Source organism: Doryrhamphus excisus, chromosome 5 (genome assembly GCF_030265055.1).
Source record: "Doryrhamphus excisus isolate RoL2022-K1 chromosome 5, RoL_Dexc_1.0, whole genome shotgun sequence".
NCBI lineage: Eukaryota > Metazoa > Chordata > Actinopteri > Syngnathiformes > Syngnathidae > Doryrhamphus > Doryrhamphus excisus.
The window spans coordinates 22,836,557-22,978,511 of record NC_080470.1 but is presented as its reverse complement, the minus strand read 5'-3'; the positions used below and the strand labels follow the sequence as shown (position 1 = coordinate 22,978,511).

General features: G+C 42.5%; 7 protein-coding genes, 2 non-coding genes and 1 pseudogene across 22 annotated transcripts in view; 7 read left to right on the top strand and 3 right to left on the bottom strand.

The window, feature by feature from the left end:
• sned1 (sushi, nidogen and EGF-like domains 1) overlaps window positions 1–35,520 on the top strand; it is a 36,790-nt gene extending 1,270 nt beyond the window's left edge. The window contains exons 2-32 of one of the 4 annotated variants that reach the window (XM_058072928.1): window positions 10,478–10,765; window positions 11,923–12,063; window positions 12,154–12,316; window positions 12,389–12,514; window positions 13,595–13,708; window positions 13,896–14,009; window positions 14,088–14,201; window positions 15,357–15,398; window positions 15,469–15,576; window positions 17,655–17,747; window positions 18,576–18,710; window positions 19,011–19,125; window positions 21,374–21,486; window positions 21,574–21,711; window positions 23,682–23,855; window positions 23,933–24,046; window positions 25,336–25,449; window positions 25,684–25,797; window positions 25,926–26,042; window positions 26,813–27,100; window positions 27,252–27,435; window positions 28,309–28,415; window positions 28,558–28,836; window positions 29,327–29,423; window positions 29,491–29,573; window positions 29,886–29,984; window positions 31,757–31,864; window positions 33,944–34,031; window positions 34,099–34,178; window positions 34,247–34,274; window positions 35,169–35,520. In XM_058072928.1, the coding sequence (XP_057928911.1) occupies window positions 10,478–10,765; window positions 11,923–12,063; window positions 12,154–12,316; window positions 12,389–12,514; window positions 13,595–13,708; window positions 13,896–14,009; window positions 14,088–14,201; window positions 15,357–15,398; window positions 15,469–15,576; window positions 17,655–17,747; window positions 18,576–18,710; window positions 19,011–19,125; window positions 21,374–21,486; window positions 21,574–21,711; window positions 23,682–23,855; window positions 23,933–24,046; window positions 25,336–25,449; window positions 25,684–25,797; window positions 25,926–26,042; window positions 26,813–27,100; window positions 27,252–27,435; window positions 28,309–28,415; window positions 28,558–28,836; window positions 29,327–29,423; window positions 29,491–29,573; window positions 29,886–29,984; window positions 31,757–31,864; window positions 33,944–34,031; window positions 34,099–34,178; window positions 34,247–34,272 (3,876 nt within the window). In that variant the 3' untranslated portion in view covers window positions 34,273–34,274; window positions 35,169–35,520. Of the gene's footprint in view, window positions 1–10,477; window positions 10,766–11,922; window positions 12,064–12,153; window positions 12,317–12,388; window positions 12,515–13,594; window positions 13,709–13,895; window positions 14,010–14,087; window positions 14,202–15,356; window positions 15,399–15,468; window positions 15,577–17,654; window positions 17,748–18,575; window positions 18,711–19,005; window positions 19,126–21,373; window positions 21,491–21,573; window positions 21,712–23,681; window positions 23,856–23,932; window positions 24,047–25,335; window positions 25,450–25,683; window positions 25,798–25,925; window positions 26,043–26,812; window positions 27,101–27,251; window positions 27,436–28,308; window positions 28,416–28,557; window positions 28,837–29,326; window positions 29,424–29,490; window positions 29,574–29,885; window positions 29,985–31,756; window positions 31,865–33,943; window positions 34,032–34,098; window positions 34,179–34,246; window positions 34,275–35,168 lie in introns of all 4 variants that reach the window. The other 3 variants (XM_058072929.1, XM_058072927.1, XM_058072930.1) reach the window with 3 other exon arrangements.
• Window positions 35,521–36,309: 789 nt separating this feature from the next.
• Window positions 36,310–36,881, top strand: LOC131129462 (major histocompatibility complex class I-related gene protein-like; annotated as a pseudogene).
• Window positions 36,882–37,527: 646 nt separating this feature from the next.
• On the top strand, window positions 37,528–73,978 carry ryk (receptor like tyrosine kinase). 8 transcript variants are annotated; one of them, XM_058072392.1, is made up of 16 exons: window positions 37,528–38,179; window positions 49,985–50,106; window positions 50,184–50,283; window positions 51,628–51,759; window positions 51,842–51,919; window positions 52,190–52,328; window positions 53,843–53,943; window positions 56,043–56,126; window positions 56,781–56,906; window positions 59,965–60,051; window positions 61,267–61,336; window positions 63,425–63,557; window positions 66,650–66,759; window positions 66,857–67,016; window positions 70,187–70,323; window positions 72,479–73,978. In XM_058072392.1, the coding sequence occupies exons 1-16, from the start codon at window positions 37,981–37,983 to the stop codon at window positions 72,588–72,590; spliced, it is 1,890 nt and encodes a 629-aa protein (XP_057928375.1). In that variant the 5' UTR covers window positions 37,528–37,980; the 3' UTR covers window positions 72,591–73,978. The 8 variants fall into 8 exon arrangements, with proteins under 8 accessions (XP_057928375.1, XP_057928370.1, XP_057928368.1 ...); XM_058072387.1 differs by having other exon boundaries at window positions 49,982–50,106; XM_058072385.1 differs by having other exon boundaries at window positions 37,529–38,179; window positions 49,982–50,106; window positions 52,187–52,328.
• Window positions 73,979–75,517: 1,539 nt separating this feature from the next.
• On the top strand, window positions 75,518–89,087 carry slco2a1 (solute carrier organic anion transporter family, member 2A1). The gene is made up of 14 exons (XM_058072394.1): window positions 75,518–75,672; window positions 79,168–79,305; window positions 79,550–79,712; window positions 81,479–81,691; window positions 81,844–81,942; window positions 82,756–82,895; window positions 84,328–84,400; window positions 84,477–84,641; window positions 85,397–85,601; window positions 85,766–85,913; window positions 87,606–87,769; window positions 88,029–88,093; window positions 88,175–88,295; window positions 88,382–89,087. The coding sequence occupies exons 1-14, from the start codon at window positions 75,655–75,657 to the stop codon at window positions 88,500–88,502; spliced, it is 1,833 nt and encodes a 610-aa protein (XP_057928377.1). The 5' UTR covers window positions 75,518–75,654; the 3' UTR covers window positions 88,503–89,087.
• A 136-nt stretch (window positions 89,088–89,223) lies between these two features.
• rab6ba (RAB6B, member RAS oncogene family a) lies at window positions 89,224–111,333 on the top strand. Of its 3 annotated transcripts, none has more exons than XM_058072400.1 (8): window positions 89,224–89,507; window positions 99,170–99,228; window positions 105,233–105,286; window positions 105,395–105,500; window positions 105,853–105,964; window positions 107,646–107,739; window positions 108,636–108,702; window positions 109,190–111,333. In XM_058072400.1, exons 1-8 carry the CDS (start codon window positions 89,438–89,440, stop codon window positions 109,252–109,254), a joined length of 627 nt encoding a protein of 208 aa, XP_057928383.1. In that variant the 5' UTR covers window positions 89,224–89,437; the 3' UTR covers window positions 109,255–111,333. The 3 variants fall into 3 exon arrangements, with proteins under 3 accessions (XP_057928383.1, XP_057928381.1, XP_057928382.1); XM_058072398.1 differs by lacking the exon at window positions 89,224–89,507 and adding an exon at window positions 89,597–89,620; XM_058072399.1 differs by lacking the exon at window positions 89,224–89,507 and adding an exon at window positions 89,684–90,066.
• A 776-nt stretch (window positions 111,334–112,109) lies between these two features.
• im:7152348 (uncharacterized protein LOC559250 homolog) lies at window positions 112,110–116,587 on the bottom strand. Its single transcript, XM_058072397.1, has 5 exons — window positions 116,383–116,587; window positions 114,990–115,129; window positions 114,184–114,543; window positions 113,127–113,249; window positions 112,110–113,060 (listed from the first exon to the last, which is right to left on the bottom strand). The coding sequence occupies exons 3-5, from the start codon at window positions 114,513–114,515 to the stop codon at window positions 112,985–112,987; spliced, it is 531 nt and encodes a 176-aa protein (XP_057928380.1). The 5' UTR covers window positions 114,516–114,543; window positions 114,990–115,129; window positions 116,383–116,587; the 3' UTR covers window positions 112,110–112,984.
• On the bottom strand, window positions 115,360–115,431 carry trnap-ugg (transfer RNA proline (anticodon UGG)). The gene has a single exon. It is a non-coding gene; the product is annotated as a tRNA-Pro (tRNA).
• Window positions 115,709–115,780, bottom strand: trnap-cgg (transfer RNA proline (anticodon CGG)). The gene has a single exon. It is a non-coding gene; the product is annotated as a tRNA-Pro (tRNA).
• Window positions 116,009–125,018, top strand: cep63 (centrosomal protein 63). 2 transcript variants are annotated; one of them, XM_058072395.1, is made up of 9 exons: window positions 116,009–116,304; window positions 116,405–116,582; window positions 116,866–116,961; window positions 118,259–118,378; window positions 118,448–118,561; window positions 119,409–119,587; window positions 119,650–119,911; window positions 120,388–120,563; window positions 122,807–123,414. In XM_058072395.1, exons 1-9 carry the CDS (start codon window positions 116,279–116,281, stop codon window positions 122,883–122,885), a joined length of 1,230 nt encoding a protein of 409 aa, XP_057928378.1. In that variant the 5' UTR covers window positions 116,009–116,278; the 3' UTR covers window positions 122,886–123,414. The 2 variants fall into 2 exon arrangements, with proteins under 2 accessions (XP_057928378.1, XP_057928379.1); XM_058072396.1 differs by lacking the exon at window positions 122,807–123,414 and adding an exon at window positions 124,764–125,018 and having other exon boundaries at window positions 116,010–116,304.
• Window positions 125,019–128,577: 3,559 nt separating this feature from the next.
• On the top strand, window positions 128,578–139,913 carry amotl2a (angiomotin like 2a). The gene is made up of 11 exons (XM_058073917.1): window positions 128,578–131,267; window positions 132,533–133,215; window positions 133,301–133,412; window positions 133,813–133,957; window positions 134,031–134,123; window positions 134,802–135,097; window positions 135,184–135,368; window positions 136,635–136,736; window positions 137,018–137,178; window positions 137,453–137,551; window positions 137,708–139,913. Exons 2-11 carry the CDS (start codon window positions 132,575–132,577, stop codon window positions 137,785–137,787), a joined length of 1,914 nt encoding a protein of 637 aa, XP_057929900.1. The 5' UTR covers window positions 128,578–131,267; window positions 132,533–132,574; the 3' UTR covers window positions 137,788–139,913.
• The last annotated feature ends 2,042 nt before the right edge of the window (window positions 139,914–141,955 follow it).

Genomic DNA, 141,955 nt, shown 5'->3' with positions numbered 1-141,955 from the left:
CCCTCCCCTCCTCACGCTCTACAAATCCCAAGCAGAAGGAGGCTGGGGCACCATGGCAACACTGGGCAAGGTCAAAGGCTGTCTGGTTGATCTATCATGTCGACTCCACAAACAGTGTGGACCTTCTTCTTGCACACGTCAGACAAGACGAGACACGCTAAGAAATTGCTGAGCTTCTCATCAAACTGCCGTCAGACGTCACACGACGCCCGCAGCTCCTTCTCGTCTCAGGCGCCTCACTCCGATCGATTAAACATCCGCAGCGGCGCAAACGGGCCACACGGGGTGCTAGATCTCCAACGGTGCTTCCTGGGAGAGTGCTGCCCATCACAAAGTCAACCAGAACAGCACGGTTCACGATTACAAGTCTTAGAGTGGTGGAAAGGCCAAAGTTGGAAATTTCCAAATGCAAATGTTGACAGGCCAAGCCACATAATGATGTATAATGCTATATATAATGCTATAAGCATATACAGTAATCCCTCACTACTTTGCACCTCAAATTAATGCGGCTTGCATCTTATTATCAGTCAAAAATATGCACATCGAAGCCAATTTTACAGATTTTCTTTGCCTAAATTGAGCGTTTTCAGGCGAAATGTAAATGGCGACTTCAAATTGTCCATAGGTATGAATGAGTGTGAATGTGTGAGTGTGAATAGTTGTTTGTCTATATGTGCTGGATTGTGCTATGCTGTGATTGGCTGGCGACCAGTCCAGGGTGTACCCCGCCTCTCGCCCGAAGACAGCTGGGATAGGCTCCAGCACCCCCACGACCCTCCTGAGGATAAGTGGTAGAAAATGAATGAATGAATGAATGAATGAATGAATGAAAAATGGCTAAATGAAGTAAAATCCAAATATAAGGCATTCAGAAGATGCATTCACAGACATTGTGATGATACATAGTATTCTACACTGGTCACTAGTAGTTTTTCTAGTGTCTGAGCATCAATCTCTGTGAGCACCATCATACGTGCACAAAACCTGGCCAAGTTTTATTCTGTGGTATTTTGTAAATGTGTGTGTTCAAAAGCTCAGAAAAAAATCACTCTCGCTTGGTGAGTGGATGTGGCACTGCCCGTTAATTTCGCCATAATACAAGTTTAGCAAGCAGCATTTAACTCCCTTAACTACCCTGACCCAGTAGCTAGACACTAACATGCAAAACATTGTAACACTGTAATGTTCGGTGAGACACACAAGCACCAGACTTGGTCGCCAGAACAACAGGCTTTTATCGTAGGTTTCAGTGATCTCACAACAGGCTCAATAATCCCTAAAAAAAAAAAAAAAAACAGGCTTCGCTACACACCTTAGAATGGCAAATAGTTGTCATTCATCTTCACGCGTGGGAGCTGTAAGTTTGATCATGTCGTTTACCTTCAGCGAATAGACTAACCTAGCATGATGGCAAAATATGCATGTAATGTTAGCACTTTAGGAGACAGAGCTGTGTTAGCCTTGTAAGGCTAACATACTTCCCATACACTATTATGGCACCTCTGACACTTCTTTCAAATGGTTAAAAATACTACAACGCGGGCCCTTTAAATCCCTTTCTGGCTGGTTGTATTTTGGGCGCCTGTGATTGACAAACAGCGGTCATGTGACCCCACACAAACCCTCCTCGTAACCAGGCTGTCCCAATGTGTTATGGTTTGTGTCTGGGAGTTTTCACTTGTTGCTGGGATCCCTCCTCCTCGCCCGCCCCCCCACCCCCCAGCTCCCAGCCTCCTCCCACGCCTCAGATAACATGGCAGGGGTCTTCCCCCTGGAACTGTCCAGCTGCTTTATCTTAGAAATGACCAATCACGCTAACAGAACACAGATGTGTCCGCGGCAGCTCCCAAACGATGCACTTACTACTCCTCACTTACAGTGGGCCGCTGGGTCGGGAGTGCGAAGGTCAGCGAGGACGGCGCACATGTTTGGAAGCAGATGTGAGGGGAGATACTGTACTTACGATGGATGGCTTTTATTGTAGAGAAAAGTGGAAAGATGAAGGCGCACGTTTATACTGCAAGGTGGAAAGGCGGTGCGGCGTTTGATCGAAGCGGGTCATACGTTTCAAAAGCAGCACGCCAAAGACTCTTTACACCAGGGGTGCTCACACTTTTTCAGCATGCGAGCTACTTTTAAAATGACCGAGTCAAAATGATCTACCCACTACAAAAATGCAAAACATCTATTTATTTTCAAATGTATTGAGGATTATTTGTACGTACAATGTATGTTGATGTACCTTACATAACCAAATGAGCCAATATTGCAAAACACACATAATTAACTATTAACATTTTTTGTAATTACCTGAGTTTACTTTGATGACTTGCACTGAATTGAACCAGCCAGGGATGCATAGTCCGGACAGTAGCTGCTGATAGCCAGCCTCAAGCACACTTCCAAATGTTCATGTACATTGTGAAAAAAAAGTCCACCTCCCATTCCGTATGGAAGTGATATGTTTTTGCCTTTTTACTTGGTCCAGTTTTTGCCTTTTTACTTGGTCCAGTTTTTGCCTTTTTACTTGGTCCAGCTCCTTCACTCATTTTAGTGACCATAAACTTTAGCGAGGGCTTAAAATCTCGCAATTCGCCGACTAGCTTAGCACTTTGCATCGTTGTTTACGCATGAGCGGTGACCTAAAGGTCAAAATTCAGTTGTCATCTGATTGGTTGTCCTGTATGTCAATCAAGTAACGGGGATGGATGATAGGCTGACATCGTAAGTTCTGCTGCACTTAGAGACGTTGTTTGATTTGATTGGTCGCCCGAAGGGCAACATTCAGTTGTCATCTGAATGGCTGCCCTGTATATCAATCAAGTGACGGCATTGATGCTGGGATGATATTTTTTTCATGTCACGCCGCGATCGACCAGCGATCAACCAGCGATCGACCAGTACCACCTCCGCGATCGACCGGTAGCTCGCGATCGACTTAATGAGCACCCCTGCTTTACACCCATCACATCTGCAAGCGCTAATCTGCCCTCCTTGAGAACTCTTTCGTTCACTCGCCGTTGTCACTGGCCATGTCGCCCCATGCTAACATGACATCTGCACACGCTTCATGTGGGACTCAGTGAGCTTGGCAAGCTTATCGCTAACTTGCTTGTTTTACTTGCTGGCTTATCTTAATTTATGGTATGTTCTTTAAGCTATTGTGTAGCTACCTACACCTATTCAACCTGTTGTTCTATTAATAACTTGCCTTTCCAGATGAAATGTCTAGTCTTTGTCTTGGACTTCCAGACACCCAAAAATATCGGTGGTCTAGGGGTTAGCGCGCAGACCTCACAGCTAGGAGACCAGGGTTCAATTCCACCCTCGGGCGTCTCTGTGTGGAGTTTGCATGTTCTCCCCGTGCATGCGTGGGTTTTCTCCGGGTACTCCGGTTTCCTCCCACATTCCAAAAACATGCTAGGCTAATTGGCGATTCCAAATTGTCCATAGATATGAATGTGAGTGTGAATGGTTGTTTGTCTGTATGTGCCCTGTGATTGGCTGGCGACCAGTCTAGGGTGTACCCCGCCTTACGCCCGAAGACAGCTGGGATAGGCTCCAGCACCCCCCGCGACCCTCGTGAGGAAAAAGCGGTAGAAAATGAATGAATGAATGAATTATTACTGTACTGAAAGTAAAAATGTGAAATAATTGTAAATGACAAATACATGGAAATTATTGGTGATGCGGGCTTTCTGTACGTTCTGGTGAGATTGAATTCAATGGTGGTTCTGACATTGATGAAATTGCTTTCTTACCATCTTTGGCCCCATGGCGGGTTATTTAGCGCAACAAAAAATGCAGTTAGTGAGTCAGCAAAACGTAGGGTGCTTTGTATGGGCAGTCGGTTTCACAGAGCAATACAGACTAAACATAGGCACAATTTCACTGATGTAAGAATACATTATTTTTTTATTTAAAAAAAACTCACACGTCAGCCCCCACTGAAACGCTATAAACAAATCAAGATGGAGTCGGACTTTCAGGAATCCATGTATGACAACTTGTACCCTCGTTTTTTTATTGAAAACGGCAGCCAGAGAGTGTTTTTTCGGGTGTAAGAATTGTGTAAATTTGGAAGATTTTTTTTTTGTTCTAAGGAGAAAGAGACCCACCTCCTTCACTCACAGCTGTTTTGTGAACAAAGTACAGTTAACCGCAAATATCCACCAATATTCATCCAATATTTATCCAATATCCAACTCTACTATTTTCTGATAATCATTAGCACATTTATGCAGCTGTGAGTGAGTGGGTATGGTCAGGAGAAGAATGCAGATTTGCTTTAGTATTTTGGGATCCAATATCTGCTTAACCTTCTGAAACAAGTTGGGGTCGGAACTTGGGCGAAGCGTGCTCCCAACTCTAAAGTTCCTCTACTTGCTATTGATGTTTTTTTGATGAGTGAAGCCAATAATTATGGCACTATGTGTAGTACCTGTTCAGTCAAGGTCCCTCCTTGGTCGGATACACAGTGAGAAATGTCAACAACACATGCTAGCACGTGCTAACATTAGCTTGTTGCTGTGGATTAGTGTGCTGCAATTTGACATACTCCACAGTCTCCACTTTGCTGTAGTTGTTCCTGACCCAGGAAGAGTGAATACTGGAGACCCTTGTTTGCGTTCGTTGATGTTTCCACTCATACAGCCCCGATTCAAGTGGACTGGTAAAGCTAATAATTGCATCGTATATTTGTAGAGAGTCATGCTTTGCAAATGTGAGGTATTGTACTTGTTTTTCACCACTAGAAGGTGTGCAGTAATTCCTCATTTATTGTGGTTCGTTAGTTCCAGCAAATTTACATAAAGTAGAATTACTTATTTATAAACTGAATATAGTTAGAGCCCTGTGATTGGCTGGTTTACACCGCCTCTTGCCTAAAGACAGCTGGGATAGGCTCCAGCATACTCGCCACCCTAGTGAGGATAAGCGGCATAGAAAAAGAATGGTTGGAAAGCCTGTTTACAACCTTCTAAATATGTTTTTTAACATAATTAGAACCCTCTAATCACCACCTTTACACTCATATCACCCTATATAGTCGACCTAATGACGGTAAATAAGCCATTTAAGGCATAAATAAGACGTGTGCTTGTATGTGTTGCTGTAAATGAGTGGGGGCTGGACAGGAAGTGACCTCAGTCGTTTAGTTTTTGTTTGTCTTGGGTTCCAGCTTGTGCCTGTTGTGAAGTCATTCAAAACCGCCTGTTGTTCTGGTGTTTGTGTGTCTCACCCAACATTACAGTAATATTTCTGACATCTGGTGACCAGTGTAGAATACTAAATATGATCTTTGAATGTATCATCTATATTCCTTTCAACATCATCTCTGTCATGCTATATGTGCTACAGTGTGGCTTTCTACTGTGCTCTGACGTATTTATTGTTATTTCTGGATAGATTTGTCCAGAAATATACAAGCCTGGATGCAGTCCTCCAACACCCAGGCTGATTAAACAAGGTAGCCTGTAATTACTTGCATTCAAGTCGTTCCAAACAGGCTTTTTTTTGCCAAGTTAAAAAGTTATGCAGGAGTAGAGTAATCAAAACATCCTCTTTTGACAAGAAAAAAAAAACAAATGTTTCTCTTTGTCGATGCCTGGGCACCTTCTTCATTTGGGGGTTTGCTTTGGCGTGACTCAAACTACATCAAAGTTTGTTGTACTCCATAAATCGGCTGTGCCTGCAGAAACCCGCCCAAACTAAATCCTGGACATGTCCGGCGCAGAATTCCCCCCCACACCTAAAAATGTTACAGATGGAAGTGACACCGCTGAGAGCGAGAGGAAGAAATATGGACACAGAGATGTTTCTTACTGAGCGTGCACACACACACACACACACCCCCACCCCCCCTCTGCTGTGAACCTGACCTTGGCGGTGTTACAACATAACGGCGGGCACCGCGTGAACTCTTTCGCTCTCTCACATAAGTGCAAGGCGTAGACGCCGCTCACTGCTTGCTCAGCCTGCTTTAGCGACACGGAGCAAACAATAGGCCTTCAGTTCAGGTTAAATATGCGTGAATTCACATCTTTATCAACATACACTAAGTCACTTTTTACCATTTGGTTTACTTCAGATCGCTGCGGTTTGGACGGGTAAAAATCCTCAGACAGCAGACTTGATACTGCACCCTCCCAAAAATAAGACAGTTTTTTTCCCACTGAAAAACATCTTATTTCGGGGGGGGGGGCTATGGATTAATAAATGCCCACATGCTCATTTATTTACCTGTATTCACTTTTAAACACATTATAACAGGACTGTCTGCGAATGTCGTTCCAACTCCGTACATTCATTCATTCATTCATTTTCTACCGCTTTTCCTCACGAGGGTCGCGGGTCGCGGGGGGTGCTGGAGCCTATCCCAGCTGTCTTCGGGCGTAAGGCGGGGTACACCCTGGACTGGTCGCCAGCCAATCACAGGGCACATATAGACAAACAACCATTCACACTCACATTCATACCTATGGACAATTTGGAGTCGCCAATTAACCTAGCATGTTTTTGGAATGTGGGAGGAAACCGGAGTACCCGGAGAAAACCCACGCATGCAAACTCCACACAGAGATGGCCGAGGGTGGGATTGAACCCTGGTCTCCTAGCTGTGAGGTCTGCGCGCTAACCCCTAGACCACCGTGCCGCCCCAACTCCGTACAATAGGTAACAATAGATCTGATTGTTAGCACACCTCATACACACCTGGTTTGCCAGAGAAAAAGAAGATGTAGCAAGAGGGAGACATGTTGCCAAGTTAGCCCTCAAACGTTTGGTTTCAAAAAAAGCGACGCACAAAAAATCTACCCACTTTTTCCGGACACCAACATGAAAGAAAGTGCCCCCCCACAAAAAAAAAAGACATGTGTCATGCTAACATTGCGGTCCTGTGGAAAAACACTGACTGCAAACCAACCAAATGGCGTCTCCCTGAGCTTTTCTTCCTGTCGTTCAAACACATGCTAGTGTCTTGTAGAGATGCAGCCACTGGAAGAAGACCAGAAGAAGAGTTCTGATGCAAATTTTAAGACGATGCTGATCAACGATGTTAAAAACAGTTAAAAAGTGGGATTCGTAAAGGAAATATGAAATCTTGAAAACGAGTCGTCTTACTCGTTAAGAACGACTCGTTTTCAAGATTTCATATCGATCAGCATCGTCTTAAAATTAGCATCACAACTCTTCTTCTGGTCTTCAATACAGTATTAAGGCAAGACAAGTTTATTTACTGTATAGAGCACCATTCGTACCCAAAGTAATTCACAGTAATTCACATTTGACAATGAAAAATGCATAACAATAACAAGGGCTGTATGTCTTGTTCCTGACTGTTCCTATTTCCCATCCTCGCTTTCTGGAATGCAGCAATAACATCTTAAAAGATGACAGACACGTCTTTAAACCCTTCCAGAGTCCTTTTGGGGCTGAGATAAACCCATGTCACATATTTTAGAAGCTAGTCCACTCCCTCCACACATTTTGGATGGTGGACTTCCAGGCCTCAGCTCTCATTAGCGGCTCCGAGGCTGTGAGAGCTTCACAACTCCCGAGCATCCGTTCTTTCATCCAGCCTTTGGGCGCCCTCCTCCCGCCCCTGCTATCAGATAGTGCTCGGGATGACCTCGGCGCCCTGCCCCTGCTGCCGTTCCCCTTCCGCCAATCCCCCTCTTCCACACCCCCTTCACATACTGTCCACACACATGGATCCACATTCTCAGCACATCATGCTGATGCAGAGGGGAAGGCTGCGGTCGGGTAATTAACTCAGCTCCCGTCCGCTGCCAAACAAAACTTCCTCCGCTGTTTTTACAGCAAAGTGATGTTTTTTCAAAGAAGCCGAGCCCCCCCCCCCCCCCCCCCCCCCCCCCCAGTTGTTGTTTTGTCACATGCTGCTCGGCCTGCTGCAGGCACAGAGGCAAAGTTCACTCTCGGCCGTAAAAGGAAAAACAGGATAGGTGCCACGGTGAGCAGGAGATGCAGAAAGCGTGAATGAAAGAAGCTCTTTCATGGCCATCCAACGCTTTGCTCTACGAGCCCAATTTCACACTCAGCAACTCTTTTCATCCATGCACCATGAAGGTCACTCGTGCAGCTTCCCAATCTAGAACATCACCATTCACGTAAGCCCACAACCACTTTTGTAGTTAATCTTACAGTATGGTATAGTCCCTTTTACGTATTGTGTATTATAGCAATTTTTGGTTCACTGGGTACTAGAGAATAGAACCAATGTTGTAATAGCGGTAAGGAGCAAATTGGTCTGATGAGTAATACCTCTTACAAATCTGCTGAGTAGCAACACTTGAAAGTGCATGCAGAGCTAGATAGCGCTGCTGTTGTAGTAGCGGTAAGGCGCAAACTCCGCAGCCAGCATTAATACCCCCGATGAGTTCCACACCAACAGCGGCACTAGCAACATTTGAAAGCGCATGTAGAGGTTGATAAAGCTTGTTGTAACAGTAAGGAGCAAATGACCAAGCCAGCTTTATTGTGGAATTATGGGATAATAACTATAAAAGCAATCTTCACTCGCTAAATGTGCTGCAAAAAAAGTCAGTAAGGATAATCCATAATGTGCCTATAGAGAACATACTAACTCCTTATTTCTTATATCACAAATACTTAAACTTGCTGATATAGTTAATCTTCAAACAGCTAAAATAATGCATACGGCTAAAAATAACCAATTACCTAAAAATGTCATCCAATACTTCTCTACAAGAGAGGAGAAATATGATCTCAGGGAAGATCTCAGTTTGTGGAATCAAACTATGGAATGGATTGAGTAAGGACCTCAAACAATGCACAACGATGAGTAAATTCAAGAAACAATACAAGCAGTTGATGTTTGCTAAATACAAGGATGAAGAGTCTTGAACCAGTCATGATGTGCTATATATATATCACTATATTGACACTTACTATGGTACCCATTGTGTCATTGTATGGTCATATCACCTCCTACTTCGGTACGTAACAAAATAAAAATAAAAATAAAAATAAAAATAAAAATAAAAATAAAAATAAAAATAAAAATAAAAATAAAAATAAAAATAAATAAAATAAATGTATTAGGAAAGCAGGAAGTGAACAAATGTAACAGTTACTGATTGTAAAAGTACCAGATGGAGGGGTAGTATTTAATAAGCTTTGCTTCTTCCTACTCCTTTTGGACATGTGGAACTGTGAATTGATTATGTGATGCTCTCAATTGTAATCTGATGCATGTTCAAATGAAATTAAACCATTACCATTATTACCTCTCATTAGTTCATTGTGAGCAACACGTAACACACATGAGTTCTACAGCAGGTGCTGAGTAGCAAGATTTTAAAGCGCATGCAGAGCTAGATAAAGCTGCTGATACTTCAAATGCAGCTACAGCCATCCTACATCAGGAGGTTGCCTACAGCCACAGCTGTCACTAAATAGAGACTTGTTATGTACTTGTAGACCTTGCACCCAGTGACTATGTACAGCAGAGGTAGGGAACCTATGGCTCGGGAGCCAGGTAGGGCCCTTTTGATGACTGTATCTGGCTCTCGAGCATTTCTTACCACAATAAAAATGTATTTTTGCTAACATTTTAAAGTAAACCATCACAGAAATCACTGTTAAAAATATTAAAAATCACCAACTTTCTTATGCATTTTAATCCGTCCATCTATTTTCTACTGCAATATGGCCGACCATATCCATCTTTCCTGATGATATTTTCCAGGTCAAACACCAAAAATCGATTATTACTGGATAATGCGGTAGTCTACCTCGGTCATTGAGATGTCAACATGTAAATATAAACTTTCCTCCTTTAGTCAAATAGTCACCTAGCTAAAGCTGCAGAACTAAGCCTTCTGACGAAGATGGCCAAAAGAATGAAATACATGTACGGAGTATGGTGCAAAACCATGCAGCAGCAGAAGTTGTATTAATGGCAACAAGTATTTGATTTATTATTAGACACTGCGCTGCTCACGAAAGTGTGCTGGCCACACCCCATTGGCGTGGGGTAGTGTGCCTGGTCTACGTAATTAGAGCCCATTATATCTAAAACTGTTGGTCTTACATAAAAATGCACACATTTTATTGCATTCAAAATGTATATGGCTCTCACAGATACACATTTTAAAATATCTGGCCTTCATGGCTCTCTTAGCCAAAAAGGTTCCTGACCCCTGATGTACAGTGTTACATACAATATGTATTGTAATAATGATATTTTGCTTCAGCGCTAATAGAGAACTAGCACTCTGCCCGTATAAAAAGGTGTCAGATTGCCTACTTTACAGCTGTGGAAGGTGTGAACTGTCTTTCCAACTTCATCAGTTTTCTCAGCTGCTGTCATTTCGAATAAAGGTAGCGTGTGTCTGCGACATGAAGTGCAAACATCCTCCAAGCACTGGCCAGTCTGAGTCACGCTGACTTGAAGAGAAAAAAAACCCATCTGACTCATGTCGTTCCTCCTCAGGTGAACAACAACGGCTTGGTCTCATTCCTGAGGGAGGTGTCTCAATTCACACCTGTGGCTTTCCCCATCGCCGGAGACAGGAGGGCGGTGGCGCCATTCTGGGCCGATGTGGACAACCGACGGGCGGGTCGGGTCTTCTACAGGGAGAGCCGGGAGCCGTCCATCCTGAGCAGAGCCGCCGGCGATGTCAAGATGTACTTTTCAGACTTCCCCGACTTCAACGCAACCTGGGTCCTCATCTCCACCTGGCACCAAGTCACCTTCTTTGGCGGCAGCCCTGTCACACCGGTATGAACTCAGCTCATATACTGTCCCAAAAGTGACTACTGCCCTCATCTAGTCAATGCTGATGTCAGCACTCGTGCACATCATGCTTCACTGTCACCAAGGCACAATTGCCTTACAATTGGTATAATGTGCCACTACAGAATGTCACAGTACATGTTTGAATAAATTTTTCGCTCAATTAACTGCTGTTCCCGAGTACCAGCAGCACTCGTGCACACAAGCACCGCCATGGCGGGATCATGCTGTGCTCTGCTTCAGAATGTCATTGTACATTTTGGAAATAATCTTTCCTGCAATGAACCGTAGCTTCCGAGTGCTGGCAGCACTCATGCAACGCCGTGCTTGACTGTAGACAAGACTCAATTATGTTGCTACTCACCAGTTTTCAATGGATAGTCAAATCTATACTGCTATACAAGATGTATTCTGGGGCTGCACGGCGACCGAGTGGTTAGCACGCAGACCTCACAGCTAGGAGACCCTGGTTCAATTCCACCCCTGGCCATCTCTGTGTGGAGTTTGCATGTTCTCCCCGTGCATGTGTGGGTGTTCTCCAGGGACTCCGGTTTCCTCCCACATTCCAAAAACATGCTAGGTTAATTAGCGACTCCAAATTGTCCATAGGTATGAATGTGAGTGTGAATGGTTGTTTGTCTATATGTGCCCTGTGATTGGCTGGCCACCAGTCCAGGGTGTACCCCGCCTCTCGCCCCAAGACAGCTGGGATACGCTCCAGCACCCCCGTGAGGATAAGCCGTAGAAAATGAATGAATGAAGCTGTACTCTGATTACTCAGAGTACATGTACATATTACAGAGTACATATTACTCAAGTATATGCAACATAGATATAAGAAGTGCTATGCTGCCCATGTCACAGTAGATTGTGGAATTCAACTTTACCTTGATAAACCGCAGCTGCCTGGTGCCGCATTCTACCACCACCATGTTTGACTAGAATTTTTAGCCATTGACCAGATTTTTAGCCATTTTTAATAATGGCTGTGGATAGTAAGTATCCTGTGTATTGCCACAGAAACTGCACACTGACTACTCTAAAGTAAGTTTACGTTATACTGTATACTGTATATACTATAATAAAAGTTCCTGCTGAAATGTGACTGCACTTTAACAGAGCTTGCCTGTCTTTCTGCACAGGTAAACACTTTCCAAGTGGTTCTCATCACAGATGGAGAGCGTTCCTTTACCATATTCCAGTACAACAACATCACCTGGACCACCGGAATGCACGCTAGCAGTGGCGGAAACCCAGCAGGCCTGGGAGGTATCGCAGCACAGGTAGGATCACATGGAGCATACTTGGTACGGTTGGATCAAGACGGGAGCTCATCTTCTGAGACGTGTGCCTCCTTCTTCCTCTCCTCCCAGGCAGGCTTCAACGCCGGTGACGGCAAGCGCTACTTCAACATCCCCGGCTCCCGCACGGCCGATGTGGTGAACGTGGAGGGAACCACCAACGTGGGATACCCGGGCCGATGGGTGTTTCGCATTGATGACGCCAACGTGGAGGTGGGCGGTTGCAACAACTCAGGTGAGCGTGAGAAAGAAGCTGTTGTCGACTTCCTGGAGCAACTTTCACACTTTCATCTCCATCGCCCTCCAGCGTCGGTGTGCCCGCACCTGCGACCGTGTCTGAATGGTGGGCAGTGCATCGATGACTGTATCACGGGGAACCCCTCCTTCACCTGCTCCTGCTTGTCAGGGTTCACTGGCAGACGTTGTCACATCAGTGAGTCATGTAGCGCTTCATTTGACTCCGTCATTTGCATAATTGGCCTTGACGTAAAACTCAGTGTTGTGTGTGGATGGGTAATATGGCGCTTTTTTGGTTTGTATCATAAGAAACATGCAACATTACTGGTGTACCCAGCATACCTTGCAGGCACTTTGTAATCAGACTTACAAAGAACACCATTTTATTGTGTCTTAACTTCCCTGTTACATGGTGTGCTGTTTATTTTTTGGTTAGCACTGTGAGATGTTGTCATTCTGTTGCACCGATGATTATGTTGAGTTATGATGCCAATTTATCGCGGTTATTTGCTTCCAGACCTTATCAATAAATGCATTTTTTTTGTTAAAGCAGGGGTGGGCAAACTACGGCCCGGGGGCCACATCCGGCCCGCCAAGTGTTTGAATACGGCCCGCCCAATCTTTCAAAAGTATTTAATTTAAACTCAACATACAACCTGGCATCATGGCCTGAGCCAACCTTTTGATGGTTGTATCAATTTCGTTTGACATGGTCTGTTGTTTACAAAGTGCTCCTGAAAAAAGAGACACAAGCACATAATAATAATAAAAATAATAATTATTATTATATTATTATTATAACTATTATGATTATTATATTTATTATATTAATGCTAATTATTATGTTAATTATATATAATAATATTGTTATATTTGCATATTTTACATAATAATAATATAATAATTATTTTAATTTTATTTTAATTTTATTATAATTATTTTAAATATTATTATTATTAATATTATTATAATATTTTATTATTTTAAAAATATTTAAATATAGTAAATATAAAATAATAAATAATAATAGCAGATTGCATGACAATTTTACAGATACAATAATACCAGGTGGACTGTTACGTGTAAAATATATAGTCTGCCCCCCCCCCCAGAAATTTTGTTATGTCAATGCGGCCCGCGAGTCAAAAAGTTTGCCCACCCCTGGCTTAGACGGTATCAAATCTCCTGTTTGGATGTGTTGATTATAATGCAAAAAGGTCAGAGGAGTGAACTCTGTGGGACTCCATAGCTTTCATGTGTAACTTCATTTTTGCAGATGTCAACGAGTGTGCCTCATTTCCGTGCAAGAATGGAGGAACCTGTGAAGACCAGATTAATAGTTTCACCTGTCGCTGTCCACCTGGATACACTGGGACTGTGTGTGAAACAGGTACAGTTAGTGCATGTATTGGATGTTTTTCAGCCAATCAGCGGGCAGGGTTAGTGCCTTTTCCCACAACTAGACATGCTGAGATGTATCAGACTTTGTTGATACCTTTGGACGGCCAGCAGCACATACTTGTGGCGGGAGAGGATATATATCAATCAGCTGAGTAAATATTCCATGTGCCTTGCAGACGTTGACGAGTGCAGAGACGGGCCCTGTCTCAACGACGGGCTGTGTGTGCAAGGCAGCGGCAATTTCACCTGCGTCTGCAAGCCCGGTTACACCGGCGTCCTGTGTGAGACAGGTGGGCGGGTTTTTGTCAGGTTTTATTCTTACTCGTCGCGTTCATGGTCAGATATAATTGATTGTGTTTGTGTCCCAGCTGTCAACAAGTGTGAGTCGCAGCCCTGCTTGAACGGCGGGGAGTGCGTCAATCACGCCATGAACTTCACCTGCCTTTGTCCCGCCCCTTTCACTGGCGTCGTCTGCGAGTCAGGTGACCTCATCAGATCGGCCTGTATCAGGATAGCAAATGTCGACTTGAACATTGTATCTTTATGAATATATATCGAAAGATGTATACAGTTGAGTTAATCAAGAATCTTGTTGTCAATCGATGCGTTGTCTACAATAGTGAATGACAGCTGTGGTGTCTAATTAGTGATGAGCCAAACAACATTAATTGTGGTTGTAACCTCTGTCTGTTTTTTTTTATTAACTCCACAAAATGGCAGCATGTGTAGTTGCATGAGTGGTCAACATCAAGCATTATTTAGCTCTGCATGTGCTTTAAAATGTTGCAACCCAGCTGCTGGTGTAAAAGCCATGGTTCTACACACTTGTTTACAATGAACTCATCAGTGATATTAACGCTATCGAGGAAATCTGCTTCTTACCGCTATACCAGCAGAAGCTTTATATAGCTCTGCATGCGCTTTATAATGTTGCTACTTAGCTGTTATGCTTGCTATTTACAATGAAGTTATCAGTGCTATTAAAGCTAACAAAGCAGGTTGCCCCTTACAGCTGTTCTAACAAATGCTTTATCTAGCTCGGCATGCGCTTTAAAATATTGCGATTAAGCTGCTTGTGTGAAAGTCATGCATCTTACACTACACTGTTAACAATGAACTCTTCAACGTTATTCATGCTAGCTTATTTGTTCCTTACCGCTATTTCAACAGAAGATGTATGCAGCTCTGCCTGCGCCTTAAAATGTTGCTAATAAGCTGCTGGTGTGAAAGTCATGTGTCTCACCCTACACTACTCTTTACAATGAACTCATCAGTGCTGCTAATGCTAGCAAAGATGTTTGCTCCTTACCACTATTCCAACAGAAGCTTTGGCTAGCTCTGCATGCACTTTAAAATGTTGCAACTCAGCTGCTGGTGCCAAAAGCTTACACTACTGTGAAGGTCTTACGCTACACTATTATTTATATTGAATTCATCAGCGCTGGCAGAGCAGTTTGCGCCTTACCGCTATTGCAACATTGGTTGTGTTGCTGCTGTGTCATGCAATACACGTATTTATTCATTTCCATGTGGTCAAAGAGAGCTTTTTCTTTCCACTTTTGCATGCACAGGTGTACCTAATGAAATGCCTGTTGCGTGTATAACAAATGATCAATTTTGATGTTTTTTTCCCACAGAGCTGATGGAGCTTCAGGTCAACTCGACCAAAAACCAAACAGGTGAGAACAATGATGTGTTTTACAGAGATGTCCAACATTGGTTCTGACAGTTTTCGCTACTTTCCTGCAGCGCCGTGCGACGGCGAGGACTGCAAGAACCACCAGATGTGCGAGTACACCAGCTCGGGAGCGTACCAGTGTACATGCGCGCCAGGATACTTTGGCGACACGTGCGAAGGTAACGTCTGAGAGCGCCTGCAGCCGGGCAGGTAGCGGGCGGGGCAGACTTGCGGAGGGGATGTGCTCTCCCGCAGGAATTTGGACCCCTGCCCTGCAAGAGGCTGCCTCCTCTGATGGATTATTGTAATTATCAAAGCGTACAAGGCCTCGCCCGGTTTACTACGGGAACCAGGATAAACACGAGTCGCTTGATGTTGCTGTAAATAATTGTTTTATGGAGCGGTTTTATGAGTTTACCAACAAGAGGAAGTGCTTTGTCTAGACTCCAAAATGCCTCTTTATGAGTGGATGCCGCTCTGTGGTATTTCTTCCGACTGCTGAAATATGCAGGCTTCCTCGCAGCTACTTGCTTCTCTGGAATACTGCCAGGACGCTGAACAATGAGCACAGCTGCTGCTTTTTTAATGATTTTATGCACTAAATATTATCATTGCGATAGAATTTAACCTGGACAAAAGTATTGAGATGTGCCTCGTAACTTACAAGGGACGGCAAATTCTGTAGAACCACAGCTGAACCGTTCCATTGTAGTTTTATGTTATGCCATTTATGTTTACAGTATAACATTTCAATGGACACAAATGACTAAAATGCTAACATTTAGCATTCTGCCCCCTAGCAAGATAGCGCTAACTACCAAATGTGCTATGGCAGTTCCACTGTGCTTTTATATCATGTCATGTAGGTTGACAGTATAACATTTCATTGAATGAAAATGGCTAAAATGCTAAGAGCTTTTAGCATGCTAAGATAGTGCTGAGTATCAAAAGTGCTACGGCAGTTCCATAGCGATTTTCTATTATGCCACGTCGGCTTACAGTATAACATTTCAACTGACAAAAATGGCTTACATGCTGACAGTTAGCATGCTACCCCCCAGCAAGATAGCACTAAGTACCAAAATTGCTACAGCAGTTCCATAGTGATTTTATATCTGTGATGTACACTTATAACATTTCAGTTCACAAAAATGTCTGAAAGGCTAACAGGAAGTTAGCTACTCCATTACAAGATAGTGCTTAGTACAGAGGGGACTATGGTAGCTGACACAGGTACCAATAGTTATCACCTACTACATGCAGTGTAAACGTTTAAATGTACTACTAGCTATATTAGGGGCTGTCTCTGCTGGGTCCCTCCAGCCGCATCCGCTGCCTTCTGAACTACACATGCAGCCGATTCCCTCTTCTGTGACAAAATGTCGGCACTCGTACGTCAGCTTGGCAAATCAGTGTACACAACACATATCTGAGACAGATCCGATACCGATCGGTGGCCGATTGATCTGCGCACCCCTAGTTTTAATGCATGCTATATAGGTTTATACCGAGGAACATTGCTAAACAATTTACACTTATGTAACCCATCAGGTGAATTATTGGACTCTTGGACTGGAGGTCTTACAAGTGAGGCCAAAAACTTGCAAGTATGTTCCTAAGCTGTAAATGGGCCCGAGTCCTCACACTCCCACGTATTCCCAGTGGAGCTGCAAAACCTCCATTTTTGCTTTATGTAGTGCAATGGCCAGGTGTCCCAATACTTTGGTCCACATCGCTTAACTTCCTGAATGGATTGAAGTGGTTATAAGTTTATTGCGATATCACTTTAAAGCCCCGGCAGCACCCCGGGAGAGGTTCAGTGCCACCATCCAAATTGCAAATACACAGGACTTTTGCCGCTGAGCTGAAATAATCATCAGTGCTTCTATAGGTTCTCTTAAATCCACCACATACTTTCCAAAGGGAAGGCCCGAGTGGAAACAGGTGCCCGCTCCTCTAAGCGAGTGGGACACGGGTCTGGTGCGAATGAACAATGCATTCATTGCCCCCGGGGGTCTCACATCATGCTCAGTAGTGGGACTTGAAAGCGTGATGGGGCTGCTTCCTCTGTGCTTCAATTGGGAGGCAAAGGAAGAAAAAAAACTTCCTAAATGTTCCTCAGTGCTCATTTAGACAAGCCAGTCATTACTTTTTTTTCTGTTTACATCAGCACTAAGTCAACGTGGAACATCGTTGGGCACAAGAACATCGCTTTGTGGTGACTAAGATCTGAATTTGGGTTTGTGTTTGTTTGCAGAGGAGTGTCTGTGCCAGAATGGCGGCGTCTGCGTGGACAGCAACGGGACGTGTGAATGCCCCGTATCCTACACGGGCCTCTACTGTCAGTTTGGTAGGTGGGACAAAACGCAGTAGAGTAGAAACTCCTAAGGTAAAGGCTACACCCAGAGATCCGTTTCTGTCTTAGTGCTTAGATGTCAGCGTTTCAATTCCTTGCAGTTTTTTTACCATTTGCTGGTGGTCCGGCGAAGTAAAACCCACCACAAGCAGGGATCTACCGTATTACAGTAATCCCAGTTTATCATGGTTAACTGATTCCATAGCCGACTGGGTTCACTCAATTTCCGCAAGGTAGGAGTACTTATTTATGAATTGGATATTTTTGTAATTATAGCACCTCATTATGACCTTAAAAATATGTTTTTAGTATTATTAGAGCCCTGAAATAATATAGTATAACATTATACAATAGTGCTGCAATAGAGAGTGGTTAGCGCGCAGGCCTCACATATAGGAGATCAAAGTTCAATTCCACCCTCGGCCTCGGCTCGGTTTTGTCCGGGTACTCCGGTTTCCTCCCACATTCCAAAAACATGCTAGGTTAATTGGCGACTCCAAATTGTCCATAGGTATGAATGTGAGTGTGAATGGTTGTTTGTCTTTATGTGCCCTGTGATTGGATGGCCACCAGTCCACCCCGCCTCTTGCCCGAAGGCAGCTGGGCTAGGCTCCAGCACCCCCATGACCCTTGTGAGCATGAGCGGTAAAAAATGAATGAATGAATATAGTCCCCTTACACTCATCTATTACCCAATATAGTAAACAATAAACGATACGATACATACATCGTTTTTTCAAAATTATCACAGCTTTTTTCTCATTTATGGTCCATCTTATGGTCCCCTAAGTAATCTGACATCCCCATTTTGTTTCTACTCAGAGGTGACCCAGTTGCCGTGCGGTGGCAACAGGCTGTGTCCTGACGGAGGTCCATGTTTAGAGTATGGAGGAGCGTACCTGTGCACTTGTCAGACCAGCGCATCAGAACTGGACCCCCGGGACTTTTATCCTTATGGTAAGAGCCTGGTGCACCAACAACAGGACACTCTTGAGTATTACCTGCCTGTCCCTAGTGGTTACCGTAGCAACAAACACATTTATAAACACACTATTCTTGAGGTGTGAGTATTTATTTAAAGAGGGTCGCCGTCATGTGCGGCCATAATTCAGAGCATAGACGGAAAGGTCATAATGAGCGTGTTGCTGAACGCTCGCGGGTAAGTTTGGAGTCTGAGCCAATCACGTTTGACCACGCCCACATCATGCCCTCACAGATGGAACACAGTCAAGTGTCGTTTTGTGTTTTTCAGTACAGCCCCGATCGGTCTGCGACTCGGCTCCGTGTCTCAACGGCGGCTACTGCTACGAGCGGGACGGCGGCTACACATGCGAGTGCACGCACGGCCACTGGGGGAAGCACTGCGAGAAAGGTAGCGTGACCAACATTCCTCAAAACACACAACACCTGAACTCACATTGTCAAAACATCATCTGTCACTACACTGAAAGGTTAACAGCTGTAATACATTAGGCTACCGCAAGAGGGAGCCGGTTGACCTTCTGACCTACTGGTACTAACCCCATCAAGCTACATTCTAAAGCTATTTTGTCAAACTCTTTATAGTCACGCATGATTTATAGTCATGTACATTTGACCTGAAGCCAAGTAGCCCATACAATAAAATACAACTCTGTATAAGCGCTGACAAGTAGATAAGTAATAATCCTACATATCTTTTATTCCACTCTGATGTCTGCATTTTTCCATTTGAATGGACTGAATTTTGTTATCCGCTCAGGATGGCTGTGATTTATGTCTGTATATTTATTTCATACCAAATTGAAAGGAAAGGTTTGATTCTACAAGATTCTATATATTCCAAAGCGATGTTCAAAACACTCTGAAGATGGATTTGACACATTATAAAGCTAGATTACACAACATTGTACACACTAAAGCAGGGCTACCAGGTAGCGGCCCATGACCGCATGAGGCACCCATAAGCCTGCTTCTTATTCAGGTTGTCAGTTAATAATGCCACAATATTAAAAAAAAATGCACTGTAAAATACAAAATGTGAGTTGTGGATACCAGCATTTTGTTAATGTTCTGGTAAAAACAAGAACATTTGGTGTGTTTGGGTTTAGATCAGCTATGAAAATAAATGTTTTCATTTTGTACGAGTAGATCTCACAATAAAAAATAACTTTAGTGACCCTCGATCTAAAGCAAAAGCTAGATTCCATTACAACTGCCATAGGGGGTACATGAATAAAAAAAAAAAAAAAAAAAAAAAAAAAAAAAACAATTAGCGCATAACACTCAAAATTACAAGTGCGCCTGAACGCCTCAAAGTGCGACGAAACCGCAGCAGGAAGGGGACAGCGTGGCAAGGTGTTCCTTGCTCCGTGTGCATCTTATCAACAAATAAGTAAGTCGGAATGATGAATTTGTGCATTAAGTCTTTCATCTTGAATATTTCATTTTTATTGGGGTTCTAATTAATCCCCACACGCCCCAGCGGGAAAACTTGTCACTGTGAGTGGAGATTCATGCAGAAATTAGGCTTTATTGTTGGTTGTGCGTATTTTTGTATTTCAGATACTATTAAGAAGGGAGTAGTGGTTCTTTTAGAGTTGATTCTAGTCAGATAGCTTTATAGTTCTTCCAAAATCTGCAGCTATTCTAACTGTATTTACTTTGTGCTTCCCAAAACGGTCTCTTTTAATTTATTTCTCCCACGGCAGCCTCCGGGCACGCGCACTCCGCTGTGATTGGTCACACGCCCAAAGTGTTTCCTCACTACGAACGAACCCCACATTCTAATATGGTGGGAATGGCAGTTGATAATAAATGAATAAAGTCTTTGAGGAGCTAATTGAAAAGTGTTTAGGAGCTACTGGCAGCTTATGATCTACTGGCTGGAGACCCCTGGCTTACCGTATGAACTCAGAATGTAAACATAGCACCGTTGGTTCGATGGAGCTCTAAAGAACCCCGCCTCAAGGCAACCTCGCCTGCCCCACGAAGAGCGCTCATTTTGGGACAAACTCTGTCAGAGGTCCCGTTGGGGTGGTGGAGCTCAGGACGTATGGCAACTTCGCCTTCCCGACGAAGAGCCCTCATTGTGGGCGCCATTTTGTTTTTGTCAGACACACATTCAGAGCCATCTACTTTAGCTTTAAAGAAATGACACTGTTTTTGTACCACACATTGTTGTCATTATTATTATGAGACTTGTCATTGTTTTGTTCTGCTGTAATTTTTTTTTTTTTTTGTCTTTCGAGTGGTTAGCATGATGGCCACAGAGTCAAGAGATCAGGGAGACGTAGGTTTGATTCTCTGCTTGGGCATCTCTGTGTAGAGTTTGCATGTTCTCCGCGTGCGTGTGTGGGTTTTCTCCGGGTACTCCGATTTGCTCCCACATTCAAAATACATGCATGTCTGGTTAATTGGTTGTTTGTGTATATGTGCCCTGTGATTGGCTGGCGACCAGTCCAGGGTGTACCCGGCCTCTTGCCCGAAGACAGCTGGGATAGGCTCCAGCACCTCTCGCGACCCTCGTGAGGAAAAAGCGGTAGAAAATGAATGAATGAATGAATGATTTATATGTCTTTATGTCCATTTCATGTCAATGCTCATCTAAAAATGTCAACTCTCTGCTTGTCTCCTTCCAGTCCGACTCAACACGTGTGCCTCGGGCCCGTGCCGCAACGGCGGCTCGTGCAAAGAGGAGTCAGGCAACTACAGATGCGTGTGTCCTTACCGATTCACCGGCAAGCACTGCGAAGTGGGTGAGTGACGCCGTCACCCGTCCCTCGCCCAGCAACCAGCTTTGCATGGCACACGAGCACATACGAGTGTCGCTGTCTTCCAGGCAAGCCCGACCCGTGTTCCTCCAGCCCGTGCGTGAACGGCGGAACCTGCTTTCACTACATCGGAAAGTACAAATGCGAATGCACAGATGTCTTCACTGGCAGGCACTGTGAGATCAGCAAGAGCTCAGCACACGAAGGTGAGCGCTGCCATGATGTCATGGTTCTCATGGTTGTCATGGTTCTGGTTCAGAGTGTCGATCCATGTGAAGATAATCTTAGCTGTGTTGCTGACCTAAAAGCAGCGTGCACTGATATAGAAGAGAATACTCTATTTCAAGTAGAACACGATGAGACCTGGAGAGCTGGATCTGTGCCGGTAATTTTAGCCTCAATGTTTCCCCTGTTGCTAGTAAGACTTTCCTAGGGGGGGGCCTAGGAGCTTTCAGACCCTTCAACTTGACAAAACAGCAGCTTTTGGACTGGGTGCTGATGCTGCATCACGGCCGGTGGCTGTTCTTTTATATTATATTTAATACAGAGCAGAGGTGCAGATGTTTTCAATCACACAGCTCAGCCATTTTTTTCATTGGGCCTCTGAAAGTCCTGTGAATTCTGCCTAGCAACAAATGATATATTTGATCCCCAAAATATAGGAATAAAATGATAATAACAAGAAAATTTACAAGAAAGTTGAAATAGTTGGAATTTAATATGCAGAAATTGGAAAAACTGCTGTAATCTTATGAGAATAAAGTCAAAATATTGACAGAAAAAGTATTCTATTGTAAAAACAGCTGCAATTTTACAAAAATAAAGGCATGATAAGATGAGGGAAAATGACATCATTTTAGCATTGAAATATTAAATAAAGAATGTTTTTCTAAGCCGTAATATGTATTATTTGGGGAAATTTGTTTGGGGAAAAATATGCAATATTACAAGAAAATGTGAAAATATTACGGCAATAAAATCATATTTACAAGAAGACCGTTGACATTGTGGTAACATAAAAAACACACAGAAATGGAAAAAACAACTGTAATTGTATGAGGATAAAGTCTAAATATTGACTGAGAAAGTTGCGTTCTAAGTCGGGATCTGGGATGATTATCGGTATAAAAATGCGATAGTGGTTGACATCGGTATCAGATTTTTATTCCCCCACCATGAAAACCAATTTTAAAAATGCTTTATACAAAACATGTGTGTTCATTCCACCACAGGACATAGGTCATTTTACACATATCGGTATCTGTATCAGCTGATATTGGTATCGGAAATTGAGACATTGAGAAGCTGCAATTTTATGAAACTAAACCCATAATTCATTCATTCATTTTCTACCGCTTTTTCCTCACGAGGGTCACGGGGTGCTGGAGCCTATCCCAGCTGTCTTCGGGCGAGAGGCGGGGTACACCCTGGACTGGTGGCCAGCCAATCACATATAGACAAACAACCATTCACACTCACATTCATACCTATGGACAATTTGGAGTCGCCAATTAACCTAGCATGTTTTTGGAATGTGGGAGGAAACCGGAGTACCCAGAGAAAACCCACGCATGCACAGGGAGAACATGCAAACTCCACACAGAGATGGCCGAGGGTGGAATTGAACCATGGTCTCCTAGCTGTGAGGTCTGCGCGCTAACCCCTAGACCACCGTGCCGCCCCAACTCCGTACAATAGGTAACAATAGATCTGATTGTTAGCACACCTCATACACACCTGGTTTGCCAGAGAAAAAGAAGATGTAGCAAGAGGGAGACATGTTGCCAAGTTAGCCCTCAAACGTAGCTGTGAGGTCTGCGTGCTAACCACTCGACCGCCATGCCGCCCTAAACCCATAATATTATGTGTCAAAATAATGTCATTTTACAATACAATCAAACTTTATTGTCACTGTCACAGTGTACAATGAAAGTCTGGCACTCTCTCCATTGCAACATACATGACTATACATAAATGTAACTATAAGGTGCAGGCTAAAATATAAAATACCCATCAAAATTATGTAAAAAACTTCCTAGCATATGTGTTGCTTTCCCTTCCTACTCCAGGCACCAAAATGGTGCAGTCTCATGGTCTTACAGGAAGTGTCTTGCTAACATGCAAATGGAGAAATGTGTTGTAAAATATCCCATATTTCACATATACCATATTTCAGAGTCCGGCTGTGGGACACCCCCGCAGGTGAAGCATGCCGAGGTCCAGTTCTCCTCCACGACCTCAGGCTCGGTCGCCATTTACGTGTGCCAGGCGGGCTACGTGGCGGTGCCCAGAGCCACTCAGAGCATCTGTGGCATCCAGGGAGACTGGAGTCAGCCGCCCATCTGTGAGGGTGGGTGACAGCCACACAAAAACGTAATAACACACAATACATTTTTTTTTACTGTAAAGCCTCCTCCGTCGTCGTAGAGCTGAATGAGTGCTTGTCACAGCCGTGCCTTAACGGCGGGACGTGCCACGACCTGGAGGCTTCTTACCTCTGTGAGTGTGAGGACGGCTTCAGAGGGAAACAGTGTCATATCGGTGAGCTTCTTCAGCACTTTACATACTTTTATGCTTTCTTTTATAGCTCACCTTAAAACTACTTATCTTGTCTCGATTAGGTTCCTTTTTTTCAGTACATGTGTGACTGTAGTGTATGGACACATTGGGCCTAAAATCAAGCAAAAAGCAGGAAATATATACTGAAACCTTAGGGTGCAAACATAAACTGTACAAATCATAGAACCTTCCAAATATGTACGACCTTCTAAATAAGTTTACAACATTATTAGAACCCTTCAGACATGAAATAACATGCCTATAACCTTTACACTACTATTACTAAATACAGTAGACATAATAAGAAAAAATAAGCTATTTAAGACATAAATAAGACTGTAAATGTGTTCCGGTGTTGAACAGGGAGTGATGTCGGAAGTTTAGATTTGAATTCCGGCAGTCACTTTTGTTATGGATTATTTGCCTGTTCTGTGCTCAATCAAACCTGTATTAAAAGTCTGGTGCTTGTGTGTCTCACCCAACATTACAGTAAGATTATTGACACCTAGTGACCGGTCTAAACTACGACATAACATCACAACGCCTTTTTGAAAAAGAGGTGGTGACGCAACTGCACACTAATGGATCTCTTTGAGAACCGTTATAAGCCACAAACACGTCCATGTGAATTTGAATGGAAAAGGAGTGGAGGAGTGTAGCGTCGAGAAGGTTACGCATTGTAGGGAAATTTGAAGGCATGCACATGCACACTTCAGTTCCAACTTTGAAAACTATAAATAGCTTGTGTTTTATTTGTAAATAGATTGTTATTTAGATGTAAATGTTGTTTATGTTGAGGTATAGTTGTTTAGATGTCTGTCACAAAAGCAAAAAATAATGCTTGTTTGTATGTTTTCTTCATTTTTTTGTCAGGAACTGATATTTTCCTGAAACTTACGCATGTTCTACTGCCAATTACTAAAGAACAGGACAAGGCGGAAACATTTTTTCTAATGAAAGACTGGAGTCTAATGTTTCTTTTTGTATGTTTTTGTGCGCCTTGAAAGAGCAGTCATAATGACAAATAACGTAACGACACAACGAGAGGTTCATGATTGATCGTAAACCGTGTTTTACGTGACGATTTTCACCATTTAAAGCCATGTCGGCCGATTGAAGTCTGCACGTTTGACGTGAGTTGAAAGGGATCGTTTGAGTGGCTACCTAAGCTAACATGCTGCAAAGCCAGGTCAAACCCTCAAAGAGTTATTAGGAAGAAGATACAAAGTGCACATTGGTGAGCCTGGTCGTGTTTCTCCTCCCTCATCAAGATATCAACGAATGCCTGTCGGACCCCTGCAAGAACGGTGGAACGTGCGAGGACCAACCGGGCTTCTACTTGTGTCATTGTCCACCAGGCGTCAAAGGACGTAACTGCCAAAAAGGTGCAGTCATTTATAACATGTATATAAAGTCATGGACAAAATTACTAGACCTTGTTTCTTCAGTTTCAAGTCATATTTTAACATTATTTCTTGTTGCACAAGTGTAAAAAGAAGCTATTCGCTGAAGAATATTCAAACTATTTCCACCAGCTTTTGTTGGACTTTGGAGGTTGCACACTGCATGATCAAAGTGTGCATTGTGTGTGTTAGTAATGGGTGTGTGTTTGTGTGCAGAGCAGGACAGCTGCGAGTCCAACCCCTGCCTTAATGGAGGTGTGTGTCGGGACTACAGGAGGACTTATGTATGCTCGTGCAAAGACGGCTTCTTCGGGGACCAGTGCCAGATGTGTAAGTGGCTTCACGCACCCACCCCGCCCCCCACAATCTTCCAAGTTCAGCGGGTTCACGCATCCTTTTCCGAGGCACTTGCATGAACCGTTTTGTAGTAGCAAGTCTTTGCCTCTGTCGCCCTCTAGTGGAGGATCCCTGTGTTCTGCATCCTTGTGGGAACCGAGGAGACTGCAGGAGCGACAGGAGAGGCAACTACAATTGTGTTTGCAGAGCAGGGCACACTGGAAAAGACTGTGAGAAAGGTCAGTCGCCTTGTCTTCATCTCCACCAAAGCTTTCTCCGCCAACAGAAAAATGGAAGGACTTAGATATTTTCTACATTTTGTGTTCATAAAACATGCTAAGCAGTCAAGATACATGCTAAGCATTGACTGTTTGCAAAATTTGATGTTTTTTTAACCGAGTTTCCAAATACTATACACAGTAATCTCATTTATTGTGCTTAATTGGTTCCACACCCGACCCTGATGAGTGAATTTCCACGAAGTAGGATTCCTCATTTATAAATGGAACATTTATTTATAAAAACACATTTACGACCTTCTAAATGCAACTTTGTTTACATTATTAGAGCCCTCTAGACAACAAATAACACCCCTACAGTCACAGTTACACTCATATAACCCATTATAGTAACCATAATGAGAGAAAATATGCAAGTTTTGTATCTCACACAACGTTGCAGTAACATTACTGACACCTAGCGACCAGTGTAGAGCACTACACATTGTAACATCTCAATGCCTTACAGTACAGTATACTTCCTTTAGACATTTGCTTAAATATGCACATTTTTGTCTAAAAATAGGCAGTATTCAACCACCTAATTGAATACACATGATTTAATATTTTTGACATGCAAACTATATGTAACTGTATCCCTTAATTGTAACACAGGTTAATTAACCTTGAATGTCTCACGTCAATTTACAAAAATCCATTGAATTAATAAGCAACTGAATAGAGTGAATACAGTGCAGTGTCCCTTAAAACCAGACCACAATTCTTCCCAGATCTGCTGCCCCCTTCTGGTCTCCATGTGCTGCGCGTGGAGGAAAACGAGGTGGAGCTACACTGGGACAGGACGGAGGCTGCGCCGAGCCCGGTCAGCGGCTTCGTGGTCACGTACGCTCCGCAGGGTCGCAGCAATCGCAAAGTGGACTTCCTGGACAGACACCAGTCGTCCCACGTCCTGCGAGGCCTTGTGCCGGGCCTGCTGTACAACATCTCCACCTACTCCATCAAACGCAACACCAACACCGATGACGTCAGCCAGCCCGCCACGGCGCTCATACGCACCAGTGAGTATGTGTGTGTTAGTTGGCAGAGTTCAATTTTAAGATGTGTAGCGAAGCCTGCTTTTTGGTGATCGAGCGCATTAGGAAGGAGGAGAGTGTTCAATTTGGCACTGCCCAGTTTGAATACATGTTTGTGTGTTACAACAACAAAAAGGGCCTCGGCGGGCAGAGCAGCTGCAGGTGGTGAACGTGTCGTCCTCTCAGGTGTGGCTGCGGTGGCTTCTCAAGGCGGCTCGTCACACACCCCTCAGCAGGGTTCGCCTCACTCTGTCACACTCAAATGGTAGTGAGGCTCACTCGGCCGTGCTCAACGCCACCACCAGCGAGTATGCCTTCAGGTCAGCCTCTGCACAAATTCTATCGCTTCATTCAAATTCTCCACGTAGGATGCAAGGGCCACTTTGACCATTTGTAAACCAACATGTACATATGCTGAGAAGTTATACTATATATAAAAAATTTGTGGAGTTTGCATGTTCTCCCCGTGCATGCGTGGGTTTTCTCCGGGTACTCCGGTTTCCTCCCACATTCCAAAAACATGCTAGGTTAATTGTCAACTCCAAATTGTCCATAGGTATGAATGTGAGTGTGAATGGTTGTTTGTCTATATGTGCCCTGTGATTGGCTGGCCACCAGTCCAGGGTGTAGCCCGCCTCTCATCCAAAGTCAGCTGGGATAGGCTCCAGCATACCCGCCACCCTCATGAGGATAAGCGGCATAGAAACTGGATGGATGGATGGATGGATCTTAGTGTTATACAGCAGATGAAAAATCATATTATTACTTTGGCCTTGGTGTTTTTTCCGAACATATTTTACATTTACATTTTCTTTGTAAATAATCTTCAAACATTTTTTTCCGGGAATATTTTGACTGTATTCCGATAATATTATAACTTTTTCCCCACCTAATTTTCTCAAAATTACAGCTGTATTATGATAAAATAAAAAAATCATTTATGATTGTAAAAAAAAATATTGAAGATTTCAATTTGATGCCACTAAAATTATGTTTGTTATGCTTAGAAAATTACAACTTATTGATTGCAACTTGATTGCAAAACTGTACCCATGATTTTTCTCATTTATGCTGTTTATTTATTGATTTATTTTTCTTGTTAAATTCCTTTTTTAGAACGTGTGTCTGTGTGGATGTTGTTTTATCCACTAGAGGGTGGTGTTGAGGTGTTTAAGTGCGTATTTTCTCTGCAGTTCTTTGCTTCCTGCTCACATGTACAAGGTGGATGTGTTGACTCAAAGTGGACTTGATGACTTTCCCTCCACGAGCCACTCAGCCGGGCCTCTCCAGTTCTGGACAAGTAGGTTCCCTTTGGACATCTGTTTCCATCTAAACATGACTGTTGGTTAAGTCGTTAATCATATGTTCAAGTGTGCTTCCCTGCCTTATCGAGAGGTGTCCTACGTTTACCGTTTATTAGCATGTGGTCGTGTTGCCTTCAGGGCCTCTCCCCCCACAGAACCTCTCCTTGTCCCACGTGACCACCAACTCGGCTCAGATCACCTGGAGCCGCCACCCGAGGCACGTCCCAGACGGCTTTGTGGTCAACGTGACCCGGGGACTGACCACCAGGAGCCGCTTCCTGCCCAGCGGCCTGCTGGAGTCCTACACCCTCCGTGAGCTGACCCCGGGCCAGCACTACCGCGTAGCCCTCACGTCTGTTAAGAAGGCAGGGCAGGATCAGGTCCACAGCAAGCCCCAGCACCTGGACTTTACCACCTGTGAGTGTCCACTGACAACACACTTTTGAACCTTTTATGTTCCCATAGCATGCATGGCCCATGTAGGCATGCTTGGAGGAGTTCTTTGAGGAGATCTTTGATTTGGGTCTTCACGGTAGTTTAATAAATAGCACAATGCTCTTGTCATATGGAGGATCTTTGACCCTGCTCCTGTCGCATAGACCATCTTTAATTGGCATTTTTACAGTAAATCCTTAACCAGCAGAGCCCTCCTGTCACATACTAGAAGATCTTTGAAATAAATATCAAATAAATACCAAAGTATCTTAATTATCAAAGTACGCCTACTACATAGAGGATCTTTGACTGCAGTTTTTGCAGTAGATCCTTAAACAGCAGTGCCTCCCTGCCACCTGGAGGATCTTTGATCTTTGACACACCCCCGGTAGACTGTGTACGATGTGTTGCCCTCACTGTAGAATCATGTATTGCCAAAAAATAAAAACCGTGTCGTGCTTCTTCGGCCCAGTGCCCATGGAGGCCCGGTCTGGAAGAAGAGAGCGACCCAGCGGGACGGCACGAAAGCCGCCTGAGACCCAGGAGACGGGCGGCGTATCGGCACCAAGGTACGTTAGTCCCAATGCATTAACGAAGAGAAAGCAAACATTTTGAAGTGTTTTTCTGGCGTTGCAGGTACACAGAGCTGATCGACAGGAGGGGGAAGATCACCGCCAAGTTCTCACACTTGCCAAGAAAAGTCCTTCGCCATCGAAAGAGTTAAGCAACCTCGCCGTAGAACAGTTGATGTTTAATACACCGATAACCACATGTAAGCTGCTAAATAACAACAGGCCTTACTATGCTATGTATGTCACTAAACAACATGTGGAACCATTTAAGTCTTCTAGGCCAGGCTTTCTCCTCAGATGTCAAACACACATGAGCTGTGTAGAAACCATATCCATGTTCCATGACTGTGTATCAGCGTAGCATGATAGATAAGCATCGCCTCCATTGCTAATCAGTCAGGCTAAGTGGTTTTTTTTTCCCAGGCGGAATCATGACAGGAAATGTTTTTTGCCTCCCAGAACCTGAGCCGCTTGTTCGATTGGAGAAGATGGAGGAGACGACAAACAAAATCAGCCTGGCATTGGAGATCCAAGAGGAGGCTTCCCAGACCCGGCCTGGTGGGTTCTGGTGGTCCTCCGTGGATCTCATTAACAGAGTCCACTCTTTATAGTTGTCTGGTGACCAAATACAGTGGATTTCGTATGGAAACCCGGTACAAGGGAAGTTTTGGAACCTGAAAACACAAAGAAGTGTACGTTTAAGAAAATGCAGTAAACGCTGAAGACGCTGTTGAGCTTGACTGCCACTGCCGGACCAAAGGGCTGTTTTTTCATAATAATTTACTCCTTAAAGGGGACCTAGTATGCTTTTTCCACTTTTCTGACCTGTAAATGGAGGTAGAATGTTGTATTCTTGTGTTGAACGATGCCAAAGTTTCCGATAGTGAGGTTTGGAATAACCCAAGTTCAATCCCGCCCTCGACCATCTCTGTGTGGAGTTTGCATGTTCTTCCCATGCATGCGTGGGTTTTCACCGGGTACTCTGGTTTCCTCCCACATTCCAAAAACATGCTAGGTTAATTGGCGACTCCAAATTGTCCATAGGTATGAATGTGAGTGTGAATGGTTGTTTGTCTATATGTGCCCTGTGATTGGCTGGCCACCAGTCCAGGGTGTACCCCGCCTCTTGCCCGAAGACAGCTGGGATAGGCTCCAGCACCCCAGCGACCCTCATGAGGATAAGCGGTAGAAAATGAATGAAGGAATGAAAGGTTTGGAATAATGACGGTGAGATAATGAAGGTGGAATATCTGGGACGCTGGGAAACATATTTCCCTGTAGGAACTCAATTGGTTCTGGGGTCAAACTGTGGTCATCCAAAAAGCTTTATTAACATTCTTAACCGTCATACAAGCGTAATAATAAGTTAACAGTGCATGACAAAAGGGGGTCAAAATTCTCAACTTTAAAATTATAACGAGAAACGGGACCTCTTTTTGAGAACCTACTGCAAAAACACTTTGCAAAGATCCTCTATTCCTGTTTTTATGGACCTACTGCAAATGCTAGTCAAAGATCCTCTCTCCGACAGGAGTGCTGTGTGGTTTTAAAGGATCCAGTGGAAGAAGACTAGTCAAAGATCTTCTATATGCCATGTGTGCTGCTGTAAGAAATATTTTATTTGATAAACAGTCGGGCTGCACTTTAGCGCGCAGACCTCATAGCTAGGAGATCAGGGTTCAATGCCACCCTCGGCCATCTCTGTGCATGCGTGGGTTTTCTCCGGGTACTCCGGTTTCCTCCCACATTCCAAAAACATGCTAGGTTAATTGGCGACTCCAAATTGTCCATAGGTATGAATGTGAGTGTGAATGGTTGTTTGTCTATATGTGCCCTGTGATTGGCTGGCCACCAGTCCAGGGTGTACCCCGCCTCTTGCCCGAAGACAGCTGGGATAGGCTCCAGCACCCCAGCGACCCTCATGAGGATAAGCGGTAGAAAATGAATGAAGGAATGAAAGGTTTGGAATAATGACGGTGAGATAATGAAGGTGGAATACATTAAAACAGACCGTTTTCGGGGGAACCACGAAACCCAAAGAAATACAACTGAATAGGTGCAGATTCTGGAAGTACTAGAGCGCTTTCCATGGTGGTTATTGTGTGTAGCTGCTCGATAGGAGCAATACAAAGGGCCGAAAAATGAGCATAATAGGTCCCCTTTAATGCTTTTCAATCACACTACAGGAAAGTAACAAAAATGTAGGAAAATATCGATTTTTGTCATTTCTGCCAACAAAGCACGCCCCAAAAACAGAACACTGCTGTGTGAGGTCATGTGTGGCTAACAAAAACCTGTGGACTTCAAACTAGGTTTTTCTTGTCTTTCAGAGTCGGCCCAGGACTGTCGCAGTATGCCGTGTTTGAACGGTGGGACATGCATGAGCGGAGGCGACTGCGAATGCACCGCCGGCTACAAAGGCCGGCGGTGTGAGCTGCGTACGTTAACACACACACCTGCATTTCATTGGTTTTTAGCTAACTAGTCCACATGAACAGAAAGCTGCATCTTTTTTCAACTAAAAGGGCTTTAAATGCATCCCTTGCCACTTTGTACTTTGAATATTGGGGTTATAGTGCAGATATTAATGAATCATTCTGCATCAAGGTTGAATATGGCTTATTATTAGTCAAATAAAATGCATATTTAAGCTACCTCTACACATTTTTGCTCCAGTTAAGCATTTTCAAATCGCTAAATGAAGCAAAATACAATTCTAAGACATTTAGAAGATGCATTCAATGATGCTGTGATATGTAGTATTCTACACTGGCCAGGAGGCGTCAGTAATGTTACTGTAATATTAGGTGAGACACACAAGCACCAAAAGTGATTGGTGAAAGAACAGGCTTTTATTGCAGGTTTGAACGATCTCAGGCACAATAATCACAAACACAAGCTACTTTTGAGTCATATTTATGTCTTATTTTCTCTCATTATGCTTAGTATATTGGGTAATTAGTGTAAATAAAGACTATAGGGGTGCTATTACATGTCTAGATACAGTATGTTTTCTATGTTCTAACTACAAACATATACAATTTTAAAATAAGGAATGCTACTTTGGGAAAATTATTGCAGTCCGGTCAGAAACTCAGTAATAAAGGAGGGTTTACTTTAAGTTAAAATACTTTTCGGCAGACCCCAAGAAGTCACATTATTTTAGCATTGTGTTGGATTTAGTGGAAAAGGTGTGTGCTCATATGCAAATGAGCCCTCATTCACGTTGCCGAGTTCAAGCACGGGCGTCCAAAGTGCTGCTCGAGTACCATTTTTGGCCTGCAGCCCTTTTTTATTGGCCCTTGGCATATATCACATGAATTGATTATTAGTGTGATATATCATTTAAATATTATTAGATTTGCTTTTTCAGCTGAAGCATGAAGATGGAATGTTTTTTAAGCATACATGGGGTTGCTTTTAGCATCTTGAATGGCACCCCTGTCTTAAAGAAGTTCTCCACCCAAGATACGACATGCTTAGCATCCTATGCCTGTCTGGCTTCAGGCCTTAGGCGGGGGGGCGGGGCATGTAAATGTTTTATTCAAAACACACAGAAGCAGCCAAGAAGCTCTTTAACGACCCAGACAGTCAGGCTTTTAAGTATTGATGCAAGTGTCAGCATGTTAGCACACGCTCATCTAGTGTCCCAACATGAAAGCTTTGCTAATTAGCCAAAACTGGGGGAACTTCTTGCAGGGATTTCAATCCTGCCGTTTCAAAACCCAGTGGTCAAATTCCTCCTGGTTTGTGACGGTCGAGGCTTGGGGGCGTGAATACGTAACATGAATACAGAGTTGCTATTTTTAATTCCCTCTCTTTGGAAGAGCCTGTGTGTCCGTTATTCTTTTATTCACGTTCACGCCATCGGGGGGGCTGCGTAAAGGAAAATGGACAAAAGCCCTTAAGTGAGTGACTATTTGTAAGAGCAATATTTCAGCATGTATCCTCCCTGTATTTCAAATGACATCTTAAAATGGGAAATATAAAATAATATACTAAACCATCACAATCGTGGAGAGGATAAACAAATGTACTCTGCCTCTCCCCCCCAAGTCAGCTGGGATAGGCTCCGGCACTCCCCGCCACCCTAATGAGGATCAGCTGTAAAAAATTTTATATATATATATTTATTTGTTGTTTTTAATTTTTGTTTAGGCGGCACGGTGGTTGAGTGGTTAGCGTGCAGACCTCACAGCTAGGAGACCAGGGTTCAATTCCACCCTCGGCCATCTCTGTGTGGAGTTAGCATGTTCTCCCTGTGCATGCGTGGGTTTTCTCCGGGTACTCCGGTTTCCTCCCACATTCCAAAAACACTCCAAATTGTCCATAGGTATGAATGTGAGTGTGAATGGTTGTTTGTCTATATGTGCCCTGTGATTGGCTGGCGACCAGTCCAGGGTGTACCCCGCCTCTCGCCCAAAGACAGCTGGGATAGGCTCTAGCACCCCCGCGACCCTCATGAGGAAAAAGCAGTAGAAAATGAATGAATGAATTTTTGTTTATTCTTCCTGCAGTGTGCCAGCGGGTGCCCCACCCGTGCACCCGCCTCTACTCGGAGACCAAGAGCGTACCCGTGTGGGAGGGCGGCGTCTGCCATTACCTGTAAGTCACCCGTCACCGGTCAGTCAGACACAGCAGTCAGTCAGAGCGCCTCCACCTGTCCTTGCAGGTACAGAAGGACTTACAAGGTGCAGCAGGATGTCTGCTACAGAGAAACATGCCAGTCCACGCTGGCCAAGAAAAGTCAGGGTGAGTTGACACTGCTGGTCATGTCACCCAGTTAACAAAAACACTCACTTCCATCTTCTCCTTCTCAGGCAGAAGAACCAGCAGGCAACAGTGAAGGTTGGTTTGCTTCAACATCATCATCACAATTATCACATCTTGAAAATAACCAAATCATCATCACAACTCTCAGAGTGGGCTGCATGGCGGCCGAGTTAGAGCGCAGGCTTCACAGCTAGGAGACCCGAGTTCGATCTCTGTGTGGAGTTTGCATGTTCTCCCCATGCATGCGTGGGTTTTCTCCGGGTACTCCGGTTTCCTCCCACATTCCAAAAACATGCTAGGTTAATTGGCGACTCCAAATTGTCCATAGGTATGAATGTGAGTGTGAATGGTTGTTTGTCTATATGTGCCCTGTGATTGGCTGGCCACCAGTCCAGGGTGTACCCCGCCTCTTGCCCAAAGACATCTGGGATAGGCTCCAGCACCCCCGTGACCCTTGTGAGGAAAAGCGGTAGAAAATGAATGAATGAATGAACCTTAAAAGTGGCACAAAAATGTTGGAACAAGCATCAAAGGTCTCTAACATCAACTGCTAACACGCTAGTTTTTGCAACATCACTTTACTTCTTTTTGTGCATTTCACTTCTGAAGGGTCTTTACTTGGGATGTCCGATAATTATTGACCTGATATCAGCATAAAAATGCAATGTTGGTTGATATCGGTATCAGATTTTCTTCCCTGATCATGATAACAAATATTATAAAAATGCTGTTTACAACACATATGTGTTCATTCCATCACAGTAACACACATCAGCTGATATCGGTATCAGAAATTGAGAGTTGGACAAAATAAGCATATCTATTTTCAACAAAAAAAACATATTGGACATCCCTAGTCTTAACTTCTTTACACACTAGCGTGACAGTTAATACTGTTACATTAGTGTGCCAGTTTTGACCCTGGAACTAATTTATGTCATGTCCTCTATGTGTTTTTCTATTCCACAGCACTCTGACACCTCCAGCCTTTCCATTTGGGTGTTTATAATGTACTTGAAGTGACTGGTCATGCTCTCGTTTATGCTGCGGAACCCTGTCAGAACACACTGAAGAACCTTTCAGACTCAAGGAGTAATCACGGCCATGAAAAATGCACCATTCGTCATTCATCAAATGCATTTTTTTGACTGCCAGTTTTTTTCCCCCCTCTTTTGGATATGAGCGTCAAATGGATTCATCTCCCCCCTTCGAGGACAGCGCAGTGTTTTCTGTGTAAAATATATTTTTGTTGTTATTATTATTATGTATTAGCAGGCGTCACTGCTCGGTATGCTGTAAATAGTGTTTATAGGCCATTTTGTAGGTGAATATTTTAATAATAAAAATGTTAAAAATATACTATGTTTCTCTTGGTTTCTTAACAGATTATGCTACTTCCTGTATTCCTGTACAAAAAACATGCACTTCAGGTTAATTGCAGGCTCTAAATAATGTGAATGGTTATTTGTCAAATGTGTGATTGACTGGTGACAATAAAAGGCTAGACATTATATTATACAATATATGGCTTGAAAAGTGAGGTATATCATTTATTTATAACGAATAATGCGGTACAGGGTATGTTTAAATGCTCCTGTTTGGCACACTGACAGTCACTTTAATGATGGATTTAAAGGCAATCAGAATATCCAGGTGTTGTCGCCTTACCTCAGGTATTACTGAGATTTTAGATGTAGTGTAATCATGATACTTAGCAGAGTAATGGTGTGATGATGGTTAAATACATGTTTTGACACGATGTTGTTATTGCTAACTGTGGTGGTGTCACCTGTCATGTCAACGAACCAGTACTATGTACTCATATTTACAACAGTACATAAAGGCAGCACGAGACCGCCACAATAGGCTTCTCGACGTTTCCTTGTATGTTTGTCATGTTGGCTAGCAAGCCGGTGTTCGTCAATCATTTCTAACGCACTATTAAGATGCAAATACATAGTGTGGCGCCTGGTAAGTCCACTTTTTTTTTCAAGTTAAGCGATATTGATATTTCCAAAAAAATGTTGTATTTTGGAATTATAAGACAATGGCCAAGTTGTATGTACACATATTAAGATTCCACTGAAGACTGAATGGCCTCTATAATCACATGAAGACATGGACGTATATCGCAGCAACACAGCAAGCTTTTCACACCAAACTCAAGTGGGACCTTAACAAACTTCAGTTAGACTCCCAAAAGTATAACTACACAGAGTATTGTCCTAATTACTTGAAGAAGTATATGAACTATGGGTGGGACATCCGACTGAGAACAGGTGGAAGCACACCTTTGTAACCACGCCCCCTATAGGAACAATACTCTTTTCTTTTCTCATTCTCTCCTTTTTGCTCCATCCTTACCTTCATTCACAATCCATTCGTGGCATCACTTCCTGTGCAGAGCTTCCAGAGGTGTACTTGCTCCAGAAGACGCCGTCCTTTTCGGTCAGCTGCATGGCAACAGGTTTCTATACCCCGACAGAGCGTACCTGTTTTGGAGGAAAGATGGTGAGGAGCTCCATGAGGCTCCCCAACCACGATGGAACCTTCCAGATGTAGTCAGACCTGAAAAAGGAGGTGATGGCCGACGTGGTGGGCAAGTATGAATGTGTGTTTCAGCTGTTTGAATTGTACATTGGAGATGATTCCCATCGCAAGTCCGATTGTCACCATTATTGATCCATGTTGCCATGACAATGGTTGACATTTGCATGCAAAGTACTCATGAAGGTTTCATCTTCAGGTAAATTATGCTAAATTATCATCAATAATCAATATTATTGACATTTTTTGAGACCATGTTTTTCATCGTCATGACCGTATTGAGGACGGCACGGTGGACAAGTGGTTAGCGCGCAGCCCTCACAGCTAGGAGACCAGGGTTCAATTCCACCCTCTGCCATCTCTGTGTGGAGTTTGCATGTTCTCCCCGTGCATGCGTGGGTTTTCTCCGGGTACTCCGGTTTCCTCCCACATTCCAAAAACATGCTAGGTTAATTGGCCACTCCAAATTGTCCATAGGTATGAATGTGAGTGTGAATGGTTGTTTGTCTATATGTGCCCTGTGATTGGCTGGTGACCAGTCCAGGGTGTAGCCCGCCTCTCGCCCAAAGACAGCTGGGATAGGCTCCAGCACCCCTGCAACCTTTGTGAGGATAAGTGGTAGAAAATGAATGAATGAAATCACTTTGCTCAAGTTGCTGAAGAGCAGAAAAAACTGATGTTGAGGAAGTTGCAAACTTGTCATACCCGACGTGGCCACAAGGGTGCTCTATTGAGTCCCTAGCAGACTTCTCATTTGCAAATCCCGTTTGGTCTTCATAGGTGACGTTTTCAGCCTGCTGAGCCTGTGCGCGCCCCCGCTGCTCCCTTCCTGCGCGCTCCCCTCGAAAAGTGAGCTCGTTTGAGGGAAAAGAATCTGGACGACCATGGAGTAAGAAAGCTAGGTGTTATCTTGTGTCTTTTGAACACTTTTTCACTTTTCCGTCACTTTCGACAACCACGGAGGGCACATGTGGTCATTAAATATATATTTTCAAGTCGTAAGTTTCCAAACTTTCAGGAGTTTTGCGCTGGTATAGCCTGACTGGAAAGTTAGCTAGCTAGCCTCGGCTACATATTAACGCTCCTCGGCTCGCGACTTTTGGAACAAAAACAGGCCGGCGGAGAGGCGACATAGGCGGCTACAAGTGACGCGGAATGTTGCCTCCCGGGATTAACTTCACATACGGATGAGAAGGAAATTGGGGAACACGGAGAACAACAGACGAGCGGTGCCATGTTGGGCAGCCCGTCTGAGTGCCGAGGGTGGCCGCACTTGGTGCTGTGGCGGCCGGGGGGCTTCTTCTTCTTCTTGCTGCTGCTGGAAGGCAGCCTCGGCCTCGCCAACCCGGACAGCCAGTCCGGGCTCATCGGCAGCAGCAGCAACCGCAGCGTCAACATATACTTGAGTGTGGAGGAGGTGAAGAAACTACTAGGTGAGTGAATGTTTCTGTTATCTTTTGTGCCCCATTAAAGTACTCCAGAGCATCCCTACGTATGTCATTTACAGAGCTGTAATTGCAGTCTGCATCACACTGCAAACCTTAAAGTTGGAGCTGTGGACTTATAAATGTTAATTATTCAACATCAAACTACTTGCTGATGTGTCACCTGGATAGTCGCAAAGGCGGGGGAAGTGACATACTGGCGCTGTGCCTGTTTTAATGGCAACAACTGGCTTTTTTTGTGGTTGAGCCTTGAGAAACAGATGTGATTTTGGACCAGGGACGACCTGTGGCATCCGGGACGTCCCACACCCACATGGAGGCAGCTGGCTAGGGACTTGCTTTGTAGGACACCACTCAAACGGATCAAAATAAAGTTCTTATGAAGGTTGTCCACCTTATGCATTCTTGTCATATACTTTTACATGATGATGGATTCTCCCGAGCACATTTCTAGTTCATTTTGTTGACCAGCGTTTCCCACAGGACTGTTGATTTATTTGTGGCAATGAATCTACATGATATCATTGGCCATGATGGCTGTGGGAGACAAAAATTGGGCAAAAAAAAAACGTTTTTTTTGCTGCTGCTTGTTGAGAAGAGCAATACAGGCTTTCATTCTAGTCTTCAAATGTCCAATAAGACCTGAAAAAGTTGCAAGATTTGTCACTATTTGTTTAATTATTATCATTAATTATTATTAGTGGTTAGCGCGCAGACCTCACAGCTAGGAGACCCTGGTTCAATTCCACCCTCGGCCATCTCCCTGTGGAGTTTGCATGTTCTCCCCGTGCATGTGTGGGTTTTCTCCGGGTACTCCCACATTCCAAAAACATGCTAGGTTAATTGGCAACTCCAAATTGTCCATAGGTATGAATGTGAGTGTGAATGGTTGTTTGTCTATATGTGCCCTGTGATTGGCTGGCCACCAGTCCAGGGTGTACCCCGCCTCTCACCGAAAGACAGCTGAGATAGGCTTCAGCACCCCTGCAACCCTTGTGAGGATAAGTGGTAGAAAATGTTCTGTAGACAATATATTGCAAGTTCATTTTCATTGTGTGATTAATTCATGTATTATCATCCAAGAGAAATCTTGTCATGGTTTAATCTCGCAAGATCTTGTTCAGTTCCACTATACTTAATATTTAATGGTCTTTGGTGGAGGTATGTGCTCTGTTTGGTCGAGACTGTTGATGGTTTGTGTTCATGTGAGGATTCACCAGGTCTTTGCCGTCATGTCACACCACTATACTTTATATGCTAATAGGTCTGTCACCATAAGAGTTTTACTGGATGTTAATTGCCCGACAAATTACTTGCTGATAATATTCACCAACATTGTTTTGAGACAATTTTTTTCATCAATGTAATGAATATATGCAGCATTATAATGTGACTACACCCTATCATCAAGAAATTTTAATTTCTTAAGAGCATTTAACATCGTAATTAGAATGTCAAGATAATTTTAAATAAAATAGATCCAACAAACAACATAATACAGTAAAACAACAAAAGAGAGACACAAAACGTCACAATAAAGTGGACGCTGTCTCGTATGAATATTGACAAAAAGAAATATAGAAATAACCTGAAAATACTCTGACCATCACATTGTGCGTCACTGCAGACGTCAGGCCATTTGCAGATAGATTACATTCCCTTGGGCCCCACGGTGGACGAGTTGTTAGCATGTTGGCCACACTGGGTTCAAATCTCCGCTTGGGCATCTTTGTGTGGAGTTACATGCATGCATGGGTTTTCTCCGGGTACTCCGGTTTCTTCCCACATTCCAAAAACATGTTAGGTTAATTGATGATTGTCCATAGGTATGAATATGAGTGTGAATGATTGTTTGTCTATAGAGGGCCGAGAGGCTGCAGGTTTTCTATCCAGCAGATGATTTTAATCATCAACACATACTTCAAGTTGAGGGAGGGAGCTCATCAATTAAATGTCCTGCTGGAGAAACTGTTTGGTGTGAAAACCTGAAGTGCTTTGGCGCTTTGTGCGATACATCGTTGAGAATTTTGCCCAGTAATTTAGAAGCAGATATTAATTAGAACAAACATTTCTGCAAAATCCCCAACAAATTGTAATGCCCGTGCTTGTTGTTAAGACGTAATCACCAATTACAGTCAAATTGGAATGTAAGATATTAAGACACTCTTATTTTGTTTGCACAATTACACTGGATGCAGCGCTCTTATTGTGAAGGCCAGAAGTGTATTGAACGTCGTGAGAATGTTATATGGTTAAGAGGAGCTGAGTGCAAGAATAAACAATAATACACTGAAAACCTACACAAATTTGGTCAAGTGTTGGCTTACATTAATGGTAAAAGACGACGCGGTGTAAACTTGGGCTGTTTGATATCCAATCCAATTTTTTAATAGGCATCCTTTTTTATAAATAATGGTAAGTAGGGTTGAGCAATATTTTTTTATGTACTGGTATATTCTTCCCATAATAACAAAATTGCTTATACTGGTTAAATGCTAAACGTCAACAAGGCGAGTTGATGACTGCGCTCCGTGGTGGATATATAAGATGAATGAAATGCTGTCATCGTGAGGAGAAGGAACGTTGGTGTGTGGAAGTATTTACTCTGCAGACCGCTCAATCATGGCACAAAATCATTACAAACACTGAACAATCCCCTCCTGACCGAAACAGGCTATAAACCCCGGTAAAAGTTGACTGCTAGCTCGGTTTGGCTAGCCTCCACTCAGACTTGAAGAGTGTGAGTGAAGCGAGCAGGAGTTACCTTGTGTGTGCACGCGACTCGGGTTTGATGACTACATTTTAATGTAAGGAAGGTTTTACAGTACCCTATGATGACGAGGAAAAAATACAAAAAGCAAGTTTATTTTTTAACGTAGCTAACTCATCTAAGCTACAAATGCACATTCTGCACACACAGAACATACTTCTGTGAGCATCCTTCAAAATAAAAGCGGTGTTTGCCCCATGTCCGCGTAAACAAAACAAGAGTGACTGTGGTGTTGCATTTTCTACTAGCTACTAGCCACTAGCTACTGCCCCTTCCATGTTGGGAGTTTGGCTCGGTTACGAATTTGATACAGCAACCGATACTGCCGTATCATGTGGCGGAAGCCGATATTATCAGATCTTCAAAATGCAGCAGATCCTGAAGATAGGATCGGGACGAGCATGCTCTGCTAAACTAACCTAACTCAGCTAGCTTCCATTCACGCCCCATAAGAGGCATTTTTCTGCCATTTTTTGCCCGTGTTTCAGGCCCCGTATCAACATGTTTAGTTAGGGAGGGGGGTTAGTGTTTCTGGTGAGTGATCTGCCGTTGTAATGCTTCCCAACACAAACATTTTTTCTTATCACGTTGACCTGTTTTGCACATGTCAATATATCAAGGCCAGCAAAATTATTGAGTTTGTTTTTAGTTATGGTGCTGTTAATTGATTAACGTGACAGGCCTATTTGAAAAACCCAAATGTTTTTGACTTGTCATACCATGAAAAGCACAAAAACCCCCAAAATAGAACACACCATGTCCTTGTCTCTATAATCTGGACCGAAGGCCGAACTTTGCCAACTCAGGTTGCTTTAGTTCTTCTATCGTGTTTTAGTTGATTGCCAGATGAATGCCAGGGCCTCTCTGTGGTTTGCTCTGATGGGATAAGTACGTAGTGTGTTACAATCTGTGCCTACACAGATGAAATGTGTTGGCACAAACGTTGGCCTGGTTTTGGAGAAACACTTCTGTTGAGTGTCACTGCAGATTCAACTTGAGACCTGAAGGTCACTTGGTACTGTGTAGAAAGGCACATGCAGATGAATTAGAATGTTAGAGTACGTGTTGTCTTTTGCAACTGGCACCAATTTATGAACCCCCCAAAAGACACTCATGTCATTGCTGATGCTGTGTTTGTTTGTCCGTGTCCAGGAGAACTTGGGAAACATTCTTCTGCTTCAAAGAATGCATTGCAACACAAAAAGTGAAATGACACGTTGACGTGTCCGCTTTTGTATTGCACTGTAGCCCTGTTGTCATACTACTAAATGGTACTCTGAAAAATGAGGACACACCAGTGTGGAACTCTTCCAGTTGTGAACTGCTGTACACAAAAGGGTGAAAATTAGGGGTGTCTAATTCTAATATTGCTGCTGAGTTAAGTCTCTATCGGGATGACAGATGGAGTGTCTTTGATAACTTTACCAAATGATTGTCCTCTCAAGAGGACATTAAGCTAAACATTGTGGCTGAACCAAAATGAATGATGATGAGCAGTCAGAATCCCTGATCGCTTTTGCATATGACAGAGGTTGTAAAGAATCCAAACCCCCACCCCAACCTTCCCAGCTCGCCGTCCCCTTCAGCTGCCTTCTCAAGATCTGTATCCTAGTTTCAAATGAAATTACGCAAGCTTCAGCTATCACAGTTGAAAGTAGTGGTGTAACCCGCAAGCTCTAGCCCATCCCGTACCGTCCCGCGTAATCCTGCGACTTGTATATGCCAACCCGTTTAAACCCGCATGGCCGATTTGGCATTGATTCCAGGGGCGCAAAGCCCACGCAATGCAGTCCATAGTCTAGGGTTAAGTACAAATGTGAGTGACATTTTTGGCCTTGTTTTGGTATTTTTAGTTTTTTTTCACCCGTTTCACAGCCTGATGTTACTGCGGGTTGAGGAATGAACCCGTCCTGACCAAATATGCACATTAGCACTCAATAATGTTATCAAATCATACCTTTATGCATTCCCATATAGTTTCAGCATTTGGGATCAAATATGAGGTATTGTAGTGGTCTATGTGGGCAGCATGGGGATTTGGCTTCTTTATTTTATAATGTAACATTGTTTACATCAGCAAATATAACAGTAGAATCACAGAATCAGTGTACCAACTCGTATCGTTGGTACACTGTATCGAATCGTTATCATATAGAATATTTGCATCGTAAGCGGGATCTCTGGATGTGTATCTAATAGTCTACCCTAGTTGCTAGTTGCTTTTTTTTTATAAATAAAAAAAAGCAGAACCTGGAGGGGACTGAAATCTTGCTTAATATAGCAAAGTTGCTAAGGTGGCAACACAGATCCATCCTATTACATGTTCTTATTCTCTAACAGACCAGGTGCGTATGAGGTGTGTCTTGGAACTTGGAAGGGCAAGCTACATTCACAGACTGTCCCATTATAATGAACAAGGGCCAACAAGTAGGCCAAATCTGTGGCAGTCCAAATTTACTTGTGGCGGTCCATATATATATTTATCCAGCAAATGTGCGCATTTAGTCCTTATTATAAAATATAACTGAGATGAGCTTAGTTGTCGTGGGTTAGCATGCCCACCTGTAGAAGCTTTCAGCAGGGGAATTCTACCTGCGTCATCGCAGAGGATAAGTAACCTTGCTTTGGGGTAATTACTTTACAACCTAAAAAAAAACACTTTTAGTGAGATTTGGTTATGTTGAGTCATGTGGTCGTCCTCCATACAGCAGACAGGCAAGCGGGGGTGGTGAGGAGTGATTGACAGCAGTATTCTTATTCCTGCCGCTCTTTAAGGATCTCACGGCTGAATGGAATAGCTTCCATCTTCACTTCTTTTGTCCCAGAGACATTCTCACGAGATTGTTTTGCTTTCTTTGGACCTTTTTACTCGATGTTGCACACCATATGAGTAAAATGTATAGATATGCGTGTCAACTCTTTAGAGTTTTTTTTTTTTGGTAGAATTTGCTTAGCTGAATGAGGTATTTAAAAACATTTGCCCTTGTGCACTCGACCCAGGCGATGCTCACAAAGCTGGCCTGACGCGGCGTCTTAAAAATAACGTGTCAAGGTGGCGTGTGAGTGCTGGATGAAATCATTCCGTCCCCCTAATCATTTCCTCAGTAAACCATCTGCTATTTATTTATTTGTGGAGTAAACACGGGGGGCCCCCCTTTGGGCGACAAATATCACACCATCAATGCGGTGCTTATTATGGTATAGCCATAGACGGCCTGGCTCAGATTCCTTCCTTCATTGCATGACCCCCCCACCCCCACCCCGGGGCCCTTCATTGAATAAAAGCAAGGGACTGATATATGGGCTCTTTGATGGAAATGAAAGAGAACCACATTCTGTGGCTTTCTCTGAGATGTAAGGCACTTTGAAAAAAGTAGCTATTTTTATATGCCTGCATTCTCTGTAGCAGCTTTAACGGCAAGCTAATGGTGTGCCACAGAATATAGGCAAGGTTAGCGTCCCATTCTAAATCCTGCATCCTATATATTAGAGGTCGGCAAGCTTTAGCAACAAAAGAGTCGTTTGGGCCAGTTTCCTCCAAATTAAATCCCACTTGGAGCCACAAACCTATTGCTACTAAATTGAAGGTAATTCAACATTCCTTGTGCGTATTGTCACATTCCTGGTGAAGGGACAAGCTATATTTTTGGCTACCTGGCAATTAAGTAATGTTTTTATAATGTTCTTGACTGATTTTGGATCAACAATCGCAATAAAAGTGTTGTAACGCATCAATTAGGTCTGGTGCCACTTGGTTCCCATTGTTCATTACCAACAAAGGACGCTAACAAGCTAAACAGTTGACCAGCGTCATAGTTTCTCACAGAGTTGACTCGCTGGAAAACATTGCCCCTTGCACTTTGGAGTAGAGGTGCATGGCACACAGTACAAAGTCTCCAAGAAGCAGCAGCATATTTACTACACACAGCTGGAGGATAAAAGAGCCATGGGTTGCAGACCATTTTTGACAACAGTTTCAACTCGGCATGGCACGGTATGACATTTTGATGCTATGATAACATTGGATAAAAATATCAGGGTTTTGCATTATTAAAATATTATTGATAAGAGGAAAAAAAGTCCCAATGACATGCATTGTTAGGAAGCTCATTAACTCGTTTTCTCATGTTGTAATGCACAGAAAAGGGAAATAAATATGTGTTCATGTTTCACATAAGGATTATGAATGACGTGTAAAATTGGGTAAAAAAGGTGCAGTTCCCCTTTAAGTGGTTGTTACTTGTTCAGTGGAGGGTGGTAATATGTTGACCGACAGCGGCAACAACAGCCTGACCACACTGGTGCCGCTCAGTGCTAACCAGGCAGCCAATGCAATCTAAGCTAACTGTTGGCAACACAGCACATGCCTGTGGTCATGACATATTGAAGCCTAATTCAGACAGGGAGGAATAACATAGGACGGATGTGACAAATATTTCCACATAGTGGCTGTGCTAGACCTCCACTTTCTCATACGGCAGGAATGGTATGAGAGACAAATGCAGTGGTTTTGAAACTGTGACTTTTTCATACCGTAGCATTGCTTGAAACCAGTAGCTGGCCGATGCGTAGTTTCCAAATCCAAATGGCATGGCTGACATAATTTTCTTCTTTTTAGACAGAATGAGTCAACGCCGCCTCATCCGGTTGCAGTCAAGTAGTGCGCTCAATTTTCCTTGCTAAATTTACAAAGCACAAGGTGCGAGGCTGTGTTGGGGTGGTATTTTGTTAGTAAAGTTAGCAGTATCATGCAAAAACTTACACTTAAATTTCCTTAGCATTTCAGTTGGACGTTTGGAGTTTTGAGCTTTGTATCGAGTTTTGTGTCAGTCTTGACACTAGAGACTCTAGAGCAGGGGTCTCAAACACGCGGCCCGCGGGCCAAACGTGGCCCGCAGGACAATAGTTTGAGGTCCCCGCCTTGATATGAAAGTTTAATGTTAGTGCGGCCCGCTCAAGTTTGATATGGATGCTGTATGGTATCGTGTACCCAGAAAAAATTATTATGTTTGATTATGTTCATGTTAAAGGTTAAATAATTGTTAATAGTTATCCTCCCTATCTGTGTGGAAGTGGTAAGTTTTTGGCTATTTAAGTTTAAAGGAAATAACTCGAAGGCTACCGTTTAGGTCGCTAGCTCTCTAGTTTGCGAGTTAGGATGTGTCTCAAGACCCTGCAGTTGCGCAAAATGTTGTAAATAAAAAGAGTATAAATGTGACTATAGTCGTGTTTTGTCATGTCTACAGGTCTCTAATAATGCTTTGAAAAAAATAATTTGTCTACCCACCAACTATATGTGGTTTCTTAAGTTTTTATTATTTGACGTTTTATTATTATTATATTTATTTATTACTGATTGATTTTCTTTATTCTTGATTTGTTTGTTTATTTTTCATCTTATTTTGTGTAGAAAAATAAAAAGTAAGATATTTGAGAACAGTGGAATGTTTTATCAGAGCGTTTCTTGTAGAAAATTGGAACCAAAGCGAGGTTTTTTTTTTTTTTAATAAATGTTTTTTTTTTTTGGTTTTTTCTGATGCGGCCCAGTCTCACCCAGACCCGAGCTCCAGTGGCCCCCAAGTAAATTGAGTTTGAGACCCCTGCTCTAGAGACTCACCCAGCCTCCATAAAGTCCCATTTTCCCTGACCCTTCCCTTCCCCGTTCTTGTCCGTGGATTTGTTTAGATTTTCACTCCAGACTCCCATTTTCTTTCTGCATGGCTCTTGTGAGCATTATCTTTACCACGTTACCAGCAGACCAGATTGAAGGGGGCGTCTAGTCCTGAGCACTCAGGGATGGATGCTTTGAGGGGTAAAGTGACAAGTGTTCTGACAAGAGGGGCTTTGTTAGATCTGCATCTGTACCTGAGCACCTGCTCGCTACCACCTTTTTGTTCTGCTCTCAAAGTGCAACATGACCCACAGCTTCCCAGCACTTTTCAAATGGCGCAGCAATAGGAACGAGTCCGGGGATTTTGTTGCGGCTTTGTGGCCTCTTCTTTAGCAAGACGGGAGTCTTTGTTGGCTCCACACTGTTGTAGCGATGCTGACGTTTCAGGTGGCTGGTAAGGTTTGATGTGTTTATGCCCATCACCATAATCAAATCAATTAACCATGCGATTAAATAAAAACAACCTCTAAATTCATATTATTATTACGGTATTCTAGTATTTCTGCTTTATTCTTGTAAAATTTATTTTCATTTTTATTGTTGTTTTTGTTAGTTTTCTTTTAAAAATGTGTTGAGGGCCAATTTTTTAAAAAACAAACCGAGTTTTGGGCCACACTTTGGTCAGCCCTGGTCTAATAATTGCAAACTTTGAGGGTATCTGTATTACTTTTATGCATGCATGTCTTTGAAAGCATCGTGGGTGCCTTTTTTAAAATCATGTTGACATCCATGGGATGTCCTAATTTTTACATTGTATTTGAAATATTATTGAGGTCAGCCATTGAAGTTTGCCAATGTTATTGAGGTCAAGTGCGCTTGAGTTGAAAGTTCCTGGCCAAGCAGGTGATGTGAGTGTCCCAAAGGAAGTGAACCCTCAAAACAAAATAAACATGCTGCCAAGTTGGAATTCACAGCTATTCAACCTACTTGTTGGAGGGGGGAAAAAGCACCACGATTATCCTTTCGCATGAAAAGGTCCAACTAAACACGAGATTGAGCGTCAGTTTAATGGCTGTGTTTGTTTATTTGTATTAGGCAAATAGCACACACACTGACAGGCTCTTGTTGACTTTCCCCTCACTTCCTGTTTTGAAGTCGCCGTAGTTCAGGTTGACGTCTAAAATACTGATGGAGGGGGGAAAAAACCCTCTCTGAGTGGTGGTCACGCAGGTCCTTGCCTCCACGCCTCGCGTTGTTTAAGTGGTATCAAAGCTCCATGTTGAGACAAGGGAGGCACACAGAGTTCAGCGAGAGAAAGGCAATTATCACAGAAGTGGGCCATTTTCTCACGGGAGGCCGATTTAGAGCCTGATTGTATGTTTCGCTCCATTTTGCAGCTGTTTATTAATCCTCTCCCACCAACACAAGACGTGCTCAGTGAAGCCACAAAGCACAAACTGTTGGGGTGATGCAGTTTTAGGCGTGGATAGCTTTAAACAACACACAGGGGCTATCCACATGCAAATGTTTTCAGGGCAAAAACGGCATCTCATCCATACGGAAATGGTGCTATGGCGATAAAAAATGAATTTTAATAATTTCTAACATGCCACACTACAGTACACATGTGTATGATTCATGTCATTATCACATACTACAGTATTAATTGGCCCTGTACCCTAGAAACCGCCCATGAATGATACAGGATAAGGCCAAAATGATACTGTGTCAAAGCCCAGGGCAGTGATACTGATATAATATAGAGTTTAATCATGTCCAGTATTAGCTCCCGTAGCTGTCCACTCAGAGCGCGCTGCTCTGGTATCATGCCTGTGAAACAACCAATCAGAGAACAGCGCACGAGCGTGAACACACAGTTTACACTGTTTAGATATAATACATGTAATAAACTGAATTTTTTCTGGAAACAAAATGGTCTTTTGATTAAATAGTATGTGATAATAAGCGCATGATTAAATAGTATGTGATAATAAGATCATCACATGGTTTGTCTGGTATCAGGCCAGGTATCATGCCCCCAAGGTCTCGGGCTGATACTGGCACCTCCTTTATATAACCTATAAATATTAGATTGATATCGTTATCGTCCGATATTCAAGGTATTGGTTATTACATCAGTAGGCCTGTTGTTCTGGCATGAATGGAATAGTCCACTCCAGAGTCTAAATCAGCTCTCCATTTGTAACACTTTACGCATATTATTATACTTTCTATTTCCAAGTGTGACTGGACTGCGGAAGTGTGTTGGTGCCGTTTAATACAGATGACTGTCAGACTTGCGCTAAAGATCCCTTAAGAGTCATTGATACGTATGATGTTATTAACTACACGTGTAGTATTCTTTGATCCACTTTCCAGGCCTGCCAAGTTCAGGGTAAAAACAGCCCTGTAGGTTAGAACCACCCTCAACGGGTTTTCTGTGGGCACCAGTTTAGACGTGGCCCATCTGCTCTTAAGCTGGCAAATGCCTGAGATGTTTTTAATTGAGTCAATGTGGGAAAGTTGTGTGAGCACTCAGACCTTCCGAGAGCCCAAGGCTGTTGGGGGAGCCTGTCGCACATTCTTTGCTTCCCTCTAAACAAGAGACCTGGCATCTGTGCGTCCCTTCAGAGGACGGTGAGCTCGGCCCCCGGGGGCCACCACCAGGCTGGACTTCCTTGACATTTCGGATGAGGCAAAAAGCCTCTTGAGCAAAATAAACTCCTCAAGCCTCGCTTCAAAAACGCTTATGTCAGCGTGGCACAGTGACTTAATCAGCAGGCATTCCACTCCCATCCCCTTAACCCCTTCCCCTTCTGCTGCCAGACTCTTGTTTCCTGCACGGAAAATTGCAGTCTGATTTTGGAGGTTGTCTTATTGGGAATGTTTTGAAGTTCTTCACTCGAGAGTTTTCAAGTACTAACAGATGTGGTTAGTCCATCTCTCTCATTTAGTTAGGGACGGGGGCGGGGAGGGTACGGTGTCGTGTCTGTTTATTCCTGGCTGGCGGTGGAAACTCCAACTGCACACCTCTTGAGGTTGTGTAGTTTGGTGATCGCCCAAATCTGCCTTGAAAGTCGCACTCGTCTTGTGAGAGCTCAGCCTATCTTGTCAGACTTACTCAAAAATTGGAAGACAAGCTTGTTGTAATCATTTGCTAATTGGTCAATTAATTATAGACCCCGCAGTGACTTTTTGCCTGATGGCGGCCATGTTTTTTTCAACCAATTTTGCTCAAATTATACGCACATGTGCTTGTCCACCCCCAAAAGGTGTGTGCCAAATTTGGGCTGATTTGGCTAAAACACTCGAATGTTACAGTAGTGAGTGCATTGTGCTGTTGGAGAAATGTAATTTTTTTCTTAACATTGACAAACGTTGAGGTCTAACTTGATATGTTCTCCCCAAGCAGGCCTGGATGCAGAGCTTTACTATGTTCGGGATGACGTGGTCAATCATTACGCGCTGTCCTTCACTCTGCCAGTCCCCAGTGAGACCAACAGCCTTCACTTCACGTGGCATTCCAAGTCCAAGGTAAGTCCCTGCATTTGTTTACACAGCATAACATTACCTTGATTCCTTCATGTGATGCTTCTTGTCTTGTTTCACAGGTGGACTACCGACTAGGTTTCCATGTGGAGAACCCTGTTGCCATGAACCAACCACGGAGCAACATCTCCAGCCAAGGGGAGGTGCCCCGTTTTCCCTCCGGTTTGTCAAATGTCTTACCCTCATATGCTTCCACTTTGTTTCACCCTCTCGAAAATGATGTCAGTAAATCCTCACTTTCAGTGTCAATTAGACAGGATTAGGAATGTTTAGAGTTGCTACTTGCGTGCCGAACAATTGCAGCGACCTAATCCACAAAGCCGTAGCCCGCATTCTTCCAGCCTGAAATCACGTCTTTCATGTCTCTGATCTTGGCAGTGGCGTTTGCACAACAGGGAAGGTACACATATACAACAAGAACATGGAAGTTGTTGTCAGGGGACATTTTTGCATTACCAAGCAGCAATGAAGCAAAGCTTTTGCCAGCTTGTTATGTTGGTATTTTTGTAGAGCAGGGAAAACCTGTTTACGACCTTCTGAATACGTTGTTTTAAAACATTAGAGACCTTTTTTGGAAATTAGACATAACATACTGTAGACTCACACGTTAGCATTTCATTCCAGTTGTTTTTTTTAGCTTTTATTTCGCACAGTACTTCCTGCCGTGGCTATTGTCTCATTAATGTAACATTACTGACACCTAGTGACCAGTGTAGAGACCTACATATCATCTTTGACTGTATCTTCTGAATGCATTATATTTGTATTTTACTTAATTTAGCCATTGTCTTGTTTGTAAATGCAAAGTTTAGGCACAAAATACGTAACATTTCTGTACAGTGCATTTTTTAGACTAAAATTAGGCTATATTCAATCGCAAAATGGCATGATTTATTAAGTAATATATTTTGGAAAAACTGGTTGCGTGGTGGTTGGGCCCGTAACATATCAGAAAAGAGACAAAAATGTCCATTACTACGAATATCTTGTTTTTAAACACAAAGATAATCGGTCTGCTTTCATGGGTGAATAAGGAAATCAAATTATTCACATTTGAGAGGCTGAAATCAAAGGATATTTGTGTATTTAAATTTAAAAAATCATTAATCAATTACCAAAATAGTTTTTTGAATAATTGGGTAATGGATTAATCACCAATTAATTTTTGCAGGTGTAGTTCATATTGAGCTGGGCTATCCAGACTCTAAACTATTGCTCGATTAATCTTTTTTCATTCATTCAGTTCATTCATTCACTCCATTACATATGAATGTAAAACACCATATGAAAACACAACATTCTAAATAAAAATGGACACAAATGGAGGAAAAGCATGTCAACAATGTGCCATAATTAAAAAAAAAAAAATCATTACTACCACCAATTCCCCTGATGTCTCTGGTAAAAGTCACAAGCGTGCAAGCAGTGGCTTGTGTTGATGTCAAAGGACGGTTGGGATACACAGGCTCCACCGTGTCGATCAATAGTGTCTTTCTGTTCCTCCAGTTTTTAGAGTGGACCTTTTCTGTTCCGGCAAGATTGACGGGGAGGCGGTGGTGACGCTGCAGCTCAATGTGACTATCCACGCCGACAACTACACAGTGCTCAACTTCAAGAGGAGGAAAATGTGCTACAAAAGTAAAACACCAAAAGTGTGAACCGTAGGTGTCAGTGATTGTACGCAACATCTGATGCAAATGGTCCTTTTCTTTGCGGACAGGAATAGATTCCGACCCAAAGATTCCATTAACATTCAACCACAACAACCACACCCTTCACACCCTCCAGCAGCCTGACTGTGAGTATGCCCATGTGTCGCCATGTCCTAGGAGTGCCGTGTTTACATGCTCAGAGCCTCCAGACTTCTATTCATTCGCTTCACATCTGACCCTGCCAATGTTTGACCTCTTTTGTGAGCCCACTGCCATTGCCCTTCTGCTCGAGCAGGCAGGAGCAACCCGGGGCACTGGAAAGCTTTCATAGTACTCGAGAAAAGCCAAAGTGGTTCCCATGGGCAGGTTTCCATCAGCAGTCCTGCTTTGTGATGCCATTTTTCCTCCATCAGTAGATGGCGTGACCACCCCCACCACCTCTACTCAGGTGTTCTACATAAGTGTCAGCGTGTGTTGCATCGTCATCTTCCTGGTGGCCATCATCCTGGCTATCTTGCACCTGCACAGCATGAAGAGAGTTGAGATAGAAGACAGGTTGGTGTCGACATTTCAAGCTTATTGATTTATTAAAAGTCCTGGGTTACAGATGTGGTGTGTGGTCCAAAAATTAGGTGTGTTTAGCTTTAAAGGGGGCCTATTATGCTTTTTCCACGTTTCTGACCTATAAATGTTGTATTCTCATGTTAAACAATGCCAAAGTTTCAGATATTGAGGTTTGCATATTTGGAAGTGAACCCTGAATTAAGTTTGGGATGGCTCAAAACACTCTGTTTCAAAATGTGTCGTAAAACTGCGTCTGATGTCACAGAATAACGGACTTCCTTATAAGGTGCATATTTGGGATGTACTTTGGGCGTGTGACCAATCACAGTGGAGTGGGCATGCCCGGAGGCAGGCTGTGGGTGGAATAGATTAAAAAAAAGAACGTTTTGGCAGGAAGCACAACTCCAAGGAAATACAACTGGAACAGGTGCAGATTGTGGAAGATCTAAAAAGTTTTCTGTGCGGGTTATTGTGTGTAGCTTCTCTATAGGAGACCACAGCTCAATACAAAGGGTTGAAAAATGAGCATAATTGGTCCCCTTTAATGCTAATGAGCGGTGTTTCTCTCAACAGTGTTGCCTCAAAGCAGCATTTTTCATATATATAGTAATTCCTCGTTTACCGCGGTTGATTTCAGACCCAACCGTGATCCAAAAAAATGCAAAGTTTTTCATAAATGGAACTGTAGTTATAGCACAGAAATTTATTTACGGTCAACAAAATGTGTTTTTTTTCTTAACATTATTAGAGCCCTCTAGACATGAAATAACACCCACATAGTCGCCTCTGCATTTTTATTACCCAATATTCTACATATGATCAGAGAAAATAAGACTTCTACTTATTTGTGTTGCAATACATGTCTTATACATATGTGGACAGTAAGTGATGTTGGGAGTTTGGAGTTGAGTTTTAGCTGGATTACAGCCACATTAGCCTGTGTAGTTATTGTAATTATTATTAGTAGTAGTATGGTTATGTTATTATTGTGTTTGAAATAAAAATACAAATATGATGAGTGGCAATTGTGAAAGGTGTGTGCATCTTACCGCAGAGTTGTTTTATCCATCAGCGACACCGGCAACCGCTGGGATTTCATTGTTGGCGCACAGCGGCAAGCAGCGACCGCGAAGCGTGGCGTTAAACTGATACATGTCACGGTGTTGTTTTTCAATTTCTGTTAGCCACATTTTCTGTCGAGTCACTTATTCTAGCTGCCGCTTCAATCTTCCCGCGTCTTTAAACACCTTCTTCATCTTCCACATGAGTGACGTAAGCGATTATTCGAAACGTGGAAAACCCCCTCGACTACCTTTTGTAATCGAGGTATTCGAATTATCAGAATAATCGTTGGTCATCAAGCTTCAGTCGGGTCTATGTTCGCATGGGAGAAGGGTTTCTCATGAGGTCGAAGAGCAATACATTTTTGTCATATACAGGCTCTAGGAACACACTACTGATAAACATCATTAAAAAGTCATTTTTCTGTTACTTTCCTCTTTCAGCGTGAGCGACAGTGGAAGCTCTCAGGGACTCTCTCAGCCGTCCACGCAGACCACACAGTACCTGAGGGCCGACACGCCAAACAATGCAGCCCCCATTTCCAGTAAGAGTTTACATTTCATTTATACATAGCTCACAAAAGCCGGGCTACCTTAGCTTAGGTCCACCAGCTTTATAGAAGCTTCTTGTTTTCACACTGATGACGCTATCCTTTGACGCAATATGAATGGCATCCCCTGGCATTCCAGAATATGCATCCTTTAAAAGAATGCGATGACCAAGTAACTCGCTGAACTGGTGTCACAAGACTGGTCCACCACTTGTTTTGTTTCCTGATGCCAGCATCATGTAAGATAGTCCCTCTCTTGTAGTTCTATTCTCTCATAGCATCACAGTGAATGTGAATTTCAAAGCTTCTGCTTTTAAAGACGCTAGCCCCCATGCAGCTGTTTTACAGACACCCTGTCTGCTTTTTGTTTTGTGTTTGCACAAACCGAAAGTGTGAAAACAACTGTGAAGGTGTGAGCTGATGTGCCAAACTGACAATTATTTTGACACAATGAGAATTTTATAAGTAGCTACAAATTTAAGTGTGCGTGTGCCGGTAATGTGAGGAAAATGTAGAATTCAGTGCAAATTGAACTTTATAGGTCTGTCATCCGGTGTGCAGTCACTGGAATAACTCGACTAATTTGGCTTCATGTGTAGGAAACTCGCACATCGGAAGGCATTTAAGAAGGCTGTGAAACAACCCAGGAGAGATTGATAATGAGAGTGCAGTGTTGTTGAACGTTAGCTGATTCCTGTGCGTTTACTTTGTGAGTCATCATCGCCCTCTTGTGGATGCAACCCACATGCTATCAACCCCTTTTTATGTCCATAGAGTGTTCTGTTTTGATTGACACTGTCAGAGAGGTGTGAATTGTGCTTGTAGTTTGCAGTGGCTTTTAATACTCAGGACCTTAGAAGACAAGCCGTATAGGAAATGAATGGATTAACTTTGCGGAAGTTTGCTGAAGTTCTTTTTATGTATTTCTAATGCTGTAATGTGCATTACACGTCAGAGTACTCCAGGTTACCTCCCACTTCCCACATTATGTATGTTAGGTGAATTGGCGACTCCAAATCGTCCATTTGGTATGAATGTGAGTGTGAATGGTTGTTTGTTTATATGTTCTTGGCTGGCAACCAATATACGGTGTACCGAGCCTCGCACCCCAAGTCAGCGACCCTCATCAGGATAAGCGGCATAGAAGATGGATGGGTGGGCGTTAACACACGATGTCAAAGAGAAACAATGACCGAACAGTTGTTCAGTCACATACTTGAAGTTGTACAGAAAGAAGCAAGAAACAGACTTTAAGGTGGGTTGTAATGCTAAATTCAAAAGTACGTAAAGAGCAAATCCTAATTGCCTAATTCCATCCAAATTGTCCATAGGTATGAATGTGAGTGTGAATGGTTGTTTGTCTATATGTGCCCTGTGATTGGCTGGCGACCAGTCCAGGGTGTACCCCGCCTCTTGCTGAAGACAGCTGGGATAGGCTCCAGCACCCTCGTTTCCCTTGTGAGGATAAGCGGTAGAAAATGAATGAACGAATTAATGTTATTATTCTGTGAGATAATGAATGATGTAAATCTGTGCTATCATTGACACCTATAATAACTAGCTGTTCTGGCGACACCTATAGGCAAATATAAATACTACATTCACATGTACAATGTGTCTTTTGTCTTGCATTTGTTGTTCATTTAGTGTAGTTCATTCTGCCATTTTTATGCTTGAAAGTATAAAAATTTTGACCGAGGGTATGTACAAGTTGCTTAAATATAACTTTTTGTTTTTTTTAATCACTAATAGGCTGTATTAAACCAAGAAAAACTGCAGTATTTCAACAGCGATGTTACAAGGGACCACTGTATACATTATTATTACGAATTCTATAGGTAATTATAGGTAAGAAATGGCAACTTCTACAGAATACGAAGTCATTTTTTAGGGTGTGTACTGTATTTCCGAGGGGAGGGGTGCTCTACAGCTGTCTGTCATGCATTCAGATACCCAAGGGTCAGCACACAAAGAAAGATGCTAATAAGGAAATGTGCAAAATATAAGATGTTTTTCTACCAATTCACAAATCCATGTTATGTTATGATTTGTGTGCGGTAACTCCCCCTCCCTGCCTCGCTCTCTCTTATCAGACAACCACCCTGGCTCTGCACCCATTCTCCAGCTTGCTGCCTCCTCCTTCCAAAACCCCGGTGCCCCTCCCCACGAAACAAAAAGTAAGTCCACGTGAGAATGTCATCTTGTGCTTGCGGTGCGCACCACTTGGCTTCCATCTTCTATCTCATTTGAGTGCAGCAATGCTCCTCTCCCACCGTGTACTTTAGAACTCATAAGTTGTCCTCCAGGGGGCAGTATGAACCTCTCACTTCCTCGCCAACAACCTGCATGCCACAGTTTTATCTTATCTCGTCCATCCAGCACAGCGCCCACGTCACAAGAACATAAAAACACCAACATCTCATTGCCTGTGGAGCTTGTTTTGCTTTATGCATCCTCTGGTTTATCTCAGACAGGAGGTTAGACCGTGGTTATCTCCGGCCACTGACATGAAGTGTACACAGGGGAGTGTGTTGATACAAATGTCTCATGTTTACATTGTTTGTGCATCTGTGTACATGTATTTTTTCCGCCTACACAGGGAGGTCATGAAATGGCAATGTTTTACTGCAGGACTCTGCATGAGTCTTCCTGCATCGTGTACTGTATCAACGACACGACAAGTTTATGAATGTCCTCCATTCTTGGAGTTCACACAAGGTTTCAGTGTCTTTTGAGAGAAAGCGGTTTCTGTCAACGTGATTTAAGGTGGACATTCCTCCCCTGTTACTTTGAAAGGGCTTTGTTGACATTTTGGATCTCCTCCCTCACAGGCTACCCATCGCTTCGCATCGAGAAGAACGACCTGAGGAGCGTCACTCTCATGGAGGCCAAGGCCAAAGTGAAAGACATCGCCATTTCAAGGGAGCGAGTCACTCTGCGAGATGTCTTGCACGAAGGTATTTTCGCTCCCCCACCACCACCACCCCCGCCCCGGCTGCTCCTTTTCCCCTCGTAAAAAACACATTTGCAGTCTCGGATGTTGAAACGGATAAAAAGTGGAACACACACTTATTCCATCTCCTCCCAGAGGTCTCCAACAGAGAGGTTAACTTGCGGAAAAGACGCGTTTCGAGGTTACTTGGTTTGGTTTATGTTGGCACCAGTGAAGCAATGACAAACTTAATTCTTTTAACAAAAACAAATCCATTATACAAGCAAGACGCAAAGCCAGCAAGACAGTCTGACAAAGCTGCAGGTTGGTGCAAATGTGTGTGTTTGCAGAAGACACTGTAACATCCACATCAGTGTCACTCGGCCTTGTACTGTATGTTGGCTCCATTCTTCTGGCCGGCTGCTTTGGACCCCGTTCAGCTTCGTCATGGTGCACTCAGAACGAACAAGACTGTACTTCAGTTTATTTTAGGGATTTAGTGCAACCCTGTGAATGATGTTACACTTTCCCGCTTACGGACCCAACACAATACAGGGGAAATGTGTGTTTGAAAGGCATCCGAGGCCTCTGTGGGTACTTTACAACAGGGCTGGTCAAAGTGCAGCCTGGGGACCATTTTCAGCCTTCTGCATATTCTGAAAGTAAAATAAATGTATTATAAATAAGATACATCATTAGCTATTACACTAATAAGTTCTAGTGGTTCTTGGTTATGAACATCAAATTTACAGTACGTAACCAGAAGCACAATTTATACTAATCATTGTTGGAACTCGAAAATGTGAAATGCAGCCAACATACGTACATGTCCAGCGATGCTCCACAGACGACTTGAAAGGGAAAGATTGAAAAGAGTGCGTAAAATCCAGCTGAAAATTGGTTTATGGAGGTCAAGCAGTGCAACGATGAAGGACATTTACAAGTGTGTATTCACGTGCACTGAATGGGTGTAAGCACGCAAACTGACACGTTAGAACTCGAAGCATTACATTCATTATGTCTGAAACCTTTCACTGCCTTTCAATGGTCTTGTTTTCAACAACCATGTACATTCACACAATTGGAGCCAATCATTTCAACATTCATTCATTTTTTTATCCTCACTAGGGGGTGCTGGAGCCTATCCCACCTGTCTTCGGGCAAGAGGCGGGGTACACCCTGGACTGGTGGCTAGCCAATCACAGGGCACATATTGACAAACATTCACACTCACATTCATACCTATGGACAATTTGGATTCACCAATTAACCTAGCATGTTTTTGGAATGTGGGAGGAAACTGGAGTACCCGGAGAAAACGGGCACATGCACGGGGAGAACATGCAAACTCCACCCAGCGATGACCGAGGGTGGGCTTGAACTGGGGTCTCCTAGCTGTGAGGTCTGCGCGCTAACCACTCAACCGCCTTGCAGCCCTCATTTCAACATGTACTCCAAAACATGGCTGCAAGGCACTTGAGTGGTTATCGCACAAGCCACACAGCTCGACCAGACCAGAGTTCGATTCCCCTTTCAGGCATCTCTGTTCCTCCCACATTCCAAAAACATGCTAGGTTAATTGGCGACTCCAAATTGTCCATAGGTATGAATGTGAGTGTGAATGGTTGTTTGTCTATATGTGCCCTATGATTGGCTGGCCACCAGTCCAGGGTGTACCCCGCCTCTCGCCCGAAGACAACTGGCATAGGCTCCAGCACGCCCTCGTGAGGATAAGTGGTAGAAAATGAATGAATGACTCCAAAATATTGCAGAAACGTACTTAGTATGGTCGTATGTTATGCTGGTGACTGGTAGTGATATGAGGTCACATGGTTGAACCCCATCAATACTGTAGAAAAAGAGAACTAGCAACATTGCTGCATTGACAAAGGACACTTTTGTTCTTTTTGGGTAGCTTTTTAACTCTTCATGTCCATTATGATTCCAAAGCATGAGGCTGACTTTTCTACTTTTACAGTGTGTCAAAGAAAAGGAAAGAATTAATACCGTCATAACCGTGATGCAGGACAGGGGTGATACCAGCAGCACATCTCTTTGGCATAGTTTCAGTATATTTCCTGAGAACTTCACCACTAATCTTATCACATGCCTTCTCCACAACTCAATCCAAAGGCTTTCCTTGGTATGTACAATAGCAAGCTTCTTTTCCAACTTGCCCCAAATTTGCATGACATTGTTGAGAAAGGAGCATGATTGTGTGAAATGGGCCGAACTTGTTACTATTTGGAAGGAAAATAATCTACATTTCCTTATGATGGACCTGTGCTATGGTTTATAGAGTAAAATGATGTTTTTATTGGTATTTTAATGGCCATTAAACTAAAACCTCTTAAATGTGTATGTCAAGTTATAATTTTGGCCCCCACTGTGTATATTTACATATACTGTATATTTATCTCCCTCTTACTATAAAACAGGAAAACATACAATAAATCTAAACTCCAACCAGTGAACTTTGACACTGTTATAGTAAATACTATGATAATAATTAAAGGTATTTAACATTACCCAGCAATATACGTAGAAAGGAGAAGAACATCGTACCAACCAGAGCCGAGGTCTTAGCAGGTAGTGTTGTTGGGAGCAAGCAGGTCCAGGCAGGCCTGACCGACACGGTGGAGGTGGGAGGGAGACGGTTAAACACTAACCCTGTTGTTAGACCGCATTGCCTCTCCTGTTGAGACACAAGGCCTGGCTGCCCTCGGGGCGCAGATGTTTTTCTAATTTGATGTGGATGGTATATTGCATCTCACCTCGCTCAAGTCCCGGAGCGCTTCTCTTGACAGTTTAGACAACGGGCATGATTGATGTGCTCGCTTGGCTTCTCCGGTCGTTCAAAGCGTTTTGAGTTCCCCGAGTGAATCTGTCTTGTTCTGGCTCAGCTCCTTGAAGGCAGCAGCCACAAAAACCCATCATGGCATCGAGTGACACAGCATTTCAACCACTTAGCTGGCACTTGATCAGATTGCCATGGCGGTGAGCGACGAGGTGGCATTTGAACGTGATGCCTGTGGATGTTTGCCTCACACAATAACAAAACGCTGTGGTTTGTTTTTGGGCAGGCACGTTTGGCCGCATCTTCCACGGTGTGTTGCTGGATGAAAAGGACCCCAGTAAGGAAAGGCCAGTCTTTGTGAAGACTGTGAAAGGTAACCACACCCACACTCATCCTGTTAGCTTGGAAAAATGCAAATACATTGGGGACCCTTTATGTCTAGCCATTAGGGGATGTCCACAAACGCCTTTACTTTGATGATGCCTCCATTTATTTAGATTCTTCTGCTTTTATAATTATAATAAAGCATTATGACATGCACAAATCTTCCTTCCGCTGGAAGAAATTGAATTAGTACATTTTGTTAGTTGCTGTGGTTGATTACGGCCATGCTTTTTATTTTTATTTTGAAGCTTACTTTGCACTGAACAGGAAGTCGTTGTGTGCACATTTGAATACTGTTGGACTAGACAAGAGTTATGTCACTGCTGTGGTCTCATACTGCCCCGCAATAAAGATGTAGTTCGTAGACATTTTTCAAATTGTATGTGGACAAAGCGGTGTAAGAGGCCTCCACTGTACAAGTCACCGTGGCTGCTTTTGGCTAGCATCGCAGCGGTTGAACACACACAATTCTCATTAGGTGGGAAGTCAGGGCTTGTCCACTGGTGGGTCGGGATTCAAAAGTGAGTCATGGATCCATTCTGAGAGGGTGGCAGGCAGCTGGTCAAAAATTACATTTCAGTAATCATTCGTTTATCGCGGTTACTTGGTTACCTCCTTTTGTATATACAGTATATATATTTCTTGCACCGTTATAAATGCAATAGCCATTGCAATCATCCTTCTCATTTCCTTAATATAATACACTAAAATACACTTTGGACATGTAAGCTTGTGTTTTAATTTTTAACTCATTCAATGCCAGCCATTTTTCCAACGACAACCCCTTCAATACCAGCCATTTTGGACGATTTTGACTGATCTTTCAAGACACACAGAATATTGTTTGGAACCTACCAAAAGAATGATTAAACTCCTGTCTGTCATCAGAAAAACAGAGTCTAGTTTCTAGTTTCTACCGCTTCTACCGTTTCTTTAGTAATCAGCAGTGGAACATAGGTAAGTTTCAGGAAAATATCAGTTCCCAACTAGAAAAGGGTTTTTGTGACAGCTCAAATATCTAAACTCTACCACCATAACACAAAAGGGGTGGTTTTACATAAAACCAAAAATGTATTTACAAATATAACACCATGAACTGTTAAAATTTTTCACATTTGGAACTTAACTGAATTTGTGTGCGCACATTTACGCGTGTGTATGCATTAAAATTGCTCTGTAATTAAAAAATAAATGTCCTTTGCAGATCACGCCTCTGAGGTCCAGGTGACGATGATGTTGACTGAAAGTTGCAAGCTTCGCGGCCTTCATCACAGGTGAGTGTCCTTTTTAGAATGTAATGCTAGGAGTCCACTGGGCCGGTGCCAGTTCGCGCCAAAGATTATGTGATTGGCGCATAGTGGCTTGCTGTGGCGCCGAATTAATGTTCGCTCGTCATGTTGCTGTTATTTGACGATCACATCTTTGGCGCCAACTGGCGCCGGCCCAGTGGACTCCTAGCACCGTTGGCACAACTTGGCTCGCGCCATTACATTCCAGTGGATTCCAATAGGCGGACTGTTTGCGACATTTGGTTCCACTTGGTGGACATTGCATCAAGCAATTGGCGCGACAAAGATTTTAAACATTACTAAATTTTTGCCGCCGTTACGGGCCAACACGAGCCAGTTGGGAGGCCGTTTGAGCCACTGCATGCCACTAGGCACCTTATTGGCGACACTAGGCGCCACAGCAAACTGCATTGGCACGAACTAGCACCGGCCCAGTGGACTCTTAGCATAACCAGCTAACATGGACGGATGGATGCTTGATGTTTGTATGATTATATCCTGTAAAGGAAATTGTCACTGTTATTCCCATGAGGCAGAAGAGCCTGACCTGGTAAAGGATCCGTTACGACATCCCAGGTGTCTGCCTTGTGCCCTTTAGTAACTCTTTGGCCCAAAACCAACACTTTTTAAGAAGCTGTTGAAACAAGTTTGTAGACAGTGAAGGACTTTTGAGAGAATTCAAATCTCACTTTCGGCTGGTTATTTTGTGGCAGTGTCTTTCCATAGTGGGTGAATAAATAAGAGCTACATTCCATCAAATCAACAGGAGACATTTTGACTGGATTGTCCTGTGGAAAAAATAAAATAAATTGGTCAACACCTTTCCTCTCCACGAGATCTGAGATTTCCTCTTCCCCTGCTTTAACAGTGTTTTGGAATAATCCCTGCCAACTTCAATTTTTGATCTCACTTTTGACATATCGATGTGCACACACTGGCCCCTTCATTAGGTAAACCTGCAATCCACTACATTGCAATGTCCTCCTGGGACTTTGTGATGCATTTTTGTTCTCTGTAAGGGACAAGCGCTTCACAGCCTTGTTTCAAACACAAAAATAAAAGCTGTTGTGCTGTGGAGAGGACATCCTGGGCCGGCAGTGATATGTGATTTGTTGGGGTTTGCTCTATCAAATACAAGATCTGTTTTCCCCAAATGGCTGCCATAGCAACCAGCATGTTTTGAGCACAGGAGATGTAATTAAATTTACCCAAACACTGTACAGTAATCCCTATTTTTATCAGCAGTTAATTGGTTCCAGACCCGACTGTGAAAAGTGAATTTCAGCAAAGTAGGATTCATTATTTACAATGTTTTTGGAGTTGTAGAATAGAAAAATTGCTCAAAACATTTTGAGAGTCCTCTAGACATACAATAGCACCCCTATAGTCGCTTTCCAGAAGTTAACAAAAAATACATTGTGTATAAAAGTTATATTTTAAATTAGGAGAAAAAGCAAAATAATATTATTATAATATAGAACTAATGTTATTGGTGATACATTAAATACTTATTAGACCTTATTTTGCCTTTGTTGAAGACTTGTTGGCCAACATGGTGATGAGGGGTGGAGAAGGAAGAGAGGTGATGCCATCTTCGTAATTTGTGTTGAGTTTTTTTCTCACCTTCTTCATCCAATTGCAGACATTTTCTTTGGACCCATGGCAGGTTATTTAGAAACAATGCATGGATAGTGAGCTAGCAACAGCTAGCGAGCACACACAGAGTGCTGCTGCTGTGTGTGCACTTGTTCGCACCCTCGCCTCCACCCACTGGGACAAAGAGACTGAATGACTGACAGGACAGTTTACTCACTCCGTTCATTCCGCTATAAAACCAACACGCCCAGGGACAGATACTATTACTATTATTTATCGTGCAGATAATTGATTTATTGATTATTGTGACAGGCCTGAGTGATACAGTTCAGAGCAAAGGGAGAATTGGTTGTTCCATCAACACTGATAATTCCCTCTTGTCAAAGCAGAATTTTTATATTTCATTATGCCGTTGTACCGTACCTAATGAAGCATCTGCCGAGTTGCTGAAATTGCTCTCCTCTCTCTTTATTCCAGGAACTTGCTGCCCATCAGTCATGTTTGCACAGAGGATGGCGAGAAGCCCATGGTGCTGCTGCCTTTCATGGCCTGGGGGAACCTGAAGCTGTTCCTGCGCCAGTGCAAGCTGGCGGAAGCCAACAACCCACAGGTGATGCACCTCGCACTGCAGAATCATGTTTTGTGAAACTACAACTAATGCAAGAAAACCTGCAGCGCATTCAAAAACAAAAAAACAACGGCAGGCAAAACTGAAAAATCAGCAGTAATTTTGTGTGAATAAATTCTAAATATTAAGACTAAAAAGTTACAATATAATGAAACTAATTTTAAAATGATGTAATATGAGGAGAAATAATTTAGAAATAATATAATAATAAAATACTAATTTTAGTCTCATAAAGTTGAAATATTTATTGAAATTTGAGTAATTTTTTCAGTAATATTGTGAGAATCAAACAAACATTTAATTTTTGTTAGGTTGCAAAAATTTGAATGCTATGAGAAAAAGCAATAATTACGAGAATAAAATTTACAAGAAGTTGAAATAGTTGCTATAAACAATCCTGCAGAAATGGAAAAAGACAAAAAAAATTACAAGCATTAATTGAAAATATGAAGAGAGAAAAGTTGTATTTTACCAGGAAAAAGTCGAAATTTTCTGAGACTACATTTGTGATATTATGAGGAAATATAAAGTCATTTCACTGGCATAGAGTTAAGATAATTAAATCATAAATATTTTATTAAAAGTTCAAATATAGGAAATGGTGAAATAAAGCTTTACTTTTTGGAAAAAAATGGTTGGTGAAAAGTCAAAGTATGGGAATAAATTATAATGTAAAGAGAAGAACGTTGAAATATTTGAAATAAATAAGGAGCAAAGTTAATCCTAACAATATGTTTAACACTAAATCTACATCAGATATTTTCTTGAAATATGTATATTTGCAAAATATCATCCTTCAATTTTTTGGTGTGTGTGGCCCTCGGTGGAAAAAGACCCTAGACAGACCAAATCCATATGAACCAAACACAAACCACAACATATCAGAGGAGGCAAAACCTTTTTGATAACTATTTTCCAAAGTCGAAACTGTTGCTTGTGAATATCTTGTTTTGCCTAAAACACAAAGATAATAAATAGGTCTGTTTTTATGGATGACCAAGGAAATTAACAAATACTTATATTTGAGAGGCTGAAATAAGAGGATATTTATATTTCCAACTATAAAACTGATTCAGCAAAGCCAAAATAGCTGCCAATTAATTGGATAGTCTATTAGTTATTGATTAATTATTCCAGTTCTCCCTTGTGCTACATCTTCTTATTCTCTGCGACAATGCCATCTGCTGTACAGAGTTGGAACAAGAAGTTACAGTCCCATTATAATGTGTTTACCAACAGGTAACTCAGCCCTGTATTATTATTCCAATATTCCTGGGCAGCAAAGTTGAGGAGCAGGTGTTGCAGCAGGCATGGCCCCCACTTGGCATCATGAAATGCATTTACATAAGAGTGGAAATAAATCCTTCACGCTGTCAAACGTGTCAATCTGGAAAAGAAAGCTTGGTGTGTTTGCGGTTCCCTCTGTTTTCAGAGGGAGTGTTGATGTAGTTGTGTAGCAGATCCTCAGGGCGGAGATTAGGATTGGCTACATGAAGACAATCAGGCTTTTGTACCCACTAACCCGGGGGAGTCTTTGGCTTCCTTGGCACAGGAGCAGCGCAGAGATCCAGTCGATCAGTCAGCTCCCGAGTTACCAAAGTAGCAAATCGCAAGACGGAGCTTGCCGTCCCTTCTCAAAACTCCTTTTGTGGGGGATTTCAGATAAACACATTCTCATTAGGCGTTTATTGGCACGGCCCGAGAGACAACGCCATGGAGTCACGCTGTTGCAATAGCGGCATAGCTATAAATTACAACCTGTGCATCTGTCACAAGGCGGTGCAAGGGCATTGCAGCGTATCACTCTGGGAAAACGTCACGCTTTCCCAATGTGTACAGAAATCACCAGCTCGCTTGGCTGCAATCGTTGATGTTGTATGACGCATCAGGGGTGTCCGGCCCGGGGGCCTAGTGTAGCCTGTGGTTGAGTTTAAATTTTTTTTATTGTCCTGCCGCATATTCAAAAATATAATTTAAAAATAAAAACTAACAACAGCAAAAATTGATAAATCTATAGTAGTTTTACAGGAATTAAGTCAAAGTTGTAATCTCATGAGATTATGTCATTTTATGAAAATAACCATGTTGTATTATGACAAATACGTTTAGTAGCATGAAGTTGAAATATTAAAGAAAAGGAAGTCATTTTGTTAAAAAAAAAAAAAAAAAGGAAAAACAAAACAAGAATTAAAGTTGTAGTTTTGGGAGATCAGGTTGCGGATAAAGTTATAATGTAACAAGAATAAAGTCAAACTATTATGGGAGTCCTTATGAGAACAAAATGTACAACGAGACGTTCAAATAGTTGTAGAATAAAAAAATACAGTTACAGAAAAGCAAAAAACAAAACCAGACTATTCTAACAAGAAAAAAAAGTTGCAATTTTATGAGTATACCTTTGTAATATTATGAGGAAATATTATGTAATTTTAGTAGCATGGAGCAACAGCAAAAGGTTAAACATCTGTAATTTTGCAGGAATAAAAAGTTGTACCCACAATATTATGGGAATAAATTCATAATTAGAAGATATTTTACAAGAGGAAAAGTCTCCAGCGCCCCCGTGACCCTCGTGAGGATAAGCGGTAGAAAATGAATGAATAATTTTAGTAGCCTTGACTTGAAATATTAAAGAAAAGGCAGTAACTTTGTAACATGTGAAAAACAAAACCAGGAATAAAAATGTAGTTTTTGGGAGATTAGGTTGCGGAAAAAGTTCTAATGTTGCGAGGAATAAAGTCAAAAATAATAAAGTCATAATTATGAGAACAAAGTATGTGTATGAGTGAAGGAAAAAAAATGATATCGAGACAAACAAACAAAATAAAGTGAACGTTTTTGGAAAAACAGTTCGAAGTAGGCGCTATGGACCACCAAACCCTTGCATCCTTTCATTTTCATTCCCATTCAGGCCTACAAAGCAAAAAGTCTCTGAATATAAATGTATTGTTGAAGTAGCGAGTCCCCCTTTCCACCCAAAGTGAAGGAAGTAGGAGCAGCATGACACGAGTACAGAAAGTCACATCAACAGCGTTTCCTGCTCCCAGCATTGTCTCTGCTTGTTTCCTCGCCAGGCCGTCTCTCAGCAGGACCTGGTCTACATGGCAATCCAGATTGCGTGCGGAATGAGCTACCTGGCTCGCCGAGAGGTCATACACAAAGACCTTGCAGCCAGGAACTGTGTGTGAGTGCCCCTGCCCGACTCCACTGTCCTATCGTCACTCCTTCCGAGTGATTTCTGTGTAAGAAACGTAACATTACGCAACCTCGTTTCCCCAAAGCATCGACGACAACATGCAGGTAAAGATCACGGACAACGCCCTGGCCCGAGATCTGTTTCCCATGGATTACCACTGCCTGGGGGACAACGAGAACCGGCCTGTGCGCTGGATGGCGTTGGAAAGCTTGCTCGACAACGACTTTTCCAGCGCCAGCGACGTGGTAAGAAAATGTGTCTATAAAGGTTTTACTGTGCACGCGTGTCTTGGAGCCTGCTGCGGCCGACAACGCTACAAAGTCGACACCCTTGTGTGCGGCTGCATGCATTTTTGCTCTTCCTCGCCCTCGATTCGGCCCTTTCCTTGAGGTTTCTTTCATTTTGCTTGCAGCTTTTATTTTCATTCATGTCCTGCTTCCTGTGCAGCTTTGTTCTGATGCGGTTTGTCTCATAAAGTCCTTCTGGAGATGCATAAATCTGATTGATGTAGGTATCCTACCAACGGGGTTCTTCAATTGGCGGCCCGTGGGCCAAATGTAGCCCATGAATGGCATCACAGATGACTTGAGTTCACCACTTTGCGGCTGATTACTAAAAACAACAACAACAACAAATTCACCCAACGTATACAGGATCTTTAGTGTTTTTGCAATTGGTCCTGAAAAACAGCAGAGCACAGCTATCATGTAGAGCAGGGGAGGGCAAACTACGGCCCGGGGGCCACATGCGGCCCACCAAGCGTTTGAATCCGGCCTGCCGGTTGCTTTTAAGTATTTCAACTTTTAACATAGCAGCTGACAACACGACTTTCATGGATGTTGGATGTCTTATTCAGTAAAAAAAAAAAGAACTACAAAACTATATTCATATTCATATATACTCAATTTCATAGTTTGATGTGGTCTGATGTTTAAAGTTCTCCTGAAAAAAGGGAAATGAGAACATATGAAAAATTAGACAAATAATTCAAGGTGGACTGTTAAGAATTATAAGCGTAAAATTGTGTGTGTGTGTGTTCTGGCCTCCCGCACAATTTTGAGTTGTGTTTTCACAGTAGGTGTTTAAAGTAGGTAGGTCTTTTGCAATAGGGCTGTTTATCATTCATTCATTTTCTACCGCTTATCCTCACGAGGGTTGCGGGGGTGCTGTCTTCGGGCGAGAGGCGGGGTACACCCTGGACTGGTGGCCAGCCAATCACAGGGCACATATAGACAAACAACCATTCACACTAACATTCATACCTATGGACAATTTGGAGTCGCCAATTAACCTAGCATGTTTTTGGAATGTGGGAGGAAACCGGAGTACCCGGAGAAAACCCACGCATGCACAGAGATGGCCGAGGGTGGCATTGAACCCTGGTCTCCGAGCTGTGAGGTCTGCGAGCTAACGTGCAGCCCGGCTGTTTATCAAATAAAATATTTTTTACAGCAGCACACATGGCATATAGAAGATCTTTGACTAGTCTTCTTCCACTGGATCCTTTAAAACCACACAGCACTCCTGTCGGAGAGAGGATCTTTGACTAGCATTTGCAGTAGGTCCATAAAAACAGGAATAGAGGATCTTTGCAAAGTGTTTTTGCAGTAGGTTCTCAAAAAGAGGTCCCATTGCTCGTTATAATTTTAAAGTTGAGAATTTTGACCCCCTTTTGTCATGCACTTATTATTACGCTTGTATGACGGTTAAAAATGTTAATAAAGCTTTTTGGATGACCACAGTTTGACCCCAGAACCAATTGAGTTCCTACAGGGAAATATGTTTCCCAGCGTCCCAGATATAGCCGGGGTCAATCTGAGAATCACGGTCAAGGTGCACCCAGGGATCCTCAGCCCCGCCGCTCAGACACCCATCCACATCCCCTCCGCATTCCTCTTATGGTCACGGCGCCTCGTGGAAGCCAAAAACGGCAGCACCCGCCTGTCTTGCTCGCAGTCCCCAGAGGCCTGCTATTAGCTACCAGCTGAACTTCAAGGGGAAGTCCAGACAAGCAGACGGTGCTGTTCAGCATCATCTCGACATGACACGCCACCAAACGTGACGCGCTCAGACACTCCGTAGGCTTGTTAGTTTATTTGCAGGGAATGCGGCGCTACGAGGAGGAGCTCTGCTTCGTCTTCTTGTCCTGTAATGAACACATGCCGCTGCTTCCTGCATCAGAAATCACCACAATGTTTTATTTAGAAGCAGTGGCCTTTTAAAGCGTTTCCCTTTCAGTAGACAGTAAGCCAAGTAAGGTGCAAATGTATCATGTTGTTTGGTGACTTGTCACAGTTTGTACCTTTTTGTTGTTGTTGAGGTAAATCAACACCTTATAAAGATGGTGTGTGTCCTGGAGCTGTGAATCACGTCTGCGTGCCTTTACATGCTGGTCTTTATTTCATAACAATCACACACCGGCTGTTTACACGATGAAGCTAACAGGTGTTTCATCCTCTCCTTAGTGTGTGGGGAGTCCCTCTTTTATTTCATGGATTTTTTTCCAATTATTTATTTGTTTTAATAGCGCTTGAAATGCTTCTGTGGTGGGACAAATGTACAGTAATTGTGCCGCCACAAATAAATGACTGTATGGGAAACACTATTTTGATGATAATGATAGTAACGCAATTAATTACATTCATTTTCTACCGCTTTTCCTCACGAGGGTCGCGGCGGTGCTGGAGCCTATCCCAGCTGTCTTCGGGCGAGAGGCGGGGTACACCCTAGACTGGTCGCCAGCCAATCACAGGGCACATATAGACAAACAACCATTCACACTCACATTCATACCTATGGACAATTTGGAGTCGCCAATTAACCTAGCATGTTTTTGGAATGTGGGAGGAAACCGGAGTACCCGGAGAAAACCCACGCATGCACGGGGAGAACATGCAAACTCCACACGGAGATGCCCGAGGGTGGGATTGAACCCTGGTCTCCTAGCTGTGAGGTCTGCGCGCTAACCCCTAGACCACCGTGCCGCCCAATTAATTACATATAATTGCCAAAAGTCTAAAAAAATATATATATATTTTTTTTACTTATTCAATTCCAAAGACGTGTATAGGTATATATACATTTTTCTAAAGCTGAACACCTGCTCCCAGAGATGTATTTATACATCTAATCTAGTCAAATCTTTCTTTTGCTAGGTTCCATGTTTATATGCCCACAGGACACAATAATCTGTGTGCCTTGAAAGATCAACCAAAGTTGGCCGCTACTGATGGAATTGTTCATTAACGTTGAGATGTTTTCCCAAAGAAGTTATTGCAAAAGGTTTTCCAGTGTCTTCCCTCAAGGGTGAAGGTTTGTCTTTTTGGCACCTGATGTCGACGGATGATTTCACGTGTTAGTAAATGAAGCACTGGGCTCGGCCCCTCGGCGTTGATGACGTGTTGTGTTTCCGCAGTGGGCTTTCGGCGTGACGCTGTGGGAGCTGATGACACTGGGCCAGACGCCGTACGTGGACATCGATCCCTTTGAGATGTCCGCCTACCTGAAGGACGGCTACAGAATAGCGCAGCCCATCAACTGTCCTGATGAACTGTAAGTCATCACACTTTTATATACTTTTTTTTTGTACCTTCACTGCTGCCCCACAAAAAGCAAGCAAAACTGGACTACTGTTTGTCCAAAGGTTCTCAAAAACAGCAGAACACTCATGTTGCTCTTATCAGAGAGGATCTTTGACAAGCATTTTTGTAGTAGTAGGATGTTTGACCAGTGTTGTTGCAGTGTTGTTGCAGTAGGTTCTTAAAAACAGAAGCGTGCTCCTGTCATAGAGAGGATCTTTGACCACTATTTTTGCAGTAGGTTCTCAGACGGCAGAACAGTCCTGTTGCGCCTGTCATAGAGGCTCTTTAACAAACATTTTTGTAGTTTGTCCTTAAAAACGGTGCTCCTGTCATAGGGAAGATCTTTGATTGTTTTAACAGTACCGGTATGTTCTTAAGAACAGCAGAACACTCCTGTGAGAGAGGACGTTTGCCAAACGTTTGACCTTTAAAGGGGACCTATTAAGCACATTTTTATGCCCTTTGTATTGAGTTTGGGACTCCTATATAGCAGCTACACATGACAACCAGTACGGAAGGCTTTCTTGAGCTTCCAGAATCCTGAATCTGATCCAGAATTGGAGACTAGACGGTCCCAAGTTTCTCACAAAAAGCGGTTACTTCAGGATTTCTCTGAATGGTAAATAGCTCTCGCCTGGCATCGGGGAGAAGGCTCTGCAGCATCCGCTGTAGGACGACCAGGTTCAGAGACAGCTACTTCCCCCTGGCCATCAGACTGCTCAATGCCAAATAAGCCCCTCTACCTTTACTCACATTATTATTATTTATTTAAATTATTTAAATTATTTGGGCAATTTACTGTTCACGCTGCACTTTACATTATGTTGTTCACATTTGGTGTCTATTCTATCTATTTATTCTCCACATTATTATTATTATTATTTATTATTACTTATCTTCTTTTGTGTCTGTTATTATATGGGAGCCAGGCAACGACATTTCGTTGGCAATTTCACTACTGTGTTTTTGTGCAATGACAATAAAGGGAGTCTATCTATCTATCTAGCTTTAGCATTTCAACGTTAGGTTTTCTACAGCATCTGTAACGAGTGATGTGGTCATTACACGTTTTTTGCGGGACTACCAGTGTTTAAAAAAAAAAACGTGGTAGACCTACCGATGGTTGTGGGAAATGGCTGTTAGCAACCCCGCTCCCTGTTTGCACACTCTATCTATTTGCACACAGACAACCTCTTTTGTTCCATGACTTACGCAAAATCAACACAGTTAGAACACAGAAATTGTTACTGACTGCTTGCTCTTCTGACTTCTCCACACGACAGCACAACACACTCATAATAGAAAAGATCTTTGATGAATGTTTTGGCAGTAGTTTCTTAAAAACGGTAAAGCACTCCTGTTGCTTCTGTCAGGCTCTTTTGATTAGTTTTTTGTAGGAAAGGTCTTTTTTTTGCACTAGGTAGACAAACCGGAAGTCTTTTTTAATACACGATAGAGAATCTTTGACTAAAACAGAACGCTTCTGTTTCTCCTGTCATAGAGAGGATCTTTGACTAGTGTTTCTGTAGTAGGTCCTTATAAACAGCACAGATAGGTGAACGCTAACGAAGGCGATACCACCCAAACGACCATCATTGGCGGGCACTCCATTGTATCCCAATGATCGGCATTTGACACCACTAAAGAGCCAACCATTCCTGTCCGGACCTGCCTCCTCCTTTATGGGATAAATAGACGGGATCTTGCGCTAGGCTCTCAGAGTAGAGCTGTCCTATCTAGTCTGACTCTAGTCTGACAGGCTTCATGAACTGATGAAGCCTGTTTGATTGAGTGGCCAAACGTCTTGTAAAGTAACCTGAAAAGTCCAGTTGTGATCAGTTGAATGCCCGAGAAGCAGATTTTGATTTGTGTTTTTGCAGTAGGTTCTTAACAATCTTGGATTCTTTACTATCAAAACATTCTGTGTTTTGATAACAACTACAGTGCAGGTCAGTGAGGTGTAAAAATCATTCATCCAATCAATGATTTCCTGCCATGTACAATAGGCGATGAGGTGACAGTTCCAAAATGAAATCCTGTGCTTCCTCCCGACGTCCAGCGTGTTTTTGCGTCCAAGATTATACCGCCACGCTTGGCTTGAACTCCCTCCTTCGTTTGTGTTTCAGGTTTGCCGTCATGGCGTGCTGCTGGGCTCTGGACCCAGAGGAAAGACCCAAGTTCCAGCAACTGGTTCAGTGTCTCACAGAATTTCACGCCGCGTTGGGGGCTTACGTGTAAATCCCCCCTTGACACCCCCCAACCCCTTTAAAGAACGGCAGCACTCGAAGCTGCTGGTGGACTCATGGATTCCCGTTGTGCCTTTTCCAAAGAGCAGCCTTGGAGCACAATGACAGTTTTTTGTACAGTTGCTGTTTTTTTTCCATATAGTTGAAGTAGTATTCTTCCATAGGCGACCTTTCACTCATCACCAGGACTGACAGGCATGGAAGTGACCAACATCCTAACCCTTTTGTTGAAGGTCGAGTGCGGTACGGCAGTTTGATCAGAATGGTGCATTTACTTCTTGAATGAGATGTGTGTGTGTGTGTGTGTGCGCGTGTGTGTGTGTGTTCGTGTTGCTCATTTTGCTCAGCATATGGATTGGAACACTTCTCCTTGTTTTGTATTCCTACAATCCCAACAACTTCCCCCAGGTCCTGCATTAGGACTCAAATTTCCGCTAGATCAGGGGTCGGGAACCTTTTTTGCTAAGAGAGCCATGAAAGCCACATAGTTTTAAATGCAATTATATATTTTTTAACCACTGAATACAACTAAATGTGTGCATTTTCAGCAAAACCAACAATTTTAGGATAGTAGTCTTAATTAATTATTTTTAATAACATTGTTATACTGAAGCTTGTTGCCATGATTGTGACTTCAGGTGCTGCATGGGCTAGCACGGTACTCCTTATCTTTCTTTTTGCCATCATCTTCATCAAAAGATGAAAAAAGATTCTATGCAAAATTAGCTAGCTCACTATTGATTAAAGGAAGGAAGTTTACTTCTTGACCTCTGAATGACCAGGTAGGCTCCTGTGTTATACAGTAATTGGGTTTTGGTTTCTGATCCGGAAAGTATGGGAAGGACAGCTGGCATTGACTTTGGCCACCCACACGGCGGTAAAAAAAATGGATGGATTAAAATTAATTAAAAAGTTTAATATTTTGAATATGACTGCAACTAATGCTTAATCGCTTCAGTCAATCAATCAATTAATCAAATTAATATAATCAGATTAAAAAACACTTTCTTCAGAAATAAAGGAAATTCTAAGAAGATATTTTAATGTTTAAATCAAAAAGCAATCAATTCCCAAAATAGTTGTTGATTAATTGCCTTATCGATTAACCATTGATTAATTGTCATTTTTAACACTAATTTCTGTATTTTTTTACTTTTAAAATTTCTGCAAAAAAATGTCTTAATTTTATTGTGGTAAGAAATGCCAGATACAGTCATCATAAAAGCCACGTCTGGCTCCGAGCCATAGGTTCCCTACCCCTGCGCTAGATTTTTGTGAGTACAATTTAAAACTGTCACCATGAAGCTCCTGTGACATGTTTTTATGGTCACTGCATGGTTGAACTCCATTCACTATTAAATTGTATTTCTTTTACCTTCAGCTGTCCTTTCATGTGGTCTTTCGGCAAATCAACCAGTCAGGTTTGATCCTGAACATTTTTTTTTTTTGATAACGCGCCGGCCAAGTCACTTTCACTTGTCATGTCAGTTAACATCAGTGCCTTGTCCAAAGCATTCTGTCGCGTCGACTCCCTAAGCAGCCAGAGTCTTTTTTTAGAGTTTCCATTGGACTCTGACTCATTAAAAACTGATCAGCCTCCCAATGATTCACGCATCAAAACATTGCTCTGTTCATTTGGCATGTTAAGTAACAGATGGAAAGTCTACAGTTTGATGTGTCATCATGTATTTTTTAACACAGACATTCCTCTGTAGAAACGCCCTTTTACTGAAGAAAACTTGTCATGAACTAAGAGGAAGTGTTGTTATCTCCAAGAGATCCATCAGTGGACTACTGGAGTCACCCCCTGCTGGACGTCATATTGGAAAGATTATTTCTGGCAATTGGAACATTTAATGTATCCAGCATGGTGCATACTTGCCAACATTTACATGATCAAAAAGGGAATTCATTCAGAAAAATAACAATTTCGGAGCATTTGTGAGCGTGAGTACGTGAAAGAACGGGCAAAATACAGAGGTTTCCCGGGAAGGTCCCGGCCATTGTTTGGTAAAAGATTTACACATCATGGTGATCCTGAAAACCATCTATCTCCATTTTGTTTTAATTTTACTGTAAAACATAAACTTAAAAGAGTTTTTCAGATAAAATCAACCATACACAAAATTTGTGGATGCATGCTTCTCATTGGACAAAAAATTGTCATAATGCCTTTTGGTCTTTATCCAGAAGAAATAAGAAATATCAGTCCTGCCTTTTGTGATGTGTGATACCACTGGTTTTGTTTCTGACCCGATACTGAGAAGAAAATTCAGGGTGGTATCGCCAATACTAATTCGCCTCATGTGTCATGTAAAAATGTGTCATGTAAAAAGTTGTGTATTTCATCTCATAGCATAAAGAATACAAGATATGATATTAATTTAATTATTAATTTGAATAATTATGTAATAATTAATTCAAATAATTTATTTATTTGAAACCCTGATCTATATTTAGGTAGTGGTCATTTACAATACAGCCAAGCTGAACAGAAAAAACAGGACAAAAGCATATAAAATATGTAAAATGGTATTTTAACAAACAAAAAAGAAATAAGTAACATAATAAAATCATATACAGAAAGACACTCATGTCACTGTGCTTCATAAACACTAGCTTCCAGGCGGTACCTCGTTAGCTGCAATTAGCCTATCTGGAACAAAGTGAATAACTAATTAATGATGACAAGTGGAAATGGTTTGTTAACAAAGCTCCCTACTCTCGTGTCTGTATTCATAGAATAAGCATGGACATATCTTGCTCACATTTATTTGTTTATTGAAAAAAATACAAATCATTTAGAAGTCACCGAGGACGTGACTCAAAAAAATGAGCGCGGAACACTTTGTTCTCGTGATAATTACACTTGCGCGTGCGGCAGTGACGTCACATTCGTCCGATAAATGCCCCTCGCGCTCACCGGGGGAAACGAGGTATTTCACACACACACACACACACACACGCACACGCGCATGTGTGGACAAAACTAGCTGTCAACAAACGAACTCATTCACTTCTGGTTCCACAAAGACGTGAAGAGACACACTGGGACAATGTTCCGCAGCATTAAGGTAAGAACTTTGCGTTATTCATACATTTACGCCCAATAAATTAACGACACTTTCAACCACTTTACGTCACTAGCTTGCTAACGCATTTGAACACTTTTCAAATACAATACTGCCAACACTCGTTTAAATCAAGCTTAATTGTTTGCTTTGACTAATAAAAGTTACTTTTAAAGTAAGTATTTCTGCTTCCAGAAAGTTGTAAGACGTTTTGATTTGTTTTATCAGTGATTAAGCATGTCTGCTAGAATAAACCATCACCATTCCAGTCATCTGAATGAATGTTATGTCCAATTTGTTTCATAGACCATAAAAATCTACATGCATACACGTCGTTAAATGGAAGTGTGCCTGTTTTGGTAAATGAATGACATTGCTACTCAGTTTTTTTACTCAGAGTTTACTCTCTTTCTCTTCTTTAGTCAGCCTATCAAAACACAGTGACAGATAAACAACCAAATAAATGGATAAACAGCCTTTACAAATCTGAAAAAAAAAGAAATAATGATACAAATGAGCCCTTTCCCAACAATATTAATGCAGCAATCAGGCTGACAAATTAGTTTTGTCTTTTGTATAGTTTCCTGCATGAATAACAAATGAAGCTAAATGTAAATCAAAAGCTGTTCAGTGTTTCTTGAAAGGTACCTGCACAGATTAAATATTGTTCATTTGTTTATAGTCATGCTGAACTTTTGACAAGTGATAAAACTTGTGGGAAAGAATAGCGTGACTCATCTTTTATTGCATGCAAAGTCTTTTCAGGTTTTGCCAAGCTCTGTGGAAACCGAACAAAGTGTATATTATACTGTGTAATGAGCATTTCCTATTTGTTTTTAGCATTGCATGGTGGGTTGGGTCATTTGGGGTGGCGTGCGGTATATGGCTCGCATGCCGTGGGTTTCTCGCCCTTCTTTTATAGGCGTGATCTTCAGTTCTCACATAACTTTGGGGGGTCCTGCACAAGCGTTGTTATTGAAAGGCGTAGAAATGTACGAGTAGCACACAGTGTGTTTAGCTAACAGGAGGAGACCCGCCTTTGGTGATGTAACACTCCTGACCAGTTTGTTTATCCTTAATATTACATTACAAGCGTCTTTTCTCTCGGTGTGTGCTTTTTTTATTTGCTCGCTTTCATCAGCACATTCTGTTTTATTTCACTGGCGGGCAGCGTGCTGGATTGCACCATCAAATTCTTCACGGATATTTCTTTCAACGCCGTTGTAGGAGACAAAGGGAGACAAATGATTGATGTTCAAAATAAATGGACGCTCAAAATAATGCTTACCCTGCTAATAAACCCGTCAACCTTACTCGACGCCTGCTACGCTCAGATCAGTGTTTCCCATGCATTCATTCATGTGTGGCGGCCTGCCACAAATACATATGGACTGCCACAGATTTAGATTATTCACCCTTGCTCATAAACATCCATTTTAGATTTATTTTTTTATTTAAAAAATGTTTTTGCCCTTGCTCACTATCACATAATAACAGAACTGTCTGTGAATGTAGCTTGTTGTTCCACAGCCATCAAATAGATGGTATTGTAGCTCTGCTTCTTAACAGACTTGGTCTGCCAGAGAATAAGAAGACGTGGCAGGAGAGATCACTCTTGCCACCTTGGCAATTTTTTTTGCTATTTTTTTTTTCTTTTTTCCGGCCTTATTGGACATGTTTGGAAATCATGTATTGCTCTTCTCAACAAGCAGCAGGTGGCGCTGTGGGCCCCCGCCTGTGCGCTCAAAGATGGCTCGGTCTTGCTTGTGACATAAATTCTTTAAAGGTTTTTCTAGCGCCATTTGCATGTGTATGAGGAAAAAGTGGAATTTAGATATAAAATAACATTTATCAAGAAAATAAATGAGTCGGTGGGCAGCATAAAATGACTTGATGGTCCAGATGTGGCCCAAGAGCCTGGATTTTAACACCCGTGCTTTAAGCAGTGTCCTCCAGTAACTCCATACCAAAAAATAACTCCGCAGAATTCCTTAGGACCTTGTGGAATGGCGGGTTATTTAGCTTTACAGCATTAGTCCAGTGGTTCACCATTTCCTAAATGTTCCCCACGGTGCTTTTCGTGTCGCCAAACTCTTTTAAGTCCTCGTCACAATGAGGGGAGGTGAATCCGTTTCTATCTTGGGAATTTTGCACTTTTCCCTCATTCTGTTTCCAGGCCAAATTGGTAAAAAAAAAAAAAAACGCGGCATGTTTCCTGATGGAAGTCCATGCATATGAGCATGTGTCCCTGCAATGAAAGCGTTTGAAATCGTGGTGCGAACTTCCCTGCATTCTTCCCATCGCAGCAGGTTTAAAAGCCGGGACAATGACATGACACACGTGTTCAAACAAAGCCTCAAAGTGGTGCTTAAAATGTCTTGTCTTAACACTTGAATAATCCCACCTGACACTGAATAAGAATAATAATGATGACATCATGATGATTGGCCACTTGACGGCTGCTTGTTTGACATCATTCATTCGGAAAAGTCGACCTGCTGCTGTTTATTTACTGACTCGCTGACTTTAACAACAGCATTCTTTCGTCCAGTGATTTGAATTGTTCTGCCTGTCACTATATGTTGCAAGCATAAATAGATGAGCAAACATTATTTATAGGAAATAAATGCTAAATTTCTAATCATTTCTAATCATATCTGTCTGAACCTAGAACTGTTTTATGTCTTATCACCAACTAAATACAATATAATACAGTAAACCTCTGATATATCGGATTCAATTGTTCCCACTGGTTTTGTCCGATATAAGCGAAATCCGTTACATGCGTATACCGGAAAATGTCCGTTTTACGCATATATTGGATTTATATCCGGTATATGCGTAAATCGGATTTTATCCGTTATAAAAAGGCACTTCCTTGACTATGTTTCCAATGTACCTGGACGCGCAGGCAACGCTGCAAACGCTGCAAATGACGTCGTATAGCGGCCTGTCACGATTCGGCGAATCGGAGCGCCACGATGCGGCCATCCGATATATGCGAGGGAAATTTAATGGAAATGCATTGGAACCGGACTGGAGATTTTGTCCGAAATAGGCGAAATCTGTTATAAAAAATCCGATATATGCAATGAATTTTTATTGGAAATGCATTACAGAAAAATCGGTTCTTTTTTATCTGTCTGTTGTGAGCGAATTTCCGATATATCCGAGGTTTACTGTATGTACAAGAAATTCCCATTTTAGCTCTGCTGCATTCAAAGACTGTTAAAAAGTCAGGTTTATCCCACTTGTCCACCGGATAAGTGTTGCAGTCAAATGTAAACAAAGAACAGAAAATAATTTTACCTTGAGTCATTGCTACAGTTAGATAGCATAGCAAAGTCTATCAGCTTGTTCTGTATACTTCTCATAGCCACTCCAGGGCATATTTACTTGGTGATTTCTATGATTTGCTGTGATAAGTGGTGATATCACATGTAAATTACACAACATTGCAGCTTTGAAAGTTAGCGTCTGTATTGTTGGTGCCTTCAGGTGTTCGTGTTGTGTCACGGGCTGCTGCAGTTCTCTCAGCTGCTCTACAGCTCTTACTTCAAGAGCACCATCAGCACCATCGAGAGGCGCTACGGCCTGAGCAGCTACTCCTCAGGAACCATTTCCTCCCTGCACGAGGTAGGAGCCAACAATAATAATAATAATCATGCTGCCTCACCACACAGACTGGCTGTGCTTCAGGGCACCTGTGGCAAAACCAGAAATGGCGAACAAGTGTCCAGGAATTAGGACAGCAATTCCTACACACAAGTGGGACGTGAAGGCACCACTAAACATATTTTTTGATAAAATTCCAGTATTGGATGATGACTGAATCTTGATGTTGCTCTTAACATGTTCACATGTCCGTCTGTCTTCCTAGGTGAGTAACAGCGTGCTGATTGTCTTCCTGAGCTACTTCGGCAATCGTCTCCACCGCCCTCGCATCATCGGGATCGGTGGAGTGCTGATGGCCATCAGCTCCTTGATCCTGACCTTGCCTCACTTCCTGTCCCAGCCTTACGACTACGACTCTGTTCTACTGAGTAAGACAAATGTTATTTCCTGTATGCCGTGTAGCTTGGTAAGGATCGCTGCAGATCCTGGAACCTAAAGTGATCCCGATCACATCCAAGCCTATCAGGCACATAAAGGCATAGACTTGTTGTAGTCTCCAACAAAAGCTAACATAACTAAAAATGTCATCAGCAACCACTAAAGACAATTTAGAGCAGGTAGTTAAATTAACAGTTGTGTTTTGTAACCACTAAAGGCAATTTAGAGCAGGTAATTAATGTTACATACGTGTTTTGTAACCACTAAAGACAATTTAGAGCAGGTAGTTAACTTAACAGATGTGTTTTGTAACCACTAAAGGACATTTAGAACAGGTAGTTAACAGATGTTTTGTAACCACTAAAGGCAATTGAGAGCAGTTAATTAATGTCACAAACGTGTTTTGTAACCACTAAAGACAATTTAGAGCAGGTAGTTAACAGATGTGTTTTGTAACCACTAAAGACAATTGAGAGCAGTTAATTAATGTTACATACGTGTTTTGTAACCACTAAAGACAAATTAGAGCAGGTAGTTAACTTAACAGATGTGTTTTGTAACCACTAAAGGCAATTTAGAACAGGTAGTTAACTTAACAGATGTGTTTTGTAACCACTAAAGGCAATTGAGAGCAGTTAATTAATGTTACATACGTGTTTTGTAACCACTAAAGACAAATTAGAGCAGGTAGTTAACTTAACAGATGTGTTTTGTAACCACTAAAGGCAATTTAGAACAGGTAGTTAACTTAACAGATGTGTTTTGTAACCACTAAAGGCAATTGAGAGCAGTTAATTAATGTTACATACGTGTTTTGTAACCACTAAAGACAATTTAGAGCAGGTCGTTAACTTAACAGATGTGTTTTGTAACCACTAAAGGCAATTTAGAGCAGGTAGTTAACTTAACAGATGTGTTTTTGTAACCACTAAAGGCAATTTAGAGCAGGTAGTTAACTTAACAGATGTGTTTTGTAACCAAAAAGGCTAATTAACATATCATACGTGTTTTGTAACCACTAAAGACAATTAAGAGCTACTCATTAGTGTGACATAGGTGTTTTGTAACCACTGAAGACAATTAAGAGTGGCTAATTAGTGCTACGGGTGTTTTGTAACCACAATTAACCACAAATATGGCAATTAAGAGCAGCTAATTAACATAGTATACATGCTTTGTAACCACTAACAACAATTAAGAAAGGCTAATTAACGTTGCATACCACTAAGCGGCTATTTAACGTAGTGCTTTTGTAACAACTAATTCAATTTAGATCAGCTAATTTACTCAATAGACGTGTTTTGTAGCCAGTAAAGACAATTTAGGGCAACTAAATAACGGAGTATACATGTTTACATCAATTTAGACGTACATTAACATACATGTTTGCATGTTTTGCAACCATTAAAAACAATGTAGAGAGGCAAATTACAGTAACACACTGTACGTGCTATGTTACCACAAAGACAGTCTCTCCAGTGTGTTCTCTGAGGATAGGCTGGCTGTGCTTTTGTTAACAATGAATGCAATAATAAGAATATTATAGTGTCTTGAGAAAGTTGTCCCATGCTCTCCTGTTGAACTTTTAAACAGAATGAAATTCCTGCTTATCTAAGATCATGTATTCATTCATGAAGCCTCCAGACGGAGTAGCTTGGCATGTCATGGAGGGGTCAAGGATGCTTCAGGAAATTAAAATAATCGCTGCGTCTCCTCTTCAATGCTTACAGTATGTTTATTCATGCGTGTGCTTCAGATGGCCACGACATTTGCGACCTGCAGGGCAACTCCAGCGCATCCGAATCTTGCGGCCACGACGAGAGCAGACGCCTGGCCGACACCAAGACCTTGTGGCTGCTCATGGCCGCTGCACAGCTGCTGTTTGGGGTGGGCTCCGTGCCCATTCAGCCCTTTGGGATCTCCTACATCGATGACTTTGCTGCACCCGGGAACTCTCCTCTCTACATAGGTGATCGATATGTTCTTGCACTGTGGATCATCCAGCTGTCTTCCATTTTCACCAACAGTGCTCTAGAACTTGTGTGTGTCTGAATCATCCTATTTGTGATGCTAATTCCTCATTAGGAAAGTCACACAAAGCCTCATCTTTATCATTTGCAGCCATCCTGTTTGCTGTTTCTGTGTTTGGGCCAGCCATCGGCTTCCTGCTGGGTTCGGTCATGCTTCGCATCTACGTTGATGTGGACAAATCTGCCCTAGGTAAGGATAGTCCTTCTATCCCATATTGTCGTCCCATATCTTGTCTAGAGAATATACCAAGAACACACGTGCATCAGGCCCCATTTTGCGCAAGCACCAAGTTAGCCTGAAGCAATGACTGAAAGCATGTGGAAGAATATGGGAATACGAGGGAAGGATTCAACCGCCCACCTCTCAGTCCCTGCCGGTGTAATGGTGCAGCTGCTACCTTTCGCGGCAGAGGACAAGGGTTTGATCCCGGCCCCAGTTTTTTTTTTACTCTGTTAATTTGTTATTTTGCACCAAAAAATTATGTTTTCAACATTTTGTTTGCCTGCATAGGTTTCCTCTGGGTACTCCAGTTTCCTCCCACATCCCTAAACATGCATGTTAATTGGTGACTCTAAATTGCCCATAGGTATGAATGTTTTGTCTATATGTGCACAGTCCAGAGTGTACTTTACCTCTCGCACAAAGTCAGTAATTTGGTAATTGGGGCAAGAATGTAGCGACAAATAAATTGTGCTTAAGGCCCCAATTTTTGTCATGGTCATGTCGGAAAACCGTTACCTGCCTCACAGTGTCACAGTACATTTTGGAATTAATCTGTCCCTCAATGAACCGCAACTCCCTCGTGCAGGCGGCACTCATGCACCACCATGCTTGACTGGAGGCAAGACGCAATTATCTTGTAACTCACTTGTGTTTCCCTCTATTTAGACAACAATGGCTGTGTGTTAACTAAATACAAGTTCTGTCCTGACTACTCTCAAGTATATCCAAAATTATGCAACTTTCTGTGATGGTTTATGATTGTGCAATTGCTTTCTCCAGGCAGTGATCAGGTGCTGAGACCGGGTGACCCCCGCTGGGTGGGCGCTTGGTGGATGGGCCTCCTCATCACCTCGACCTGCCTAGCGCTCACCTCCATCCCTTACTTCTTCTTCCCTCGCAGGATTCCTTCAGGAGAGCATGTAAGTCACTCCAGGTGGTATTTCCACCATATGACAGGATTTGCTGCCACCTGTTGGTTCAACCTTTGCACTGCAAATACACTTTTCCTCAATGTTAATTCTCCCTCTGCAGAAAGGCAGCCATGCTTAGTTGGGCTCTTTCTAATAATCCAGTTCTTCTTGTGGTGTGTCATTTATGACAGTAAGTGCCGTTTGACCGGCTCATGACGCTAATTTAATTGTTTATATCAGGTATTAGTCAACAGCCACAATCACAGAAACACCTGAGGCGACTCCTCATTCGTGTTTGTGAAACCACACACAGCTCCCCAGGATTCATGCGGTATTGCATAAATGAGTGATTAGTATCTCAAGCGTCAGTAATATTTCATAATGTTGGCCACAGTGGTGTTTTAAGTCTTTTGTCTTGTTTTATTATCATCAGGATTGCAATCTGTTGCGCTGGCTTGGGGAGGGTAGATCGTCGTTACCTAAAGTGAATAATTGGTCATGACGCATGCGCATGTACTTTTTTATTAAACTACAGCTTAAAAAAAGTGACGCAAAGCATACTTCTGCTGTCTGTTGATTGATCGGTAGACTCCAGTTCTTTTTACAAATGTTTATTTCCATCACTGAAATACATAAAAATAGCATGACAAATTATACAGCAGTTAGACATCAGCAGCACTGTAGCATCAAAGCTAATACTAAATATAAATAGCACACACCACTTTAGCCTGCTTCTCAATCAACGGCAGAGTCTTGACTTTATATAGCGCTGTACTTCAGTGTCCAGAGTCCTTCATAGAGTCCCTTTTACCTCTTGCAATGTTATCTTACTTAATTTTCTTCTCAAGTGCATAAGCGCCACCTAACAGCCGTAACAATACTTAACTTACGGAAGTGATGATACAAGTTCCTGTTTGATACAATTCAAAATAAAAGAATGCATTTCACAATAAACACAGCATTAGAGCTGCAGTTCCAATACTGTATATGTTTCAAAATACACATGAACTTATGTTGCTTCTTTGTGTTTTTTTTTATGTTCCAAGCAAGATGGAGTCAAAAACAGGGTGTCTAAACTTACTGCATTTAAGGGCCACATAGTGAAAATTGAAAGGCTGTGACTTTGCCACTGTTATATTTTGTAAAGCAACACGTGTAGATACGTATGTTAAAGGGGAACTTCCCATCATTCACAATGCTTATGTGAAACATGAACACATATTTCTTTCTTTTTTCTGTGCATGACTGGGTACTTATGAAGTATGTCAAAAAGCAGAGTTATGATTCCATCCACTGTATGGAGTTGGAAGGACAAGCTACATTCACAGTCCCATTATAATGTTTAGTGGGGGCCAACAGCTATTTGTGGCACACAGCATGATGATAATGCCGCTAATATTACACCATCACACCAAACTGAAAGTGCATTTTACACTTGCAGATGCTGGGAAGTGGATCTAATGTGAATGGCAACTGCAAGAAGCCTCACGTGTCTTTATCAGACTTCTTGAAGAGTAGGTTTGCTACAGCCACATCCCTACTGTGCATATTTGTAACCTTCTATAACGGGCTTTGTGTGTTTCTCCTCAGTGTTTCCCAGAATGTTTTTCCACCTCCTGTTGAGCCCGCTCTTCCTTACCTTGGTCCTGGCCCAATGCTGCTTCTCTTCAGTCATCGCCGGCCTCTCCACCTTCCTCAAAAAGTTCCTGGAGCACCAGTACAGCGCCTCCACCGCCGACAGCAGTCTGCTTGTAGGTGGGTGTGGACCCACGCTTAGGCATGATAGTTTAAAGGAGGTCAGGTTTCATATAAGATCTCACAGTATGTACCTCCAACTTTAATTCATTCATTTTCTACCGCTTATCCTCACGAGGGTCGCGGGGAGTGCTGGAGCCTATCAAAGCTGTCTTCAGGCGAGAGGCGGGGTACACCCTGGACTGGTGGCCAGCCAATCACAGGGCACATATAGACAAACAACCATTCACACTCACATTCATACCTATGGACAATTTGGAGTCGCCAATTAACCTAGCATGTTTGTGGAATGTGGGAGGAAACCGGAGTACCCGGAGAAAACCCACGCATGCACGGGGAGAACATGCAAACTCCACACAGAAATGGCCGAGGGTGGGATTGAACCCTGGTCTTCTTGCTGTGAGGTCTGCACGCTAACCACTCGACCGCCGTGCAGCCCGGCAGTTAATCAAATAAAATATTTTTCCTATTTAACCTAGCATGTTTTTGGAATGTGGGAGGAAAACGGAGTACCCGGAGAAAACCAGCGCATGCACGGGGAGAACATGCAAACTCCACACAGAGAGAGGTGGGATTGAACCCTGGTCTCCTCGCTGTGTGGCCTGCGCGCTAACCACCAGCCGTAATTAAAAAAAAAATTCCCATGTTCAGTTTACATTGCGCCAAATCTGGATTAGATCCAGATTAATTTTACTGTAGTTTGAACAAATGCAAGCGATTGGGAGAGCATTTAAAAAGAATTTCCCTGCTTGCAGGTGCTGTAAATCTTCCAGCAGTGGCTGTGGGGATGCTGATTGGGGGGGTCATTATGAAGAGGACGGGGATGTCTCTGAAGAACATTCCACGCTTCTCTGTGGTCTTGTTGACCATGTCCACCCTCCTCTTCATTCCGCTCTTCTTCATGGGCTGCTCCACACAGAGAGTCTCCGAGGTCAATCACTACCAAATTGGACAGTACGGGTGAGTGAGAATGTTTTTTTTTTTTGGACATTTTCACAGATGGGCGTGTCCACATGAACATTGGTGTTGTATAGTTTTGCCTTATGTCCGTTTCGAAACTACATACATCAAATTTTGGTGCTCCTGTCTCAAAAAAAAGAATCATCAACTAGGTGTCTCTGCAGGTCTCTGTCCATGTGTTACGCCAACTGCTCGTGTCCTGCCAGCGCCTTCAACCCCGTATGCGGTTCTGATAGCATCGAGTACATTTCCCCGTGTCACGCGGGCTGCACCAACTTCATCAGAAACCCCAACCATACACACCTGGTCCAGGTAAGTGACATTAAAATTAAAATGTTCATTTTAATTCCATTTGATTTAATATGAATTAACTCTTGGGAGTCTTTGACCTCACAAGGTGGCGTAGCTCACAAACAGTCTCAAACAGTATGCAAGTTTAAAATTGTGAGAATGGGTCACGTAAAAGCCTTTGGCACAGGAAGGGTACCACTTTCAAAGCAAAAGTAAACAGGCAATGAATATAGCATGGCACGGCCTTCCTATTGGTGAGAAGGTTTGTCATCAATCATTTGGTAGCAGAGGGGAAGAGGGGAAAGTAAGCAACAGTGCCATCAAGTGACTTTGACAGGTGTGTCCAAAAGTGTGACACGGGCCATCCGTGTGGTGCGGTGCCCGCCCTCAACCTTTACCTAATTCACAATGCACCGGACCCTTGTGCTTGTCCCCATGAGGGGATGATGGTTGTATATAAAGCATATATTACAGGCAGGGTGTGACACATTAGTGCTTGAACAAGTTAAGCGTGATGTAATTGACAGTGTTGCTGTGACCAGAATTTGAATGAAATCATGATGACTCTTAAACCCCCCCCCCCCCCCCCCCCCCCAGGTGTCGTCTCACAATGCTGTCGAATGGTCGTCATCAGCTCGCACTCATTCACCCTCAGACGTGGAGACGTTTTTTATGCTTTTGTCCTCCAGCTGCGAATTTAGCATTCATACACAGACAGATCTTTTATTCTCATGGGCCAGCTGTCAGGAAGCAAGTGGTACATTTTCCTGCTTGGTATTACCTTGCAACAACATAAAAAGCCCACACGAAAATCAATCTTTTCAGCTAATCGCAGTGAAGCCAACATAAAATCTGTCAAATCAATTGTGTTTGGTTTTATGGAAATCAGGTTTCTTCACACAACCTTTTTTATGTGACTTCAGTGAATAATGACATCAATTATGTTGGCAAAAATGTTCCTCATCAGGCAGGGTGCTGTTATTACACAGTCCTTAAGAAAAAGACAAAAATGACCTATTTTAACTCATTCAATCCCAGCCAGTTTTCAAAAGACAACCCCTTCTCTATACCTTCTTTCAATGTACACAGAATAATGTGTTCTATATGGCTATAGAAACACGGAACCTACTGACTGTATTTCCAAAATTTGCCATTCAATACATGTAACTAGCTGCACGGCGGTCGAGTGGTTAGCGTGCAGACCTCACAGCTGGGATCCCACCCTCTGCCATCTCTGTGTGGCGTTTGCATGTTCTCCGGGTACTCCGGTTTCCTCCCACATTCCAAAAACATGCTAGGTTAATTGGCGACTCCAAATTGTCCATAGGTATGAATGTGAGTGTGAATGGTTGTTTGTCTATATGTGCCCTGTGATTGGCTGGCCACCAGTCCAGGGTGTACCCCGCTATTCTCGCCCGAAGACAGCTAGGATAGGCTCCAGCACGCTTTGCGACCCTTGTGAGGATAAGCGGTAAAAAATTAATGAATTACATGTAACTACATTCAACTTTAATAATGATCTGGAGTGCATGAGAGAGTGGGGGGAAATAGCGCTCTTTGACTATACTTTTAAAAAGAATGCAGAGCTAAACTGCTGGAAGCTGACCACTCTTGAGAGTCCAAGTGCTGCTATTGCCATCTTGTAGAGTTAAAAAAAAGACCTCAGGAGGTTGCCTACAGCCTCAGCTGTGATTTGTTTCTTCTCGCTTGCAGCTTTACACCAACTGCAGTTGCATATCTGACAGCCAGAGCCACGCAAGGCCAGCGCCGTGTCCAAACAACTGCCCTCACTTCCTCCTGCCCGTTATACTGGTCATCTCTGTGGGAGCGCTGATCGCCTGCCTCACGCACAACCCCATGTACATGATGCTGCTCAGGTGACCACTTAGTTCCTTCCCTGTGCAGCTTTAACAGCTTCCACTCTTCCAGGAAGTTTCTGACAAGGTTCTGCAGGCAATTGTGTCCATTTGGGATATCAGACGTCACTTCTTCCACACCAAACCCCCCCAAGCATGTCTTAATGGACCTATCCAACCTCTGATTATCCCAATACTTTGGTCCCTAGAGTGCATTAGTCACAGACACACATTATACACACAGTAACACACACTAAGCTCATTTTTCTTCTCATTTCAGAAGCGTACCATCTGAAGAGAAATCGTTTGCCATCGGCGTCCAATTTCTGCTCTTGAGGCTTTTAGGTTAGTCTGCAAAACTCACCCTAAAAGGTAAAATGCACAACCTCCCAAGCGCCATGACGTTTCCTCTCGTCTTCTTCTCAGCCTGGCTTCCGGCGCCGGCTCTCTTTGGCACGGCCATCGACACGTCGTGCATGTGGTGGAAGCGCGTATGCGGCAAGAAGTTTAGCTGCGCGTACTACGACAACGACATCTTGAGAAACAGGTACACGGCAGGGAATACACTTGGTACCACTTGGAATACACTGAGCATCCACACGGACCCCCTAAGTGTTGTTGGGCCCCGTGCAGGTACCTGGGATTACACGTGGGCTACAAGGTCATGGGCGTGGTGCTGCTGGCCATCCTGGGTTGGAAGGTGCAGCGGACTCAGGAGTACAGTCTGGAGAAGAGACCTGATGGAGTGCTGTGAGGCTTCCTGACGATCCTTGTAGAATTTGGATGGAAGCCTGGACCTCCTCACTCCAACCTTTCAAATATGACGTCATCAGAGCTAAGACCATACACCTCAAAATAAAAAGTAGCTTTGTTCCCTGCTTCCTGTCAGGTAGGTCATGTGCAGCAGCAGGAGCGCACCCTGTAACTCATTAGAGCTTGGTATTTATTGTTTGTTATCCATGTTGGCAGAGACGTATGATATGTAGAAGTGCACACTACACTTTTTATACACTGTATTGTCATTAATGACACATTTAAATGTTTTTTTTATATTCTGTACTAATCGCACATTTTTGGTGCTACGTACCACAAAAGTGAACATGATTTTTAAGTATTGCTTTGGAATAAAATATGTAATATTTTTCCATCCATCCATTTCCTATAGTGCTGGTCCTCATTAGAGGCTTGTGCGAGCTGGAGCATACCCAAGTTGACTTTGGGTGATATTGGCAACTTCCAGTGCAATTAATCAGAAATGTTTGTGGGATATGGGAGGAATGGAAGATAACTGTACATTTTTGCTCTTTTTTTGTTAATAAATCCCGTTACATTTGCAAAACTCGCACGTCAGTTTTGTCCTGACAAAAACCAAACGTCATGATAATCTTTGTGAGGCACTTTAGATGACGTCATTTCATAGTTCGGCTAGCAATTCTTCGGAGAGCTTCGTAGAAAGCCGGAGATGACGCATGCGCAGATGCCTCCAAGTTGTGTGGGTTGGGGGGGAGAGGAAAAAAAAAGTCCCACAAACACCCGGAGCCTCACAGCCGGGTTCATCGGCGGCTTGTCACCATCACCGAGAGAGAAAGGAGGCAACCCGACCCGCCTTTTTTCCTCCAGCATCTCCACCGTCCAACTGCTTCTCATCACGTCCTCCGGCGTCTACAGCCGCCCTTCCTCCTCGCCAACATGTCCCTGGCCAGCGACTTTGGGAACCCTTTACGGAAATTCAAACTCGTCTTTCTGGGGGAGCAGAGTGGTAAGATGTTTTTTTTTTACCTCCTTTGGGGAAACTTCCGGTTGGTTTTGGTAGTCACGTGATGACGCGTTTTTTTATGCACCTGCTAGCGGGTCACCAAGTTCATCTTTGAGGTACGAGCTCCCTAGTCATTTAACAAGTGAGGGACATGTCCTTAGAGATGTTTAAGCTGTGTTTCTTAGTTTTGTGAGGGTGAATAAGCTGTGTGTGTATATCTTTTACGTCTCATGTCGCTTCATTATGTATGTTTGAGCTAGCTGTTTGTGTTTGCTTCCCATTAGCATGTGATGGAGTGGAATGGAGGTCAGATGTTGATGATGCTGTGGATAGACTAAGCAAGTTGTGTGTGTGTGTGTGCTGAGACACACCCTGCTTGTCAGTCAGCCATGATAGAACTTGAGAAGGAGGGCTCCATTTCTATCCAAAATGGACCTTCACTTCAGCACCTTTCACAAGCTTCCACTTGGTCCTTGATCCTCCAGGCTGTCCTGAGGGCCCTCACATCTCCATTGCCCTAACTGTCGTCTGTGACAAGTTGGTCTCACCAGGGCCAGATGGTGTATGTATTTATAGATTTTTATATCATATTTTTTCATTGTACTTCCAATTTATACATGCATTCATTCATTTTCGACCGCTTATCCTCACGAGGGTCGCGGGCTTACTGGAGCCTATCCCAGCTGTCTTCAGGCAAGAGGCAGGATACACCCTGGACTGGTGGCCAGCCAATCACAGGGCACATATAGACAAACAACCATTCACACCACATTGTCATACTATTTTAAATTATGTCATATATTTTATGTATGAGGCCGGTCAGCATGTAGGCCACCCAGTCAGGAGATCGGGATTATCTGGGTTCGAATCTCTCTGTGTGGCATGAGCATTAATTATGAGTTATCTAAACAAAAAGAAGTCATGTATCAAGGTGAAAAACCATCTAATATACCTAAAACATGCCTGTAAATAAGAACCTGAACATGTATTCAATAAGAAGACAAAATTAAACCCAATCAAGCTCCCCTGCAATCCATCCAGGAACTATGGATATAATCTGTTCCAGGGTCAAACTGAGGATTTTCACTTTAAAGGCATTGTTTTAAGTCCCATATGGAAACATAGATACTGTTATATATGCATAGATACTAAAGCTTGATACTGTTGTTTAATCATCATAAAAATAAGTGAACCACTGTATGAATGTGATTCATAAAATCAATGTCTGCTTACTTTAAAAAAAAACTGAAACTGCCCTTTTGTGGGGTGGGGGGGAATCTGGCTCATCATCCATAATCCCTATGTGAGACACGTCTTTCTCTTTTCTGTGTTCTAAGATATAAAAACAGCTAAAACGAGACAGGTAATGACGGCACCGCCTTTGTACAAAGCCCGCTATTAAAACAACGGCCAAAAGGCTCCAACAAGACGGTATCCTTTTATAACCATGTAGTAACATTCATGATAACATGTATTTTGCCATACTTTGGTCATTTTAACCAATACCGGAACTTCCTTCCTGGGTGCACTGGTTTCACAACATAGAAACGAACACAAAACCTAACATTAACTTTTCCGAACTCAGGAAAAGTTCATGCCTGAGGTGTTGTGAGCGAGTGTGGGTTGAAGCTAGTTGCTAGCTGGCTGGTGTGGTGTGGCAAGACGAGGTGTCATTACGGCAGTAGGGTAATTCTTTGGCATAAAACAATGGTAATAATAATAATAACGATGTTGCTGTCGCTTGCAGGTTACATTATGCTGAGGTTCTCATTGGGACTGACCAGGATGGATAGGATCGAGAAGGAGTACATCAGAGGGACATTAATATTAGAGGCCTTGGAGATGGTTGGGACATGTCCAGAGGAGAGATAGTGAATATATTGGTAGAAGGATGCTGCCAGGTCGGAGGCGTAGAGGAAGACCAAAGAGGAGGTTTATGGATGTAGTGAAGGAGGATATGAGGGTAGTTGGTGTGAGAGAGACAGATGCAGAAGACAGGGTTGGATGGAGGAGATTGATTTGCTGTGGCGAACCCTGAAGGGAAAAGCCCAAAGAGAAAGAAGAAGAAGAAGAAGGCGGACTAGGTGCGTCTTATTACATGCATTATTCACAGCCTGTTTTATCTGTTTTTATCTGTTTGTATATCTTTAGAATGCACAGAAACGAGAGAGACTCATGTTCATGTTAATTTTTTTCATGTTCATTTTAATATATATATATATATATATATATATATATATATATGAAGTGTTGCTTTTCAGTGTGCGACAACTTGCCCGTACTGTTGTGTACAATGACCACATCAGCTCATTTATGCTGATCGGGCAATGTGCTCCTTGCGGTGATTACAGCATCGGTTTTGTTGCTAAATGCTTTGTTGATAAATGACATGTGTCGAATGTGTACTATTATCGGCGTAGACGTACACACGTTTTCCAGTAGTTCTGAATAATGGATGAACATGCCGGCAAACTCCAACAAAGGCTTCCGTGTTGGCAAAAATCAATTTGAGCTCCAATGTGGTCTAATGGGGATTTGTGACTACAGGCTAAACAACACATACACACACATTTTGAGGAAACATTAACAAGTCAAGCCAGGTGTGACGCCACGTTGGCCTCATTGTGTTAGCACTAGCCTGGGGTAAGCAGACATGAGTCGCTGGCAGGCCCACGAGGGGACCCACTTGTTTGAATGTGTACATGGCATCCTCAAGGCAGCACAAATGAGGACGTTATGTCTTCAGAGAGGAATCTTGTGCTGTTCGAATTTAGCAGCAGCAGTTTGGACCGCCATTATTATGTGACGGCCGTTTGTTTCTTGAACTGAATGTTGGGTTGGTGAAGCCCGGAGAAACCGATTGAAGAACTGTGGGCTTATTTTAGGTCTCTCGCCACATTAGAAGCCAAAATCTGAGCACAACCGTTATGCTTTTTCTTTGGCTTTTTTTTCCCCCCCAACCAATGACACTTGTTCCAAAAAGATTAACATCCACACGAAAAGAAAGGAAGTATCTGAAGTAAGCCACATTCAAAAATCACGATTAATCACATTTTGACAACAGTTAACTCATAATTAATGGCAATTAATTGCAGATCGGAAGAAGCATGCCAGGGTAACTTCTCTTTTGTCGCTGGCAACGGAGATTTGACATACTTCTTGACAACTCAACTGACAGCGACTTTGGTCCTGTGGAGAGAGCCATCTGCCAGGGCTTTAATTAGTAAAAGTATTAAATGAATTAGTTTATAAATTACCACTGTTTAGTGCTTGACTACAGTCTGTTATTAAGAATTCTTGGCCTAAATTAAGCCTTTTCAAGCATAAAAATGAATAAAATACAAATAGATAAGGCACTAAAAGATGATTAAAATGTTGTATTGTAATCTGGTCACGAGGCGTCACTAGTGACACATGACCCAGATTTGATGTTTGCAACAACAGCCTTTAATTGCAGGTTTGAATGATCCCACAATAAGCATAATAATAACATAATCTCAATCATAATAATAATACGGGCTACTGTTGTGGCCGTAATCCAGCTAAAACTCACTTCCTGTCCACACTTCCGGAAGACATTTACTGGAGCACACATGAGCAGGAGGCTTGTTTATGTCTTATTATCTCATATTACATCTACAGGGTCAGGCAAAAGGATCTGACCCAATTGTAGGTTAAATAAAAGGCAAATAAAGTAAAGAAACGAAAAAGTGTAGTACATATACAAGTACAATTATAAAAGTACATATAATGCCATTCTGTTTCATTTTTGTTTGAAAAATTAAATCAGTTCTGGCGGTGGGAGGTTGGACGGTTGATTTTTGTTTCAGTGCAGATCCAGTAGCTCTGAAGTTGGTAACCCATAACAAGATGGTGTTTCCAGCTGGTACGGGATCATGTCTACCAAGATTGAAGTGCAAACGAAACGTAGTTACAGATTCATTTGTTTCCACAATGAAAGCGGGATTCTCACCAGTCCAATTAATGGAAGCAACTTAAAAAGAAATGAAGCAAAATGGCATTATATGAAAAAAATTGCATTATATATATTTTTCAAAAATACACTGTTTCTTTACTTTATTTGTCTTTTATTTAACCAACCAATGTGTCCTGACCCTGTATTATATTGGGGAATACGAGTGTAGAAGTGACTAAGGGGGTGCTATTTTATGTCTAGAGGGCTCTGAAAATGTTGGCAACTATTTAGAAGGCAGCATCAAAAATTTAGAAGGTCATAAAGATGTTTTTGATTATAAATAAGGAATCATACTTCACGGAAATATCACAGTTAACCACAATTTTAATTCAAATAATCTATTTGTATTTGGTCACATATGTATATTATATGCCAGCATATATACCACATATATATACATACTGTATATGCAGACTTTACGGACTTTGGCAAGGGGAAGCCCTCATCATTTAAAAGGTCAAAGGGGATTTGCAAGTCATTGCATGTCATGAATTTTTAAACAGCGGCTTTGTTGGAAACGTTCCACATTCCTGGTGGGAAAGAATGTTCATTTCATTTGCAGCACTAATGCAATCTCTCCTACATGACTGATGGGCTCTGCAGGTCGAAGGTTAATAACCACCAAATGACATTCCATCATCAAACCACCACCTCCTCCTAATTGACGTCATCAAAGTGTCACCCACGTGTGTTCTTATAGCTACACATCAGGGCCAGGAAGCCGATTGAAGCTAGTTTTGTGCTTCAAGAGCAAGAAAGGCATAAAACACAATCAATAGGCTCGTGAAAAAGCTGCAGGATGTTTGAGAGCTTCAACGTGTCGCCTCATCTAATCTATATCCGCCTCTGTGGTGGGGAAATGTTAGCGTGCTCAGGCCGCCACTTCCTGCAGACACGCTGATTGATGCCTTTGACGAGCGAGTGGACCTTGTGCAGTGCAGCATATTGCTCCCGTGATTCAGCAGCGTTGGCAAGACAGACCGGACAGGAATATGTAACACTGACATCTCACTGCAGACACGCATCAAAAACATGGAGAGTCAGCCTTAAAGTAAGCCATACAGCATTACCTATACAGTTAGAAATGAGGGCCACAGTTTGATCCTGGAACTGACAATAACATTTATATTTCCGTGATTTCCAATTAGAATAATAACTCTAATATACATAAATATTGTCTTCATTTGAATTATATTTAATATTGTTGTATATTAAACTACATAATATAATCTTATTACAGTTTTAATTTAAAAAATTAATTTGCATTAGCAAGTAGTTTTTTTCTGTTTTTTTTTTCTTTATGTACAGTTTTAATTTAAAAAAGTATTTACATTTTTAAAGAATTCAGCAATTAATTTTTCTGTTTATATTTTTACTTTTTTAAATTAAGAATTTAGAATATAATTAATTATTAAATTTGTCTGTTTTTTTTTTTTATAATTTTCGCAAAAAATCTTCAATTTGTTTTTATATTTTTCTTGATGAGTTTTATAGTGAATTCTTTAATTTGTCTTCATTTACATTTTTTTAAATTGTTTATTTGATGTGGACATCACAATAACATTGGATAAGCCAGAAGCCAGAAAACTAATTTCTCCAGTGATATGAGCCATCTGTTTTATTTATTTTCGATGGGAAAAAATCTGTGTAAGTTTTTTATTTTTACAAAATACATAGCCCCCAGCTATGATTTGGACCATTTCAACGCAACAACTGACATATTGAATTGATTTAGTTTATGAAGTAGAATACCATGACTGACAGTATTAAAGGCTTTCTTTCGATCCAAGAATACTTTATCATGAGATATTTATGAGATATTTTTATGTCAAAAAAGTCTGTGCAATCCCGGTGGAATTAATCAGGCGATGACTCAGCTCAGTATGATCAATAACTTTGTTACATACTTTGAGGCAATTTATTTTAAAGTGTGTTTGCTTGCGTGAGTTAGTTTATTTCTGTGTTGCCACACTTAATAATGTTGCCATTAGTCTTTTCATTGACCTTGGTGATGTTAGTCTTGGCTTTTCTCACTTCAGACACCACTTTATTGTTTAAATTGGAGAAAATAAGGGGGTCATTGTTAGTTTTAGTTCATGAAATGCACTTTGAACACTGAAATTGTAAATCACATTTATTTATTGGTAAGAACACATTGCTACTAAATCTTCAACCAACTGTAATGCCTGTGCTTGTGATGATGGAATATGTAGTCACCCATGCAATTCCAACTGCATATGGAAGATATTTTTATGACATGACTTGTTTTGTTAACGCAGACATTGGACAAAAGGCGCTCCTATTTATATTTTGAAGGGCGGTCACGGAAGTGTGTTCCGTGTGTGTACGGAAGGCTTGCTTGTCCATGTACAATGAAAGATTTCTTAACAAGCTCGTTTAATACTTTCATACTTCACACATGAAAAAGCCCACTCTTTGTGTGTGTGTGTGGTGGGGGTGGGGGGTGCTTTAACACGGCATAAAAATTGAGCCGCCTCCTGTCGCAGGTGCATGATTCTTCCCGCTAATTGTCCCTCATGTTGCCTTGCCGCATCACATGGAGACTTAATCAGATCCGAGCCTGCCGTCTGACGCTTTGTGAGATCTGTTGTTTATATTGTGTACACTTGGCTAGCATCAACACTGCCATTCCTGTAGCAGCAGATAACATGAATAGAAAATGTGATGTTGACTTTTCAGGTCAGCTCCATGATGTTAAAGATTCAGGTGCTTTATATAACTTCGTCCTCGCTAACCCTGGCTGTGGTGACGTCATGCTTCCTACCCTCGGTCGCCACATGAAAAGAAAAGCCAGACCAAGGAAAAGATCGCTAAAATTGCTAAATTTATCATGACTGCATCTGCACCTTGTTCATGTTATTAGCTAGATGAGACACCCTATGTATACACCTAACACTTTGTCAAAATATAAAAATAACAGGCTTTGCTACACATCTCAAAATGAAGCTGTCCATCAGCTACATACTATATGTGTGATATGTACGTTTGATCATTAGTTTTTTATTAAGGCTAACTTATGTAAATGTAATATTAGCACTTTAGCTCCCATGGCTATGCTAAGGTCGGCAACGTTTGGGTTCTCCTATTCCACTCCTTAATGCAGGGGTCTCAAACACGCGGCCCGCGGGCCAAATGTGGTCCGCAGGACACTAGTTTGAGGCCCCCGCCTTGATATGAAAGTTTAATGTTAGAGGGTTCACTCTGTTGCTGTCAGTGAGTGTTGGTGCTACAGTGGAATGAATGTACGTAGAGGCGGGGACTACCTTGGCTAGCAGCATGTTAGCCTTGTGAGCGGCATATGCTAAAATGCTTTTCAACTGCCACGGCCTCAGTGTAGGATTATTGGGGTTTTAAACAATGAGAAAGGAGAGCGCAGGAACACAGACCTAATCATCTTGTCAGTCAGCAAAGTAAATATAAAGAAAAAAGCGCAAAATGGTGCACACTCACTGTGCCGTTCGCTACATGTTGAGCCTTCCTGTTCAGGAGTGAGTTTTACAAATTTTTGCTAATGGAGACTGATAGTCCTATTTATTTTCATTAGGGTCTTATTTATGTTTGTTCAACTTATTTAATTTAAAAGCTCTTGACATTTGAATTACAATGTTAAATACTCCTGATAAACGAGACTTTATTGCTTTTGATACAATGTCCTCGCGTTGTTATGTCATCTGTCACATTAATTACAGAATGGTCTCCAAAATTGTTGTCAGTGGTATCAATCCAAATTTGATGTCCTGACAGGCCGAGTTACATACATTTTATAGCCGACTAAATTCTAGTATCAAGACAAACACACATCCAAAACCCGATTGTGGCACCTCTGACAGTTTTTTTTTTTCTGGGGGCAGGGTGGTCCCTAACTTGAAATTTTAGGAGCCTAAGCAGAAGATTTAGGTCCGCACACCGAAATGGACTTGCAAAGTTAACATTCACATTTGCTCTTATTTTCACCGTGTTACTGATAAATACTTTTAACTCTGATACCGCCCTCTTTTCACACACAAGGCCAACCAAATGGCTTGTTTTTTTTACCTTTATATTGTGTAATTTGATCGTTTCCCTGTGGGACAAATGAATTGAACCACATTGCTTCTTTGTTTAAAAGATAAAAGGTCACAGTGGTTTAAAAAAAAACATTACTTTGCTGAGAGACAGAATAAAGTGAGAGCCAGGCAAAATTCATTCATTCATTCATTTTCTACTGCTTTTCCTCACGAGGGTCGCGGGGGGTGCTGGAGCCTATCCCAGCTGTCTTCGGGCGAGAGGCGGGGTACACCCTGGACTGGTCGCCAGCCAATCACAGGGCACATATAGACAAACAACCATTCACACTCACATTCATACCTATGGACAATTTGGAGTCGCCAATTAACCTAGCATGTTTTTGGAATGTGGGAGGAAACCGGAGTACCCGGAGAAAACCCACGCATGCACGGGGAGAACATGCAAACTCCACACAGAGATGGCCGAGGGTGGGAATTGAACCCTGGTCTCCTAGCTGTGAGGTCTGCGCACTAACCAAGCCAGGCAAAATGTGTAAACAAAAATGCTAGAAAAGCTGATCGAATGTGATTGAAATGTGATCACACACGCTGGCATCGATAGGCTTAGACTGGTCAGTTGGCTTCACATTTTCCTATTTTTCATGCTCATGGTAATAAAATGAGGGACAAAGTTGGTTGCACATGCGACATGCTAGTAGATTTACTTGCTTTGTTTCATACACATAGTTGCTCATTTGGTTGCCATGTCATTTTATGAGGCCTGCAAAAGCCTGGAAATAATCAAATAAAAGACACATTTTTTTCTTTTTTTTATATTATTTTTTTTCCCTAATTCAATTTATTGGAATTTTTTGTTAAAAACACCATGGGAAACACCAGTGGATGCTACAGTTTGGCTCAAAAGCACGCCCATACTGTCTGATACAAGCCTTGATGATATTGCTGATGCCTTGACGCTTCTTATCTATCGCTAACAGTCACCGCCTAGTGTATTATTTTAATTTCCGCACTATAAGCAATCACTGGATCCTACTCAATTGTCTTGTGTGTTTATCTAAAGTAGGGCATCATTAAGTGAACCAGATGATGCATTGATAACGTTAGCAAGGCATCATAAGCATAATCATTATCTACTAGTCTTTATCAGATTCAGCACTGCGGTTATGAAAGCCAAGTAATTAGTCTCCTTGATTAAGATGCTTTGGAGCTCATTACACGACTTGTGAATTCAACACTGACGCTGATGATGCCTGCTAAGAATCTGAAAGTGAGTCTCTGTTGAAACTTTATTCACATTTGTTATAAAAATGTATGCCAGTGTACTCTTAAGAATGTCAGCGCTGATGAATGCTGCGTGCACTCATTAAATGAAGACCATCTATGTAGCAGTGACTAAGTCACGTCGAATGATTCATTCCCGAAATGATCAAGTCACTGCTCAGTAAACATTCATGTATTATGATAGTACTAATTTATGGATCTTCATCCAGCATGTGTAGCACATACAACAGTTGACCTCCCGTCATCCTGCAAGTCTTTTCCCTTCCAGTCATTTGGACTGAACGGCCAACAACGCTAATGAGCTCCCTCGGCTGCCGGTTTGAGCGGGCGTCTTCTTGTCACGCCTCCTCGTTAACGACATCTTTTGTTTCTCCTTGCAGTTGGAAAGACCTCCCTGATCACACGCTTCATGTATGACAGCTTTGACAACACGTACCAGGTGGGTGCCGCACAGCTTTTAAACATCTTGCCATGGAGTAGTCAGTGTACAGCTTGTGTAGCATCATGGAGGTACTATGAAAGAACCGGGGTGCTAGATGAAGACGGCATCATCTAATTTGCATAAATGGCGGTGACAACAATGAAGACTTACGATCTCCATCTACCGGATGGAGCCATTCATTCACATCGTTATAAAATAATCCTTCGCCACTCCTTGTTTCAAATGTTGTGGCTTCACTTTATCACATTTAATAAATCATGCTGCTTTGTGGGTTCGATACAGCCCACGATATATTAGTCAAAAATATGCAAATATAGGGACATTTTCTCTATTTTGCCTAAATTAAGCGTTTTCAACCATTCATTCATTTTCTACATGAGGGTCGTGTAGAAAGCTGTACACTGATTTTTTATTGTATTGTCCCTCGATAAGACATAAAACCTTTGTGCTTCTTGAGCTGTAACATCGTTCATCTTCAAAGCAGAAACAACACAAAAGACTCTTTTTCCCTTTAAATGCAAAATCTCCTAATAGAAGCTTCTTATATCTACTTACATCGTAATCAAAAGGATTTGGAATAAACCTCACAAAGCCTTTCCGACCTTGTTCAACTTGGTGGTCACATGGGGTATACAGTATGCATGGCTGGTAGGAGCTACGTAACGTGTAGAAAACAACTCACTGGCAAATAAAACACACGTTTCCTGAATAAAGAAGTTCATTCAGAGACAATATTAGGAGGTTTGTTGTCTTCCAGTTGCTGTCCATGACAAACGATGCAATTGGTTCTCACTCGTACGACTGCAGCCTGAAGACCAACCAAAGGTGTAATGCATCTTTTTAATTAATACTTCAGTGAGATAAATGTTTGTGCAGGGACAGCATATGTCATCATTTCCAGCCACATGACATGCTGGCTGACAGGGACGCTCCAAACACACACGAGCACCCTCAAACACAACGTGCAGGCACCTACAAAAACACTACAGGATCAAAAACAAATGCCAAGGGCACCACATCTTTAAAGTCTTTAAGATGTAATACTTCACAGTATTATAGAGCAAGTTTTACGCCCAACAAAACAAAGAAAATGGAGTATCTTTTGATTCTGCCAACTTTCTTCTGGGCCTCCCGCTTATCACAGCCAAGTAAAGACACAAAGGGCAACAATGCTAACTCCAAACATGTAACTTTAGCAGCTCCTCACTAAACAAATGCTGGGAAGCCGGAGGCACTTCCAGCGAATCCACAGTACTTTTTTATTTCTATTACATATATATGTCTTGTAATACAATAATATTGTGGGTTCAAAATCACAGTTTATATAAGTATAAGTATTAAGTATATATTAAGTATATTATTTTATAATTTATTTATTTATTTTTGTAGTTTTGCGGTTGAATATGGTCTATTATTGGTCAAAACGATACATAGTATATGTATATATATATATATATATATATATATAAGGGTGTATAATAGGTATATTAGGCTGCATACAAACACACATTTTAACACATATTATGTATTTATGGAGTAAATTAAGCATTCTTATGTACTCAAATGTCTAAATGAACTAAAATACAAGCAGGAGCAAACAGCATGAGTGGGTGTAAGTGTTCTCAGAACAAGCTACTGCTGTGACCCTAACCCATGACCCCTGGCACACAAGTACGATTCTTATTTATGTCTTAAATGGCTTTTATTATTGGGTAATAGGAGTGTAAAGGTTCCTATAGGGGTGTTATTTCATGTCTAGAGGGCTCTAATAATGTTAAAAATTATATTTAGAAGATCATAGCAGGTTTTGTATTCTCTAACTATGAAAACATTCATGGAAATTCACTTATCACAGTTGCGTCTGGAGCCAATTAATCCAGTGAAACCCGTTTTTGTGGAGTACTCACCCAGAATCTACTTCCAGCGGTCCAAAGATAAGCTTGAGACCGCCCCCCCTAAAGAATGCCATGAACGTGGTCGCCTCCAGTATGTCTCACTCCAAGGCTGCTGCTGACCTAAATGGCTGGATAAATAATGGAGGAGAAACACAGCGGCCATCATGGTGCGGCCAATTTAAGGGAGCGTGGCTTTGCAGACAAATGGCCACTGCCTTGTCCTCGTGGTGACACACAGAGATCATCCCTCAACATAACCCTGCTTTCAATGGGCAGACGGATGCTGGCCAGATAGCATCTGCTTTCTTTAATAATGTCCCCATAGAGCATCTGCTCTGCTTTATTGTAGATGATAAAGAAGCCTGGGAGGAACCGTAGGCTGCTTTCCTGCTAACACCCTGTAGTCTATTTTTCAATATACTGTGTGCTTTGCAGGCACATATCAAATCCAAATGATTTTTTTATTCATAGGGTGTCTTAATGCTGCTTGACTGGCAGCCCTGCAGGTGATGTGACCTTCAAGTGTTTACTAAAATATTCACACTGCTGCTTGTGCTATCCAACAAGAATAAGAAGCCTGTCCTTGGTGGAAGGATTAGCTGAGACTGTACGCCGCTGCTTTCAAACGAAGCTGAGGCCTTTAAGTAAAGCAGCCATACTTTTGGAGACCCATCGAGGGCATCGAAGAAAGATGAGCCAGATTGTTTGACTCCCGTCAAGTGCCGTCTGCCCGGCCAAGAGAAAGCGAGGCAGGAGTCTTCTTGGCTGGCTGAACATGCGGAAAGCCTGAGGGAGGAAAGGAAGCCACACAGCAGCTGTCATTCAAGCATGGCCACATCGACTCAAACATATACACATGGATAAGAGCATCACCACAAGATATGGATATAGCACTCGTACAGTATATGTCAAAACTACTGCATGTACAATCATATGATGACTTGTGTTAAAGCCGCAGCTACAGTAGTGCTTCGGTAGTTGTCTGACACTGACTTCATGTCGTTACATTGTCTTGTTTTCTGTGGAAAGAAGGTTCTATTTTCTGAGAATTTTTTTTTTTACCAAAAGCTGAATTGCGAATATGCAAGGAACCCACTGTAAAGTCATGCCTTGTCACTACTTTGCACGTCGGATTTAGCTGCGTGTCTCTTATCACGACTGGAACTGACCACCATGGGGCCACAGCTTCGATCACCTCAGCAATGCAAGCACAGAATACGGCCCATTCCGACTCAATATTCTCGTCCTCCCTTGGGATGCTGGTAAAGCCATGCCGGAGGTGAGAGTTGAAAACTCAACCCCCCCACCCATAGACATTTTGGGTCTCCCAGGTCTGTCCGGCATCCTTGCTCGCTATCTCACATCAGGTGGTGATCAGTTGACAGCTCAGGCCCTCTCTTCACACATATGTCCGCACAATGTGGTCTGATGATAGTCGATCATAGACCTGTGTCCTAAGGGGTCCTGGTGCCAAGTGCACTTGTGGACATCCTTATGTTATAACATAATGTTTGTTATGGACAAATTGTGGTTCACACAGAAGTCCAACAACTAAACGACAATCAGGACCCTTTCCCCAAGTGACACTCTCGTTCACCGGGGATGACTCCAACACAGAAGCACTGAGCCAAAGGGACTATTAATACACCCACACTAGTTTGCAGCCTCTCCCCTACAGCAACTCCAGAGTAGAGCAAGGTCCGGCACCTCATGAGGAGTTTGATTCCAGAATCCAAACTGTGGGTCAAAGTGAGTCTGACTACGTCTAGTCGGAATGTCTCAACCTCTCGCACAAGCTCGGGCTCCTTGTGTCAAGAAGCAGATCGCCCAGGCGCCCGCCCTCAACCACCGTCCGAAGCACATTGCACCGGACCCTTATGATTGCCTCCGCAGGTGGTGAGTCTACAGGGAGGAGATCCCGGGGCGCTTCTCGAGGCTGGGCTCGGCCGGCTCCCATGGGGGTCGACCCCATCACTGATACCCTAGTGTCCCACATCCAGGCGGTCCCTCCTCTGGTTTTTATTCATAGGGTCTTCTGAATCACTCTTAGATCCTAGTCACCTGTTTGCATTGGGAGACCCTACCGGGGACATATAGCCCCGGATCACTCAAACCCCTCCACCGCAATGAGGTGGTGATTTACTGAGGAGAATTTGTGTTTCTGAGCGATTATGGCGAACAGGTAGCACCAAATGTAAATAAATGAGTGTCTGGGAAACACTGCCTTTAGATTGACTGATTGAACTAATTTTGTATGGCTTATATATTTTTTTCCTGAGAAATACACAAATTACATGACCTCACACATGTGTCCTTAAAGGTAATATTGAGCAACTTAATTTCAAAGAGTCCCGGAATGTTTATACTATGCTTATGTTGGTTAAATATCATGAAATCCATCGAGCAGAATGGGCCCCAAGCCAGCCTCCCCGACGACGTGTGCTTGTTAATCTTTCAAAAGATTATTAATAATTGACTCCAGTCTAATGTGTTCATGTGTAGTCGCCTATGTGCCGTTCTATTTTTAAGAACTGGGCCAAAAAGAACCTGAAAACCCTTCTATGATGATACAGCTGTCAAGTCAACAACGTCACCTTTTATATGAAGTTGATTTAGCAGTTGCTGTGCTGTCAGATGTACAGGATTATGAGCAAGTTTAACCTCTGTCACACACACAGATTTATTAGGATTCATCTGGCATGCACTCCTGTGGCAGGAAGACATCAATCTGCCACACCCCGTCCAGGATAGTGTTGTGCTTTTTGTGCCACTTCGTGAAGATACACACCGATTGTCAGAGCAGAGAGCATGATCAGACTGAGTGTAATGCACTTGTCTTTTTGCCAGCCACCGCCTCGCTCAGTCCGTGGCGGTGGCTGGCATCGCCAAGGAAACCAACGCGTGATCGAGCTGCTGATGTCCAAGCGGGCACTAGGCACTTTGCTGCACTGCCTAACATGGAAGCACACCACACTTCCTGTATACAGGAGACAAATGTGACCGTTCATGAGCTAAAATGTCAGGTTCAAACCCCGACACTTGTAGAAAAACACTGCTTGTACAAAAGAAGACGCAGAGAGATGAGTTTCTTTTTACTTGCAAGGAGAGTGATCAGGAACCGTTCAGTAACAATTCGCCACCTCACTCTGAAGCAGTTCCTGCCCTCTTGCCTTTTTATTGAAGGAAGGCCCTGTACAATCAAATAGCTGAGGGAAGGGGGGTTTAATCATTCTAGTTAAAACCAGTTTCTTTGCACAACATGTTATCCATATGTGTAGATATCTCATCCTTGGCATGTGATTCTCCGGACACACACACACACACATACCCTTTGAGGTCATATCTACTCCTGACCCGTGCCTATGTCCCCTGAGGGTGTTAAAACTATCTGCTAAGGAATGTTCTGTCATGTTCTGTTTTCCCTTAATCATGATGTACACCACAAGTGCAGGCGTCACAGCATTAATCTTACATTGTTATGTGAGTGATATGAAACACATGTACAGAGTTAATCTTACTTTGTTATGTGGGTGATACGAAATGTTTGTAGGTCAGAAGAAAAATAGGTCATAAGAATATAGTAAAAATAGGTCATAAGAATATAGTAAAAATAGGATAACTTTATGTACAATTATTCCAACATAAATGTAGGGTACCTGCACCGCGTTCAATATAAATATGGGGATTGAGCTTCTTCGGGCTCAAGCGGGACATGTCACCCGAGGCGATCATAGCAGGAGAAAACGTGTAATGTTTACTGCCATCTGCTGTAGAATAATACCAATTTTAGAATTCAGTCCACACATACAAATATGACTTTTTAAAAATAGATGTAGTATCCTAGTGAGGATAAGCGGCATAGAAGATGGATGGATGGATGCTGCCACTACCATCTTGTAGAGTTAATAAAAAGATGTTGCCACAGCTGTTATGTCACTATTGTTTGAATTTTAGACTATTTGCTTTTGTAGACTAGACACCCAGCTACGGGAGGATTTACTGTAATATGTAATCCTTTTTCAAGGTACAATGTATTTTCCAGTGGAAAAGCTGTTTTTTGCTCTCAGTGTTGACTCATCCATGGATTTCCTATCTCCACGAACAAGGCAACCATTGGAATTGACTTCCTGTCGAAAACGATGTACCTGGAAGACCGAACGGTAAGACACTGCGTTTACTACACAGTTGTGTGTGTGTGTGGCATGTAAGAAAGAGTTAGTTCATCTGAGTATCATCTCTCTCGTGTGTCTGTTGTCTCTAACCATCAGGTGAGGTTGCAGCTGTGGGACACCGCGGGACAAGAGCGCTTCAGGAGCCTCATCCCCAGCTACATACGGGACTCCACGGTGGCCGTGGTCGTCTACGACATCACAAGTATGTGTTAGTGTGCATCGTGTGCTCAAAGTGGAGTTTGTGTTAATAATGGAAGTCTATCATGAAGGTTCATTTGTTTGGTTTATTTACCAAACCTTTCTGTAATTTTATTGAATAAAAAAATGCAAAATTCAAATTCATTAAAATGCTGAGTTTCAAAATTAAGTTTACAAAAACCAAAAAATGGTTTACACTGAATGTTTCAATACGAAATACAGAGCCAAGAGGGATGTGAATGTTCGCTAAATGTAGCCACAAAGTTGCTAATTTGGCAACATTTTCTTATTCTCTGGCAGACCAGGTGCAAGACGCAGAGTTACGATGACATCTACTGTCCGCCTTCTCTCCACAGACGTCAACTCTTTCCAGCAGACGTCCAAGTGGATTGATGACGTGAGAACAGAGAGAGGAAGTGATGTCATCATCATGCTAGTAGGCAATAAGACGGACCTGGCAGATAAGAGGTTTGTAGGAAACCCTCCAGGTCACATTTTGTCATCATAACTGCATGTTTACATACTTAGTTGATGGCTATTCCTGCCTGCTACACTGTATGTATAGCAGGGGTGTCCAAAGTGTGGCTTGGGGGCCATTTAGCAGCCCTTGACATATTCTACAAATTTAACAGGGAAACTTTTAAAAAAGCACAAAATTGATAAATAGAGAAGTAATTTTACACCAATGTCAAAATGTTGGAAAATTTGTACAATATTAAAGGGGACCTATTATTCTCCTAGACTCCTGTAGAGCAGCTACACACGATAACCAGAAAGCTTTCTTCTGTAATCTGCACCTATTCAGCTGTATTTCTTGATTTCGTGTTTCCCGCAAACATTTATTCATCCCATGGCCCGCCTCCCCACACGGCCACTCCGCTGTGGTTGGTCACACTCTCTAGTGCTCAGAAGGGCTTCCACTGTTGTCCCACTATCTGCGAAGCCAGGTCTATAGGAATATAATCAGTATAGGAGTTGATAATAAACACCAATTTATGTTTTTAAAATGTCCGCCTACAACATAGACACTGGACAGTTCAAAGTTTCACGCTATGCACACGCTATAATGCTACACAGACAAGCGCTTTTACTCCATGACTTACATAAAATTAAGTCCAGTGTCAGATTAAAATGCATTTCATTTACTGGAAGGGAATCAGGAACTCCAACCACTTGTGCCTGATGTTTTCCTCATTAGGAATTGTAAACAAATGTAGCTTTCCCTTACACTCGAAAAAAACACCTTGGAGACATTACTAACACCGTAAACAGAGAAGCAGAGCTTGGGGGAGTGGTGTACAGCGCACACCCTTACGAGGAAGCCTGGCACTCTGTGACATCACAAATCACCAGTGTTAGAACGCCGTCTGAAACGGAGCGTTTTGAGCCATCCTAAACTTCTTTCAGGGCTCACTTCCAAATGCACAAACCTCATTATCTGAAACTTCGTTTAACGCAAGAATAATACAACATTCTAACTACATTTATAGGTCAGAAAAGTGGAAAAAGTATAAAGCATTATTGTCATTTTTAACTCGATGTCAGCTGCCTATCCAGACTGGTTCTGCAAAGCACAAGTTGAGAAACACTGTAGCACAAAACATCATTTTTTCTTGAAATACTCTCAAATATCAAAGTGGTCCTCACAGTCTTTGATGAGTCAGTATGCGGCCCTTGGTGGTACCCCTGATCTATACTCCATTACATCAATGGTGTTATTACGTTGGATCAGCTTTATCGTTTCCACTCCCTTCCTGTGGAAAAGTGAGAAATATATTGCTGTGTGGGAGGGAGTGATGTGGATTGAAGCTCTTATTTCACCACAGCACGTTGTGATGAATTTACCTTTTTGTCCCACATCACCACGTGCGGCACGGACAGTGTGTGTCCGTTATGCAATGATGATGATGATGAGCAAACCTCAGCCCGTGCGTCTGGAAATAGCACCTGATTACGTAAATATCCTTCCTTTTTGTACCTAGCGTGGTTGTGTGCCAAGATGGACTTCACGTCCCGTGTTCAGGCCAAGAGCGTCACTTTGAACAACACAATTCTACACAGTAGTGATGTCCCACTGTCGTCATGCACGCTTGTTAGCTGTGTAGGTGGTTGAAGATGAAGATAATGATGCTCTTCGGTCCCCTGACAGGCAAATCGGCATCGAGGAAGGCGAGCAGAGGGCCAAAGAGCTGAGCGTCATGTTCATAGAGACCAGCGCCAAGACTGGTTACAATGTCAAACAGGTGAGAAAGCTGTCACACATTACAGTATTTTTAACAATATCTTTTACTAATATAACCAGTATATATTTTTTTACCAACTGAAGATATCAGTTGTGGTACAATACTGCATTGCAGGGGTTTCAAATGAAAAGTGAAGTCTGTTTGCAAAGTACTTCAACTTCTTCAATAATCTTTGTAAACGATCTGCTCACAATATTATGACTTTATTCCCATAATAATATGAAGTTTTCCCCAAACTAGTTTAAAAAATTTTCTCATAATATTCCAATAAAAAAAATCACATCTTTGCTACTAAAATGACCTTATTTTTCCTCATAGTATTACAAGTTTATTCTTGTAAAATTGCAACATTTTTTCTCTTAATATTTTGATTTTATTCTCTAAAAATTACAGCTGTTTTTTTCTTTTGGTAAACTTTTAACTTAACTGTTTTTTTCTTTCTTATCTCTTTCTTATTTCCTCTTAATTCTGATAACATTTTAACTATTTTGCAACAAAATGTTTCTAAAATTACAAATGTATTTTTTTTTCAGAATATTATGACTTTAAATAATGTCCTTGTTTAATTTTCTCATTACATTACAATGTTATTCTCGTAAAATTACGACATGTTCTTGTTAGGTTACAACTTTTTTCTTTTTATATTTTTACTTTTTTTTGCAATTGTTGTTATTTTACAATAAAAACAAACATCCACAAACATCCTCCCAGGCCACAGCCTTCATGCTGGAATTTAGACAGTTGACAGATGGGATAGCTGGCATTTTAAGATGTGTAGCAAAGCCTGCTTTTTTTTTGATGGGTGAGAGACTTCTAGTCATTGAGCAACATGGCATGAAGGACGGCTGTAACAAAAATGAGCAGGATGTATGTATGCTTCCTCTTTCCTTTTGCAGTTGTTTCGCCGTGTGGCTGCTGCTCTCCCCGGGATGGAAAGCATGCAGGAGACGAGCAAAGAAGGAAGTATCCTTTCACATAGGTGTTGTAAATTCACTTTGTCAAAGCCCCCAACTTAAGATAACTTAAGATGGCTGCTCTTTTTTTCATTTGACGTCTGATGTGATGTCATGTCTTGGACTTGGATGGTACTTTTGATGGTTCCTTGTCTGCTTACAAACAGAAAGGTTGGTCTTGGCTACCAAATGACTTAAACATGCACCTTTTCACACCCTGCTACCAGCTCATCTACAGGAATGTTTTTTTTTACTTATGGTTCAGCACTATATACAGTAAATGTTATTTTATTAATGCCAACATTAAGAAATATCTAGTCTATAAAACATAAAATACATAACAGCCTTTGTGTAAAACAGCACCCTCCTGTGGTAGCAAAGGGCTACAACAGTGTATAAACGGCTGACTGCTGTGTGTTGACTGCTATGCTTCCTCTTACATTCTTAATACCTAACCTCCAACGTCATGCTCACACTTCCTTAATTGCCTCTTCCAGTGATTGACATCAAGTTGGACAAACCGCAGGAGGCGCAGACGACTGAGGCGGGCTGCTCGTGTTAATCGCCACGAACAGCAGTCGTGGCGTCCCCTTTTTCCACCCCAACCCCCCGACGCTTCTTACGTTGCTTCCTTTTGCTTTGAAGGCCTCCCAATGGTCCTGACTGCTGGTCAGTGTTGATGCTGAAGCTGCCAAAAAGTGTCCAAACACCACGAAGGTTACTGTAAGGAACACCCACCCACCCCCGCTTTGTTTTTGTATTTTAATTTTATATCCACTCATGTTGTTTTGAAGTGATATTTGACATCAAGGATGATTACGCCTTCCAGTGTTAGCATCCTGGGGGGGGGCGGTCCACCACTGAGCCTTTTAGACCAAGTATCCATGCATGCTTCTGTCTGTGTCAGGTAACATCACACACACACACACACACACACACACACACCATGCCAGTGTGCTACTTACTACACACTACTGTAAATATGGGAGCAGAGGACAAACTTGGACCTTTAACACTGCATGAGACGAGTATCACTTGGCACACTGTCCACCATTCCACTCCCGATCTGCGCAGTAAACCTTTATTTATAGTGGAGCCTCTAAAGTGGAACAGTACAGTTCGCAAGTTTTGGGGGGGATGTGACGCATGACGTCATGTGAGCGTACCGTGCCGTTCAAGGACGAATCTTCCGTCTACCGCATGTTCCAACACTGTCACTTGTTTACATCCAGGTCTGACTAGCTGGCTAGTTTATTGCTTTAACCCAGGGGTGTCCAAACTTTACACCCAGGGCGACATAGTGAACAAGGAAAGGGTGCAACTTTTGTAAATCATATGCTAACACGTTATATACACAGTATTGCAAGAATAAACTTTTGCATCTCAGATTTTGTCATTGTAGGTGAAAAAGCCTATTATAACTCATTATTGTATTGTATTGTAGTACTGCACAACTTCATTTTTGCTGTTTTTTTTAATTTATTCTTAAACAGTATTAGTACATTTCCAACTTGGAATATGTCAGACTTGATTCCCATAATATTTAGACTTTATTCTCGTACGTTTTTCCCCAACCTAATTTTCCCAAAAAGTTTTCTCATAATATTTAAATATTTTTAAAAGCTTTAATATTTCAACTCTATGCTACTCAAATGACTTGATTTTCTCCAACAATATTAGAAGATTTTTCTCATAAAATTGTGATTTTTTTTCTCTCATCAAAATACAACTTTTTTACCTCTATGACTTTATTCTCGTAAAATCACAGCTGTTTTTTCTATTTCTGCTCTTTTTCAACTATTTTAACTTTTTGTAATATTTTAACTTTATTTCCCTAATATTATGACTTTATCTAATTTTCTGAAAGGTTCCTCATAATATTATTTTTAAAATATTTTAAATGTTCTGCTTCTAAAATGATGTTATTTTTCCTCATAATATTACATCATTCATGATTTTATTTTGTTTGTTAAATTCCAACATTTTTCTGTCATTATCTTGACTTTATTCATGTAAAATGATTTTGCTCGTGTTAAATTATATTTTTAGAATGCGGCCAGGTCAATTTAAAAAAAAAAAAAAGCAGATGAAAGATGCAATTGGCCCTGGGCTGCAGTTTAGAGACCCCTGCTTCAACTTTTTACAGTTTTTTTACTGCTTGACTTCTTTTTACGCTTGTGTGACAGTTAAGAATGGTGTCGTTCTTAAGTTAAGGCTCTTAGTTTTTTATATTGACAGAGGATAACTTATTTTTACACCTTTAAAAAAAAATGCCGAAAGCTTTTCTCATGGCCACAGCTTGACCCAGGAACAGATGATTTCCTGCGCCGTTGTTTGTGATATGAAACTGTGTTCAGTCTTAGAGGCTCTACTGTATGTGGAGGGAATTGACAGTAAATGTACCATATTGTGTGTGACGTCACGTGGAAAAGACTTTCTAAGTAAATCAGCACACTTTGAGCAAACGTCCATCATGTGCATGTATTTATTGTTTTACAACAAGAATGTATATCTTGCTGTCGTGTCGCAGCACCGTTTGATTTCATTAGTAATGTTCATTGAGGGCGGGGCCATGATTGTACAGTGCATGTCTCCCCCCTCCCCCAAACCCTGAATAAACATGTCTTACTGACCACAGCAACATTAACAGCATGATCTGGAGCTTGGAGTGTAGAAGTAGTGGACCTTGGGGATCCCCGCGTTGACTCATAACTCGGTCTGGTTCTTCAACCCCTGGGTCCAGGTGTTGGTCCAAACCTATGTTCAGGTGTTGGAGATATTGGTTAAGCCAAAGGTTCTATCTGTCTGAAATCTATCCAACCATGAGGTGATGGTCTTCCTGCAGGCGGAGCTCCTCCTCCTCCTGTCATGATCACATGATCACATTCTGCTGCATGGTAAATCTGTGACATCACAAAGGAACCGTTTTGCAACACCCCCTGAAACCGAGCGTTTTGAGACATCCCAAACTTTCTGGGCTCACTTCCAAATACGCAAACCTCATTATCTGAAACTTCTAACTGGGGCTGCTCGGTGGTCGTGTGGTTAGCGCGCAGACCTCACAGCTAGGAGACAAGGGTTCAATCCCACACTCGGCCATCTCTGTGTGGAGTTTGCATGTTCTCCCCGTGCATGCGTGGGTTTTCTCCGGGTACTCCGGTTTCCTCCCACATTCCAAAAACATGCTAGGTTAATTGGCGACTCCAAATTGTCCATAGGTATGAATGTGAGTGTGAATGGTTGTTTGTCTATATGTGCCCTGTGATTTGCTGGCGACCAGTGCAGGGTGTACCCCGCCTCTCGCCCGAAGACAGCTGGGATAGGCTCCAGCACCCCCCGCGACCCTCGTGAGGATAAGCGGTAGAAAATGAATGAATGAATAATATTCTAACTACATTTATAGGCCAGAAAAGTTTGAAAAGGCATAATAGATCCCCTTTTAAGTTATTTATTTCACTTTGTCACAAGATGATGATGCGCTAATGGTCTGAAATTGACATTAAATGGTGTTCTATAACACAATTGGCATGGGGAAAATATAACATGGACACACATTACTAGCACTCTCTAGTGTGTCTCTCCTCAGTGTGACACTGTTGCTTCTGCTGTAGAACCAACACGCCCAGCTGGTGAGATCCGTAGAGTGAAATCTCTTGTCATCCAGCCTGTTTGGTAGAAAGAGAGGAGGAAAACAAGCATGCATGCACATGTGACTATACAAAGCCAGAAAAAATATCAGGTAATTTTTTATTTATGATGCGCTGAATTCAGTTAACTGCTGCTCTTGCTCCTCCCCTTGATCCAGCTGGCCCCCCTACTGGATCATCTTGGTCCATCCCGGTTGGAAAACAGTTTCATAGAATACATGAAAGTGAAACCTTCATTTCATGTATTGATTTTCCTACGCCGCACCCAAAATTATTTTAACCCCGATGATGACGCTCCATTATGGTCACATGTCCTCCAACATGGAATCTTTGCCAGATGCTCCATGAATGCTCCCCACAATCCTCTTTCACGCTCCAGCGACTCTTTTGTCACCTCAAAAGTAACATTGGCGTGGTGTGATGAAGAAGCCCACCGGCATTGTTGTCCTCTAACGTACACAACTCAAGTACACACTACTGCAGTTGTCATAAATATAAAGTATTTTTTAGTGTTGAGGAGTGAACGTCCCAGGAGACCATCTGCTCTCTGAAGCAAATCCACAGCAGCAGCTGGGAGAACTAAGCCTAGAATAAATAAAAAAAGCGGCACACGGGGGTAAGGGGGGACTTGTCTTCTTCTCTGTCCTAACAGCGTCCACCTTCCAAACCGGATCGTTTTTCATCATCTTCACTGGGAAGTCTGCGCCAGGACTTCATTTCCCTTCAAGGAAAAACACGTAAATATAACATAGGTGCATAGTTGCTGAGGAGAGGGGTCAGGACTTACACGTTGCTGCTGTCTGCCATCTGCTCTGGAGAGCGCCTGGTCAGCTTCAGCTTCCTCCAGAAGAAGATGCTAAGCTTTAGACGCTTCCAGCGGGAAATGCTGTGGTCCGAATCCATGTGGTTGCTTGTATTTTCATCACAAGAGACATGCTCATTAGTAGTCATTATGATTCCAAACCCAAATGGGTTTGAAGGAAGCTCAGCAAAGTTACAACACACTGCCAACAAAGGTGGGCATGGCCTAAGATCAACATCCTTAGTCAAAAGCAACTTTTAAGTCCTTCATACAGAATGTTCCTGTCAAATAGTGGCTCTTTGTGTGTTTGTTTCTTTCAGGATAGAGGATCTTTGACTGCAGTCGCCTTTTTTTTTTTTTTGCTGTCGATCCTTGTCAGTAGCACAAGGCTTCCGAATAGAAGATCTTTGACTAGCATTTTTGTTGCACATCTTTAAAAACAGCAGAGCACTCTTACGTGGAGGATATTTGAATTTTGCCGTAAATCCATATGAAAAGATGAAATATAGAAGATCTTTGATGTGTTGTTTTTTTTAGCGCATCATTAAAAATAGTACTGCTGTCAGGATCTTTGATGAGCGTGTTGATTTGTTTGTTTGCTCCTGAGCTAGAGAGGATCTTTGACTAGCATTTTTGTTACACGTCTTTAAAAACAGCAGAGCACTCTTGTTAAATACAGGATCTTTAAATTGTGTTTTTGCTGTAGCTTACATTATTTAGAAAATCGTGGACTTACATTTTTGCAGCACAACAAAAACTATATATAAAGGATCTTTAACTAGCGTTTTTGCTGTAGGTCCTTAAATATAGCCACTGCGTCTCGTGTAGAGGATCTTTGACTGGCGTAAAGAATTAGATCCTTAAAAGCGGTCATGTAGAATATCTTTGACATAATGCGAGGTAGACATGTAGCAGTATGGCAAAGCCAAAATCAAAAAAAATGTGGAATGGCATTTATAGATTGCTATGATCTGCTGTGATGTTTAATCCCATGCTGTATTCATGCTATCTTTTGAGCTCTGAAAACAAAAAAGGTAGATACCATTCTGCTTGGCATTTTCCTTGGAACGAGTCTTCCATCGTGTGGTTTTTGGCTTCATCTTTCAGTGCGTCCTCCTCCTCCTCAGGTATCTGCTCCCATAGGCCGCTGTTGACCCACAGCGCCTCCTGCAGGCTGAGGCCCGGCCGGATGCAGGTGACGCGGCGACACAGGGGGCATCCTACAGTGAGCAGGCCGCTCCTGGCACGCGTCTGGAGGGTCTCCAGGCAGGGCTGGCAGAAAGTGTGTCTGCAGTGGAGCATCCGCGGGATCCGCTCCGCCCGCGAGAAGGCCAGCAGGCAAACGCTGCAGTCGCCCTCAGTGCACAGAACCATGGCGGCGGCCAGAAAAACACTCCCACCTCTGGGGGAAAAAGCCATGCAAAAACTGAAAAACGTCACCCCCACGTTCGCTTTTTTAGCTTTTTTTTACTGCGATTTTGGTACTATGACTAGGGTCAGACATGTCATAACCATAGAACAGGAAATGGAACTCCACAAAATCAGCTGTGTGGACACTTGCCTCCCAGACACCCCCAGCCCATTTACCATGGGAATTAACAGTGACTCCATATTACTGGATGGTTCACTTATTTTTACACTTTGGCCACTGCGACATGATGGTATGGTTAAAAAGGTCTTTCTTCCTTCCACCTCAGTCAACAGTATCACCATTAAAGCAAACAGTTTGACACTGGAACAGATAATATTTCTATGTACATTATTTCTCGGGGAATCAAATAAAATAGGAGGCATTAAATACGTAGACTGAAGGTTTTAACACAAATGATACCAAAAGTATGTACTTACAGCAGACTTCACAAGAACAAAAATTAAGCAGGTCTAGCTCCAGTGAATGAATGGAGCTGCTCCGGTGTCTTCATTAGAGGTTGTGCCTGTATTGCGAGGGGAGGGACATATTGCAACTCCCCCTCCACTGTGGATAACAGCTGTGGAAGCAGTGAAAATGTCCTTTGTTAGGATTCGAGGGGGAGAGCAGGTGGAAAAACTGGAGCCAGACATTGTGTTATGATGATGCAAGTAATGTAGGGTGTTTCTTCTTTTCTTTTCTTTTTTTTTGGGGGGGGGGGGGGGGGGGGGGGGGGGGGCTCTGAATGTGAGTAATACATATATAGTATAAAGTAATAGTATGGTGTAGTAATTACTACTAAGAAAAGCTGGGCTCGTCCGGGATTTGAACCCGGGACCTCTCGCACCCAAAGCGAGAATCATACCCCTAGACCAACGAGCCACTGCGAAAGGAAAAGACACCGTTAAATAGATGTCTGCTGATGTATGCCTGCAGCGACATGTTCGCTCTACCGACATCGTAGTCATGGGACCCAACTGGAACCTGAAATACGGTTGGAAATCAGGTTTAACCGAAATTAGGGCCCTGCCTTAAGCAAGCAGACTTTCGGGGGAGGGGACAAAAGCCACATAATAGAGGTTCAAAATCCAGTTTAACTGAATTTAAGGTGCTGCCTTCAGTAAATAAGGTCTTCGGGGAAGGAATAAAATTCAAATTTGGGCTCGTCCGGGATTTGAACCCGGGACCTCTCGCACCCGAAGCGAGAATCATACCCCTAGACCAACGAGCCACGTGTTAAAGTGACAACACAATATATATATATATACATATATACATATGATAAATGATGAGTTACAGCCGCCACCTTTAGGTGTACTATTGTCTCGCGTTTGATATGCTACAGTGTGTACTATTTAACGCTAAAAGCAGCTGCTATACGTTTTAGCGTAACCTATCTTAGCCTATTAGCTGAGCGTTTTACCCCCGGTCACCGGCGCCCTCCTTTACGTACGACGTGATTACGTTTTGCGTAGGGGGCGGAGACATTGCGTCACAATGACAAACGTTGATATACTTCACTGTTTTTAAAGTTTCTTTCCAAAAATCCTACTTTGACAACTGTACATTTTCAAAGCAGGCGATGGTTGACGAGTTAGCTCGCAGTTAAATTAGCCTCTCCGGTCACCCCTAAATATGTGACGTCACTTTGTTTAGCTTTGAAGGTATGATGGCGCCACAGAGGTTAGCTTGCCGCTAACTGACTCGCCTTTCACTGCAATTGTTAAAAATGGACGCGCACGGTCCTGACCTGAGGTTAGCGACGACTTACACTACTTCATGACTAACTTGTATCAGTCCGCTAATGTTGTGCGATAGATGTGGTGACTTCACTTTTTCTTTCCGTCCAAAACAGCTCGGTGTTGTCGGACTGCGAGCCAGAGCTCCAGGAGCTGATGAGGCAGATCGACATCATGATTGACCACCAGAAGAGCGACTGGGAGGCCCAGATGCAGGAGATGCAACTACAGCTGAAGAGTGGGCAGGAGGAGATGTCTGCTTCCAGGGTCCTCCTTGAACGCAAAGACCTGGAGGTGGGAAAACACCCGGAAACACAACTGAACTAGACTCTTGGGTTGTGTTTATAATTGTTTACACACATACACAGGCATAATAGTGACGTCATAGCAGAATGATATGGCGCCACCTTGTGGAATAAGTGTTTACAATGGATTCAGATCAGACTTTAAAATTCAATCCACACATGTCAAATGAGGTTAAAATCAATATTTCAGAAGAATTCAAACTCATATTGGCCAGGCTGGCTTCTTAATTAATAAATATAAAAATGAGCCTCATGGTGTGTTCACGTGACAGATCGGGGTGCTGCGTCAGCAACTGGAAGATGTTCAGACTGGCCGACAAGCGTTGGCAACCAAGTATGAGAAGCAACTTCAAAACGTCAGCGAGGAGGTGAGCAGTTGTACTATTGAATTACGCGGACATTCCGTAACACTAGCATTCCCGCTATTCCCTCTATTTCTTTCTTTGAGTGACTTTAGAATTTTGTTCTTGGAATATTGTGACTTTTGTCCCCATAGCTTTATGTTCTCATATCTTTCATGACCTTTTTTATTGTACTACTACGACATGTTCTCTAAATTTACAGCTTTATTCTTACAACTTTAATCATGCTTTCTGGTAATACTGTACTACAACTTCCTGTCAGTAACTTTACAACTTTATTCTGATAACATAACAACTCTAGTCTACATAGTTTTTTACATTCTTATCAATTTAATGACTTTTTGTGTTGTACTATTGCAAAATTTCCTCTTGATTTTACAACTTTACTTTTCATTCTAGTAATAATGCACATTTTTTGGTAGCTTTATGATTTTTTTTCTGTCTGTGAGGACCAGGCAGCTCTTCAATTGACAGGAACCAATCGTGAGCTATAAAAAAGTCACGCAGAGACTTGTCAACCCGCTGGAAATTCATTACTTAATATAATAATCTGACTTACAATGTCCTCTTAAGAACAACATTTACTCATCACACGGCAACTTAACACAAAAAAACAGTTACCCATACTGCATTTCTTTTGAGCAAAGCATTTCATTGGAGGACAAACAACATAGCAAATGGATGGCGCTGCAATGCTGAGAGGAGCCCAAAGGGAGGCTGATGTCATTGCAGCACCCCAATGAATGCGTTGCTTAATTGTAAACTTAATTTAATTTTACTTGTGTTGGTACATGTTTGTATATTTCACCATACATCATTTTGGGTGTTAGGTTGCTGTGTGATGGGTTTAGTGTTCTTTGTAAAAATCGCTGCCGTTTTCCTCACTGACTCGCGAATAGAACTGTATTCAAACAATGAGTAGGAGTTCTGAAGTAAAGGCAATGTCACAAGATAAGAAAAGGCATAAATTAGCCGCACCGCTGTAGTTCAAGAAGAAAGTAGCAGCTTGAACACAGCAATCTATGGTAATTTGACATAGTTCATTTAACACAAATTACTTTTTCTGTGGCCAATCAAATTTCACTTTAACTGGTCCAAAACTGTGTGATATCTTTGTGCATCTATGTATTTTTTTTTTGTATTGGCCAACACAGGGAGTCATGAAATGAGAACTGATCTGTTGTAGACTCAAACTGTGGCCATCACAAACCTCGTTCCAGTTATTGTATGCACCCATTTGTAGCGTGGCTTGCACACAGTATGATTGAGTCGACAAAAGGGCTAAAATGTTTCTGTTGTGCAGCTGGACATGTTAAAGAGGAGCTACTTGAAGCTCCAGCGCAGACATCTCAAGAAGCTGGGCGGCGAAGAGTCCAAAGAGGTTGACAAGTCAGAAGTGAGGATGCTGAATGAGAAGCTTGAGGTACGTGAATCTTGCCCACTTGCCCTCTGCTGCCACCTGCTGGTCATGTGCTGCACTTCCTCTCCACAGGAGTACAGTCGCAGCTGCGTGCAGTGGGAGCAGCAGCGCCTCCTCTACCAGAAGCAGTTGTCCTCCTTGGAGGCCCAGAAGAAGAGCCTGGTTGATGAGCTCTCACACGTCAAAGTAAAAGGACTTCAGTTAGCATACTTGCTCTACACCAGGGGTCTCAAACTCAATTTACCTGGGGGCCACCGGAGCTAGGTTCTGGGTGAGGCCGGGCCGCATCAGTTTTTCAAAAAAACTATACCCTACACTTTTTCAGTACTTTGGTTCCGGTTTTCCACACCAAAATATCTAATAAAACATTCCATTGTTCTCAAATATCTTAATTTTTATTTTTCTATACACAAAATAAGATAAAAAAATAAATAAACAAATTAAGAATAAAGACAATAAATCAATCAGTAATAAATAAGTACAATAATAATAAAACAGCAGTAGAGAAATGATTTTTTTCCGATTCAAATGTACAGTATTAACAGTTATTTAACCTTTAACATGAACATTAATGAAACGTAATAATTTGACCCAATTAGCAAGTTAGCATCATACTCGGTTCCATCTGGGAGCAGCGTCGTAACTTTAACAACATGTTTGATGAGATGCTTTATCTTGACGTGTATTTTCCGTTTTATTCCAAATCATTTCCTGCATTTATTTGTACCCAGCGTCATAAGCCTTTAGCTTCATTGCTAATCCAAAGCAAAACAGGGTAGGGTAACAGTATGGGCGGGGCAAAATCATGTTAATTGTGTCCGGTGTGCACACAGCTTTAAGCTGTCATTTCAACATTAAACTTTGGTATCAAGGTGGGGGCCTCAAACTAGCGTTCCGCGGGCCAAATGCGGCCCGTGAGACGCTAGTTTGAGACCCCTGCTCTACACTGTCTATGTATATGCCTCCACCAAGCATGAAGTCCGGGTGGAGGTCTGCTGTCGTCTTACATCACTGGTCTCATCCTCTCCTGCAGGCCGAGGCGGCGTCGCTGGCCTCCCTGGAGAAGAGCTACATGTCGTCGCTGCGACACCTGGAGCAGGACAACCTGCAGCTGAGGCGTGAGCTCGCTGAGACACGCCGCCAACTGGAGCTCTCCAAGGGCAGGACCACCGCACCCACCCCTGCCGACCAGTCGCAGCCAGCTAGGGAAAAGTACGAAACACAAACGCACACGTGGCCACGTAACACCTAGCTGATACACGGACTTGTTTTAGTCACGGCGCTAACGGCAAGGGGAAGACTTCCTACGAGGGCGAGATCCAGAGGCTCTTCACGCAGCTGAAGACATCGGGCCAGTCCCGTATTCAAGCTACGCCGAGCGGCTCTCACGGGGCGGCGGCTTCCGCCACGGCTGGCAACACAAGAATCTCCGGGGGAGACTCGGCACAGAGTCCAACCGAGCTGGCTCCGGAGGGGTGGAGCTCCAGCTCAGAGGACACGCTGAGCTCCAGGGAGGGATTAACGCCCCCTCCGATGGTGAGACCCCTCCCACTTCCTCTTCAACATGTACGCATATTGTTACATTCCGCCAGCTTCAGATGCTGGCACGCTCGTGTTGAGATGCAAATGTACGCTAGACCCGCCTCCTCCCCCTACAAGCCCTCCTGCCGAGCGTGACCTTCAAAAAAACATTTTTTTCTGTAATTGGTTGGCTTTTTGACATTGTGTGTGTATATGACTCATTCACAAAAGGTTTCAGGTCAACATTTGCCATAAAAATGACTGTACTAACAATCACTTGTTAACTGGCGACAAAGGACACTAAGAAGCTAAATAATGGATGAGTTGTGGTGGCTCACTGAAGAACTATGAGATAAAAAATACAATTAAAACTATATATGTCAAATAATAAACATTCAGCCTTTCTACAAAGTGTTAAAAATATAATAAATAGTCAATAATTTGAGGCATATTCTGGTAAACCTGAGTTTGGTGTTTTTGTTGACTGGCAGCCTTTGCCGCCATCTTCCACGGACGCCATGGTCTCTCGGTTCTTGGAGGAGGAAAGTCTTCTCTCCAAGGAGCTGATGCAGAAACTGGACTCTCACATCCTCAGTATGACGGAGAACAACGCCAGGACCGTCTCCGAGCGCCTCGCTGTCGCATCTCCTCAGGACCGAGAACGAAGGTGAACTTCTTATAACCCAACACGTTAAAGTCACCCCAGCCAGACTCGGTCACATTTGCAATAAAATGGAAACATCCTAACACGGCGCTCAAAGTGCTGCAAACGCTTTGCTCCATTTTGAAGGTGAATTGTGTGGATGTATGATTCTTGTCATCGTCCATCTCGCCGGGCGTCATAAAGTCTTCCCGAGTAAGCGCTCCACTTCCTGTCTTTTAAAGACCCAGAATTTCCCAGAATTGTTGCATCAGAGTTCATTCTTTGTCGCTCGTTCCTGATGGCAGTGTGTGCCTGTCCCACATTGTGTTTCGGATGGGAAGGGTACGCCTCATTGTGGATGTGCATTGTGACCCCCCCCAGAACCAGAATATTTATTAACAGTTGACGGTATGAGGCAGTACAACCGCAATCATGTAAAATGAATACCTCCATTAAAGCTAAGCTTTGCTTTTCTTTTTTATAATTGATTAAATTATGGCACAAAAACCCTCTGTCCGTCTGTGTGTATATATGAAGATTAGAAAACATTTTTATGTTAACATTAATATATTTTTTAAATTTATCATCAAGTTGCTAGTGTGACTTGAACATCCTTGTAGTACCACTTTGCTCCACAGGGGGTGGTAACGAGCTACACTTCTGTCTTTACAATCTAAGCAGGACAAATTAGAACGTTTCTAATCATGAGGGCGACTCTACACCGTCTTTTCTTTCAAATCGAACATTAAAACCTCTTCATGTTCTTTTAGTTGTTTTTCTTAATATCCAATTTTGTTTAAAATGAGGAAAAACAAGGAGAATAAAGCATTTGAAGTGCGTCATGGCTAGTGCATGTGAGCACACGTCATTCCCAGGACGTTTCACGGCTCATTAGCTGATGGCAGCTGCTGCCAGTCATCATGGCGACCACGGCGGGGTCATCAAGATAATGCCTGAATGATCCCAAAGGGACTCCACCTGCCGCCAGTTCACGCTGGAGTCAAACTGTCACCATCTAGATGTTATCACTGCGCGCTGATTAGCCTAGCATTTTGCTAAGCTAACAAGTCCACTGCTGTGTTTTTAAGACTTTCATTACACTGCTCGTAAACCTGTCGTCTGTCGTTTGGGATCACAGAGAGAGAAAGAAAACATGGCTGTCAGCTGTGAAGGCCGCAAATCAACACCGGGCGCTTTCTCCCAGTTAAGGAAAAATGTGTTTAGGCTCAGGATGAAACACAACCACGACCCCATGATTAAAACATACCCTAAACACAACCACAACCCCATGATTAAAACCTACCCTAAACACAACAATAACCCCGTTATGAAACCTACCCTAAACACAACAATAACCCCCTGATTAAAACCTACCCTAAACACAACCATAACCCCATTATGAAACCTACCCTAAACACAACCATAACCCCATTATGAAACCTACCCTAAACACAACAATAACCCCATTATGAAACCTACCCTAAACACAACCATAACCCCATTATGAAACCTACCCTAAACACAACAATAACCCCATTATGAAACCTACCCTAAACACAACCATAACCCGATGATTAAAACCTACCCTAAACACAACCATAACCCCATGATTAAAACCTACCCTAAACACAACAATAACCCCATTATGAAACCTACCCTAAACACAACAATAACCTCATTATGAAACCTACCCTAAACACAACAATAACCCCATGATTAAAACCTACCCTAAACACAACCATAACCCCATTATGAAACCTACCCTAAACACAACCATAACCCCATGATTGAAACCTACCCTAAACACAACAATAACCCCGTTATGAAACCTACCCTAAACACAACAATAACCCCATGATTAAAACCTACCCTAAACACAACAATAACCCCATTATGAAACCTACCCTAAACACAACCATAACCCCACCATTAACCAAAACCAGAACCCTAATCCCAAGCCTCACCAAAAGATGAACCATGATCCAACCCCTATCGTACCCTCTCCACAACATGGACGCCCAAACCCCAACCCTAACCCTAACTGAACTCCAGTCCAGTCAATCTTTAATCCAAACAATAACCCAACCTTACCCCAGACCCTCAACCAAACTGGATCCAGAGTGGAGGTTGTGTTGACGTCATCAGGTCCATCATGGCCACCTGACAGACTACCACCAGTGCCCCCCCCCCCCCCCCCGCCCCAAACAGCAGCTGCACACATTGAGAGTGAATGTGTTTGCTTCCTGTCTTCTATCTGCTGTCTAAAGACAACCACCACTTCCTCATGGCCGACAGCTGCGACCTCTGATCCATCTGCTCTTCTACCAGCATCTGGAGAAGATATGAAGGCAGCCACCGCTACGCTGTATAGTATTAGATAATCACCTTCATCACCAATACTAAATAAAACCTAAATGGTATATTTGGTCGGAGAACCTTGGGCAGCCATGTTATGTTCTCCCTATACTTTGGAGATCATGAAAATCTCCATTGAATCAAGGCCAAAGTCATAACAGTCTCTGTGTCTCTGTCCTTATACTTCTGCACCAAAACCTACATACATGTGTGTAAAGGTACACACAGGTACACACACACACGGTGGTAATTTTAGAAAGGAATGTGACATTCCAGCCCAGTCTTCCATAGTTCCTCCCAACAGGAAGTGCTACACAATGGGAGCAAATTGCCAGAAAAGTCAGACATTGGGGACGGAGGCTGGGGGGCAGGGGGGTCAGACGGATGAAAGTGTGTCAGCTTTAACACAACAAACTGCGAGCAAACACACACACACACACACACACACACACACACGAACATGGAGTGTAACGTAGTCCAGATCAGTCAGCGCTAACGTTCCACAAGCAACGGGAGCCTAAGTGAAGCCTGAACGATGAATCCCATGAGCAGATTGTCGCTCTCCTCTCGCCTGAGGTGACGACTTTATCTGGACTTTACCATCTGCTCGCACGGGGAGGGTGGGGTGGGCGGTCCACGTCTGCTCAATAAGAGGGGGCGGGGCTTAGGCTGAGCGTGAAACCTGAGAGTCTTTGTTCAGGTTCCTGGTGGCCCAGCTCCAGTGCTTGTGGCTGTCAGCACGGATTGTCTGTTTCATATTTAATACGCAGTACCCAATAGATAAGAGGTCCTCACAGTCTTATGCTGCCAAGTCTCCCTGTCCTTTCTCTGCTGCTTGGGCATAGTGAGTGTCAGTTTTTGGTTTAGGCGCATAAATGTGACGTTACGACACTGAATGAAAGGGTTGCTGCGGGCTGCGGTAGCGTTAGCCACAGGTGGTTATCAGCATATGCACATTATGCCATTTTTTTTTTTACATAAATCGTCTGATACTGACCAATCGGAGCAGCCCTACATAATAAAGTTGTAGTATTACAGGACCAATGTGATTATATTGGAACGTTTCAGCCATCACTTCATTTATGGTATTAAGATTTTTTATACATATATACATTTTTATACAGATTTTTTTAAAAATCAATTAATAATTATTTAAAAATATGATTATTTTAAATAAAATTAAGTGATTATAACATTCAATGGAAAGTAATTTATTGTTATTTATTTATAAATTAAAATACAGTATTGCGATTATTATATTAAAGCAAACTATCATATAACAAAGTTTTTTATTTTTTATTTAAATTTTACTACGGAAACTTAGTAATTATTTATTATGACAATAAAGAGGTAATATTCAAATTAAAAAAAATAATAATACTGTGAGAATCAACTGTGATTTTAAGACACAATAATAACAATAATAATGTCATGATAATAAACAAAATGTATGTTTAAAAAAACATTTATAAATAATAGAAAATATTATAATATGTATCTGAAAATATTTAAAAATGATATTAAAATATTAAAATGATATTAAAGTATTACTGTTAATGAGATTGATCTTCCAAAGATGGTTCTCAAAATATCATCTATTTATCTGTGCCATGTAGTACATTGAGATTAAATAAAATCAGCGTTTTTTTTGTCATACTTTTTGTTTTAAATAATACATTCCATATGCTGTTGAGAATACATTGCATTATGTGTCTTTGTTGGCGACTTTTCTTCAGTGAGTCAATGCGTTCAGGGTGTGTGTGTGTGTGTGTGTGTGTGTGTGTGTGTGTGTGTTGGGGGCGGTGGTCTGACAGGTGCATGTGCCTCAGGACCATCTTTGTCTCTCAAACATCTGCCCTTTGTCTTCAGGCTGTAACATGAACGCCATCTTTCTATGAAGCCCTGAGGTAAATAAACACGATGCAAACATCACAGCGCAGAAGCATCTTTTGGAGGACGTTATTCGATCCACCAACATGTTGATGGTGTCTGTTGTCACAAGCGTCGTGTTGTGGCGCAAACATGACGCTTGTTTTCCCGCAAACGGCCATATTTGAGTTTAACACATTTCCAGAAGTGGTCATGTATTCTCGTCCTTAAAAGGCAAACACCAATATTGTAGTATTTCATAGTTCATTCATTCATTTTCTGCCACTTATCCTCAGTCGTGGGGGTGCTGGAGCCTATCCCAGCTGTCTAGAACTAAGGCACATAAATGTATAGTAGTACTGAGGAACAAATGAAAAGCTAAGGAGGAACTAGTTACTAAGGCACATACATTTAGAGTAGTTACTGAGGAATTTTTAAGTAGAGTAGTTACTGAGGAACTAGTTGCTAAGGCGCATCAATTTAGATTAGTTACTGAACTAATGAGTGGAGTAGTTACTGAGGAACTAAGGCACATACATTTAGAGTAGTTACAGAGGAACTAATGAGTATGTCACTGAGAACATAAGTCACATAAATTTAGAGTAGGTACTGGGAAACTAGTTGCTAAGGCACATCAATTTAGATTAGTTACTGAACTAGTGAGTTGGAGTAGTTACTGAGGAACTAAGGCACATACATTTAGAGTAGTTACAGAGGAACTAATGAGTATGTCACTGAGAACGTAAGGCACATACATTTAGAGTAGTTACTGATGAACTAGTTGCTAAGGCGCATCAATTTAGATTAGTTACTGAACTAATGAGTTGGAGTAGTTACTGAGGAACTAAGGCACATACATTTAGAGTAGTTACAGAGGAACTAATGAGTAAGTCACATAAATTTAGAGTAGGTACTGGGAAACTAGTTGCTAAGGCACATCAATTTAGATTAGTTACTGAACTAATGAGTTGGAGTAGTTACTGAGGAACTAAGGCACATACATTTAGAGAAGTTACTAAGGAACTAATGGGTAGTTACTGAGGAACTAAGGCCCATACATTTAGAATAGTTACCGAAGAACTAATGAAAAGCTAATAAGGAACCTTTTACTAAGGCACATCAATTCAGAGTAGTTACTGAGGAACTAATGAGTAGTGGATGGGGTGAGGTAGGTTTGCTACTGCAATATTGTGTACCATAGTGTGTGTTATTTAAAAGTTCTATATCCATACTTTTTACCATTGACTCCCTTAAGATCCAGTATTTGGGATACACGGTATTCCTGGCATGTTATTATGCTTTAGTCATGAATACATAATAAATACAAGCAATGTACACGTACCCTTTGACGGGGTACAGCGTTGTCAAGGCTTCACTACACATTTTAAAATATGAAGAGCTCTGCCAGCTAGCTAGTCAGTCAAGCATGGGAGCTGTACGTTTGATTATTTAGTTTTTCTTCAGCAAATAGGCTAAGCTAGTATGAGGCTAAAATGTTAGCACTTTATATTACACAGAGCTAAGCTAGCTATGTCCTCCTGTCCTACTCTTTAGACCGTGGGTCTCAAACTCAATTTACTTGGGGGCCACTGGAGCTAGGGTCTGGGTGAGACTGGGCCGCATCAGGTTTTCCAAAAAAAAAACCCAAAAAACGCATTTATTAAAAACAGAAAAATTTATAATTTTATTTATAATTTTTGCTTTGGTTCCGATTTTCTACAATAAAAGCTCTGATAAAACATTCCACTGTTCTCAAATATCTTACTTTTTATTTTTCTACACAAAATAAGATGAAAAATAAATAAACAAATCAAGAAAAAAGAAAATCAATCAGTAATAAATAAATAAATAGAAAATAAAACTTAAGAAACCACATATAGTTTTTTTTATTTACAACATATTGCGCAACTGCAGGGTCTTGAGACACACGCTAACTCGCAAACTAGAGAGCTCGCGACCTAAACGGTAGCCTTCAAGTTATTTCCTTTAAACTTAAATAGCCAAAAACTTACCACTTCCACACGGATAGGGAGGATAACTATTAACAGTTATTTAACCTTTAACATGAACATTAATCAAACGTAATAATTTTTTCTGGGTACATGATACCATACAGCATCCATATCAAACTTACGCGGGCCGCACTAACATTAAACTTTCATATCTAGGCGGGGGCCTCAAACTATTGTCCTGCGGGCCGCGTGTTTGAGACCCCTGCTTTAGACAGTGGACTACTTTCCTGGAGTAAGCAGCATGAGGAAGGGTGCAAAGTTGAATCATTATTGGAAGGACTTTACCTTGAATTCTGTTGTGATGTAACTCTCTAACAATGATGGAAAGGGGGGGTAGGTATGGCCTATATAAAGTGTTTGCAGTGTCGTCATTCCAGTTCATTGTGCTCAAAGAAGTTGTGGTCATGAATTAGGGTGCTGCCCCCTCCCCCCTCCACCCCCAGCAGCAGCAGCAGACCGCAGGCTCGGTCAGACACCTTGGTCATGGTAATTTGAGGAATGTGGCCATTTCCTGCTTTACAAGACCAAACAAAGGAAGAGGCTGCAGTTCCACCTCACTGCTATTTTGTTCAGACACTCTGGCCCACAGGGGACCAGGTCTGGATCCCCACCAGGGACCAGGTGTGGATCCTCCCCAGGTATCCGGAAGGCCACCCTTACCTGGAAACGTTTGTTTTGGAAACATGGCGGTTCTTGTTTTTGACGTCAACGCTGGGAGTGTTGAAAGATACTATACATGTACAAAATGTACCAAATGTACATTTACTATACCGCTACTGCAAGCTACAGATACGGTACACATGCTAGTAGCCTTTATTTACATCACTTTAGCTTAGCTTCACAGAGTTTACCTTAATGTTAACATACTGTTCCCGTCAAATGTGACTTCTAACAACAATGGAAAGACGCTGAACATCATTCTTTGGCGCCTAAAATGTTATGACCCCCCCACCCCCCACCCCCCTCACATATCAGCTTTTGGCATGTCATGTTGTACCTGTAGTATCATACCTGCCATTAAAATGAACAGGAAATTGAAGAAAAAAAATCTAATATCTTTTTTACAATGAGCTTCATTTTTTTGTCTTATGATAAAAATCTTATGACGCTCCCCCATTTTTTCATATTCTGGATCATAGTATCCGCAATTATTCCATAATCTGGATCAGTCTTTGATATTTTGGAGAACCTACTGGAAACGTTTTTCCAAGTGCTCTGACCAAGTTATTTTTACAAAAATTTGTAAAAGCATCCTTTTAAACAAATAACTGGATCAGATGGTGATCCCAAATTTTTTTTATCAGTTCTTCCATATCCCATTCCCAACAATTCCTAAAAAAATCAAGTTATTTTGAACAAAAACAGGCAAAATCATATTATCTGTGCTGTACTTGAACTGTGCGCTGCGCTTGGCGGAAATCAATATTTTATTAATTTGTAGAAAATGTTTTAAAACTGTGGCACGGCGGTCGAGTGGTTAGCACGCAGACCTCACAGCTAGGAGACCAGGGTTCAATTCCACCCTCGGCCATCTCTGTGTGGAGTTTGCATGTTCTCCCCGTGCATGCGTGGGTTTTCTCCGGGAACTCCGGTTTCTCTCCCACATTCCAAAAACATGCTAGGTTAATTGGCCACTCCAAATTGTCCATAGGTATGAATGCGAGTGTGAATGGTTGTTTGTCTATATGTGCCCTGTGATTGGCTGGCCACCAGTCCGGGGTGTACCCCGCCTCTCGCTCCAAGACAGCTGGGATAGGCTCCAGCACCCCCGCGACCCTCGTGAGGAAAAAGCGGTAGAAAATGAATGAATGAATGTTTTAAAACTGTAAAAATGGGGGAAATATACCACTATTTACCATATTTGCAAAATATCAAAGTTGCATTTTTCACAATGCAGTTTGGACACCCCTGGTCTACAGTAAACGTTCAAACCTGACGCATATTTTTGCACCAAAATCTTCACTGATCAAGTTTCTAATAACGCCGTGACGTCCGTAAAGTGCTGCAAACTACCACGTTTTGCATTTTCTTTCAGACTTTTTTTTTGCATAACGGCCCGACTTATCTCAATGCTCCGTGGTGAGAGCCCCCAGCGTTCTTCTGTTGGACTTTAACTGCCATGCAAATGAGCAGGTGGACGTTTGGCTGCCAGTGATAAAGTATACGCCGTGGACAGGCCGGCGCTTGTTTGCAGCACACATAGGCCGCCATATTACCCCCCGCCCTTTTCATACCAGAGAAGAAAAAACTGTCAATAAGCTTCCAACCCCCACGGCCAGCTGATGCTGCAAAGCGGAGATGCTGGAAGTGGAGGTGGGGAGGGCGGCAGATGGCAGGTCTGCCCCCGTCATGTCTGCTTTTTGGGGGGAGAACAATGCATCTCTCAGAGCTGCTGCAAAAAGGAGGGGAGTGAGGGGGGTTCGAGGCGGTGGACAGCTGGCAGGCAGCGTGCCTCGTAGACCACCACAACCCCCCTCCCGAGCCACTCGCGCTGCAATTACCCGGCACGAGTCTTGGCTTAAATATTTACCATGCGAAGAAAAAGACGACAATGATTAAACCACCTGTGCTCACCTGGCGTCTTTACACCGAGTCTGGCCAGGACATGTGACACATTTTCTTAGATTACAGCCTGATTCCAAAATAGAATAAATTCATTTTTTAACTCAGAATTCTACGCGTAACACCCCATAATAATGACACGAAAACAGATTTTTGGAAATGTTTAAAAATGCATGTAAATATGTATTCATATCCACAAAAATGAGGTCAAGTACATCCTGTTGCCTCCGATCATCAGTGAGATTTTTCTACAGCTTCATTGGTCCCCCCTCTGGTCAATTCAATTGTGTTGGCAGGGGTGTCCAAACTATTATTTTGTAAAGTACATATGATAAGATGGCATCCTAGCTTTGTCATACAGGTGAAAAGCATATTATTAATATCAACTTCACACTTTGTTGTGAGTGTGAATGGTTGTTTGTCTATATGTGCCCTGTGATTGGCTGGCCACCAGTCCAGGGTGTACCCCGCCTCTCACCCAAAGACAGCTAGGATAGGCTCAAGCACCCCCCGCGACCCTCGTGAGGAAAAAGCAGTAGAAAATGAATGAATGAATGAACTTCACACTGTGTTGTGAGTGTGAATGGTTGTTTGTCTATATGTGCCCTGTGATTGGCTGGCCACCAGTCCAGGATGTACCCTCGTGAGGATAAGCGGTAGAAAATTAATTAATGCACTTCACACAATTTTTCCATTTTTTCCCCCCAAATATTTCAACTTTTGGTGGAAATTATTTTTGTGAATTTTCTTTTTGGAATATTTTGACTTTATTCCCATAATATTATAATTTTTTTCTTCAACCTAATTTTCCAAATTCTTGTTTGCTCTCCCCATGCATACGTGGATACTCCGGTTTCCTCCCACATTCCAAAAACATGCTAGGTTAATTGGCGACTCCAAATTGTCCATAGGTATGAATGTGAGTGTGAATGGTTGTTTGTCTATATGTGCCTTGTGATTGGCTGGCCACCAGTCCAGGGTGTAACCCGCCTCTTGCCCAAAGACAGCTGGGATAGGCTCCAGCACCCCGCCGCGATCCTCGTTAGGATAAGCGGTAGAAAATTAATTAATGCACTTCACGCAATTTTTCTGTTTTTTTCCCAAATATTTCAACTTTTGGTGGAAATTATTTTTGTGAATTTTTTGGGGGGTTATTCCCATAATATGTCAAATATGTCAAATATTTTGACAACTTCCACTTGGACCGACCCACCATTAGCTAGGTGAGCCCAACACATAACAGGCTTTGCTACACATCTTAAAATAAAGCTGTCAGTTGTGGGAGCTGTGCGGTAAGTTTGATTGTTTAGGTTTTCTTCAGCATTTCGCTGTTTTAAATAAGAGTGTAATGTTAGCGCTTAGCTATGCTAGTGTTGCAACATTGTGTACTCTTTCTATGTAAAGCACGCTAAAGATCAAGGTATGCTAAGCAGTTAAATATCATTGACTACATAGCAAATAGAAACCAATACATGTTTAAATATTATGCTTGTGTTGTATATACATAAACATATACATATATGTGTGTATATGTAATTGTTGAATAATAGAATGGATCCTTAATACTATAGTATTGAAGTATAATAACAGTGAGCACACAACAGTGTGGATAGACATGGGCAGACTCCACCCCCTTCTCTTTGCCACGCCCCCTGTTCTCCTCCCCCCTCCTCAACGTTTGATCCTCAGGGACATGAAGCCTCAGCATTCCACTCATTCCAGCCTTCCAACAATCATCCACTGAGTCTTTATGAGCAGTGTGCTCGCTCGGAGGACACACACACCGAGGAACGGACACGGAGAGGAACACGCGTGGACCGCACGTTCCTCACTTTTGGACTGGACTTGAGGATTCTATTGTTGTTGGACCATTACTGCTACACTGTTGGAGGTTATAGTGTTCGAAGAAGTGGGATGAGACCAGGATTGGGTGAGTTTAGAGCTTTTTATTTGGCTTGGTACTAATAGTGATACCTGTTTGTGGGGCCGTAGCGTCCAATCCGGTGCGTGAATGCAGATATTATCATACCGTTTTTTTTTAAAGTGCTGTTTTATTGCCATATTGCATTGGTTGATATAGTCACAGATACAATGTCAAGGACGCCTCCATTCCGACATTTTGGCACAAAGAACACACAAAAAGATGATTAAAACCCTATTTCTTGATTAAAAACCTTATTTCTTGTCTGTTGCTGGCATTCATTGTGGAACGCAAAGGCAGCATTTAAGTGTTTCCTGACTGCATATGACAAAAAAACATTTCATCTTATCATATTCATATATGCTCCAATAATGTCATCTAACTTAGCAATTTTATGTGTAAATATTTTGTGTGACTGCTCCGAGTTTTCAAAAACGTATTTATTTCTGAGCATTTGTACAAATAAGGACCTCCTCTGGAATAGACACCTCCTTCAATAAAAGCTTGCTATTTTTTGCATTTCACTAAATAAAGCTAGCAATGTTTGATTAGCATTCATTTTGTTACACCATCATCACTTTTCTCAACCTAATTTTCCAATAGTTACAACTTCATTTTGTTTGTCATGATATTATGACTGTAGGCTATTAAAATGATCATAATATTATGACTTTATGTTCATAAAAATGTAGAGTTTGACTTTATTCCTGTTTTTTCATTTCTCCTGTTGTTTTTTTTAAACTATTTTTGCAACAATTTCTACTTGTTTTGTTGAAATTACAACTTTAGAATATTTTGACTTTATTCTCACAACATTCTAACTTTTTTTGTAACCCTATTTTCCCAAAAAATGTTTATTTTTATATATATATATATAGATATATAATATAACAATTTGACATAATGCTACTGAAATTATTTTAGATTATGAAAGAAAAAATCTCATTACATTCTCAGAATTATTTAAATGTATTATTTTAATAATAATGATTTTTAATGTTTTATTCAAACTTTTGTCTCATTGTTTTGACTTTATTCTTGTAAAATGACTGCTGATTTATTAATTAATTACTGTTTAGATTTATTGTTAAATGATATTTTTAGAATATGCCACAGGCTGCAAATGGCTCCCCAGCCGCCCTTTGTACACCCCCACCCTAAAACATACTCGTGTCTGATGCATCTTTCATTTTATTCTTCCAGTATTCATTCCACTATAAGACAACAGAAGTATCGTGTCAAATATCTTACGAGTTTATTGTTCTTTTCTTCAGATTGGTTGTAATTCCCGTTCAAAGTAAAGTCCCCCCTTTGACATGAGAACCGCAGAGGCGGCCCCCGCAACAGTCCTGCATCGCCTCATCCAGGAGCAGCTTCGCTTCGGGAATCTGGCGGACACCCGCGCACTATTGGCGATCCAGCAGCAGGCCCTGCGTGGGGGGGGAAGCGCAGGTGTTGGAGGTGGCGGCGGGACAGGCACCGGTAGTCCTCGCTCCTCTCTGGAGAGCCTGACTCAGGAGGAGTCCCCGTACATGCACGTGTCCACAAGGCAGGACCCTCAAGGCCAGGAGTACCAGGGGAGCAGCGTTCAGCAGGAAAAGCCGCTGAGGAATTCCTTGCAGCTCCATGGAGAGGAGCTTCCCACCTACGAGGAGGCCAAGTACCTGATGTCCCAGAAGGGGGACGCGATGTCCGGGTGTGCTGAGAAAGGACAATGGGATGCCAAACGGGAGCACGCACGCTCCCTCAGCGAGCGCCTCATGCAGTTGTCTCTGGAGAGGAGCACGCAGAGGAACGTTGGGGCTCTGAGCTCCTCGCTCAGCTTCCCTCAGCTCTACAGCACCACACACATCCCTGAAGGAGCCACACTGGACCCGAGAGGACCGCCGCCGGAATACCCACTTCCCCAGGAAGTCTGCTTCCAAGAACCTCCTCCCCCTTTTTACCCTCAACACAGGTAGATATTTGAACACTGTGTGACCTGACCGACCTTTTCACCCCTATGACCTCTAATCGTGTGACCTCCACATCCTCCCTGACAGGAACGCTCACATTCCCATGACGGCGGCTTCCAGTGACATGTTAATGTGGGAGAACCAAAGGCTGAGGCAGGAAGTGGAGATGTACGCCGAGAAGGCCGCACGCTTGATCAAGGTCAGGAAAGAATCCAGAGTCAGAACATCTTTCTGGAATGTTCTTTCCAGCCACAAACATCCACTGAGTCTGAGTAGGACAAACAACATCTAGGACACGCCAACGCTCTCTAAGGAGTTACTGCCTTCTTTCCTTCTGCCTCATTTTTTCCTTTTCTTCATTTCCATTTTCTGGTTTGTTGTCTTTCTTGCATTTTGTTGGCCTTTCTTTCCATCTTCAGCGTCTGATTTCATGTTGTATTCCATCCTGCTTTTTTTTACTTGTAAGCATGTGATGAAAGTTGTAGTGAATTTCAATGCAGGCTTTCTTTGCGGTGGATTTTAGAATCCCTGCTGTAGAACTTCTAAATGCGGACACACACTGTTACACCATTTGAAGCTATTCTTCCTGTCTTTCCTAGCTGGAGAAGGAGATTGAGAGGATTTCCGAGGCTTACGAGACGCTGATGAAGGGCTCTGCCAAGCGGGAAGCTCTGGAGAAGACGATGAGGAACAAGCTGGAGGCCGAGATGAAGAGGATGCACGACTTCAACCGGGATCTGAGAGGTACATCTTTTTGAGCGAACAACGTGAACCGCAACCACAACGGCGAATTGACTTGTGAACATCTTTTTTCCAGAACAACTATGCACGGCTACCAAACACAGAGCGGCCATGGAAGCAGAATGCTCGGACCGCAAGCAGCACGTCTTCTTGAAGCTGCTGGAACAAAGTAAGACGCAAATCTTCACACTTACTTGTGGCGCTCGGGCGGCAGCCATTTTGTCCTGGATTCCTGGAATATTTCTTGCCTTGTTTCAGTTATTTGTTGCGCCCACGTTTGCCTCCCTGCCCACTCGTTCTTGTGTGGACGTTTCCTCACCAGGGACATGCTGAGGAGCAATTCCATCCTACTTCCTCTTTAAAGTCACATAAGACTCACATGTGATATATTTCTGGGATTATATTTCTTACATAATCCAATGAATTATGCTCCCACTTCTATTCCACATTATCCTGATGCGATGGACTTCCATCAGACTGAGGTGTGTTTCTTTCCCAGCCCAACAGGAACCAGAAACCCGCACGGCGGCGCACAATAGCGTTGAGCGATTTATATTTTGAGCTTCTTGTTTACTCGGCGTTCCGTGGAGGCATTCCAAAGCTTTTCCCAGTACAAAGCTATGCCTGTGTGTGCGTAAGTGGATAAGAGGAAGTCTGCATTCCCCGCGGCAGGCATGCACTCGACGGGGGTTGTGTAATCAAGCCCCGCCCCCTCCCTTTTTTTTTTTTCAAAGTGGCACAGAACTTTTCATTCGGGAGATAGCGATTCCGTCATATTGAAATATTCCATCCAGAACATCGGCTGTCTAAGAAAATGTGGTTAAAAAGGTGCTGTGTGTTGTTTTAGATGAGGAGCAGCAGCGTGAGAAGGAACGACTGGAGAGGAACATCCAGCACTTGCGTCTCTCGGCCGAGGAGAGCCAGCGAGCACGCGAGCTCCTGGAGAAGGCTCTGCTGTCGTCGCACGCTCGCAACCGGCAACTTGAGGAGGAGCTTCAAAGGAAGCGGGCCTACGTGGAGAAGGTGGAGCGCCTTCAGAGCTCGCTGGCCCAGCTGCAGGCAGCGTGCGAGAAGCGGGAAGCGTTGGAGCTGCGGCTGCGCACCAGGCTGGAGCAGGAACTGAAGAGCATGCGCGCACAACAGGTGAGGAGTTTGTGGAGCTGGGGGGGCGTGTCATCTCCGTGAAACGTGACTTAAAGTCCATTTGGTTGTGTCTGTCTCACCCTCAGAACCAGACCTCGGGCCCTGTGGCTTCTGAGCCTAGCTCCTCCTTGTCGCAGCAGCAGCTGAGGGAGCGAGAGGAGCGTATCTTGGCCCTGGAGGCCGACATCACCAAGTGGGAGCAGAAGTATCTGGAGGAGAGCACCATGAGGCAGTTTGCCATGGACGCCGCCGCCACTGCCGCAGCCCAGAGGTACCATCAGCAAGCACACACCGCAGACCACCCTTTGATATCAACTCTTTACATCCAGCGATAACAACTCTAACCATCCTGTGATATCAAATCAAGACATCTTGTAATTTTCAACTAAAACCACCCAGTGATATCAACTATATCATCTAGTGATATCAACTCAAACCAGCCAGTGATATCAACTCTAATATCTAGTGATATCAACTCAAACCAGCCAGTGATATCAACTCTAATATCTAGTGATATCAACTCTAATATCTAGTGATATCAACGCAAACCAGCCAGTGATATCACCTCTAATATCCAGTGATAACAACTCAAACCACCCAGTGATATCACCTCAAACCAGCCTGTGATATCAAATCAACACATCTTGTGATTTTCAACTAAAATTAACTAAGATTTTCGCTAGATGAACGCTATCATCTAGCGATGTCACCTCAAACCACCCCGTGATACCAACTCTAATATCCAGTGATAACAACTCAAATCATCCAGTAATATCACCTCAAACCAGCCAGTGATATCAACTCTAATATCCAGTGATATCAATTCTAATATCCAGTGATAACAACCCAAACCATCCAGTAATATCACCTCAAACCACCCAGTGATATCAATCTAATATCCAGTGATAACAACTCAAACCATCCAGTAATATCACCTCAAACCACCCAGTGATATCAACTGAAACCACCCAGTGATAACAAACCATCCAGTAATATCACCTCGAACCACCCAGTGATATCAACTAAAACCACCCAGTGATATCAACTATATCATCTAGTGATGTCACCTCAAACCACCCAGTGATATCAACTCTAATATCCAGTGATAACAACTCAAACCATCCAGTAATATCACCTCAAACCACCCAGTGATATCAACTCTAATATCCAGTGATAACATCCCAAACCATCCAGTAATATCACTCAGTGATATCAAATCTACATCGGATATTAACTGTATCACCCAGTGATATCAACTATATCATCAAGTGATAAACGCAAACCATCCTGTGGTATTAGCTCAAACCACCCAGTGGTATCAACTCAAACCATCCGGTGATATCCATGTAAACATTCAGTGATATCAACTCAACACATTCAGCGGAGGTGTCAAAAACCATCCAACTCAAACATCCACTCATAACAACGCTAACATGCAGTGATATCAACTCAAACCATTCGGTGACATCCATGTAAACATTCAGTGGTATGAACCCAAGCCATCCGGTGATATCAATTTCCAAACGTTTCCCCACAGAGACACAACCATCATCAACAGCTCGCCTGGACATTCACCTGACAGCAGTTTTAACGAGGATCTGCCTCCTTCCAGTCCCAGACACCAGGAGATGGAGAACAGGTACACACTTGTTGAAGAGATATTGCAGCATTTTGTTGTGGGACCAATTCCCCAAAACATGTTTTATGGTGCAAAGTAAATCTACAAGATGGCAATAGCTGTATTTGAATGATCGTGAGTAGTCAGCTTTATGTAGCTCTGCATACGCTATAAAATGTTGCCATGAAAGTCATGCGTTTGGGACCGTTGTTTACAGTTAACTCATCATGGGGGCTGCTATGTATAAATGTGGTCAACTTTCTCATGCCCCCTAAATCATGTCATCATATTTGTGCATTCAGAATCCGAGCCTTGCATGTTCAGCTCCTGGAGAAGGACGCCATGATCAGGGTCCTCCAGCAGCGCTCCAGATGGGAGCAGAGCAAGCTGGAGAAACAGGGGCTCCGGCTGGCCAGGTCCGTCCCGTCCATCTCCACGGCGAGCGGCGGCACTGAGACAAAAGGTGAGCTTGACGCGCCGTCGCGGCACCCAGCGACAGCTGGCCGGCAGACAAGACAGAATGTAAGCCGTCCTAAGAAAAAGCAGAGAAGGACACGGCCCCCCACCACACCCTGTCCTTCAAATAGATGCGTTTTTAAGATGGAATGCATATCATCCCCCCCTCCATCCAGAATAGCCCCCATCCAGAATAGTCCTGGGAAGAACCCCGCCACGCAGAAGCGTGTAAATGTGGACGCAAGCGGGTAATTCAGCGCCTTCTTTCTTTGTCTGTGTAGGAAAGAGCCTCTCGGATGACCAGACAAGTGGCGCCGTGCTGCGACACCGGGACTCCAGCACCCAATGCGACGAGGCCCCGCTCGGGACGGCTGCCACCGGTGGGTTCAATGTGCTAATTTCACATCTAATGACTGTTGACGCTGATCGATGTTGAAAGTGTAAACCCGGCCGGGATTAGCGCACACGGACATAAATCGGTCTGGAACACAAGGTCACTGAAGAACGTTGTTATTATTATTTGTTCCCCCGTGCAGGCGCCTCAGAGGAACCGGACCTCAGAGTAGTCAAGAGCATCAACAGAACAGATGCAGACATGGTGGAGATCCTCATTTGATCCTCATCCACGTGACTCTGAAGTAGCTTTCCAACCTTGCGGAGTTGAGCTCACAAGCCCGGAACGCCTTGAGGAATGTGAGATGTTAGCACACGTCTGTCTGTGTCTTATTTATTTCTTATGTGTCATTGCTGCTCATGTTGTTTATGCTAAATGTTTTTTTAATTATTGTCCTTTTAATTTAAATGAAGCAATGGGAGTGACTGTCGTGGGTGGAAGCATCTCTTCTGTGTAACAGAGCGACATATTTAACTTATTATTTATCTTTGGCTTGTAGCGTAGCAGAGCATCCAGACGTGTCAAAAGTCCATGTAGTCGTTCTTGTAAAGACTTTCTAGCAGATCCGAAAGGACAAAACATGTACAATTTGGTGGAATCATGTGTTTTTATTGTCACCATCTTGTCTTCCTATCACACCAATGCTGCCGTTTGGTGGTAGCGGGTCTGGGGCTGCACGAGTGCTGCCGGCTACTGGGGAGCTGCGGTTCGTTGAGTGTAAACATGGAGTGTGACAAGATGGAAGTGTGTGTGTGTGTGTGTGTGTAAGATTATTTTTTTAATAGATGGTACTAGCAGGTACTGTTCATGCTGTTGTCTGTGGCTGCACGAGTGCTGCTGTGTTATAAATGTGAGAAAAGTGGCGGCCCTTATTTATGTAAAACAGGGTCCTTGGCAGTTTTAGCTATGGAACATGGGCAGCTAAACCGAACGTCAAACATACAGTAGCGATTCATACAGGAAATGGTCAACTTGCTTTCAGGAAGTGCTTATTGTATTTGCTAATAGCATCTTAGCAAGTACTCTAACACAAAAGAGCACAGGGTCATCAACTTCACTCACTCACAGAGTGATAACAAACGCAAGGCATGCTGGGCAGCCCACACGCACACCTAGCATGGGGTTAGAGTTGATGACCCCCTGTTCTTTTGTGCTGTTTGTAAAGAGCACACCGATGGGGGGGGGGGTTTCCACACAGCGCACCGTTGAAGCTAGGAGCGCCACCGCACAGGGGTCACATCCCAGTTCGGAACGCGCTCGCCTCTCACTGGAAGCTAATCTTCTGACATTCCTCGCCGAGGGAACGCTCCCGTTAAAGAAAAAAGGCTATCTAAAGTCTGACCCTTCGCCCTTGTTAAAATGGCGCACATTCTCCACATGATTCCCTTCCTGGGCTCTCGGACCCGTGGCGGCCGGTTCCGCCATCAGCGTGTATTATTGGAGCGCATTTGCCATTCTATTTGTCGTCCCCCGTCACCGTGCAGTGCTCAAGCATCCTCAGCATGGATTCTATTCTATTTATTTCTGCCTGATGGCTCAACACGTCTGAATGTAGACTCCCGTTGGCTTGGAATGTGTGTGTTTTTTTTATTCAACTGGAATGTGCTACAGGTCACATTTGTTCCACTCTGGAAGGGGAATACCACCCAAATAAAGAGCATGGCCAAGAGGCCGGTCTAGTCCGGTTTGGAAGTGTTGCATTCTTGGTTAATTCTGACACTTAATGCTTCCCCTTCAAGCGTTCACGTCTCACCCCCCCGCCCCTGCCATGGTGCATTAGCTGGTCAATGCAGTGTGACAGAAATGTCCCTCAGAATGTGTTTACATGGAATGTGCCTGTTTCACATTTTTTCCGTGCATTTGTGTCGTTTCCTGGTGCCAAAGATGTACTTTTTATTGTTGAAGCTGTAACCCCCCCCCCCACACACACACACACAAACAAAAGGTTCTGATGACATTGCTGTGAACTTGTAAAGTATGTATTCCTTAATATGTCACCACAAAAGATAAAAAGTATTAATATATGCCCAATCAAGTGTTCTTTTTCTTTCATGTTGATGCAAGCCCTTCACCTTGCACGTGCCTCACCTTCCAGCAGGCAAAATATACTTTACAGTAATGGTGTCCAAACTGTGGCCCTTAGTTTTTATTGGCCTGTTCATATTCATCATTTAACCACAAAACTACAAAACAAAAACAGCCTATGAAAAGTCAAAATATTAAATGAAAGAAGTTGTAGTGTAACAAGAAACATTTAGAATAATGCAATATGAGGAATAATTTCATTTCAGCAGCATATTGTGGAAATATTAAGGAAAATTGTATTTTACATGAAGTGTTATGAGAAATAAACACAACAACAACATTGGAATTTTAGGGAAATTAATTTGCAGAAAAATGTCTGTAATGGGTGTCAAGTCAAAATATGTGAAAAAAGTCATAATTACAAGAACAAATTTGAAATAATTGGGAAAAAATGGCTAAAATGGAAAAAAATATGTCCTTTTAAAAATAATCATAATATGAAAGAAAAAGGTTGTTGAGGGGTTGAAAAAACATTTTAGTAACAGCGGAAGTATTAAAGAACAAATATGTTTTTGTTTTTTTTAAGTCATATTATGAGAAACAAAAAAAAGTCGTAAAATTTGAAAAATTAAGTTGGGTAAAAAGTTATATTATGGGAGTAAAGTCAAAGTTTGGAAAATTTTTAAAAAGCAAAAATGAGGGGGAAAAAAGCAAATGATAAGTTTTTTTAATCGGATAAATCTACTTGAGAAAATATTAAGATGGTCGTTGCATTCCTTTCATTTTTCAGTATGTGGTCCTCGGTGGAAAAACGTTTTCGATTAGTTGATGCACAGCTTGTATAGATGACCCAACACTAAGAAACGACCGATATATTGGGCCGATATTTGCGTTCTTTACTTCAATCGGTATCGGCCGATACGCGTGTGGGTTCGCCGATTTATTTTCCGCAGCATGATTTACAGACAGGCATCTATGGGCAGCTTTGTGTTGCCGGAAGACGCTGCAGCACATGCAGACGCGGTACCCCTACCCCACTGCAAGAGTGGCGAAAGCAGCATTACCCACAACAAGGGTAAGTTTTAAACTTTTAATTAGCTTCTAACAGTTAAACATAGTTTAGGGATTCAATGTGTGTTGTGTTATGTGTGTGTGCGAGTGGATCGGAGCAACCGTGTCTGCTATCAGAGGTCTTTAGCGTGCACAACGTGAACTTAAATGATGACAGAAATGTTTTAGTACTAAATTGTGTCAGTGTTTCGTGAAAACGTGTTTAGTTATCAATGTAGCCGTAGTGAAGTTTTTCAGTCAGCGTCTGCTCATCTTTTATTTTGAAGTACTTAAGCTGAAAAAAGTTGAATCCTACTCTGTACAGTAAGTGTTGTTTTATTTATACTTAAGTTAAAATACTTTTTAATTTTATTTCATAGTCATCACTTGAATAATTAAAATCACCAAACACTTTTTTTTACTTGAACGTGTGTTTAAAAAAGCTGAATCTGTTTTCAGTGTTTCAATATATGTTTTATTTAAACTTGAGACCTGTAATATTTGTTATCATTGTCATTTTTTCATGTAAATTGAAGGAGCAAAAGCAGTATCAGCCACAAATATCGGCCCCAGCAAAATCGGCAGTCCATAATCGGCCATCGGCTAAGGGTGATGGAAAAAAAATCGGTATTGGCCCGAAAAAATCCATATCGGTCTAACCCTAGTTAACACACTATTGTCTAAATAGCCGGCACCACAAGTGCATGGTGGTGCACGAGGGCTCCCAACACTGGGGGAGCTACGGTTCCCTGTGGGAAGACGGAGTAGCAAAAGGTGTGTCACATCCACCAGGGATGTCATCATGGAGGAGGATTCGAGTAGTAGTCTATGTAGTAGTCTATGGCCATCTGCTATACAAGCTGTACACTGACTACTCTACGGTATTCTATGGTTTCTGCCAATGAGGACAAGCTGAGAATGTCCTGAAAGCAAAGATGGCGGTCTTCCTAGAATGTGTGCAGTGTTTCCAAGTCAGATTCCTCTGTCAGCGTTGACTTTTTATGTCAATATTTATACCTTCATCCTTGGCTCCTTCCTTCCCTGCGGGCATTCCACGGATGCCGTGCATTCTCCTCCTGCAGTCTTTACTTGTTGGTGCCACTTTTCTTGAAAGATAAAGTTGTGTGTGTGGAGCAGTTTTTCCAAAAAGGGGACAGGTGCCTCTGAAATGCATCATTGCTTTTGGCCCACTTCTGGCTCACATACCTCACATTTCTGATGCACCATGCAAGCACATGTTTCCTGGGAGGAATGGAAGGCCTCAAGTTCTCATATGGAGGAAGAGGAGCATTCCTTGCACATCTGGATTCCTGCC

What these genes read in the sequence shown, in the direction of transcription:
- ryk (XM_058072385.1), top strand. Translation starts at nt 37,981, where the DNA reads ATGTTGGGCAGCCCGTCTGAGTGCCGAGGGTGGCCGCACTTGGTGCTG. An exon ending in GAGGAAAATGTGCTACAAAA is followed by an intron (nt 51,760 to 51,841) that starts GTAAAACACCAA and finishes CTTTGCGGACAG; the next exon opens with GAATAGATTCCGACCCAAAG. An exon ending in CACCCTCCAGCAGCCTGACT is followed by an intron (nt 51,920 to 52,186) that starts GTGAGTATGCCC and finishes TTCCTCCATCAG; the next exon opens with TAGATGGCGTGACCACCCCC.
- slco2a1 (XM_058072394.1), top strand. An exon ending in ACCATACACACCTGGTCCAG is followed by an intron (nt 85,914 to 87,605) that starts GTAAGTGACATT and finishes TCTCGCTTGCAG; the next exon opens with CTTTACACCAACTGCAGTTG. An exon ending in AACGACATCTTGAGAAACAG is followed by an intron (nt 88,296 to 88,381) that starts GTACACGGCAGG and finishes GGCCCCGTGCAG; the next exon opens with GTACCTGGGATTACACGTGG.
- rab6ba (XM_058072400.1), top strand. Translation starts at nt 89,438, where the DNA reads ATGTCCCTGGCCAGCGACTTTGGGAACCCTTTACGGAAATTCAAACTC. An exon ending in ACGGACCTGGCAGATAAGAG is followed by an intron (nt 105,965 to 107,645) that starts GTTTGTAGGAAA and finishes GTCCCCTGACAG; the next exon opens with GCAAATCGGCATCGAGGAAG. An exon ending in CTGGTTACAATGTCAAACAG is followed by an intron (nt 107,740 to 108,635) that starts GTGAGAAAGCTG and finishes TTCCTTTTGCAG; the next exon opens with TTGTTTCGCCGTGTGGCTGC.
- im:7152348 (XM_058072397.1), bottom strand. Translation starts at nt 114,515, where the DNA reads ATGGTTCTGTGCACTGAGGGCGACTGCAGCGTTTGCCTGCTGGCCTTC. An exon ending in GGAAAATGCCAAGCAGAATG is followed by an intron (nt 113,250 to 114,183) that starts GTATCTACCTTT and finishes TGAAAATACAAG; the next exon opens with CAACCACATGGATTCGGACC. An exon ending in ATGGCAGACAGCAGCAACGT is followed by an intron (nt 113,061 to 113,126) that starts GTAAGTCCTGAC and finishes TTTTCCTTGAAG; the next exon opens with GGAAATGAAGTCCTGGCGCA.
- cep63 (XM_058072395.1), top strand. Translation starts at nt 116,279, where the DNA reads ATGGACGCGCACGGTCCTGACCTGAG. An exon ending in TTGAACGCAAAGACCTGGAG is followed by an intron (nt 116,583 to 116,865) that starts GTGGGAAAACAC and finishes TTCACGTGACAG; the next exon opens with ATCGGGGTGCTGCGTCAGCA. An exon ending in TGCTGAATGAGAAGCTTGAG is followed by an intron (nt 118,379 to 118,447) that starts GTACGTGAATCT and finishes TCCTCTCCACAG; the next exon opens with GAGTACAGTCGCAGCTGCGT.
- amotl2a (XM_058073917.1), top strand. Translation starts at nt 132,575, where the DNA reads ATGAGAACCGCAGAGGCGGCCCCCGCAACAGTCCTGCATCGCCTCATC. An exon ending in AGGCCGCACGCTTGATCAAG is followed by an intron (nt 133,413 to 133,812) that starts GTCAGGAAAGAA and finishes TGTCTTTCCTAG; the next exon opens with CTGGAGAAGGAGATTGAGAG. An exon ending in GCCACTGCCGCAGCCCAGAG is followed by an intron (nt 135,369 to 136,634) that starts GTACCATCAGCA and finishes GTTTCCCCACAG; the next exon opens with AGACACAACCATCATCAACA.